Source organism: Pelobates fuscus, chromosome 1 (assembly GCF_036172605.1).
Source record: "Pelobates fuscus isolate aPelFus1 chromosome 1, aPelFus1.pri, whole genome shotgun sequence".
Lineage (NCBI taxonomy): Eukaryota > Metazoa > Chordata > Amphibia > Anura > Pelobatidae > Pelobates > Pelobates fuscus.
In genome coordinates this window covers 443,884,642-444,028,820 of record NC_086317.1, presented here as the reverse complement: position 1 = coordinate 444,028,820, position 144,179 = coordinate 443,884,642, and the positions used below count along the sequence as shown (strand labels likewise).

Genomic DNA, 144,179 nt, shown 5'->3' with positions numbered 1-144,179 from the left:
TAGCACCTAAGTTTGTGTTCCCTATAGGGATGCATTAATTTAATGCATCTCTATGAGAAGCTAAATTGGCGCAGTGGCATTTTGCCATGCATGCCCAATAGTCTCCCAATGCTTTCCTTAGGGGAAGCATTGGATTGGCTGATATCGTCAAGATTGATTATCTTAACCATGGTGGTGGGGCCAGCACAGCATGCAGGGCCGTCTTTAACATTGATTGGACCCTGGGCAAGCATTTGTTTGAGCCCCCTGGATCCTGCCATCCCTCGCCCTCCCCCGAAACTTTCACTCTCTGGCATGCAATCACGCCCTCGACCCCAACACAGTGGCAGAACTAATGTAGACAGGGCCCTGGTGCAAGACATTGTTTTGAGCCTCCCCTCTAGCGCAAGAGCAGAGAAAAGAGAGATCCTCATCTGTTGTACAATTCCCACAATGCTATGCCAGCTGGGGATCTACCATTTGACCATTCTTGCAGGGCTGTATTTGTGAGCAGTGTTTGTGCATTTGAATGTGAGCATGTTGTTGTATACAGTATGTGTGTGCATGTAGGGTGTAGTATTGGTGTTTGTGTTTCTATATACTTTTTGAGTTTGAATTCAGGGGTGTGTTTGTATGTAATGTTTGCAGGGGTGTGGTTGCATGTTGTGTTTGATTGCCTTGATGAATGATATACATTCACATTAGCACACTGATACATGCAAAAACATCTGGACACATGCACGCACTGACAAAGACTGGCGTATACACACAGCCACATACATAAATACACGTGCACACACAGAGATAAAGACACTGGCACATGCACACACAAAGATAAAGACACTGGCACACCCACACACAGAGATACACACTTACACACACTGACACAGATATATACACAAATACATATGTATTTGTGTGCAGTGTTGGCGTAGGAATGCTGAGATGTATGCATTGTCACACAGATGCACTCTCACACAAACAGTGATACACACAGGAACACAGATACACATGCAGTGGTGTATTTGTGTGCATTGTTAATGTTGGAATGCAGGGTTGTATTTGTGTGCAATATTAGATGGGATGTATGCATTGCCACACGCACAGATACACACTTACACATAATGACACTCATACACACACACAGGTACATATACACACTGACACAAAGGTACATGTACACTGACACAAACACAGCCAGATAAACACACACTGACACACAGCCCAATACACACTTACACACACAGTGTCAGATACACACACACAGTCAGATACAAACACTGACACAAACACAGCCAGATACACACACACACACACACACACAGTGAGATACACAGTCAGATACACACACAGTCAGATACACACACACACACACACACACACACAAACACACATAGTCAGATATACACACAGTCAGATACACACACACACACAGTCAGATGTACACATAGTGAGATATACACACAGTCAGATACACACACACACACACACACACAGAGTCAGATACACACATACAGTCAGATAAACATACATACACACACACAGTGAGATATACACACAGTGAGATACACACACACACACACAAACACACACATACAACCAGATACACATACACACACACAACCAAACACACACACACACACACAGTCAGTCATATGAATTCAGATAGTTTAGCTACCCTTACCTTTACAGAAGTAGTCCAGTGGGAGCTGGATGGCTGAGACTGATGGGAGTCTTCTTCTTGGTCTGTACCTCCTCCTTCTCTCCATGTATGTCTCCTCCTCCCCAGCGGCACTCTGTTAAATGGGAGGAAGTGACCTCACAACACTTCCTCCCAGCAGGCCGGAAGACAGGGGCTCGGTCAGGAGCTCTCTTAAAGGGCCGGGGGCCCCTGATTACCTCACCTGCTGCAGCCCACTGGGATATTTCTCAGTATCCCGGTGGGCTGTTCAGACCTGGCTGCGGGCAGGGGGCCCACAGGGCAGCTGCTTTGGGCCCCCCAGGAGCAATTGGGCCCCCCAGGAGCAATTGGGTCCCCCAGGAGCAATTGGGCCCGGGGCAGCTGCCCTGTTTGCCCCTTGTTAAAGACGGCCCTGACAGCATGTGGAAAAAAGGTGAGTAAAAACACCTTTCCCATGTGATTGGAGGGAACACACACACTCACAGACATACACACACACATACACACTCACAAGTAATTGATTTTTAATTTAAATCCACCTAGTCTCCCTACCTTTGGAGAGCTGGATTGAATAGGCATTCCCTGGGGTCCAGTGGGGCTGCTGTAAGCTCCCTATTCAGTTCCCTCTTGAGCACTGTTTAGTGAGCCGGAGACCAGTGATGTAATCACCCAGCTCCTGGCATCACTTCAAGGCACACGAGGGAACAGAGCAGGGAGATTACATTTCCCTCCCTCGCCGCGAAACTAAGTCAGCCGCCCGCCTCCCTCAGCAATACATGAGCAGGCCTCCCCGGTCAGCCACCTGCCTGCCTCAGCCCTCCGTGATCCGATTGCTCGCCTCTGCTCTCAGGCAGCCGGTCACCTCAGGGGCTGAACAGGCTCACAAATCCCAGGCACCTGGAATTTGTCGAGCCATGCATTATGCCATCAAAAGAATATGTATTGATATGTTATTGGTTCTAGAAGGAGGCTAAAACATAGACCAGAATCTTGTCACAGAACTTGTGGCTGTCATAGATTAGATTGCGTCTAAGGTGGATGATATGGATTTTCAGATAAGAATCTTCATACAGAAAAATGTGCATATTCTTATCCAGATGGTAAGGATACTCCATCTGAAATTCTTAAAATGGGGCATCTAACAACTACTTTACACATCTTATTAAAAGCTCTTATTCCCACTGCATGTCATTTTCTTAGACTTGGTCATTACAGAGTGGAAGAAAACAGAACAGAATCTCATTTCAGGAAATACATGCAAGATTATATCCATTGGAATAAGGGGGTATTGACATTTCACCCTAATGTAGATGTACTAATACCTAGATTAGTCCGTAAGACTGCCCTTCCTATGGCTACTTCTGCTTCCTTCAGACAAGTGATGGACCAAAAATGGATGTGGACTTCAAAGGTTCTCGTAGATGATACATTTTTCAAATACCTTTCTAAGTATGTCGCTGGCATTGATTTCCTTAGAGCTCATATTAATGATTTCTGAACAGGGTTTAGGAGAGCATACATAAGCTAATCTCTTTCCTGTTGGACTTCAATAAGCAGTCTATGTTCACAGTAAGGTTATTCAATGCTATTCATACATCTACTGGGGGTTATGACCTCCTATGTTCAGCCTCATAAGCAGACCAAATTACATCTCAAAATTCTTCTTTATCTAGTTTAGCAGAAATACATTGGACTGGACTCTGAAGTGCATGGTTGCCCTGGTGATATAACAACAATGGTAGTAGTTCTAAAGAAAAAAACTATTCAGGTTTTCCTCTGACAGAACCCGGTTAAAAGCAGACAATCATTGTTTCTATCTAGCTGGGGCTGACCTGCCCACTACAACTAAATTCCAGTTAGGAGCAGATCTCCCCAGAAAGTATCTCTCCCATGTAATGTACTGGAGCCAAGAGCTGTCACAAAGACTCTTCCATACTTCCAAGCTCTCCTGGCCGAGATAAAAATACGTACAGACAATATGACAGCTACTGCCTATATCAGCCATCAACCACTTGCTAAACGTTTATAGCCACTCATGACCTGTGCCCACGCACCATGTCAGTGTCTCTCGCAGTTTATCACCCAGGATAAAAGAACATGATGAATACATTTCAAGTGGCAGCTGTCACTTCAAGTGTTTCAGGAATTGACACAGGCACAGGGGAATGCCACAAGTAGACTTTACAGCGGTACTATGAGGTCACCTGGTGAAGGCATTTTTCTTGAAGACATTCAATTCAAGATCAATGTGCCAGGATGCTATAACTCAACTGTGGGATTTCAGTTTGTCCTACACTTTTTTCCTCTCGCCATGCTTCTGGTAGATGTGAGGAAGATTCATAAGTAGAAGAAAGACAGTGCTATTGTTCCCTTTCTGTTCAAGAAGACTCTGTTTGCATCTGGGGACTTTGATTTTTTGGGAGCATACAAGACAATTTCCAGTCCAATCAGATCTTCTGCTCTCCAGCTCATGGATTGGAAGTTGAGCAGTGTTTTCTAGTGAACCTCACCCTTCAACAATCTGGTCAATGGTACACATCCTTTCTGCACCCCTCACATAATACAGGCTTTGCAGCACATTTTTATACTGGTTAAACACCTGCCAGTTGGATTCTCATTCTTTACTAGTTACTGTCCTGGAATTCTTCAGTCGGGTTTGGACAACGGTTTCAATTTAAGCTACTTTGACTGGTATCCAATCTCTGCAGCCTTTAACCAATGGAACATTCCACAATTCTTAATCGAGCTAACCCAGATCACAAATACTGTTTATTAGGCTCGACCTTTGAGGTTGCAAATACATTCATTATTGTATACTAATTTTATTTTAAAAACAGCACTGCTTAACATTTCCTCTACATTGTATTGGGTTAGTAGAATAGGTGCTATTGTGTCTTTTTATTCGTTTCCATTCTTCTATTAAACTTGGATTTTCAAGATTGAAATATGCACAAATATGAGAGGATTGGGTTGATTTATTGTTCTAATACAAGCTTCCTGTCTGCATAGCATGGAAAATCTCTAAGAAAATTAAATACGTGGCTAGGGAACTAAAAGGTCGGATAGCTGTACTGTTCTTTCATTCCTCTTCACAATAAAAAAAAAACAAAAAAACAAAAAAACATTATATTGTAGGGCTAAAAAAAAGTTTATCTTTGTTATTGCTTCAGTGTTCAATAAACATCTATAGATCTTTCTCTCGTTCTTTCATATAGAGGATTCGATCTAAGAATTGCTGTACAAAAACATGGATTCATCCCTTGGGAATGTGATCCCTCTATTTGAAGCTATTTGTTTGGTCATCGTACAAAAGAGAAACTATACCTGAATAGGTAACTTAATGGCAGCTCTCCTATCGGGAAGCCTATGGGAAAATTATATATAATAACCATCTAGCCCGTTGTGAATATTGGTACCCTGCACAGCATTTGTTTGCTTTTGTATCTCTTTATTAAATTGTATGCTTGACAGTGAGTTCTGCTCCCATCTTTTTTTGCCATTTTATGATTTGAAAATGAATTAAAATTGAAGGAGTCAAACTACCCATCTCTGAACTTCATTCGCACATTTACTATAATGTTTTAAATGGAATGTTTGAACATAGAAGGAACATATAACCAATATGTTTTTAGTATTATTATTTTTTTTACACCTGTATCAGAGAAAATTGATAGAATAAATCATGTAAAATGAATGACTCTGTGGTCTGCCCAGTTTGCTGGGTTGAGCCATGTCTAATGTGCCTGGTGTAGAGACATGTGCCTGGTTTAGAGATGTCTAGGTTCGTCACTGATACAGAATCCAACAGAAGTTTAACAACAGAAAATGTAATGGATGCTCATGCACACAATGGAGGGTAGTTATTAAGTAATGCCAACACACATTTTCTGCAAATGTTTGGCGCAATTCATTAACACTTTTTTTTTATTCAAGAACTCAAAATTTGGCAGTTGTTGGAAAAATAAATTTTTGCGAAAACTGGCAGAATTTTTTGAAAATAAATAAAATACTTTTTTTAGATTACTTTTAGAACACCTTATTAAATACAATCAAACTAATACATTTAACGTAGCTGTCGCTTTTCTGAAAACGGAAAATAACCCTCAACGTGTAGCAAACGTGGTTACATCTTGTTGTGTCTAGAATTTCTCTTGGGGAAGAAGCTTTTAGTATTTTTTTTTATTTAGTCACTTGTAGTTTTTTGAACTTGTTAGAGCTTAATTATTTCTACATTTTAAAACATAGTTGTTTTAAACCAGAGTTATGTATGCAAATAACATGTTTTCCACTCATTACTGTTATTTAAATCACTTGTTTAAACAGGTTAATGGTTTTAATGGGCTTTCTACCAATTGTTTTAAGTCTATAGTCCCAAGATACTTTTTATAAAACAAAATCAATTTGCCTTCGGGGAAGCAGAACTGATTTAACATTCAGCATCTGAAAACCAGACATCTAACAGCATATGGCACTTTTTGGCAAAGGGATCGAAAGATTGTTTCTGTGTCTGTTTCGGCGCGTTTTGTATGAACACAATGAGATGTCTGTGTCTTTGTGTTGCAGCTTGGAGACTTTTTTCATTTCTGCTTTTTGTTTTTTTTTTACCATTTCTTTTTGAATAGGAACACAAAAATGTTAGAAAAATCTAAATGTAATTCCTAAATATTGCACCTTTTCAGTGGGAAGGCCTCTTTAATCCTCCTGCATGAATATTTTGGACTTAAAAGATTAATGCTTTAAAACAGTTGGTTTTCGTTGTAAACATAATATCAGAATATCGCTAGATAAATTAAATCCAAGTTCCGGGTAAACATTGTCTCTAATGGAAAAAACAGGTTAGAGCGCTTCTGAGTTCTGAGACCAATTACCTAGGTCTCTGATACAAATAATTGGGTTTCTAGCCACTAAATAGCAATTGACAGAGAGTAGAAATTTGCAAAATATGAATCTAATTTGCCGAATTGAAGAAAAATGTGAAATTCTATAAAATATTTTTTTTTTTATAGTTTAGCTAGTTTGTCTAAGTTGTTGCATTATTTAGAGAACAGATGCTTTAAATATGTTAAGGAATTGGCTAGTCTCCTTTGACCTAGACGGTGCCTATGTCTGACCATTTTGGTCACACAGGCCTTGGTTTCCATTGCTCAACCCTCTGTATCTCCCACATATTTTATATTTTCTACAGATTTTTTTCTTAGCGTTTATATTTCGCCAACATATTCTGCAGAGCTGTACAGTTATAGAATGTGAGAATGTGAAATATATATAATGTGTTGTGCCCAGGGACACTTACTGGTAGGTGGTCTGACTGGGATCTAAACCACTGTTCTAACAAGCTGGTATCTGAATTTTTAAATGAAAGTTTTATTGACATTCAACAGCAGCAGGAATAAGCCAAGAAAGAAAGAAGGACATGCAGGTCCCCAATTAGTACAGATGTCATTCCTTTCCTCTTTCCCTTCTCTCTTTTTTTTTCTCTTTTCTTTATTGTTTCCTTTTATTATTCCTTTTGTTTTCAATGTAGCCACTCAGGGCTGTTTTAGAATTAACCAATGTACTTTTAAAGGTGCCAATCTTAGACAGTGCATCAAAGAAAGTTACATACATTATAGACATTATAGACAATTCAGAGAATTACAAATAAAAACAAAAAATACAAGGTCATAACAGTAAGACTCAGCTTCTGGGCTGTGGGTTGGAGTATGATCGTATGATCCACAGGGGACAAGGTAAAGTTATATAAGCCGCTTGAACCTGTACACCTCTATTACTCACAGTGATAATCATTAAGCCATTAACTGGTATCAGTACTTCCCAGCGCCCTCCCCACAAAGCACGACGTGAACCCGTTCCAGTGTTGGGTGCTTGGACACCTCCCTGTGTGTCCCATACACGGAAAGGCAGCAAGCAGCATGTCGGGATAGAGCTTTGGTCCCTATACTGGCTTGACCGGTGACTCGAAACCTCCTTCCCCACCTGCACTCTCCTCCGGTGTACCTCCCCTCACTCCCCCCTGGAGTCCCGTCTGATGTCCATATATCAGCAGTCTCTGTAAGTCTGAGAGCGGTCGTCGGAGGGAGGTCCTCCATCTTATCAAACCACACTGTCATGGGAGAGGATATGTTTTTTTTCCAGAACAGAGGCAGCACTTGTTTTGCAGTATTCAATATTCTAACCATCAGATATTTCTTGTATGCAGTTGTTGGCATGGTACTGTGATGTAAGAGGAAGTGGCCGGTCGGTAAGGGGGCAGGTTGTCAGGGAATTTGTTTAAGATTTCACCTATTGCCTGACAAAAATGTGTTACCCTAGGGCATTCCCACCAAATGTGCAGGAACGTTCCAGTGCTGACCCCAAGCGCCAACAATCATCTCCCAGAGCTGGATTAAAATATCTCAAAGCCTGTGGGGTTCTATACCATAAAGACAAAACCTTATAGGCTGTCTCCTGAGTATTACTGGCTAGTGCACAGTGATGTACTAGGTTACAGATCGTGCCCTATTGCTGGTCTGTGAAAGTTTCCCCTAACCATGTTTCCCGTTTGCCCATGTACGGGGGAGATGGGAGCTTTCTATTTTGTAAGAGTAGTGAATATACATAGGATACCGCATGCTGTAGTAGGACTGTGTCATTACCTAGAGTCTCAAACGGGATCAGTGCCCTAACCAAGTCGGGTTTTTGTGGGATGTGGCTTATGCACTGTTGTTCATACCTCAATCTCGGAAGTAAAGTGTGGTGTGCGCTATCTACAAGTTCACTAAGCCGGGCTTGTACTTTGGCTTCTGGAGTAAGCATGTGAATGCTTTCTCCTCCGTTCTGGTTGGAAACTCTAAGTTATGTGTCAGAGGGTGAAAGGGGAAGGAGAAGGATGAGAGTTGAATTTTAGTTGCAGTCATATGCCAAATGTCTAGGGTGGTCTTAACGAAAGGTTGGTGGTGTGAAAGCTTCCTGCTCGCTGCCGGGTCCATCGATATTAGTGCCTTCAGGGAACCTCCCTTCTGGGATTGCTCAATCTCTTTCCACATTTTGGATACTCCATCCTTGACCCACTCCAACTCTCTCTGAAGGTGGGAAGCCCGGTAGTATGAATGAAAGTCAGGTACCGCCAACCCACCTTCATTCTTTGCTCTCGTTAGTATTTGGTACGTCAACCTTGGCTTGTGCGAGCCCCATATGTATCTGATTGTGAGTGACCTGAGAGACGTGAAGAATGCTGTTGGAATATGAATGGGCAGTGTTTGAAACAGGTAAAGAATGCGCTGTAGAAAATTAATTTTCGTCACTGCGATACACCCCAGCCAGGATAAGTGTGGGTGCGTCCACTCTTCCAGATTCTTCTTAAAGGTATTCAGCATGGGCATAATGTTGAGGCCCTTCTGGTCGGCACTGCACGTTTGATTTTGAGTAGTTAATCTTGAAATGGGGGATCTTGCCATAGCGATCAAACTCCTGCATTATATTGGGGAGGGTCTTTTCTAGCAAAGAAATTAATAATATAAGGTCATCCGCATATGCGCCCACCTTATGCAACGTGGGTCCCACTCTGAGTCCCTTGATGTCGGGGTTGTGTCTCACAGCCTGGCGGAATAGCTCAAGGGTAAGGACAAAGAGAAGCAGCGACAGCGGGCAGCCCTGTCTGGTGCCATTATGGATCTTGAATGGGTCGGTGAAAGCCCCGTTGATACAGATCCTTGCCGTGGGGTTATCGTACAACGCTGTGATCCAGGTGTACATATTGGGTCCCATTCCCAGTACCTGAAGAGTGCGAAAGAGGAAGTCCCTGCTCACTCTGTCAAAGGCATTCTCTGCATCTTTGGATAGCAGTAGAAGGTCCTCCCCGGTTCTCTGGGCCTGATGAATCAGCGTCAGTACTCTTGCGGTATTATCTCTAGCTTCTCGTGAGAAACAAAGCCCACTTGGTCCAGTTTTACCAGCGTTGGCAGGTAGGGTAACAGCCTGCTAGCCAAGATTTTAGTGAAGAACTTCATGTCACTATTCAAAAGGGAAATTGGCCGATAATTGGCGCACTGCTCCAAGTCCTTGCCCTCCTTGGGTTTCAACGTGATGTCTACCGTCAGTGTCTGGGAGGGTATTCTCTGACCTTGAGTGAGCGAATTGAATACTTACAGGAAATGTGGGGACAATATGCCCACAAACTGCTTATAGTAACGTACCGTGAGCCCATCCGTGCCTGGGCTCTTGCCTCGTTTTGTGGCTGTGACTGCTGCCGCTAGTTCCTCCGTCGTCAAGGGAGCTTCTAATGCTTCTATCGCCTATGTTGTTTCGAATGGACCCTGAGATACGCACATATAGACTCTGAGCCCAGTTCATTCTGTGGCGAATCCGGTGGTGTTGTTTTCGAATACAGTTTATTAAAGTATCCATGTGCCACCTCGGCTATTCTGTCAGGTAGTTGCTGTGGTCGGCCTTGGGTATCCTGTAGACTGGCTATATTACTAATTTATATTTTTATTGAGAATGCGAGCAAGCAGTTTGCCACATTTAACGCTATTAACGTAGAAATATGCTTTGTTATGTTGCTGGGATCGCTGCAGGAGGCGGTGAAAATGGGTAGCTAGTTTGCATCTCAGATCAGCCAATTCTTGGAAGCTGGTCAAATTTTGGTCCGTCTGATGTGCTGTTTCCAATTCTTGGAGTTGATCAGTGAGCTATCTAATTTTTGCTTCAAAGCTGTGTCCCTAGCTATGAAAAATCCCATGGTGAACTTATGGGCCTCCCATACCACTAGGGCAGGAATGTCAGGCGTCACATTTTCGCTAAAGTATCGTGTCTTGGCAGGTCAGAAAGGAGTGTCTCATTAAGTCACCAATGAGTAGACTGAGGTCTGAATAGAGAGGAGGATACGGTCAGCAGTACCGGGGCATGGTCCATCCAAGTCATCACTCCTATTTCAACCCTGTGCACCCGAGATAGATAGTAGTGTGGGACAAAAAAGCAATTCAGTCATGAGTATCTAGCATGGGGTATGGAGTAATAGGAATAGTCCATACCATCTAGGTGCAGGGCACACTAGCAGTCAGCAAGATGGTGAGCATGTAGAAGGTTTATGATCATCAGGAGGTGACACGCCCCTGGAGGGGTCAACCAGAGGATCAACAGCAAAATTAAAGTCTCCCCCAAGGATCAGAAAACCCTCTGTGAATGTCATTAATTGTTTAACGTTGCACTATAAGAATTTCCCTTGTCTGGAAGTAGGTGCGTAGATGTTGGCCAACATGTATGTCTGCCCCAGGATAGACCCTTTCACAAACACATAATGCCCCTCCCTACCCACAAGCGTTTTCATGTGTTGAAACGGGATTGACTTATGGATGAGTATTGTGGTCCCCTTAGATTTACTCGCTAGATTATTCCCATAAAAGCCTTGAGTGTAAATATGATTGGTCAGTTTTGGAGCGTTACCCTCCCTGAAATTAGTTTCCTAAAAAGACTCGTTTTTTTTCTTAACCCCTCAAAGACCAAACTTCTGGAATAAAAGGGGATCATGACATGTCACACACGTCATGTGTCCTTAAGGGGTTAAGGGGTTAAAATCTCTCAGTGCAAGTGAGCGTTTCCCTGGGGTATAAAGTCCACCGAGGAGAAGGGTGTAGCGTTGTGGCCATTATCTTAAATTCCCTCTGGGATAATGCAGTCCTGATCCCCTAAAGGGTCCTGAGTCACTGGTCACCTACCAATCACAGTTCCATGCAAAAGCAGTAATTAAGTGATAACCAAACTTTCACAAGTATTAGTGAAATAACAAAACAGGCAAATTAAATAAGCAGCTGTCCAGTCGGTGCAGCATCAACGTGGTAGAATGCAGATCTTAAGTGTGGATGTAGTATTTATGTAGTATTTACACTGGCAAGGGTGACTAAGCGGGTCAAGCCTCTGACCCAGACCAGCTGGTGCTCAAAATCTGTCACTAAAGCCCAAAAATGGAGGGAATGACGTCGACAGCCAACCAGGAAATTGAGGAGAAGTTTTATAAAAATACCATGCAATGAAGTGTGAATAAATAATAATTTTAACCAGTGGCTTGTCGCCGTGTGGGCTATAGGGTCCTGCTCAGCACAGTTTGTTGCTGAAGCCGAATAAGGTAGTGAAATATTTCTGGCTATTCACCAAATTGGGGGCGTCAGGTAGTGTCCATTTGTGCGTCACAACATAAACTCTAAAGCAAATAAATGTAAAAGTCACATGACCTGTAATGTGAGTGGGTTAGAGGGTGGAAAGCAATTTGACGGTTAGCAAAATAGGAAGTCATTTCAAACTCTGCATGTATAAATGTGAGTACGGTGGGAAAAGGGAAAACAAATCAATGTACAAACTTTTTTATATCTGTAGATAAGCGTTGCTGAAGCCGGGTAAGGTAGGGCAATTCCTCTGGTTATTCACTGAGATGGGGGATGTCTGGTAGTGCTCATTTTTTCATTACAAAATGTACGTCTAAGTCCCATGATACGTAACGTAAATGGGTTAGTGAAGATAAAGCCAATCGAATGCGAGCTGAAAGATTGGAAGTCATTCCATACTCGGTGTGTGTTAATGTGAGTACAGTGCAAGGAAAAAAAAAAATGATAACAAAAGGAAAAAGAAAAAAAATGATATGGCCAGTGTCCAGGGCAGTATTATGAACAAGGTCCATGATAGCTACAGTGAGGAAAAAAAGTATATGATCCCCTGCTGAATTTGAACGTTTGCCCACTAACAAAGAAATAATCAGTCTATAATTTTAATGGTAGGTATATTTTAACAGTGAGAAACAGAATAACAAAAAATTCCAGAAAAACGCATGTCAAAAAAGTTATACATTGATTTGCATGTCAATAGGTGAAATAAGTATTTGATACTCTATCAGTCACCAAGATTTCTGGCTCCCAGGTGTCTTTTATAAAGGGAGTGCTACTAATCTCAGCTTGTAACCTGCATAAAAGACACCTGTCAGAAGCAATCAATCAGATTCCAAACTCTTCACCATTGCCAAGACCAAAGAGCTGCCCAAGGATGTCAGGGACAAGATTGTAGACCTACACAAGGCTGGAATGGGCTACAAGACCATTGCCAAGCAGCTTGGTGAGTAGGTGACAACAGTTGGTGTGATTATTTGCAAATGAAAAAGCACAAAATAACTGTCAGTCTCCCTCGGTCTGTTGCAAGATCTCACCTGGTGGAGTTTCAATGATCATGAGAACGGTGAGGAAGCAGCCCAGAACTACACGGGAGGATCTTGTTAATGATCTCAAGGCAGCTGGGACCATAGTCATCAAGAAAACAATTGGTAACACACTACGCTGTCAAGGACTGAAATCCTGCAGCGCCTGCAAGGTCCCTCTGCTAAAGAAAGCACATGTACAGGCCCGTCTGAAGTTTACCAATGAACATCTGAATGATTCACAGGAGAACTGGGTGAAAGTGTTGTGGTCAGATGAGACCAAAATCAAGCTCTTTCTCAACAACTAAACTCGCCGTGTTTAGAGGAGGAGGAATGCTGTCTTTGACCCCAAGAACACCATCAACACCGTCAAACATGGAGGTGAAATCATTATGCTTTAGGGGAGTTTTTCTGCTAAGGGGACAAGACAACTGTACCTCATCAAAAGGACGATGGATGGGGCCATGTACTGTCAAATCCTGGGAACCTCCTTCCCTCAGCCAGGGCATTGAAAATGGGTATTACAGCATGACAATGACCCAAAACACACAGCCAAGGCAACAAGGAATGGCTCAAGAAGAAGCACATTAAGGTCCTGGAGTGGCCTAGCCAGTCTCCAGAACTTAATCCCATAGAATATCTGTGGAGGGAGCTCAAGGTTCAAGTTGCCAAACGCCAGCCCCGAAATCTAATGACTTGGAGAGGATCTGGAAAGAGGAGTGGGACAAAATACCTCCTGAGATGTGTGCAAACCTGGTGGCCAAATACAAGAAACATCTCACCTCTGTGATTGCCAACAAGGGTTTTGTCACCAAATAGTAAGTCGAAGGGGTCAAATACTTATTTCTCTCACTGACATACAAATCAATTTATAACTTTTTGACATGTGTTTTTCTGGATTTTCTTTTTGTTATTCTGTCTCTCACTTTTAAAATACACCTACCATTAAAATTATAAACAGATAATTTCTGTGTCAGTGGGAAAATATTCAAACCCAGCAGGGGATTAAATACTTTTTCCCCTCACTGTACCACTAGTAGGTCTTCGTGTCCTACAGGTACATTCCTAGATCGTTGATCAACGATGTACATAGGCACTTCCTGGAGTCTCGGCTGCGTGTAGAATAGCGTCATGCAGTGTTCTCTTGGACTTGATCCGGATAGGATGGTAGGGAGGGAGGGGGGAGGGAGAGAGAGAGAGGGGGGAGGTAGAAAAGGGGGGGAGGCACAGAAAGAGAGAATACGAGGGGGAACGAGGGAGAGAGGGCGAGAGAGAGAGAGGGGGAAAGAGAGGAAAGGAGAGAGGGGAGAGGTAGAGGGAGGGTGGAAGGAAGGGGAGAGGGAAGAGAGAGGAGGAGTATAGAGAGAAAAGGAGTGAAGGGGTGAGTGAGAAAGTGATGGAGAGAGAGAGGGGGATGTAGGGAGAGAGAGAAAGAAGGATATAAAGAGAGAGGAATGGAGGGAGAGAGAGCAGAGGATGGAGAGAGAAAGGGAAAGAGGGAGGGGGAGAGAACGAGGAGGGAGAAAGGGGGAGGTGAGAGAGAGAGGGGGAAATGGGGGAAAGAAGGGTGAGATGGGTTGGAGTGAGATAAGGGGGTAAAGAGAGAAGAGGGAAAGAGAGAGGAGGAAGAGAAAGAGGGAGAGGAGAGTAGAGTGAGGGGTGAGAGAGAGGGAGATAGAGATGGGGAGAGCAAGAGAAGCTAAGAGAGGGGGTGAGAACAGAAGTAGGGTCGGAAGAGTCCTGCACTACCCAGTGGCTTGCAGGAACAGGTCCGCAGACACAAGACTGCCGGTGAGGATAGCCAATTAGAGAGTTGCCTCGGCCCTAGTTCAAGGTGCAGGTCCAGCAGCTTGGGTCGTCGCAATACGCACATCCGTTCTCTCTGGGGTAAGGCTACCTGCCTCATCGGATCAGGTAGGTAAAACTCAATCAGGTCTGGCCACCTCAGGTTTAGCGGAGACAGGGAGATTACAGACTCCAAATGCATGAAGTCTGCATGGGTGCGAACTACCACCAGACCACCAGGTGTGTTCACTGACAGGCCTGTCGGGAACAGCCATCGATACCTGATATCTTTGGACTGTAGGTCAAGGTCGTAGCATCCTCCTGCAATGAAATGTGGTTGGGGACAGGTCTGGATACAATTGCAGCTCAAAATAAAAGATAAAAGAGGTTTTTAGTGCTTACAAAGTCCAAATGTGAAAGGCAGCTGTCTCTCTTGTCGGGTCTTTGATGTGGAGTAGAGGAGATTAGTATTGGCCTCCCTCTTGGCCCGCAGAATAGATTCTTTCACTCGTGAAACGCTTCCATACAACACACCACATTCCGCGGTGGTGCATCTGGGGGTCCCCTCGGATGCAGGGCACGGTGAGCTCGGACGAATGCTATAGGCGAGGTTGTGTCCTGATGGAGCAAGTTGTTAAAGATCTCCTGTAGGATGGATTGTAGGTGTGCCAGGTTGGTTTCAACCTCGGGGAGGCCTCGCAACCGCAAGTTGTTTAGCCTACCCCGGTTGTCCAAGTCTTCCACGTGTTGCTCCAGGCCTCGGAGGTAATCCGCATGCTGTGCCAAGTTGTCACCAACTTGAATGTGGGCTGACCTGAGTTGGTCGCAGGTTGCTTTACCATGTCCTACACGGTCATTGAGGCCCTGAATATCGTCCAGCAGCACCTGGATGTCAGCCTGGATCAAGGCCTGTAAATTGCTGTTGGCAGCCACCAGATCAGCATGGGTGGGTAGGGCTTGTAGTAACCATCCCCAGTCCCTGTCCCCCAAGGTCGGGGAGCATTCCTCAGGCGAGAAGGTCGGGTTATTAGCTACGGTGCCATCAGAGGCCTCTTCCTACAGAGGCTGGGAGGCCAATTCCAACGGGATGGAGAGGTATTGACGCAAAGAGGGGGTAAGAGACCCCTTTTTTGGGATCCGTGACGCTCTGGGAGCTGGAAGCTTGGTGTGTTTTCCCCATTATCAGAATATCTAGCAGGATGTTAGCAGATTTACACGAGGTGGTGGAGGATAAAAAGATTAAGCGGCCATCTTTATTCGCTGTCAGGCTCCCTCCCATGATATCGGAATTTGTTTGGTAAACTCTAGTGTTCAGACAATGATAACAGTTAAAAAGAGTTCCATGTTTCATGCATATTAAAGAGAATATCTGGGCACCAATACAAATTTTGAAGACTACTGCACCATAATCCTGCCTCCTTAACCACCCGCTCTCATGACAGAAATACGTCCTTATCAAAGGTATGTACATAGTCTCAATCCCAACAGCACTGAGTGAGTGGCTTTTAATTCACAACCTGTTTGCAGTCAGTCAGAGAAACTGCAAACAGATAGTGATGTCCTTACTATAAGTCTCCCTGAGTGTCCTCTCCTTCCAATGCAGGTTGTTTTGTTGCTCATATAATTTAATACTGCCAGTGACTGATCTGAGTGCATATACTTGATGAAGTATTTTTCTGGAGTGAGGGGGTGTGGCGAAAGAGGCAGGATTATGCAAAACATTTATTGGTGCCCGGAGTGTCCCTTTAATGTATTTAGAAAGTCTTTGCTGAATGGTCCACAAAATTTAATATATAGCCAGTCTCTCAATTCACTAAAAAGGTTATTAAACTCCCCCAAGCTAGATTCAGTAAGGGTTTGATCTTTAATATCCCGAACTTGTATATTTTGGCTTTGTGAGGCTGTAGATGGGTTCATAATCGTGATGTAGTAGTTAAGAGCAGTATTGTAGATACATCCTCCAGTGTAAAGTCCCACACTCTGCCTTGGCATTTACACAATTTTGTAATCACTGGAAGAAGTATTTCCGGAGGACATTACTCTTTGGTATAGATTGTCTTAGCCTGGAGCCTTTACTTTAATCCAAATGTCCATTTTATTTTAACCAGGAGGGTATCTTTCCTGCCTTCACAAGAGAAAAAAAATGGCACAGGTTGGGTTTGGTCCATTGACTACAGAAGTGTGCTTCCAGTGAATCACACAAATGAGAAAAAGACTCATCCACTTCCAATGGAAGATGGATTATTTTGACAGTCACTCAAGCCTTCCAGTCACTGCAAATTCTAATTTTGAAGAAAATTAGAACACATTTAACATGGGCTGTATCATCTGGGCAGCGGCAGCTAGCAACTCACCAGAGCGAATTTAACAAGCCGCTACATGGTTGTCACAGAACAACATTCTCTTGCATTAAAGACTGTATGTCCGAGTCAGAGCTTTGGAAAAGCAGAATCTGGTTGCATTATCTCTCAAGTTTTCATTCCATCTTAGTACATACACGTTTCCCCGATTTTACAGCATTTTGGCCTTTGTCAGTAAAGTACTGCTTTGTCGGGGGAAAATGTATGTGTACATGTCGTTATTGTCCTCTCCCAGTGATTGGCCATGGCAGCACTATGCATGCTCCTGAATGTTGAGTTTGCTACTAAGACTGTTAATATGCAAAGTGTGGCATAGCAAACAAAACATCAGCAAGATATTAAAAAGTGTTAAAAAATATATATATATATATATATATATATAAAAAGATGAAAGCTTGGCACTCTCCTTAGAAAAGGCAACAATGTATATCTTGCCTGGGTGCAAATCTTAGGCGTCAAATATATAAACTGAAAAAATCAAGATGCACTCACAGGTCTTCAAGTATAAGGAAAAAAATGGTGCTTTATTATTCCATGTGTGGTATACAAAAAATCAATCAACGTTTCGACCCTGCCGGGTCTTTTTCAAGATCATTAGATGCATAACAATCAAGTGTATATATATCAAATATAAAAATATGTAAATTTACACTTACCCAATAGAGCAGTGAAGTGGAGAGTGTCTGCCCGTTAGAACCCGGAAGTGATTGGAAGCCGCACGGAACGTCACGTGATCGGGACGTCCGACGGAGAGGACTGGTTACCATAGTGATAGTACACAAAAAAAAGAAAAGCACTTGCCGAGCGCAAAAGATAGGAGCTAATGTGAGGGAAAGTTGATAGTATTAACTATCCACCTAATAGAATAATTAATGGTGCCAGGGAAGGATGTAAGTGAATAAAAACCAGTGCTATAACGTGCAAATAAAGTGATAGTGCCACCTAAGGGAAAAAAGTGTGTGTAGTTGTTTTTTCACTTAGGTGGCACTATCACTTTATTTGCATGTTATAGCACTGGTTTTTATTCACTTACATCCATCCCTGGCACCATTTATACTCACCAGAACAACTAAGCTGTAGTTGTTCTGGTGACTATAGTGCCCCTTTTAAGGCAGTCAAATCACCTCGTCTGAGCTCCGTTCCCTAATCACTGGGGCTCAGATCATTTTGGCTGCCTTAAAGGACCACTATAGTGCCAGGAAAACATACTCATTTTCCTGGCACTATAGGGTCTCTAGGTCCCCCCCACCTTCAGGGCCCCACTCCCGCCAGGCTCTAGGGGGTGGAAGAGGTTAAATCTTACCTGCTTTCCCCCACCGGGCTCCCTCGGCGCGGGGAACTCTCCTCCTCCTTTTCGCCGTCATCAGCTGAATGTGCATGCGCGGCAAGAGCCGCGCGCATTCAGCCAGTCCATAGGAAAGCATTCTCAATGCTGTCCTATGGACGCTGGCGTCTTCTCACTGTGAAAATCACAGTGAGAAGCGCAGAAGCGCCTCTAGCGGCTGTCAATGAGACAGCCACTAGAGGCTGGGTTAACCCATAGGTAAGCATAGCAGTTTCTATGAAACTGCTATGTTTACAGCAGGAATGGTTAATCCTAGATGGACCTGGCACCTAGACCACTTCATTAAAGGGACTCTCCAGGCAGCCCCTGTTTACTCACCTGGTTCCAGCGCCGGGAGCCTCGTGAAGCCGTGCCCCCTATTTCGTCAAAATGACAAAATAGGCGGGCGCGAGCAGGGAGCAATCAGACGCTTCCCACAGATGCACATGCGCACATACTTCTGAAGTCCTGAGCGCACTACCGCGCATGCGCGCACTGTGCACGGCCGCGAGCTGAGCTGACTGACAGCTCAGCTCGCGGTCTTTGCCTGCCCCCCTCCTCTGCTGACAGGCTAGAGAGAGAAGGCGTGCACACAGTGCCTTCTCTCTCCTGCACACGTCAGACGTATTTTAATACGTCTGACGTGTACAGGGCCTTTTTAGGGCCCTGCATGATAGGAAGTCCCTCTGGTGGCCGTCTATTAATCAATGTAAACAATGTATTTTCTCTGAAAATACAGTGTTTACATTAGATTGCCTGCAGGGAGCTATAGATCATACCTGAACAACTACATTAAGCTGTAATTGTTCAGGGGACTATAGTGTCCCTTTAAGCTGAAGTGGTCTGGGTGCCTATAGTGGTCCTTTAAGAACTCTGTAATATCCTTCCTTCTTCCCTCACCTCATGTACAGGGAGTGAGGGGCTATTGGCAGCCACACAGTGCTTCAGTGCAATTTACCTCTCCCCTGTGCTAGGATTGTATAGCCTACTTCCACAGGTATTAGCTGTTGTTTCATTTAATGCAAGCAGGATGTATTCATTAGATATATCTTACAAAATTGGGATTGACATAGTGGTTGTAATTTACTTAAGTAGGAACTGAGAATTGAAAAAGGTTTGCAATTTTATATGAAAAAAAAAAAGAAAAAAAAAATCTAGCCGGGCCAGAAAAAACTGTTGAATTAGAGATATTTATATATATATTGTAATTATTTTTTCCATTCTCCGCCGTGTTAAGATGATGGTAACTCAAACATGTTTATGTCCTTTAGCAGACACATTGCATTTCAAGCAGTTCTGTCCTCTTATTATACATAGTAGGTGGTTTCTGGCACCACCTACTGGTAAATCCCAACCTGAGCAGATTATGGAAAGATATATTCTCAATCGCTGACATGTATTAGACCAGAGCACAAAATGTAGATCCACACATGTTGTAGAACTACAACTCCCATGATTCTTTGCATGCCTTTATAATGCTCTTAAAAACTAATCTTACTTTTTGCGCTATCACAATTAATCCAAATGCATAATATATATATAACATGATCTATCCGTGCGTACGGTATACAACATTACACATATTGAGTAAAGGAAACATGGTAAAATGGTAAAGGCAGTACCCAAGCTGAGTTCCAATAATAGGAAAAAAAATAATAAAGAGACCACCACAGCTAAAAGATATTAAAGGGACACTGTAGGCACCCACACCACTTCTGCCCATTGGAGTGGTCTGGGTGCCAACTCCCACTACCCTTAACCCTGCAACTGTAATTATTGCAGTTTTTTATAAACTGCAATAATTACCTTGCAGGGTTAACTCCACCTCTAGTGGCTGTCTACTAGACAGCCACTAGAGGGCACTTCCGTGTCTATAGCACAGGTTTTCTGTGCTAGAGCGTCGCTGGACGTCCTCACGCTGTGTGAGGTCCTCCAGTATCCCTCAATTCCCCATAGGAAAGCATTGCGAGCATGTTCAATGCTTTCCTATAGAGAGCTCTAATGCACATGCGCAGCATTAGGTCACCTCAGCCGGCGGGCGGGATCAGTCTCACCCACTGGCTGATGTAAGGAAGAGGAGGAGCGGCGGCAACCCGAAACCACCACCGAGGGACATCGGCGGGGGTCTCAGGTAAGTGACTGAAGGGGTTTTGACCCCTTCAACAACTGGGGATGGGGGGTGGGAGCGAGAGGGGACCTGCAGTGCCAGGAAAACGGATTGTTTTCCTGTCACTGGAGTGTCCCTTTAAACATTAAACATTGGAGGTATTTTGAGAAGTAAATGCCCATATTCAAAGTGACTGGATTCATACACATAGAATCAAAGATACCATATTCTAAAGTAAATAAAGATGGTTCCATAGACCATGGTAGAGTTTGAGAAGTTACCAAAGATTTATGATTAGTAAATCACACAAAAGCACCAGGTGTGGGGACCTCCAGTTAATAGATATCAAGTAATTTAAGGAAACGTTTCAACAGGTATATTAACAGATTATTCCATTTTATTTTATCTGGGTAAAGGTAAGTGCAGACTTTCCTTGTAACCATACTTTTCATTTATTGTCTTATGTAGATCCTGGGAAATAGGACAAAATTAGCCTTTTCCAATTCAGAAAGATTTAAAGTGACACTGTCACTGTTTGGGGACTTTGCAGACACAAGCACGGTCCTGCTCTGCGTCAACGTCACTGCTGTACTTTAGCGAGATCCCCTATAGTCCCCACAGTTTCTCTGCAGTTGTCGTTGATTAGGCTGCAGAGTTTGACACTCGGGCTCCGTCAAGAAAAGTCAAGCAGAAAAGAGATACAGAGTCAAAGTAGTCCATATTTCTCTTGAATGGAATGGAATTTCCATCTTTATGAAATACCAATGTTTCAGGAGGGCACAATAGTGCCGCTTTAAGCTTTTTGCAACGATGAGAAGGGAAAGAATTTCAGAAAGGCAAATCATACATATGTGTTGGGGTCATAATATACAAGGTGATGCCTACTGTGGTAAGAAGAATAGCTCTTAGTTTCCACAAGGGTTGTATGGTGGGACAATGCCACCAAATATGAAGCACCTCCTCTTGGATGAAACCACCAACCACCTACAGATAAAATTACATGTTTTGTTTTTGTTCATTTTTGCCCATTTCTTGTAAAACTGCTTTGATTTGTACTATTATATGTAATGTTCCGAGGAGAGTAAATTTAACTACCTCTGCACAGAGCAACCATCATAAGCTTGGAGCATAAAGGATACAAGTACCGACTCACCCCATTATTTTTTGTTCACCACTCAGAATGTTGGACGAACTGGGGATTTTTGTTTTTAGTTTATTCTTAATGCCAAATATTCTATTTTTGTCCCTAAATCCTGTTTACAGTTGAAACTATTTCTATGTTATATTTCCTTGACTGCTCTGGATATGAATTTTTGTTTGCCCCTGCCTAACACACAGACAGTTCAGCAATATATCCACCCTTCTCCACACACTCAATTAGTATGCCCCAAGCTGAATTTCTCCTTTTATTTACTATTAATTGAAATTATCTTTGTTTGCTTAGTCCACAATCAATACCATTTATCTGAAAACTGTTAGCAGGACAACTCAGGTTTTGGCTCCTTGTAGGATACAGTAGGCACCATAACCATTTTATTGAATTGGTTATAGTGCCAGAAGTTTCCTGGCGCAGTCACTCCATTCAATGTTCAAACCATTTTCACGAACACTAAATAAGGGTCCCTAATCACCCATAGCCAAGCCCCTGCTGGAGGTATGGTTAAAGCAGCTAACACTCTAGGTAGGAGCAGAAACCACTCAGCTGACACTCTCATTAGCATTAAAACATTTGAAACAGTTAATCGCAGAACGGAAGGATGGCTCCAGGAATCTTCAGACATTACAACCTCTCCAATGAGATGAAGAATTTACTGTGCATGGAGCATGGGTTTCTGTTGCCTCTGTCACAAGCATAACATCTCTCCAGCAACACTCTGACAGACGGCCAGCACGTTTGTGACATCACCTGTTCTCCTCAACATCTGCTTTTACTAATAAGAAGCAATGACAAACCTATTAAAGAGACAGCTCACTCATATTGTGACAAACAAATTATCGTCAGGAGGTCCCAAAGCTTCTGGATTGCTCTCCAAAAATGAATATAAAAAACAATGGACCAAAGGAGACCTGCACTGGTTTAGTAACCAGTATTAAAAAGGGATTAGGGCCCCTATGGGATAAGGTGCTGACTCTAGCCTCTTGATGGCAGGTTGTCAATATTACAATTTAATAAAAAAGATGTTAAGATTTCATTGGGACCTCCTTGTAATAAAAACAGCATTAGGTTATTATTAGGTTTGTGACAAATGACCTATTTGCCCTTCTTTACCATTCTCTATTTGAGAACTCACCGCACTATATTGCTACCATCACTAGCGATGAAATGCATGCAGGTGAAGAACTACAGAGTATGTAGCTCAGAATGCCACTACCCTGGCTTGCAGAAGCAGGGCAGGTGTATGATGATCCCAGCACCTTGGTACATCGCAGATCTGTGTTCTATCTTATTGTAACATGTAGGATTACTATAGGAAAATGGAACAGCTATGCTTTTTATTGAAAATCGCTGCCGAATAAGTTGGCGCTATATAAATACCAATAGTAATAATAGTGCAGGTGTAATGGGCTCAGTTACTCAGTGTCTCAGATGGCCTCAGCTAGCTACCAGGCCATCTGATGGGATTAGGAAATGCACCTAGTAAGCCTTGTAAGATGTATAGCCAGCACAGTGAGACATGGGACTGAGTCATCAGTGTCACATCCCTGACTATTGTAAGCTTAAAGATGGTCAAGGAGACCCATGGTATTGCAAGAGCTGGCTCTGACCATTTCCCCACTGTAATTACTGTATCTGCATACTTCCTGTATTATTCAAACAAGTATGTCATGCCTGTAAATGTAGAAAAAGTTGTGTACTCCTACAATAATGCAGTTCATTGGAGTTCGCTTTTACATCAGAAAGAAGCTTGCTTGTCTCTTTCTTTTCTATAACTATCTGCTGTCCTGGTATAGTGCGATCGCTCATAGGAAAATCACTAGTGTGTTTTAGTAAGACAGAATGTTCTGTAATACCTGGAGTAACTCTGCAGTGCATCACGCTTTGCCAGGGGGATTAGAGACTCAAGTAAATAGAAACCTAGAGCTCGGGGTAGATGTTTGCGCAGTCAATAATAGGTTTGAACTGGTATGCCTTAGGTAACAGATGCCCGGACCGTATCACTTCCAAATTAATAGCCAGGGAGAAGAGATGCTGGTGGGAAAAGTACATAGAATCATTCGGGCAATAGTAGGCCTGAACTGGTCCACCTTCAGGTCCAGAGACGCCAGTTCCGTATTGTCACAATGTTATTTTAGCAAGTTATCTATCCCACTTTCCAAAACCGTTTAACAGTTGACTTGTACATCACTATTTTCTAAGCAACCAGACCGTAAGTTCACTGTGGAATATGAAAGGAGGCAAACAATTGTCCAATATATCTTTATTGTTAAACAACTTTGTTGAAAATAGTTGTAATTGTAGCTTTAATGTACAACAAAAAAAAGCTTAGAGAAAATAATGCTAAATTGAAAGACCCCTAATTAAATCAGTTTTCAACCTTTCTCTGCTAGTGAGAAATCACTATTTTCTGCAATAGTAATTATATACAGTCTGTGAAAAGCAGTATGGGGAAAATAAAGTTACACTTTGAATTAAAGGAAAAAACAAAAAAAATAAATTAAAAAATAATTATATGTTTTCTAATTTAGGACAGAGGTTAATAACTGGAAGGTTCCCAGCTAATTCTGGACTGGAATCTGCACCATCCCATCCTCTGCAGTAAATGAGAGCACTAGCAATTAATCACCTCTATATTAAACACTGTGAACCCAAATGTCTCAAAAGTGACTCAAGGACATTTCAGATTGGAATTCTCTCCCATTGACTATCCATAAAGGAACGTGTGTTTTTTGTTTTAATGTCACGAGGATGAAAGCAATGCCCACATTGCTTTAGAAAAAGTGTTGCTCACCCATTTGGTGCTGAAATATTAAAGGGTCCTCAGCAGGTTTATTCACAAATATATATCAGAAAAATCAGATTGCTAAGTATTGTGAAAACTTCCCTTTTTAGCAATGGACAATGTAGGCCACATACTGCTAGTAGATAAATCAGACTGAAGGAAATACTTATTTTGTTTGCTGTAGATAGCTCTGGAAATTGTATTTATACTAAATAAAATAATTTGCCTGAAATTTTACCTTAATACCTCCAAAATAGAGTGAACAGCCATTACCCCAAAAGTACTACTGGACTGGTGTATGGATGAGTGAAAGACAATGCAGAAGCTTTGGTTTAAGAAGACTGCTGGAGTAACGCATAACACGTCTCACACTGAGCTAGGTGGGGGGAAAGGTATGGCCGTGCTTCAAAACACACATCACAGTCAGGATGCACAGCAAATAAACACTAACTCCAATCAGGAAGTGTTTTCAAGCATGCTTTAAACCAGGCTTCCCCAAACTCTGGCCCTCCAGATGATGCTGAACTACAACTCCCATGATTCTCAGCCTATCTATTTCATGCATAGAATCAAAGGAGTTGTAGTTTAGCAACATCTGGAGGTTGAGGAAGCCTGCTTTAAACAGTCCCCCCCCGTCTACCAGTGTCAGTTAAAGCATAATATAAGATATGTGAGAGGTGCCAACACAACTTCGTTATTAGCTCACTCAAAGTGCAGGCCTGTATATATAATTTGGCTTTTTTTTTGTTCATGCTTCACATAAAGACAAACCTTTATACTAGATGCTCCTGAAGTTCTTAAATGCCAATTCTCGTATGAAAGACAGGATGTGTCCAAGAATGGAGGCAATAGATTCAATTTTTCTAAATAATAACCTTTGTAGGTGCAAAAATGCTCTAAAATGGAGTGAAATAAATAAATGCACTCTTGTTTTTTAGCTTATGTCCACTATCCTGGCTTACACTATATGAACAAAACTTGGTAAATAGAATCTATAATAGAATTTTCATTTGTGAGTGCTATCTAGTAACTTATAACACCAATCTGAATGTTGTTGTAGTCTTAATATACGAGTTCCCCCAATTCTGAATTATATGCAACATATAAAACACAATTTTTGTTTATAAATATATATGATAATACAATATAGCATGATTAAGTAGATGAATGAGAAATATAGCAATGTATAAAGTAAGAACGCAACGCCTTTTCAGGGATTAATTATTTTTAACAGGGGTTTAGAAAGGCATCCGCCTGCTCAAATACAGCTTGGAGTCCCTCAGTTCTAAATGTAGTAACTACGGCCACAAGGATATAAGCAGTAGCAGTCAAATTAAATATAAGAAGTAGCAGTAGCAGTAAAATAAAAAGAGGGAACAATCAAAATAACTAGTGCCTTGTTAAATAAAATAAAGGATTGACTTTATCAGGAGAACCTGATATCTTGTCTATATGAGGTAGTAGGAGGCAACACTCTTTTTGGGAGTCCTTGCCGACTTTACCTAGAAATGGCTAGCTGGTAGTATGACATTGTGGCAATATCAATAGCCATTTCAAACTAACAGATAAGACATCCTGTACCTGCTGATTTAGATACATATCGTATGTGATCAATTTGGTGCCCCAGTGTTCCAAGTCAAGTTATACTTTTCAATTGAACTAGACCTTTCAAAGGAGATAGGCAAGAAAACCAAATGAATATGACCGACATTACATTATAAACAAACCCCATGTTAAACAGAATAACGTACATAATCCACATCCTAGCTTTGCAGCCTACTAAATAATCCAAATTCAGAACATGCCAATTCACGTCAGTTCTCAGTATTACATTAGACATGTTTTTCCAAAACGCAAAGTAAAAGCTTTAGTAGTGAATGCCTACCTTTCCCAAAAAATAGTCAGAAACAAAAATATGGACGACACATTGATATGGTGTTACAAACTCAAAATCAGAACATACAGAAAATGCGAACTTTGAAATAATGTTAATGTCTTCGTTGACTTTTAACCTCCACAGTAAGACTGGTACAAGTGCTTTGGCAAGGTGGGGCACGTTCCATCAATTCTGCAAAGGCCTACTTTCTACATCTGTTGGTTGTTCAGCATTATGTAGGACAAGTAGCAGAGCACATTTTCACATTGCCTCAAACTCGTCAATACGCTGCTTTGTGTTGCCTTGTCGTATCTGGCGGAGCGTCTTGTACTTGTCGCGGCCAGCTTTTACGTTCTCTGCATGAAGAACATCGTTTTGTGTCTTCTTGGTTTCGTCTCTTGCTTGAGCTAGCTCAGAACTCAAAGCCTAAAAGAAAACAAACAAAAAAAACCCATAAAATTATGAACAGACACCCTCTCCTCCCCAAAAATGCAATTAGAATGAAAACTTCAAAACTACAGACTTGCAGTGGCGAGCAACTATAGGCCAGGCTAGTAGCGTAGGAACTCAAATTTTAAGCCCTTTATCAACAAAATGAATGTACTCTAGAACAATTGGTCTCAGAATGTATTCTAGAAGCACAAAGCTGATTGCCAATCTTTCAACTAATTATACAACATGATTATCCACATTAATTTCTGAACAGCCAGTAAAGGACACACTAGGTCACCATTCAATTTAGTTGTGCCATACTTCTTTTCTTTTTTTGTGTGTCAGAAATACAGACATTATTATTATTATTCATTTTATCATTTATAAAGCGTCAATATATTCCACATTGGTTTGTAAGATTATTGATGGGGGAATTTACAAATAGATGAGACAATTACAACATTTTATAAGAAACCATACCTTCTATACACAGCAAGCCAAGATCTCTCAAAAGTCAAATTTGAGATTCCAACCCATTCACAGAGAATTGGTTCTCACATATTCTTTACCTGAAGTTGTTTCTTGACGCGTTCATTCTTCTGGGTTTCTGTTAGCCGCTCCTCTTCGCTCCTGTGGTTCATCACACCCTCAGAAGATAGCTCTGCACTGGCCTCAGCATTGTTCTCATCCTGTTCATCGTGCTCATTTTCAACAGGAGCCGCAGGTGGTGGATGAAGCGGAGGCGGTGGAGGAGGTGGAGCAGACATTACTATTTTAAGTTCTTCTTTGGTCTTTTCCAGATCTTCCTGGGCAGAATATGCCTGAATAGAAAAGACTGAGGTCACCACTCCACATGGCAATATACAACAGATATCCTCATTTTACACAATTTAACACATTACCTTTCGATATAGCTCTAAAGCTTGAAGCATATAGACAAAACAATACAACACAACAAAAATTACAATTTTTATTTCTATGTTCGGGCTCCTGAGTAAGTAAATTGCCCAGCATAATTGGGATTTGGATTGGATTTTACTGAGTGGCATCTATGAAAACAAAGAAAAGAGAAACAAAGCAAAAATAACAATAATAATAATAATATAGAATAATAATAATATAATATATAAACATTAGTGATTATACATATGTGCACATCATTATATATATATATATATATATATATATATATATATATATATATATATAAATAAAAAAAAATATACACATATGTGTGTGCTAGGGGGGATTTTAAGTAGTCCTAGGAAATCTACAGCCTTATTGATCCCCATCTATCAATAATCTAATTTAAAGGGGATTTTAGAAAAAAAAATAACAGCTTCTGGATATGAATGTACCTCCAGGTGCAGAAGCCTCATTACTGTACTCCACGGAATACTATGATACTATAGAAATATATCTGAATGGAAATTAATCATAGAATATCAGGAGGATACAGGCATCTATTTTACACGGCTGCAAAATGACAGACTTGAAATGGACTTCCAATATTTTAGAACAATCTCTTCGAAAGCAGCAATTCATCAAGTCAAAAGTATGTTGTTTATTAAAGTCAAGACTCAAACAACAACAACAACCAAAAAAAAAAGTCACTATTGGTAAATTAAATAGGGCAGGACATTATATAGGACTATACTCTCTGATATTTTATTTGGCATATGCTCATAATAAAACATACACATAGGCCATGGAGGCAGAGAGAAATTCTAAGTACCATAACAACTACATGTTATTTAAGTAGTTACGGTGCAAGAACGCTCCATTTTTTAACAGGCTGCTAAACGAATTAGACTCTCTCACCATCCAAGGGCACAGACTATTACAAGGAATATGTTTTAAACACATACAGTTCCAGTGATGCAGTATTATTCCAAACAAGCAAACATTAGTTCCTTTAACAGTAAGTATTTATCAATCTACAAACACTTCTGGAGCGTTTTATTACCTTTTGCTGCCACTCAGTAGCTTCTTCTTCTTTCTTCTTCTTCGCCTCTTCCAACAAAGCAATCTTGGCAGTAAATTCTGCAAGTTCAGCTGCCTGCAAGATAACCAGTAACATAAACCAAGCACATTACCTTTGTAAAAGCTATTGAAAATCACAGTACAATGGATATACTAGTAAAACAATGTATTGTCCTTGATATGTATAAAGACAATTCAAACAAGAATGTTCAGCTCAGCACCTATTAACACGGAATTGATAAGTGTGTCTACAAGATCATTCTTGTAATTTAAGCACTGACTTAAAAAATTAAAAAAAGCACTGATTAAAAAAAAAAATTTTTTTTAAACATATGCGGTATGTCTTGATTAAAGGACCACTATAGTGCCAGGAAAACAAACTCGTTTTCCTGGCACTATAGGGTCTGTAGGTCCCCCCCACTCTCATGGGCCCCCTCCCGTCGGGCTGAAGGGGGAGGAAGGGGTTAATCACTTACCTTTCTCCAGCGCCAGGATCCCTCGGCACTGGGGAAATCACCTCCCTCTTCTGACGTCAGTGCTGAATGCGCATGCGCGCACGCATTCAAACAGTCCATAGGAAAGCATTTCTCAATGCTTTCCTATTGACGTCAGCGTCTTCTCCCTGTAAAAATCACAGTGAGAAGCGTGGAAGCGCCTCTAGCGGCGGTCAATGAGACAGCCACTAGAGGCTGGATTAACCCTAATGTAAACATAGCAGTTTCTCTGAAACTGCTATGTTTACAGCTGCAGGGTTAACCCTAGATGGACCTTGAGCTGAAGTGGACTGGGTGCCTATAGTGGTCCTTTAAGGTCTTTGGTAGAATTGAGGGAGTTTAACCAGGTTTTTGGGTGCGGCAATCCTGACAGTATTTATGGGTTACTCCAACCACCATTATCACCCCAGTGATTGAGGTGAAGTGATTATGGTGCTCGGAGTCTGCATCTATAGCGTTTCACTATTAAACGCTGCGCATATGGAGATTAACCCTACCTCCGGTGCGGAGAGTTTCGGGTAGCTAAAGAGACTTTCCGGCCCTCCATCCCTAAATTCCAAACCCCTCCAGCAGGGACAGTAAAGTCAGGGTGGGCTCCAGGGATAACTTCAGCACTGAATTGAAGGTAGGTACTAGTGGATTCTTTATTTTATTTGGTGGATGGAGGGTGGAGTGGGGGGACGACAACTAGATAGGAAGGCCTTACTCTGACCAAAACCAGTGTTTTCCTAAAACACAGTTTTATGTTGTAATAACCCTTTAAGTATTTCCTAATTGGTATGACTTTAAGTTTAAAATTGTAATTACTTGTACAAGCAGACTCAATAATGAATGGCTTTGGCTTATTGCAGTATTCCTTGCAAGACCTCATCTTAATTAAGATGGATTTGTGTTAATTTAGAGCCAAGGATCTTTGGGTCCGTCATCTAGTAAATGTGGGACTCGGCATCCCTGTGGTCCTTTAATATGCAAGCTACCTAGCCCTCAATATATCGGTTACCTTTCTCAACAGAAATTGGAGGCTTGAGGAGAAGTAACATCTACTCACAACACCTCTACGTGGTATGACAATTAACTTCCCAACTAATTATGCTTGTTCAAGGGAGGACCATTGGGTGAAGATTGGTCAGTTTACTACATAATGAATGCTTTTCCCAATGTCTATTAATCCAATTTTTCATAATCAAAACGTAATGGACCATTCATTCTTGGACTTACAATATACACAGTTAAAGCTAAATTCTAAAATCAAATGGAATCAGTAGGAAGATTCCTTGGTAATTGCTTCACTTGTTGAAAATTGTCTCCACTTTCCTGTTAGTGACGCTAATACATTTTCTCACCAGCTGTTCTTGATTCTTCATTTGGTCTGCAGCTTGCTTCGCCAGCGCTGCCTTAGCTTCCTCTGCAGAACGCCTTTCCTTCTCCAAGCGCTCCGCCTCATCTCTTGCCCTTTTCCGCTCTTGATCCAATTCTAAAGCTTTTCTGGTTTGTTCTTCTAGTTCTGTAATAATATAACTTGGCAATATTGAAACCCGAATGGTAATATTTATATGGTCCTCAGCAAATAAACCAATGCAAACACTAAACAATATTTCCGGACGAGAACATGTGAGATAATGACAAGGACAATGAATCAATTATCTGCGTATTAGTTTCCAAATACATCCTGAAGGCTAGGCGATGTTCTAAACCAACATAATGGTACACCAGATACTTTAACTGGACTCCTAACAACTGAGCTATCTCAATGACTGTGACAACCAGGCAACATTCTAAACAAAACCAGACCATTTGGAGGCTTTTTTTTTATTTTTACTCACATGACATTTTTGCTTAGATTTTGCAACTCAGTTTTAAGTGTGTTTAAGTATTTAAGTGTGTTTAAGTATATAGTATAGTACGTGATTAAAGTAAGAGACATTTCAATAGGGATCTTAAATTTGTAAAATCACTCTTATTTTCATGGCACTTGTTCATACACCAGCCTGTGTCAGCAGAGTTCACATGCTGCACATATTAAATTGTGCCAGGGATATTTATAAATATATATGGTGTATTTATAAGAAGTTGGGTCAAGTCTATTTCAGAGGCCTGACACATAATCAGCTTGAAATAGTTAATCTGATTACACTGTGTGAGAGGAAACATAACGGGAATCTGATTCTAGTAAAACAGACTAGCATGGCTTTTTGACTCCTTACTTTGGGTTCTCCTTTACTTTTAATGTACACACGTTGCTGGGGTACATTCCTGTATATAGTATGCAAAATAGGACTAACAATTAAAAATATAGAACTTTGATTTCACCGCCATCTCCATAAGTTCCTAAATATGGGGTTCTGGCATGGCTGTGAAAGTGTCTTTGAGATGGAAAAGATACAATTAGGTTCCTCCCATTAACCAAATGTAAGTATCAATCTCCGCAGCTTACTGGGGCCATTACCTTTTTGTGCTTTTAGCGTCTGCTCTTCAATTTGCCGGAGGCGTTCAATCAGTTCGTCCTTTTCACGTTCTATTCTCTCTTTCTCCTTCTCGGCTATTTCCCGTTTCTTTTTCTCATTCTCTAGCTGGGCTCTGAACAATGAAAGGAAGATTCGAAATACAAAATGGGACAGCGGCACAAAAGCAATCACAAATATTGATGTTTAGTAAAGCACAGCAAGGACCGGGGCATTGCTTTACCGAAAATCACTGATCACGAAAGTCAGGGTTTTCTCAGCTTAAATATTACTTTTCAAGGTAATCCAATAGAAATCTTGCCAATCACAAAGACTTTGTGCTTTCACACAAAAAAATGAAATAAATACATTCGGATAAACACTCACAGTCTACAATGTAACCAATATTTAAACCAATAACAATACTACATGATGCGGCCTTGGAGTAAAGAACATATTTGACAAAATATTCCGCTACTAAATTACATTAAGAATAAGAATAAAACAACAAATTATCATTTTGGTATTTGATTTATAATTGAAAGGACAGAACATTTGCGAAACTGTGTATACCAATCTCTGTGTAATTTTTTTTTTAAATTAATAAGGAAAGAAGAGAAAAATAAAGTACATTAACCCCTTAAGGACCAAACTTCTGGAATAAAATGGAATCATGACATGTCACACATGTCATGTGCCCTTAATGGGTTAAAGAGACACCATAGATCCTATAACCATTTTAACAAATTGACAAGGTTATTGTGCCTGGAGTCCCATGGCAATGTCTCTCCTTTCAGTTTTATAATATTTTCGAGCAGTTTAACACTGAATGAGGGTCCTTGGCTTCCCATAGCCCGCACCTGCCGGATGTATGACAGATAAAACACACCTTCTTCTAGCCGTGCAAATACATACAAGCAAAAGGTGCTTTGATATGATGAAAGGGGCCTGCTGACACTCTAGCCAATCACAGCCACCCACTGCTGCGCTGGCTAGTGCTTCATCAATAACCAAGGTAGGGCAGATGGGACGGGTTGTTGGAGACTCTTGTTAAGCTTTACATTGATTTTAATGTTTTAATGTTAAACATAAGGTCAGTTTCAGGAGACATCAGACACTATAAGCACTTTTATGAGATATACCAGTTACTGTGTTTACAGTGTCCCTTTAAATTCGTTATTAAAATGCAAAGCTATTTGGGCACATACTCTCAGAGAAAGTGCATTAACCCCTTAAGGACACATGACATGTGTGACATGTCATGATTCCCTTTTGTTCCAGAAGTTTGGTCCTAAAGGGGTTAAAGCACATATATTGCCAATGGGAGAATCAGCATATGCCAAACAGTGCAGGTTTTGTTATTTTCCCTGTAGAAATAGAATTGGAAGTACCTAAGTACTGTTAATTCTCCTTGAGGATTGGATAGAGAACGTATGGACAAGGCTTATTAGTTTGACAACTGCCTTTCTGTTACATATAAACCTGAATTAAGCTGAATAGTACATGTGATACACCAATTGAAGTTCTTGTCACAGTTGAGTAAAGGATTCTTCTCCCCTTTTTTTCTTCCTCTGATATAAGCGCTAAACCGATTCATTGTGGTAGTAATTGTTATAGAATGAGCTGGTGTAGGGTTTTCAAATCCAGGTACCCTAGCATACCAGGAGACAAGTAAAATATTAAGGCAAAGGACATCCAAAACGGAGTTCCTCAGCCAGAAAAGCATAATTTTAATTTCATTTTCACAGCTGGAGATCTTTTGGCCACCTCTCATATTAATGTTCCAATTTTTGTTCAAAACACCTACATTTCCATCCTATGCAGTGGCAGTACTTCCTTGCGATTACTACATATGCCCACAATAATCTAGTGTTTAAGAATCACCCTTCCACTACGATATATTCACAGGTGCATGCACAACAGATTCTCCAGTGCAGACGGGGTTACGTCAGAATCTTCTAACTGGTTAACATTGAGGAAGAGAACAGAAGTTGGCATAGTTTCTCTTATCCCTTCTCGTTTTTTTATTACGGATAATTGGTAGGTCAACAGAGATATTTTAGTCAAACATTTTGAGGACTTCATCACTTGGGAAACTGGTTGTAGCCACGAGTCCTCTACAGGTTTCTTTTACAATTTATAAGCACCAGCTCACATGATTATTGTACAGCACCATGTAAAAGAGTATTAGTGGTAATCACTTGTCTTGCTAGTCTTCTTCCAGCCACTTAAATACCAGATGAAAGAGTGAGATTGCATGGAAATTGTGTCTTACTAGGTTGAATCTGTGTAACTGGCCTAATTAGTGACACGGGAAGGCCCTTTAAAGGTCTATTTGAAAACCACCAAGTGTATTCAACCTTTTTAACCCAGATCCATCAATCCTCATTCTATCTAAGTAATATAGGATACCCAATCTTGGAAGAAACTTCTTTGTGTTATGTTCTTTTAAGGAAGAGGATTTCAGAGAACTATGTAGACCTTTTTATATGTTGCTATACCTATAAAGATTTACATTTTCAATCTGGACAAACTAAACTATTTATACACACACACGGTTGCTATAGATGCTTCAACATGACAATGCTTGTATTCAAAATTAAATTAAATCCGTGATATCACATCTTATCAGAAAAAGTGATGAACAGCATAAAAAGAAATGTATGATACGAACGATGCCATTTACCGCAGAAGCTAGTCACCAACTCCAACCCCATCTGGTTACATTAGCCCCTCCGTTCCTCTCTAGAATATGGCAAATAAGGTGGATGGGAGACGCCAATAAGAATTCCACATCTATTAAACCCAAAGTGTATTTCATATGGTGGATGCAGCCAGTGCTGTCTGTCATTTTATACCAATATCAGATCTTATACATCCCACACAGAATATAAATTATATATTTTTTTGGTGTGGTGGGGTAAGGAGGGGGATTAGGAGTTTAAAGTGAATCATGTTTGATCATATTCCTGGATTCAAATCACAGTTTCTTTACGAACAAGAAGTAAAAGTAGCCAGAAGACTAGCACTGAAATATTCTGCTTTTTGGCAGCGGCAACAGAACCCTAATTAATCATCTATAGCATTATTAACTATAATTAATTATACAAAGGTTTAACAGTAAAAACACAAACAAACAATCTTTCTAGTTAAACAAACCTGGTTTTGGTGAAAAGACAGTTATCCCACGGTCTTCCTGTAGCCAGAGATCATTGGAAAAGATTTACAAACAACACAGTCTCGCCGCATTGTATGCAAAACCTGTTAAACAGATCACTGCCATACAGCCACTTTAAAAACATTGCATTGTGAAATAGCGAGGGATTAGGAGGATTATTTGATAAGCCCTAAAGCTGCAGTAAGCATTGCAGCCAACTAATGAACACTAATTTGTAAGGTCATGTGATGTCAAATGACACAGTTAGGGAAAGTGTGATAAAAGACACCATAAACGCATTTCCCCAACTACCGTGTTTCTCCGAAAATAAGACCGGGTCTTATATTAATTTTAGTCACACAAAACACACTAGGGTTTATTTTCAGGGTAGGGATTATTTATTTACGGTACCGGTATGTACATTGAACCCCCCCTTTAATTAATCCACCCCCCCTTTAATTAATCCACCCCCCCTTTAATTAATCCACCCCCTCTAATTAATCCACCCCCTCTAATTAATCCACCCCCTCTAATTAATCCACCCCCTCTAATTAATCCACCCCCTCTAATTAATCCACCCCCTCTAATTAATCCACCCCCTCTAATTAATCCACCCCCTCTAATTAATCCACCCCCTCTAATTAATCCACCCCCTTTAATAAATCTACCCCCCTTTAATAAATCTACCCCCCTTTAATAAATCTACCCCCCTTTAATTAATCCACCCCCCCTTTAATTAATCCACCCCCCCTCTTTAATAAATCCACCCCCTCTAATTAATCCACCCCCCTTTAATTAATCCACCCCCCTTTGATTAATCCACCCCCCTTTAATTAATCCACCACCCCTTTAATTAATCCACCACCCCTTTAATTAATCCACCCCCCCTTTAATAAATCCACCCCCCCTTTAATAAATCCACCCCACTAATTAATCCACCCCCTCTAATTAATCCACACACCCCCTCTAATCCACACCCCCTCTAATTAATCCACACCCCTCCTCTAATTAATCCACACCCCCCCTCTAATTAATCCACACCCCCCCTCTAATTAATCCACACCCCCCCTCTAATTAATCTTCACACCCCCCTCTAATTAATTCACACACCCCCTCTAATTAATCCACACCCCCCTCTAATTAATCCACACCCCCCTCTAATTAATCCACCCCCCCTCTAATTAATCCACACCCCCCTCTAATTAATCCACCCCCCCTTTAATTAATCCACACCCCCCTCTAATTAATCCACCCCCCTTTAATTAATCCACCCTCCCTTTAATTAATTCACCCCCCCTTTAATTAATTCACCCCCCCTTTAATTAATTCACCCCCCCTTTAATTAATTCACCCCCCCTTTAATTAATTCACCCCCCCTTTAAATAATTCACCCCCCCCTTAAATAATTCACCCCCCCTTTAAATAATTCACTCCCCCCCCCCCCTTTAATTAATTAAGCCCCAGACATAAAATACCGGTATCTACTCACAGTTCAAAGAGTCCAACCACTGGGTGCCTCACCGCCCAGAATGGATCCTTCCGCTGAAGATCCGTGAAGGCAGACTGGCGGCGCTGCGCACGTCGTCATCACGCTGCACACGTCGTCATCACACTCAGCGATGCCGCGGCCCGCAACGCTCCTCCCCCTCCTCATAGAAGAAGGAAGTCCCGCCGGGCCGCAAAGGTTAAATGCCTAGGTCTTATTTTCGGGGTAGGGCTTATATTGCAGCCCACCCCGAAAATTCGGCTAGGGCTTATTTTCGGGGTAGGTCCTATTTGCGGGGAAACATGGCAGGGCCGCCACCAGAAATTTTGGGGCCCCTAACTCAGCTCAGGGTCTGGGCCTCCTGGGGCCCGCCTCCAATCCCGCCCACAGGGTCCGCCTCCAAATCCCGCCCACAGGAATACACACAGACACAAAAACACACACTGATACAAAAGGACACAGACACACACACACACACACAAAATACATACTAACAGACACACATACTGAAACAGAAATACACGCATATAGGCATACGTACTGACACACACATACTGAGACATACACACATATACAGACACACAGGCATACATAGTGACAGATAGACACATACTAACATACATACATACAGACACACATGCATGAGGACTTACACACACATACACCGACATCACATACATACACACAGACATACATTAATTCATACTGGCATACATACATATAGACATACTGACATACACACACAGACAGTCACAGACATTCTGACATACACACAGACATTGTGACATACATACAGACATACTAACATACACACAGACATTCTGACATACACACAGACATACTGACATACGTACAGACATACTGACATACAGACATTCTTACATACATACTGACATACGTACAGACATACTGACATACGTACAGACATTCTGACATACGTACAGACATTCTGACATACACACAGACATACTGACATACACACAGACATTCTAACATACATACAGACATTCTAACATACATACAGACATTCTAACATACATACAGACATTCTAACATACATACAGACATTCTAACATACATACAGACATTCTGACATACACACAGACATACAGACATTCTGACATACACACAGACATACATACACAAATACAGCTAATTTTTCTTACCTTTATTTGCAGGTGGAAGGCTGTGGCTGATGGGAGTCGGCGTGGCTCCTGCGGGCTGCGGCCTGTCTTTCTTGCCTCCCGCGCGGTGCTGAGGGGAGGGGAGGGAGCTGGGAGGAAGTGACGGCCACTTCCTCCCAGCAGTACTTTGCGGTTGGGATTTTTTTAAAGGGGCCCGGTCGCGCTATTGCACGGCCGCAGCGCTAACCAGGCCCCTGAAGATACAGGGCCCATGGTGTGGCCCTAAGTGAGTGGGCCACCCGATGGGCCCCATCAGCATGCGCTACACGTGGGGCCCGGGCGGCCGGGCCCCCCAGGGCCGCCGGGCCCGTGACAACTGTTATGGTTGTCACCCCCTGATGGCGGCCCTGAAACACGGTATACACTTAGATGGATCTAGGGGGGCTTTTGTCACCTCTTGTACCTGTTGACATGTTGCTTGTCAATTACTGTATATTTGTGAACTGATGCAGAATATTTTGGGGCTAACAAATGTTAGCATTAATTTTTTTTATAAAATGCTAATAATAACGAACATATAAAGGGACACTGTAGGCACCCAGACCACTGTAGCTCATTGAAGTGGTCTGGGTGCTGTGTCCCTTTTGCACAGAGTGCTGCAATGTAAAACAGCCACTAGAGGGCTTCTGGAATCCAAACGGACTTGCGCTGCATGAGGACCTCCAGCGTCAGATTTTTCCCCATAGGAAAGCATTGATTCGACACTGTCACACATAGGTGGTACTGTCATAATATAAGCAGTTGGGAGTGAAGCAGTTCATAATAACCTCATTATAATGTATGTATGTTTTACAGGTATTTAAATACCTGAAAACAATCAGGAAGTGTGCATACTCTTAAAGTGTTAAGAGTGAGAATGCTACAATCCTATGACTGCTGTGTAATTCTCAGAGTCCCACCAACTATTTTTAATACTGTAGTTAGGATTACATAAGGGTTAAAGGGTTTCTCCAAGCATCATAACCTCTATAGCCCGCTGTAGTGGTTATGATGTAATGAGTGGTCTAGTTGCATTTCCTAGTAATGGCAAAGATCTTTTGCAATGGTTTGACCTCTAAATTTGCTTGTCATTAGTTGACCTAGTGCTTCAGCTGTCCGCTCTCAGCCAATAAATGCAATTCTGTGCATAGGAAAAGACACAGAATTTACATTAGTCTAGTTCAAGACTGGCTGAGGACGCCCCAGTAATGCAGCCATAAGTGGAGTTATACCCCTGGAAACAGAAGGGTTAATCTCCGTAAATGCAGTTTTATAGCGAAACGCTCCACATACAGACTCCAGGCACAATGACCAAGTCAAATCACGGAATCCATGACACAGTACAGATTAATACACATTTCCTTTTTTTTTTTTTTTACATTACAGAATTTGGCCTGACTTCACAGATCCCCACCCCCACCCCTCATATTACGCCAACAACCCCCAACTGAAGTGGATAGGTGCTTCTTCATAAAACGGGTCGTACAAAAGCAAGGATAACAAGATGTAGATAAAGAGTGGAACTTTCATCAAAACCCATGTATGTATCAAGTGCTGGGACAAAGTGACACTGTACCTCTCCAACTGCTTCTGGTGCTTCTCCTCCCTGGCCTGAGCCTTCATCTGCTGAACTTCAATGGTGTCCGGCTTCCTCCTCCGCATGTAGAGCTCGTGATTTCCCATGCACAGAGCCAGGATGCGCTTATTGATTCTTAACCGAGGTGCGTAAAATACAAAGTCCTAATGAGGAGGGAAACAATTAGCATACTTTGCAAATAAATAAAAAGATCAATAGTCTGATTCTCCGCTTCAAAATCCTTCAACAACAACAGAGGCACAAACATGAACTTCATTAAATCGAACCACTGCTGTGCCAACATGAAGTGGCCTGCTCATTAGAAAATGTTCTGTTATTTTCACAAATATTTTGCTTTAAAAGATCAGTTGCTAACTCACGGTTAGAGCGTAGAGCCCTATATTTTGAGGTCCCTGATACAAGGAAATGTTCTCTCAAGTTAACCTAGTTTATTACAACTTGCTCTTCCCATGGAGGCTTTGGATATTTATATATATTGAGATGCTAGTACCAGGGCACAACTTAATGGGCACATTCTTAACTTCCTAAACGCGTGGCATTAGGTGGAGGCATAGGGTAAGTGAAACCACAGTTATAATTATAAAAACACTGCACATAACTTGTATATAAGTTCCTTATGTTTAAAATAAAAATAGAGAGGAATGGCCAGAGTTGCCAAACTATATATTATAAGCATTTTTATGTGCAGGATTACACACAAAAAAAAAAACCATACATACAGTATATAAACACAAACAAATACACACCTTACAAGATCCAACATACTCACTAATTTACTAAACAGCAATTTCAAAGCTCATAAAAAGTAAAAATTTTATTTAAAGGACCACTATAGTGCCAGAAAACAAACTTGAAGGGGGACGAAGGGGGTTAAACACTCACCTTTCTCCAGCGCTGGGCTCCCTCGACGCTGGGGACCCTCCTCCTCCTTCCGACATCATTGGCTGAATGCGCATGCCCGGCAAGAGCCGCACGAACATTCAGCCAGTCCATAGGAAAGCATTCTCAATGCTTTCCTATGGACACTGGCGTCTTCTCACTGTGAAAATCACAGTGAGAAGCGCGTTAGCGGCTGTCAATGAGACAGCCACTAGAGACTGGATTAACCCATATGTAAACATAGCAGTTTCTCTAAAACTGCTATGTTTACAGCAGGCAGGGTTAATCCTTGATGGACCTGGCACCCAGACTACTTCATTGAGCTGAAGTGGTCTGGTTGCCTATAGTGGTCCTTTAAAAACACCTAACCTAGGCAAAAAATGGGGGTTTAGTATAAATCATATACTATAAACCTGCCACATTGCCAATGTACCCCATTTACACACACAATGTATTCAGCTATGCAGGGCATGTATAATTCCCTACCTAAAGCTTTAACATACACAGTAGCTGGATGGCTAAATAGGTAAACTGCTTGTGATCTGGCTTACACAACTTTCTAGTCAGTGGTGGAACTACAGGACTTAGGGCCACTCAATGGCAATCTTTGATTAGGGGGCCTGGTCAGGCGCCGCGGACCTTTAACAGCACGACCAGGCCCCTGCTCTCTGTTGTGCTGCAGTGCTAGGAGGAAGTGAGTACAAGTTACTTCCTCCGAGCTTACCAATGAGCTGCGCTGGACATAGATGGTTGGACCAGAGAGAGGAGTTGGGGACTCAGACAGATGCCACTGGACCCCAGTGATGCCACCCTAATACACCAAAAAAGTATGTAAGCAGGGGGTGGCTAAAAATATGTAATGTGAGTTATATATTTGTGCCTTTTGGTATTCGTCTGTGTGTGTGTCTGTGTTATTTGTGTACGTGTTATCTAAATGTTTGATTCAGTGTTATCTGTGTAACGTGTAATCTGTGTGTGTCTGTATGTGTATATCTGTCTGTATATCGGTGTGTAATTGTGTGTGTGTATCTGCAAATGTGTAATCGTGCGTCTATTTTTGCAAGAGTGTCAGTGTGTGTGTCTGTTTATCTGTATGCATGTCTGTGTAACTGCAGGTCTGTACATGTGTATATGTGTGTCAGCGTATCTGTATATCCAGATGTTTCAGAGTGTGCTTGTATATGTGTGGCAGTTTATATGTATACATGCATACATTTCAGCATTCAAACTCCAACACTACACACAAATGCACCCCTGCATTCAAACATCAACACTACATATAGACACACCTACATTTTAAGGCAAACACGACACACAAGTAAACCACTGCTTTCATGGTAACAGTACATAAAAACCACACAAATACACCATATACAAACTTGCTTACATTCAAACATACAAACCCTTCTCAGTGCTAGGTACAACCCTCCAAGGGTGGGCAAATGGAAGACCCCTAGCTGGCAAAGCATTGTATAAGTTGTTTGGCAGATGTAGATCTACCTTTTTTTCCATCCTGCAATGGGGGGGGGTCTAAAAACAATTCTTGCACCAGGACCCTCTCTACTCAAGTTCTGCCATTGTTCCGAGTTATACTTGATTTTTAATGCAAAGGGATATGTTCATATATTGCTGTGAGTGAACTGGTGTAAAAACAACAAACAACCAAAGTTAATCTAGAATGAAATTCCATCTTACCGGAGCCTTTTTGTCGATTGGTTTTATAACAAACTTTTTGTCATTAAAGGAAATGTTCCTGATTTCACTCCAAGGGAAGCCAATTTTAGGTGTTAACCTTGACAAGGAAAGAGAAAAACACATTTACATTAAGGTAGCGTTGCATGTGTGCGGCTGCCAATGAAATAGCAGGGCTATTAAATTTGACTGTTCCTTAACCAACAAGTTTCTACAATAACAGCTTAAGAGACATTTAAATACAGACGTCAAGTAGACACTGAAGGCATTCATTTAGAAACCAGCAGCATAAAATGAAAGGCTTAAATCACGGAAACTTGTAATTTAAGCCATTTTATTCCAACAGAGAATAGCTTTGAAGAAGTGTAATTCCCCATCACAAGGGTATGTATATATGTAAACAGAACAGAAAAATACATGCTTTGCTGTGACTGTTCAAATCTGTTTCTCATTTACCGAAAATGCCACAAAAAAAAAAAAAAGACAAAAAACACACAAACCATAATGATTTTTACATTCTTTCATATGAGAATACAAAAACAAATGTATACAGACATAACACATTAGTGGAACAATCGTGCATTGTTCCTGCAGGATATATTGTATAAAGATCCGGTGCATGCCTTTGTTGGGGGGCATCTCTTTTGTATTGAGATTGTGCTAATACAATTAAAGTGAACCTATTAGAGCGGCACTCTTAAACCCACCCCTTCCGCAAAATTTGTGTTTCATAAAGACAGAATTTTTATGCAATACTCATATTAACTGTTTTGGAATTCCACATAAATTCCAACCCAGTCAAAAGATTTACAGAGACAAAAATAGGGGCTCCCTTTTTCACAATATTTTTTCTATACCTGACACTTCTTTACACTGGGCAGACCTACCACCATCAAGAATTGACAATCCTCCGAGCCGTCATCAATGATGCATGAGCTAGAGTACAGCTGAAGAGCCAAAAACAGAAGAGGATCAGCTAGAAGAAAAGGCAACGACCACGAGGCAGGTTCAGGTAAGCAAACTTATCTTTACCTGCCCACCATTCCCCGGCCACCGGACTCCCAGCGGCAAAATCACAGTTGAGGGGGGTAGTGGGTGACTTTGAATATTATGCTTACTCCCCTGACGTTGACAGTGTTGCTTTAAGAAATAAAAAATTTACTTACCTTAAATCGCCCCCATATATACCGAATACATCATATATCCCAAAGATACATGATGTTTTCAATGAAAAATAGTGAGATAAACTTGGCTCACCTCTTATTTCAGCAACACCCTCTCCAGAGCTTTGTGGGTGTTAATCTTCATAACATCTACCCTGCTGTGCGTCCTCAGCTCTGACTGCTTTATGTGATTTTCCCTGCCTAGGGACGTATCCCCAAGCAGGGCAAACTCGCTGGCTTGGTTTCCAGCATCTGAACAGAGAGATTGGGATTGGGAAGGACCACCTGTGGGGAGAGCGCCTGTGGAAGGTCTTTTCTGATCTCCCTGGTCAGTCAAGTCGTTGACATAGAATCTATTTTTAAATAAGTTAGTTATTCTCTCATTCTATACATTTGGAAGCAAATTTACTAACGCAATATTACGCAATATTGAAATGTCATGCTCTTTCAAAAGTACGTTTCATAAGTAGTTTGTGGCATGGCATGTCCCATTAATTTGGAGGGTGATCTAGAGGTGCACTTTTCTTACCTCTTCCATTACCAGTATTTAACCCCTTAAGCACCAAACTTCTGGAATAAAAGGGAATCATGACATGTCACACATGTCATGTGTCCTTAAGGGGTTAAAGTTTATGATCTTTGATCTTGTGTTTTAGATCATAGCATGGTTGCACAATGAAATCAAGGCTTCAGAACTTTGATATCATGCAGACTTTAAACTCTAAGATTTCTTATTTTTATTTGATCAGTACGGTTTATATACTTTGAACATATTCTGCTGCTTTGTCTTGCTTTTTGTTGAAATGATTTGTTACAGCTTTATTTTGATACATAGTTTGGGTGCATTTTTGCATAGGATCTAGACTTGTCTGCACCTTTCTGAGGTCTAAGTACATATTTCTTTATTAGAATACAGTGTTCCTTGCTCTATTTAAATAGCTGGCCTGCACAAAATAAATAAATCAATAAAGATGTGTATAACTTGACGTAGTGATGTGTTCTTCTCACCTACAAATCTGTCAATCCCAAACTACTTGTTTGTCTGCACAGTACAGGGAAGAGTTGACATGCAGATTTCAAACCTTTATACTCAAAGCCCGATTTCCACTCAGAACTGAGGTTTCAGGGACGTGTAGTTAGTCAGTGTTCCACTTATGAAAACGTTTAGCTGAACTGCAGCAGTGAGAAAGTTTTGATGTGCTTCTTAATGACACGTACAATATTGTAATTGGAGAAACAATGCCGGTTAGGCAGCAGGAACAGACAAATATGATTGTTGTAGCTGTGTCAGCACATATAGATAATAGCAAGGAGGAATATTTTCAGAAAAAGATACCCGTCCCAAAAAAATAAATAAAAAAACGTATACAAAAATGAAAGCTATATATGCACGCTAGAAGCTTCACAATTAATAAATGTTAGATGTGTTGCCTGTAATGTCCCTTAAATGATTCATGATACAACGAGAACAGTTACATAACATTAAGGAGATTAATTCACAGGGAAATAAAAATGAAAGCTAAACCTGTGCACATTTCAGACATTACTCAGTTGAGAACACCACTTGGAGTCAGAAGCGTAGATTATTTAATATGCAAATATGTTACATTAGTTACAAATTCAAACTAATGGTTAAAACTGGCAACATCAAAATATTATATATGCTGATCCAATAAAACAACTTTAAGACATAATGCAGACTCTTTGTGGGACCACATCCAAATGGCTACGCATAAAGGAGAATGAGGTTCTAAAACTTACTTGTCATCATGCTCATAAATATTCAGACCTAATGCATCAACTCCAAGCCAAAGCTCTGTTCCCTTTTTGTTCTTTATTTCAAAATAGTTGACACCGTACATCTCCAGATCCTGAGCAATTTTCAAATATTCCATCATAGAATCTTCCCTGTGAAGCCATAAAAAAGATAGGCAATTATTTGTATGAAAAGAACTGTTGTATAACTATAGTGTTTCTGTTGTTCAATTTACTAAATGCAATTTGAGCACAAGCTATTGCTTTCAAAATTGAATTCACCACTATAAAAAACAAACTATAAAATAAAATTACGACAGTTTACATTTGAATTTTTGTTTACCCTTTTGATGCAGTTGTTTTCCTCAATTTTCTTTTTTACTGTTTTTTGCACATAAATAAATAAATAAATGTGACCAAATGTACAGCTGTAGTGGACACAAGGCAGGCCGATCCCAGATGTTTCAAAACTACAACTAACATGATTTTCCTACATCAAGGCTATCAAAGATTCACAAGAGTCACAGAACAATAAAATCAATATAAATTTGGTTTGGATGGATAGGTTGGGAGCACGCTAGTCCTCATCTTACTTCAAAAGAAAAGGACCTTGCAAAATCACATTTTGATGTCTAACAGATTTGTATAATAATGGAGAAACATACTGATGCAAATCTGCTTTTAGAAGGGAATAAGGTCATCCTTTTCCAAGAAGATGTTCCAAACGGTTTTCTGCTTACACCTCAGCACAGCTAATATATACGTAATAAAATACAGAAAACTGTGGTTAAAGGAGCACTCCAGGACCATACAGTTTAGTCTATGTAAAAGGGTTAGGAGTTTTGGCAAAAAAACAATGGCCCTCCTGCCCCTTTCCCCACCCTGCTGCTATTTGCCTAGCGCTGGTCTTCCACATTGGCTTGTCCAACTTTGTGGAAAAATGATGGCCTGAGAGCAAACCCACCAACATAGTTCTCAGACCACGAATGCTGGCAAAAATTGGGTGCAGAAAATCAACTGTCCGCCAGCCAAGCTGCAATAGAGAGGGTCATGCTGTAGGCGTCTCGAGAGCACCATTATTTTGTCAATAATAACAAAATAGTAAAGTGTAGTGGTTATGGTTCTTAGATTTCCCCTAAAGAAGTCAGCTCAGTTTCTAAACAGCCAATAACAATTTTATAGATCCATCTTCCCACATCTGCAAAAATGGTCTCACTTTGCAGGGTAGGTAAAAACCTCCCCCAACAGTATCTGTACCTCAACATGCTCCTGTGTTCTTCATGCCAGGTCTGTATTCGCTCTTCCCATTGTTCCTTTGTCAGTTTATGTTGTTCCAGAACACTAAAAAAACACAACATAAGAAATATATTAACTAAAATGGTGAATGAATGTACATCCTTATAACAATAAAAAAAAAAAAATATATATATATATATATATATATATATGAGACGAGGCTATGTCTAAAGTTCAGCTCCACCGTAACGCTGTAATTTTCTACATCTGCAATATTCTCTGTGCATAGATAAACCCAGTGATTGTTTTGTTGCAGGAGGCGTGAAAGGCCTCTGTATTAACATTTCAATTCACCGTAATCAGAAAGTATTTTTTTTATTTTTTTTGTAATTTGGACATTTGATCTGTACAATACAGACTTTGTTCTCTTTTAAGACACACCTTTCTGCAACAACAGTACCTCATAATTCTGTATATTACTATTATTTCTCCTTATTAAAGCCTGTACTTGAGTAATTTCTTTTTTTTTTTTTTTTTTTTAACATGTATCAAAGTCTGTTAGATCAAGCTTCGATGCCTTCACCAGTGGAAATGGGTGCAGCTTTTACCAGGTTCTCCTGAGTGATCCACTGAACAGGTCATGCCACCCCCCAGTGTTTCCTACCCATTTAAAGTGGAAGGACATGCTTCAGAGAGCTTTGCTCTTAGGGAAGACTATACTTTTATAATCATTGAAAATAAGAGCTAACATGTAACGTAGCATCTGAGTGTATTATTTTGTAATTCATACAAATATGTAAATACCTATTTTCAGTGGATTTTTTGGCTTAACATCGGCTCTGTTAGGGCATCCATCTCTAAGCCTTTACAGCTCAGGAGAAAACTATGTTTGCAATGCCATAAGCAGGTCGAATTTGCATAAAACAAATGATGGTCCAGGCACTGTAGGTAAATCCAGTGAGCAGATTATTGGAACAGATGAAAAGCAACGTTTCGGCCAACAACAGGGCCCTTGACAAGCGGAAACCTGTGGGTCGAAACGTTGCTTTTCATTTGTTCCAATAAACATGCTCACTGGATTTAGCTTGAGTGCCTGGACCATCATTTGTTTTATGCAAATTACATTGTGAGGATTGACTAATCTCAGGCCTGGGATCCAGGAGAGTGCAGTATCCTTTACGGTAATTACAGAAGCAGTTTGATTGGCTCAGTGCAGCTCAGTGTACGCTTTGGAAATCCGCAGCGCATGTGAATGACATCAAGATTTGTGGACGTGCATTACCTCTGTAGTCTTTGGTTGAATAGGTAAACCAAGAGATACACTGAAAAGGAGTTATCTATCTATGTGTATGCAACACATAAAAAACAAGAAGCTATAGTACGATTCATTTTAACAAGTACCGTAATTATGGTTTCTTTAATCACTTTGATGACAATGGATACCTGGAGATCCCCGCTGTCAGCTAGGAATATTTTTAGTTGCTCCTGACTGACCGATAAGCTGCATTCAGCGCTGAAAGTCAGCAATGCAAGCAGCTCTTTAAAAGGGCATTTCCCTGTCTAGAAATAGACTGTGGTGTGAGCAGAGTTAAATCACTGCTTACACCAGGAAACCCAGGTATCAATGGATACCTGGGGCATCCCTCTGTCAGCTGGTGTAGTTTTTATTGGTCCCATAATCAATGATGTCAGCTTTGCATAGAGCTCTAGGGTGCATTGATACACCCCAAGTTCTACATATACCATGGCAGGGTCTCCCTGCCTGTCCCCAAGCAGACTTATCAGTGCTGGTTTTTGCAAGCTACCCAGCACCGATCACAGTGTAATCAGCTTAGAAGCAGGATCCATTCATAATTACACAATGTAATTATGAAAACAGCCAGTAGATGGCAGTCACACACTACTCTCACTGTAACTAAGAAACACAGATTTTGATGTCAGAATGGATATGAGCAGAGGGTGTCCTTAGGGTTAGGGTTAGTGGTGAGGTTGAGGTAAAGTTAGATTTAGGGGTAAGAGGTAATGCTCGGTTTGGGTTAATGCGGTTTTAAGGTTAGGGATTGTGTAGGGCACGCATGTCTAACTCTAAGGCTAACACAGGCCAAATACACAAGGTTTAAGTTTACGTGGGCCTTGGAAAAAAAAACAAAAATATTTTTTTATATTGTACTTTTCTAAATAAACCTAACTGACACTGGACGCTTGTAGGGCTTCAAAGTAAACAAAGGAGCTAATTTATTTTAAGGAGACGTGCATGTGCATATAACCAATGTTTAAGTTCAACTACCTTGACATATTAAGAAATGTTTGGCAATGGGACTGAACTGGTGATTGTATGCTGTTGCACAGCTGTAAAAAACCAAATGAAGTTATCTTGTTGATTGTGAAGTCCTAGGAGTGTGTTCTTCACTTTGGCTGAGATCAATTGCTATTGGGAGGCTATTGTGCATGTGGCAAAAATCTGTGCAGCCAATCAGCATCTCCATGGGGAGCGTTCAGCGCCTCCATGCAGACCCAATCTAAAACACTGTCCCTCCCCCCATTCTAATACACTGTCCACAAATCCAATACATTGCCCCCAAACCCAATACACTGCCCCACCTTGACTCCACTATAATACACTGCCCCTCCTCCACTCTAATTAAAAACACTGCCCTTCCTCCCCCCCCAGTTTAACACACTGCCACCCTCCCCCACTCCAATACACTGCCCATAAATCCAATACACTGCCCATAAATCCAATACACTGCCCAACCCTCCCTCTGCTATAACACACTGCCCTCTCCACCCAATCTAATACACTGCCCCATAATCTAATACACTGCCCCATCTCCACTCAAACCCCTCTTCTCCTACCTTAAGACAGTTACAGCCCTGCTCTTCTCTGCTAAAGCAGGCCAGATGCTCCTCTGGCACTGCAAGCTGCGATCTGCCGTGGTAGGGAAGACAAGAATAAGATATGAAATATCTTTCCTGTCTTGCGGCTGGTCGCTGCCACAGCACAAAGCGGCCCCAGTGCAGGCGGGCCGCAAAAGATATTCATCGTGGGCCATCGGTTTGACATGCATGGTGTAGGGTTAAGGTTAAATGAGAACTATAGTGCCAGGAAAACAAACTTGTTTTTCTGGCATTATAGAGTAATTAGGGTTAAAACCCCTTCAGCCACTTACCTTTCTCCAGCGCTGGGCTCCCTCTGTGCTGAGAAACTCTCCACCCCCTGCCGACGTCAGATCCTACGCGGCAAGAGCCCTGCGTGCATTCAAACAGCCCATAGGAAAGCTGCATTCAAACAGCCCATTACTCAATGCTTTTCTATGGACGTCAAGCATCTTCTCACTGATTTTCACAGTGAGAAGTGCGGAAGCGCCTCTAGCGGCTGTCAGGGAGAGAGCCACTAGATGCTGGATTAACCCTCAGTGTAAACTGCTTCAGAGAAACTGCTATGTTTTCAGCTGCAGGGTTAAAACTAGAGGGACCTGGCACCCAGACCACTTCATTTAGCTGAAGTGGTCTGGCTGCCTATCGTGGTCCTTTAAGCATACGGTTAGCGTTAAGTAGGGGGTTGGTAAAGGGTTCATATTAAGTACCAAAAATTATTTTGATCCTAGACATATGAGGTATTTAACAATCACGACTGATAGAGGAATCTATACTAGTCCCATTTCTTCTCTAGTAGCACTGGATATGTAAAAAATGATTATGAGCAAAATGTGGGGGAAAAAAAAAAAGTTGTTTTTCCATTCTTTTCCCTATTTTATTTTAACATTTTATTCACATTTGTTGTGTTCAGTGTACACATAGGGTATTAAAAGTAATTTGTGTCCTTTAATTAAAACAATATATAATATGTAAGGGGTTCACTTAAAGAAAAAACATTAAATTACAGTGGAACAAACACAAAGCTCACATTTAAGGTTTTGTTTTTGTTCAGAACTTGGATAATCGCCTCCGTCCTTAAAGGATTATGTGTGGGTGATAGTTTCAGACATCAAACAAAACATACAAACTAATAGCACATTTCTCGTCCTGCAACAATACACTATACAGGGAAATAAAATTCACTTGTCAGCAATGTGCTATAAACATGGTCATATGATCTGCAATTCTTATGCATTTTGGCATCTTTTCCCTGTCACGGTAATTAAACACCACACTAAGTACTGGAGATTTGAACGCAAACAAAAAAACATAAAACTATCCATCATTCTCAAAAGTGAGACAGGTGAAAAACAAACAAACAAAAAAAAACCTCCTATTAAACTTTCACACTATTCCTCTGCAAAAGAAGCAAACATTTGCAGGATAGAGGCCAAAACTAAATTTTTCTTTTTAACCTAGATCTAGCAATTTAACAATCTTAGTATTCCTTATAAAAAAGGACTAAAATCTCTTCCACGGAGCAAAGATATAACAGGAGATGCAATGAAAATAGTTGCATTACAAAATAATACAAAACACAAGAGTTTTATATATTACATGTATTCAATGATAAATTAAGATGGTGCCCTTTAAAAAAATCTAATCTCTTTATGGCAGACATGTATGTATGTATGTATGTAGAGTGCAAATATTATCTCTCTTTTTCTGTAATAAATATATATATATATATATTTTTATAATAAGATCAGGGATCACAATTTCTTCTTGGCATCAGCCATTGGCGAGTGAAAATATAGCCATGGCATGCAGAAATTCAATGCATTTATTAGATTAAAATAAATACTTGTTTTACTTACATTGTTGTTTTTTTTTTTTTTAAGTGTGTTAATGTGGCACTGTAACACGCCGTACTTACCTTTTTCCAATCACTCTTTCCAAGTCGGTCTTTCTTTTTTCAGCTATTTCTAAAAACACAAGACAGAGAAGCCTGATTTTCTTAGACACTGGGCAGAACTACTGCCAACTAGAAGTGTCAATCCCCCCAAACTGCCACCATTGACCTACGGAGGATTCCGTGGTCTTGCTGGATTCTCCATACATCTCAAAGCTGTGCTCAGGCGCATGCACGAGAGTACAGCAGTGATGTTGGCACCTGGCGCTTGTTGAAGAGATCCTGCTGAAAGCGGATTGCGGCACCCGCAAAGGACAATTCCCACCCACCACCCCCTCCTCTGGCAACCGGACCCACAATGCAAATTCTGCAAAGTTCCCAGACGGTGATAGTGCCGCTTTAGAAATTCTAAATAAATGCCATGTACTTTTGAAGATACAGAACTATTTTCCAACATATCACAGCTGGTAAGCTGGCAGTACAAGTCGACAGCATCAACCCTTGACTTCAGCTTTACGGCCAAAAGAGGTTGTTGGCTCAGTAATCACTGTTTGCATCTGCTGTGAGCTTCAACTGGAGCAAATAGCCATACATATTTTCTATGTATGGAAACTGTGCAGACCTACTGTGATAGTACTTCACATACGATGCTACACTGCACTAACTATTGCAATAGTTCAGCTACATTTAGTGTTACATAATGTCTAAGTAGATAAAAAGCGATTTAGTTTAAATAGCTCATGTTTATGCTGTAAATTAACATGCACACACTCCTATAAATTGGAAAAAAAAGGCCCACAAGGGCTGAAACACATTTCCTGTATTTTAATATTTACGTTAATACTAAAGATCAATAACCTAGTTCAAGCACCATGATAAGTATTCACCCCCAAAGAGTACAGTTTTCTGGATACTCTGTATATGAAGAACACAGCACTAAGTGTAAAGGTCCTCAAAGAGAAGTACTGTACATATTACACTTTCCTCTAAATAGTTCTCCTAAAGCAGCTGAAAATTGAGACTCATGTGACCTGCTAATTTTCTAGAGCAGATATATAATATGCATTGTGAGTATACACATCAAAGCACTATCACTTTAAATGTTTAGTTTCGACAGTTTGTTCATTCGTGTTTGGATGAAATTCGTTCTTTATTTTCGGTTCGGAATTTCACTCGGAAAAATGAAATTATAACCCGGGCTGCATCTTGCATCTACTAAAAAACTGAGAGATCAAAATTGGTCTTTCAGCCAACTTTACTAACACCAAGTAAAACAATACTTAGGACTAGTAAATTAGGGAGGTTAAAATATTCCACAATAAAGTCTGGTAAATGTGCATATTTTGTCAGCTCTGTACCATAAACATGGTTCAGAAAACAGATCAATAATAAGAAAAAAGATATATAGGACAGAGTCTGTTTCTGACACATTTATGAAGGTAAAGCATGCTTTAAAACTTGTACTAGTTACCGCAAGCTACTGTGTGAAAATGACTGAAGAAAAAGAAAAAAAAAGCCTTTATTTATTTCACTTAAGGAGGACAAGCATTTAATTTGGTTTCCATTCTCCTTAGACACTGAAATCAATCAACAAGAAGAAAAATGTGGTTTCATATCATTCATCACTAAGAATGGAAACAGAAAGAGGTATTAGTACATTTTAACACCGTTATCTCTTGTTACGTGTGCACACTTACCGCTGGGGAAGTAGCCGGTCATTGGCCAGGTATCCTGGCTTGTGGACTTCCTTGGTGTAATCTCCATATTTGGCTTGAACAGCATAGGAGGCCAGTAGGACAGCTGTCTCCGGGGGACAGTAAATTTCATCATTTAATATAGCTTCTTTAACTTGCAGAAAGAAAAGTCTCTGGGTGATGTCCTGAATTAACTCTTCCGAGACATCCTCGGGGAAAAACTTGGCTCGGAATTTAAACTGAAGAGGGTTTTCTTTTCGAACATCTTGATGGGTTACCTAATGAAATCAGAGGTACAAGTTTGTGTCCTGTTTTAGTCCTTTACCACATTTTTAAAAAAGGAGCAGTTTTGATAACACACTGCGAGTCAAATCAACCATATAACAAACTATAACAGTCTACGTCAGGGGTAGGTAACTTTCGGAACTCAATATGTTGTGGAGTACATCTCTCTTGATGCTGTTGCCAGCAACACGGCTGAACTAGTATTGTGGAAAATGTAGTCCATGACATCTGGAGTGCCAAAGGTTGCCTACCCCTCATCCACTTCGTCATAAAATGATTCACTAAATAAGCAGTGTTACAATGAGCCAACAAAGATTAATATGCAGGATGTTCCATGCTGGTATATTGGAATTAGAGCAATGTGCATCACAGGCAAATGTATTGTAAATGCATAAAATTATTTTAATCTATTGAGTAGTTCCCAGCTTACAGCGCTATACACTCAGCATGCGTTTATGATGTAAATCTATGGATAGGAAATAGCCATCTGCATACCTTCATCATATAACCTTTGCACAGCTTTATCTATGATTGAGTCAACAGCATTATGAGACCATGAAGATGCTCTACACGAATACGTGTTTCTGTGGTATTTCCATTCCTATCCACATAGTGGAAGTGCTACAGCCTCCAATTACATAACATTTTTGTTTAAAGGGACACTATAGACATCAAAACAACTTTAGCTAAATGAAGTAGTTTTGGTGTATAGATCATGCCTCTGCAGTTTCACTGCTCAATTCTCTGCCATTTAAGAGTTAGATCACTTGTTTCTGCTTATGCAGTCCTAGAAACACATCCCCTGGCTGTTACTGACACGGTTCTGTTCTGTTGTGTTCCCTATTAAGGGGTAACAGGGAACACATGGGACTAGAGATATCTTTGCCATAAGCTCAAGGAAGCAAGGTGAGTGGTTAGTGTAGGACCCACCTGAGAGGCTTGCCTTGACGTGGCAGGCGGGCATTCCCTCTAATGGCCATTGAAGTAACTAAATAACCTCCATTTCTTTAAATATACATAGGGATTTGGGAGAGAGTGCAGGTAACTTTTTTTCTTTGGTTTTTACCATAACTTACATTTCGTAAGTTTTATGTATATTGAACTCTGTGATGCAGGATTTCGAAAAAAAAAAATAGTTAAGCTTTAAGATAGAAGTTTTACATAATTTTTGAATAATATACTTTCGTTTGAGACCATCCAGAACTGAAAACAGAATTTGAAACTTGCTCTGCCAGTGTTATGTACTTACCAGCAAGCAGATCTAAAAATAAAGGCATTCAACTTAAAAACGAAACAAGCAATGAAAACAACCCATAAATAAAAACCAAAAGAACACATGAGAAGGACAAAGTGAAAAGATAATAAGAACAAAAAGGACAAACACAATACCTTTTTGTTCAGCTTTAGCCATGTGGAGTAACCCTTGCTGTCCACATACTGAAGGCCAAAGAACCACACTTCACGGAGGCCGACTGTTTTCACCACCTAAATATAAAAAAGGAGAGAAAATCAAATGGGTATTTAAACGACCTACACTAAGATATTTATTTATTATTTCTGAACATGAATTAATAATAAAGCATGCACAGAATACAGCGGTTTTAAAAGAGAGAAAAAACAAACAAACAACTAAGCACATCATCACTAAATGTTATTAGAATAGTCATTGTGCAATCAGTATTTGGGTGAAGTCCCAAGACTCAAAAGGTTTTTGAGTTGACTGACAGAAAGTGGGCTTCTTCTCAGCACCAACTTCAAAGCTGTAGTGGTTATGGTGCTTAGACAGTCCCCTAAAAAAAGGCCATAATATATTTTTATGTGGCTTACATAAACCATTTTAAAAAGTGTTAAAACTAACAATATCTTGTACGTAAGGCAAATTTAACCCGCACTAGACATTTTTGCACAAATATGTAAATATTATGCTTCCTTAATACATTCTACAACCATAAGGTCATCAGACCTAGCTCATGGATTATCTGAGCGGAGATCTCCAAATAGAGACTTAACCCTCCCTGGTGTATTGTGTTTCAACTGGATGGAGCAGCACGGTGATTTGCAGAGTGTGACTGAGATCCTCAAAATGATGATGGCACAGAGATTGGCATGGCGAAGGACTATAGGTAAGTAGATCTTTTTACTTTTAGTTTGGCGGGACCAATAATTAAAATAGGCCCAGTAACACTATAGATATGGAATAAATACATGTTTGTATTCCTAATGCTTTAGTGTTCCTTTAAACACATTGTGCAATGGGGGGAAACCTAAAAAATATATACTCTTTTTCAGGAAGTGTGTAGAGCTTTTGTTAGGAGTGGTGTGGCTAGGGCCACATTGTTTTCTGCTTGTTTTATTCACTAAATGGCAAACAAGCGACAGCCAGATAGCATTTATTTATTGAAATCTAGCCATTTTAACCAAATGTAACCAATCAGGCTGCTGTTCTGCTGTCTATGGAAATCGGCAGAATCTCTATATAACTTGGAATTTTCAGCTATTCCCAGACAGACAAACTGTAACTGAATTCACTTTATTAAATCCTCTGATACAGAGGGTACGGAAAAGGGAATTGCACTGATAATTGCCCCCTTAACTAAGCCTAATGCTACGCTCGACCCTTCTTAACCCTATAAAGATATTCCCCAGTCTAAAAAGTGTTTTCTTGAAGCAGGAAAATTCAGCTGTCCTTGAATGAGAAAACTAGGCCTGGATAGGAAGTCTCCCTTCAGCTCATTCGCGTAAGACTCCTGACAGAGATAAAAGAAGATAGAGTTTGCATACAAACCCACTGTAGTTCCATATTAGAGCATTGCACCCCTCAGCACTCCAACATGAGGAGTAATCTTCACATGGAAATGTACGCTGAGGTCGTGAGTGGAAGTGCACATCCAACACTAGGGGCCATAGAAGGAGTTGCAGAAGCTAGGAGACTTATTTAGCGGGTCACAATAAGGAACAAGCCATCTCAAACCCAAGAACTCCTTGCCCATCTCCAGGTACATTGCATCGGGGGATAACATGTCCGTAGTGGGTCAGACAATACCTACCAATCGTGCTGCATAAAATAAAATATATTTTTCAAAGTGTAACCTATCCAAGATTAGGCATAATTTTAATTGGGGGTGCAGAGAAAAGCAAGAAACCTTGAGTTATATGTCCTCTGTCTTTTCCTGTACGGATGGTGCTTATGATACCATGTCAGTCTTTATGAATTCTCAGCATCACTTAAAAGAAACGAGGTAATGAGAATGTTTTGCAGAGCATTTTTGTTTCTGCACAGAACATCTGTAGTGAAACAGTCTTTGGTAGAAATTAAAAATGGAAGGCATAATAGAAGTATCCTAACTTTTTTGTTTGTTTGCGCACACACACAAAAAGTTACCTACTGTGCCCTAGAAGGCTAAAATGTCACATTGAAGCCTTTACACCAGTGCTCTAAATGTAGTGGGGACTGCAAAATGAAGATCAGAAAAACAAAACAAAAAAAAAAAGCAAAGTTCTGTAGAAAGACTTATATAAAAAGTTTTTAACAGAAATAAAAGAAAAGAATTACTAAACTTTTAAATTACCGGTAAGTGAAAATTATTTTAAATATCTTTATTTCTTTTCTCCTCAAGTACCACTGAATGTAAAGAATACGAATGGGAACTATGACAGTAGATCAGCAGCTTTCAGATTAATACGTACAGACCCAGACAATAGAGAACATAAACAAAAGCCTGGAAAGTACTTTTCGTTCAAAGCAGAATGTGAAAATATAACACAATTACATTGTACTTAAGAAGAAAAGTTCATTTTTCAAAGTTTTCAAGGGACACTAAGCACCACTAAGTTTTGATGTATAGGCCATGCGGCCACAGTCTCACTGCTCATTTCTCTGCCATTTAGGAGTTAAATTACTTTATTAATGCAGCCCTAGTCACACCTCCCCTAACTCTCAGTATCCAATTGAAAATTACAAAATGTGATTTTGAATATTAACCCGTTAAAGGACCACTATGGTGCCAGGAAAACATACACGTTTTCCTGGCACTATAGTGCCCTGAGGGTGCCCCTACATTCAGGGTCCCCCTCCTGCCAGGCTGGATGGAGAGGAAGGGGTTAAACTTACCTCTTTCTACAACGCCGGACGGGGAGCTCTCCTCCTCTTCTCCGCCTCCTCTCCTCCTCTTCGGCTGCATGCGCGGTGAGAGCCGTGCGCGCATTCAGCTAGTCTCATAGGAAAGCATTTTGCTGGCGTCTTCTCGCTGTGATTTTCACAGTGAGAAGCGTGGAAGCCCTCTAGCGGCTGTCAATGAGACAGCCACAAGAGGCTGGATTAACCCCAATATAAACATAGCAGTTTCTCTGAAACTGCTAGGTTTATAGAAAAAAGGGTTAATCCTAGAGGGACCAGGCACCCAGACCACTTCATTAAGTTGTAAGTGGCCTGGGTGCCTATAGTGGTCCTTTAATACATTGTATTATTTTATACAACAGTAATCCAGTTATAAAGCGTTGCATAGACATCCCTATTATTAATATATTTGCATTTTCAAACTTATTGTTTTTTGTAAATGAATGAGTGGACAATGAGGAAGGCAAAAATGACGTAATTTACCTGATCAAACAACTGTTTGCCGGTTGTATTTGGTTGGATGGCAAATTCCAGCTCTGCATCCATGGTGGTGACCCGTACATTGATCTACAGAAACATAAAACAATATACCTTAATACACGCATTCTGAACAAGTACAATTCATAAAACCCAAGCATAATAATCTACATTTGTAATACTATAAAATTCTGTACCTCTTTCTGACGTTAGGATATTCCATTTCATGCCATATCAATCAATACCTGGGGCTCTTCACTGTCAGCAGATGCCACATTTAGTGACCGCAGACTGACCGATGAGCTGTACGCAGCGCACAAAGTAAGTACCGCATACAGCCCTTTAAATCAACTGCACACTGCAACTGAGAGCTCACGCTAAGCTACGTGATTATCTAGCTGCCAGCTTCCAAAGGTAGGGTCTGAACATTCACATCTGCCAATTTTAATCGGTGCTGGGCTTTGTCAGCTGTCCAGCATCTATCACAGTGTTATAAGCATGTGCAGCATGTTTGAATTTCAGCATTACAGGCAAATCTCCCTGCAATGCTGAAAACAGACAGCAGATGGCAGTCACAAATCACTATCTACACTTTTAGAAAGGAAATCCTTACTGAGATTAGCATAAGGCATTACTTTGGGTTATGGGCAAGAATAGTGTCAGGTATGGTGTTAATGCTGGATTAGGTTTAATGCTGTTTTAGCAGTAGGGATAGTGTATGACGAAGATTAGGTTAGGTATATCTTTAGAATTAGTTTAAGCATAGGGTCAGTGGTAGGGTTAGTAAAGCGTTAAAGGGGAGTTGATATAGAGTTAGCATTAACTACCAAAAATGAATTTAGATCCTAGACCAGGGGTAGGCAACCTTCAGAATTTCGATGTTTTGGACTAGCTGACATATGTGACTTTAAGTAGCCGTAGAAAATTTCAAACTGCATTTTTATGTGTGCCCGGTTCCTTAATCTGTATTACGTAGAAATTTTGGACCACGTCTCCCTTGACGCTCTCAGCATTATGTATTGTACAACATTTGTAGTTCTTACCCCTGTCTCAGATATGAGACTTAACACTCATGACTTATACTGGATTCTATATTGAGTTCTACCTTCTGCTTTAGCGGCACAAGATATATAAAAATGATTTCAAGCCGTATATTATACAAAACGAATATATATTGTATGTACAGTAATGTTCTATGTTTCATGTTTTTGTTTGTTTCTGTATGTCTTGTTTTGGGTATATTTGATAAAAGAAAATCAAATAAAAAAAATATATATTTTAAGGAAAGGATTTGTTTCCACCCCATTTTTTACATGTTATTCACATTTAACACTGTGTTATATATGCATATAGTATATTAAAATAATGCCCTTTCAGTTTTTATTATTATATATATATCACTTAAAGAGAATCCCATAAATTAAGGTTGAACAAACGCAGAGCAAATTCTAGGTTTTGTGTTGTTCCAGAACTTTGAAGATTACCTCAGTCCTCAATTGGTAAACATGTTATTACATACGGTTATGTGATTCTTGGAATTAAGCTCAAAATGTGTACCTTCTTTAACGCCCTTGCAGCCAGTGATTTTTAGAATAATTCTTCATGTCTGTCAGGGTGTGTGGTGAATTCACTATGATTTCTCTCACAAACAGTTTTCTTTATGGGATACTTAATGCCAGAATCACGGGTCTGGTGTAAAATCACTGTACTTGCAGAAAAAATATTGCTTGCTCCACAATGGGCATATCACACATATTCCCATTTGCATTGCATGTATGGTGTATTAGTTGATTATTTTCTATCCATGCACGCATGTCACTGCACATGAAAAAAGTCTATTTTTTCATCTGTCTCTTGGGGGATATGCTGGAAATTATAGGCAAAAAAATAAATAAATCAGATTTGCCGCACGCTCTGCTGATGAACACTTCAATGATAAGGGTTTTTGTAAAACCTACTTACAAATAAATAATAAAATAAGAAAAAGTCTGGAGCAGAGACAGGAGTATTAGGCAGACAGTGGAGGCCTCGGGGTTACATTTTAATTAATTCTGTATTAGAACCAGGCCTCGGGGTTACCCCCCCTCCCCCCCAAAAAAAATAAAAACAGAAAAATTTGGAAATGTGACGGTCAGTTGTCACATCAAATTTGTGAACGCTACAGAAAAAGTCATGCTCTGTATTCTTTAGCCACTGGGCTATTGTAAAGCAGCACGCAAAGCTGTACGGGGAACATAATTTAAATAGGAACTCAGAAAAGAAATAGATATTCCTTGTAAATACATGATCTGGCAGCGGCCTCAGGTAATATTGGCTCTGTGAACAATTGGGAGATTGTATAGATGCAAGCAGACTTTTTGTGCTATTCTGATGCACTATGTATTATTATCTAGTAAGACAAGCAGATATATAAAACACAGGGGATATTTTTACAAGAACAACTGAGCAATAGAAAATATAATTTCAAAAGCACCCCATAAGGAACACCTGCTTGTGATCATGACGTTAAATACATAAATTGCAAAATTCTAAATTCTCTTGGAGGCCAACCCTGGCACTGACTTTTCAGAATCCCAGTTAAAAACATTCACACTCACTACAGTTATAGAAATCTTACAATTGTTCATCCTATCTTTTAAATTTTATGGAAATAGGGGGCGTGGCCGGCAGCCAGCGGGAATGGACGTGTAGTGCTGTGCTCCTGCCCGACCGGCGTTAAGCGACGAATTTCAGCGACATAAACTGCAAGTATTAAGCAGCAAAGTACCCCTGCCGACCCCTGAATAGCGACCCTACAGAATGGCAGCAAAAAATAAGGCAAAGTTAGATAAAGCGGCATTCTTTGCCCAGAAAGCACCGAGACAAAAAAAGCCGCCGGAGAGAGAGCAAGATGGCGCCGATGAAGGAGCGGAAGCTCACATGTCGGACACAGAATACGAGGCGCAAATGTGGAACGAGGGTCCTATAACGGAGACAAGAATGAAGTCCCTGTTGGAGGCCCAGAATAACTCCCTAATGCACCAATTTAAAGAGGTAATAGCAAACTTAGCTAAAGACGTGTCGGAGCTGGGAGACCGCACCTCTCACTTAGAAAACAAGATGGCGGAGCATGCAGAAGCTCACAATAACATGGCGGACGCCATGCAAGAGCTGGACCAGAAAATCAAAGCATATGAAGACAAACTGACAGACCTGGAGGATCGTTCCAGGAGGAACAATGTCAGGATTAGGGGCATCTCGGAGGAGGTGGACGGCAAACAACTGCTCCAATATACTATATCTTTCTTCGCTAAACTCATAACAGAGGTAGACCCAGACCTAATTATTATAGACCGCATACACAGGGTCGGAAGACCGAAGCATATCCCGTTATCATCACCAAGAGATGTACTGATGCGAATCCATTACTTTCATGTAAAAGGACTTAATTATAAAAGCAAGTCGGAAGCAACACCAGATGGAGGAATACAAGGCCTTACAAATATTCGCAGACCTGTCATCAGCAACACTCCAACAACGCCGGAACCTAGCGAGCATCACGGCCGCTCTAAGAGCGCAAAATGTGCCTTACCGCTGGGGATACCCTACACGGATACAAGTGATAAAAAATGGAACGCTCCATGTAATCAGAACGGAGGAAGAAGGGCAAAAAAAGCTCAAGGAATGGGACATACCTATACAGACCACGAAGCGCCAACATGAATCTAACACTGGGAGGCTTAACCCAGAATGGCAGAAAATACCATGAACTAGAAGGGACGGGGTGAACTTCTATGGGTAACGTTGAGCATTATACAAGTTGCTTAGATAAGTCAGATCGGACAGCTTCTTTAAAGAAACTGGTTAACATTGAAGAAAAAAAAAACAATAAGGGGGGGAGGATATTTAGTGCAAAGGATATTTAGTTGGCAAAACGGGAGACCACAAAGTAAAGTATATATTGTTTAAAAAAAAAAAAAAAAAAAAACACACTTTATAATACTAAGGTACACCAATATATACATTGTGGGTAATCTACACAAAACCTGTTAAAAGGGGAGTAAACTGAAGGAAAATACTAGATTGCAGTTCAGAGTAAATCCGCTGCCAAGGGGATACTGATCTCAATGGCAGAGGATAATTTCGCCACGTCTACAAGTGGTTGCCAAGGCCCACAAAGCGGCAACCACAGACCCAAAGGGGTCAGTTCTTGGGCCAACATGTTTATATTTAATGTTGTTGTTACAATGCAAGTTATGTATTCTATGGTATGTTGTTCTTCCACCCTAACCCTTCCCACCTTCCCACACCTTCCACCGGGAACGCTGAAGCTCGGACACCCCAAGCTACTCAAGAGACCCAAAGAATCCCCCGAGTACAAAACATGAAAATAGTCACATACAATGTTAAAGGGTTGAACACCCAACACAAACGTAACCTTTTGAGTACAGATCTGTCCAAATGGGAAATGTGTGATAGGGCAGATCACTTGGTCTGACCATGCACCTGTATTTTTGCACATAAGAGATACGCACACATTCAAAGGGAAAGGGTTCTGGAGGCTCAACGAATCTCTCTTACACGACTTAGACTTTATCAAAACAGTTAGAGCGGCACTGGCAGACTATTTCACCAGGAATGATACTGAGGGGACGTCCCTAGACACCTTGTGGCTGGCCCACAAGGCGGTGGTTAGGGGACTTTTCATACAGAGGGCGAGCTACTTAAAACGACAGAGGGAAAAACAAATGTCAGATAGACTCCATAGATTAGATCTTTTGACAAAACAGAATAAGCTAAAATCATCCACGGATCTAGCCATACAAATCAAAACACTCAAATCCCAAATAGAGGAGGCTAACTTACTTAAAACCAATTACCAACTACAGAAACTAAAAGCTAAGTTCTACCATCAAGGCAATAAAGCAGGCAGGGTATTGGCAAATCTCCTTAAACACAAACAAGCGAAACAACGCATAACATCTATACGTATAAGTAACTCTAAGACAGTGTATAAACCCCAAGACATAAGCGAAGCATTTGCCAAGTTTTACGAAACTTTGTATAACAGAGAAGGACCAACCCAATTCTATACCAACTGGGGAACAGATCAAAACCTTCCTAGACAGGATAAACTTGCCCAAAATAACTGCCACCCAAACCGAAATCCTCACCGCACCAATTGAGGCTAGCGAAATCCTGGCGACCATAGGTGGGTTGCCACCCCATAAAGCTCCAGGACCAGATGGCCTGACAGGAAAATACTATAGGGTATTTGGCGACCTCCTGGTGCCATACCTGACGCCGTTGTTTAACGCCACCACCGACGGCAGGGGGTTACCGCCAGACATGCTTTTAGCCAACATTATCACACTCCCTAAACCGGGAAAACAACCCACCGAATGCAAAAACTTTCGACCTATATCACTGCTCAATGTGGATGCAAAAATCTATGCTAAAATCTTGGCGGTGCGACTCTCTAAGATCCTACCCACCACAGTACGAGGAGACCAAGTGGGGTTTGTAGCAGGGCGACAAGGGGCGCATAACTCTCGTAGGGTGGTGAACTTGCTAGGTCATATGAGAAGGGCCGGGGCTGAGGGCCTCCTGCTTTCGCTGGACGCCGAAAAAGCGTTTGACCGGCTGGGATGGGGGTTCTTGGCCGCGGCCCTGCAAAGATTCGGGATTCCGCACAGGTTCGTCTCCCAGATTATGGCCCTATATAATGGACCGACAGCGGTAGTGTCCACGGGTGGGTATACATCCACTAGGTTTAAGCTGACCAATGGCACGCGGCAAGGCTGTCCCCTTGTCGCCGAGTCTATACATTTTAGCACTTGAACCCTTAGCGGAACTGATCCGCTCAACACCAAGCATACACGGCATTAGAGCAGGAGGTAGGGAACATAAACTTAGCCTTTTTGCGGACGATGTCCTTATCACGTTAACACAGCCATCAACATCGGTACCAGAGGTCCACAAAATACTGATGGAATATGGAGCGGTGTCCTATTATAAACTTAACGAATCCAAATCCCAGGCTATGGGAATCAACCTTGCGGGGACAACAACTCAATATCTAAAATCAAAGTTTAAATTTGAATGGTCGGACACACACATTCAGTTCTTGGGCCTATGGATCTCCCGTAATCCCAATAACCTCCTAGAAGACAACTACAGTAGGATATGGAGGGAAATAGCACACACCATGAGAGAATGGAGGGACAAATACATTTCATGGGTGGGAAGGGCGGCGGCATTTAAGATGATGCTTTTGCCTAAGATACAATATATCTTTCGCATGCTACCAATAACAGCACCAATATCCTTCTTCAAGAAGGCACAACACGACCTAACAAAATTTATCTGGGCGGGGAAAAAGCCTAGGGTAGCCATGAAGCATCTGCACAGAGGCTACACTGAGGGAGGCATAGGAGTCCCAGATCTTCTTTTATACCACAAGGCGGCAGTGCTGGCACCAATGACACAAGTGTTGGGGGACAAAGTGAGGCCACAATGGGTCACCATAGAAGAGGAGACCTTGCACATTCAATTAGAGACATTATGCTGGGCGCCAAAAGAGAGGAGACCCAAAGTACCAAACTTGTTGCCGATTACGCAGTTTATGCTGCAAACATGGGACAAACACAAGCACCAGCTGGTTAGGACACACAGAATTTCCAAAGCCACGCCATTGTCGGCTCTACCATACTGGATCCCGCACTTTAATGCAACAGCATGGCATAAGGCGGGAATTCACCACGTCCACTGCTTTTATGATAGGGATAAAAGGTTGTCCTTCTCGCAGCTGGTACATAAATATGATATCCCACAGTCCATGTCGTACACATATCTCCAAGTGTCACATCTCCTAGACTCCAAAAAAGAACAAAAAATACAGGCAGACCAGGAAGGGAACATGACAAAATTCGAAAAGTTATGTATGGGGTTTACCCTACAGAGGGGACAATTGTCAGTGTGTTACCAAGCAATCAACGCCCATCAGCCTTTTGCACAATGCAGATATGCAGAGGCATGGGCAAAAGACTGCGGGGGGCCCATTACCAGAACACAATGGGACACATGCCTACGGGCATTAAAAGGGATCACTCACTGTGCAGCGCACATAGAACTGCACAGAAAAATCTTAATAAGGTGGTACATGGTCCCAGCTAGACTGGCGCGGGTATACCCAGATAGCTCCCCCCGATGTTGGCGGTGTGGCGTACACCAGGGAACGATGATCCATGTCTGGTGGGCCTGTGAAGTCCTCCTCCCGTTGTGGACAAAGATACACGACATAGTGAGAGCCATTTCAAAAATAGAAATACCAAAACACCCTCTACACCTCTTGCTATTGGGTCTACCAACGAATATACCATGGGAACATAGAGTGGTAATAACTCACGTTCTACTAGCTACCTTATATCTCATAGCGAGACACTGGAAACAAGATAAGCCCCCGACAATTAAAGGAATCATTGAAACAGTGGAAACTAACAAAAAATATGAAATAGCATACGCAGAATCGGAGGGGAAAAAACAAAAAATGATAATGGCCTGGACTGAGTGGGATAACTTCAAGGATAGGTATAGGGGATAATGTGATCCACAGCCCGGAGGGATGGTGATTTTGTGATGTACAAGACGTGTAGATGTATACATACGTAGGCTTCAACAGCCGGTGAATTTACTTGGAGTTCGAGAATCAGCTGGCATAACAGGGGAAATGAGGGAAGGAACCCAACCCCACTACCCCCCCCCCCACCCCCACCCTTTCCCCCTTTGAGGAGGGGACTCCCTAGTTACACCCCAAGAAATTGTGGTTATTGTTGCATTCCGAGCAGGGGAACGAGAGGAGAGGAGCGCAGACAAAATCGGAGACTGCGTCAGGGCTAGAGTAGGGGCCTGTATAGGCATGTATATACTAGACTGTGAAAGTGTACTACCCAATAATAAATGTTATTCATGTATCTGTTGCAACACCTAACGAATATATGTTAACCTACTGTATTTTAAAATTCTGTATATGGAACCAATTCTCTGAGGTGTAATGTGTACCCGCTCCCTTTCTCTTCTGTACCCTCAGCAATTAACTTGGGTCTTTAACCCCTTAAGGACACATGACATGTGTGACATGTGTGACATGTCATGATTCCCTTTTATTCCAGAAGTTTGGTCCTTAAGGGGTTAAAAATAAAAATTGTCAAATTTAAAAAAAAAAAAAAAAAAAATTATGGAAATAGATTCAGTATAGAGATGAACTTTACGTTACAGCGTTTTCCAATATTAGTTGTAGATATGTTTTTCAAATTTTAAATAGAAACTATTAAAAGTATGTTTTAATAGAGACAGCACAAGCACGACTGGTGTACCTTACAGGATTACTTCAAGCATTATATCCACTATAGCCTGCTGCTGTGTATTTAGGTTTAAAATCCATATTATTATATATCTTTTATATATGAATAAATTAAAAACTAAAAACAATAACATGCACATTTCCATTCGGAAATCAAGATGGACCAATGCCTATTTAGAATTCAGTCCTTTTATTTCTCCTAACCAGATAAAGTCCAACACATGTTTTCATTGGATATGTTTAATGAGATGTTGGGCAGCAGAACAAAGTGTGTGATGCTGTTAATCCAAGCACGCGATAGTGTCAGTTCCGGGTGATGATCAATCACATGAAACCTCTGGGCAACCCCTCCTAACCTCAAGTAAGGCTCATGGTTTGGTTCAATGAATAAAACTCCACAGGTGATTGATTCACAGTATAATATAATACAATGTATATTATATTTGCATATTTTTGTATATTTGCTGCTGTCTTTGAATTTTGTCTGAGTAAAAAAAATGGAAACAGTGTTGTATGCAATTATAATGAAATTCAAGGAAAAATATATAATAATCTGATGGATTAAGGAAAGCTATGGGGAGACGGAGAGACTGTACTAGTCATTGATCTGATAACCATAAACCCTTACTATTCACATTCCCATCTGAGTTTGGATAAATGCATATTAATGTTGGTATTACAGAGTCCCTCGGCACACAATGATATACCTCATCCTGTCCATATACATGCTTTATAATGAAAAGCAGGTGATCCACTTGTAGGAAGGTACCTCTGCTTTCCCAGTCACTTAATTGCCAGCAAAGATGTCTCCAGCGAACATAAATTTGTGCACTATTAAGTGTTTGCTTTAAAATGATGCCCATTACAGGAGCACATTAACTTCTCTCTACGGTGATTCCATTCTGGCACGGAGCGTTCTCAGATTACAGTTCAGAGATGGCTTTAATTTAAGCTGGTCATAGAGCGCTGCTATGCAACTAATCATAAAGTCCGGTAATATACCGGTAATACAATTTAACAAACAAAATGTTTACATCTTTGAATTCTCAGTAAGTTGTGGAAATAAGTGGGGATAAAAAAAAAAATGCAAAATCCTTACACCTTCACAATACGAATTATACCAGTTTCATGCATAACAAAATGCTGTTCTACTTCTTTAAAAAAGCAGTTGTGATATCTCACCAAAACCTTAATAAATGTAAACATAAGGACAGCTAAGTTATAAATATATAGATACATACTTAAAGAATCACTCCAAGCCGCATAACCACTACAGCGCACTGTAGTGCTTATCATGCCATGAGTGCCCTGGCACTCCCACCACCTTTACTGTAAGGAGCCAAACTGTTTGAGAACGGTTTGACTTTTTACCTGGTGTCTGCCTAGCACCTCTCCATGCCTCCACTATGTCATCCACAAAGCCAGAAGAGTGCTGTGTGAGTTCAGCTGTGTGCAAGGCACATCGGCTAGGAGTGATCAACTGACTCTCTAAGCCCATGAGCTAGCCCTACACTGCAGGGTTTGGCTCGGGAGAGGTAAAGGAAGTTCCTAAACAGCAAGGGATGGAGGGGAACAGTGCCAACAAACCACATGTATAAAGCGGACAGGCTGAAAGTGTCCAGCAGAAAACTTATTTTCGGGCTTAGACATAAATGTGTATAAAGAACATGATTCTAAAGTCACACACAGATGAAGGGTGGGCAACAAAAGGGCATCCGGGATCATCGTCTAATGCGTTTTTTGCTACCAACACGTCATCTGAGAATTAAACTTATGTGCTTGTAGCACGGGACACGGTAGACTGTGGTCCTTTTTCCCCTGTCTTGTCCATGGCAATGGCGAAATAAAAATTCATTCTCATTTCATTATCAGGATTGGAGGTCATTTTCTTTTCTTTTTTTTACTTTTGGTGTACTCCAGTCCTAAAAAGGTTGGACTTCTTACAATGGTGGAGGAGATGCACCAGGATACTTCTAGCACCATAACCACTATAGCTACACAATCTTTATTTAATGTTCCTGTTTTGGAAACCCTCTCCTCCCCACTTTATAGAGCTTTCACCCTACTAATCATTATTGCATTTTATCATAAAATAATGAAAATTTGCATTGTCACCTGAAATGTGCGCCACTAACTTGAGGATTAATTCCCAGGTGTCCTTGTACTTGGGTGAATGTCATTTAGAACAACTTACTGGCAAAGGAGACTACGTTTTACCATGCAGCTTACAGTAATTTGATGTAACTAGTGATTTCAAGAGCACAAGGAATTACATGAAAGGAAAATGTATTTTCACCCAACGGCTTTTAGTGTAAACTCCAAAATGTATTTAATAAACACTAAACTTTAAGGAACTGGAAACCAAACTGCAAAATTCAGGCAAAAAAATTAAGAAATACTTATTTGGGAAATATTTCCACTTTTTTGAATAAACTCTACAACGTGATTTTAAATGCTCCTTTCCAATAGGCATTGGCCTCCGAATATATTAAATGCACCCAATAAGTGAATGTCCGTATTCTTCATATGCCCAGTTTTTGAACCCTGTCACTCATGAGATCAACGTCTTGCTATTCTGCACATTGCCAACTAGAGATTATGACTTCCTGGTCTATGACTTTCTCTGACTTTACTTGCGGTGGTGCTGGGTCTTGCCGTTTCTGCCTCCCCTGCCCGCTTTACCGGGTCCCGGGGCCATTTTGGCACCCTTTTTGTAGTAGTTTGCGCCCTCGTTCGGCACTCTCCGTGTCATTATAGTATTTGACGTTCGGGAGTTCACACGCGAACACCCGTTCGCCTGTTTTACTCATTGTGATTCGGGCTGCGAACGTTGTTCATTCACGGCTCCTTTTGTATCCGATTATTCGTTCGCTGGTTGTCTCATAGACGCATTCGAAATAGCGAAAGCGCCTTGGTCGCGATACAAATTTTCCAGTTCGAAATCTCGGCATTCAGGTTGTGCCAGGATAAACACCTAGACATTTTTGGGCTCCTGGCCAAGCTTTTTGATCTAGCTGAGGATGCCAGGGCTGATAACAGGCTAGTCGACCCGGACGAATTCCGTGGTTGGGTCATTTGTATTGCGGGCAGCGTCAATGCTTCTCTATCTATGGAGCGACGTAAAGCCATCCTGTTTCAGATCGAGCTGAAACTGGCTAATCTCACCCTCACTGAGGCTGGCAAGGATGCCCAAGGCCTCCGGTTGGGTGACTCCTTTACTAAGGACCTTGGTCGTTTTGTTGGGGCGCTTACTGCCCTAGATAAAGCCCAGTCCTCCATGAGGAGGGTGTTCCAGGGACGGTTCTCTACCAGGGCCAGCAGATCCAGGGGCCGTCTGGTTGGCCGCAACTACTTCTATTCCCGCGGCTCGGGAAGAGGCTCCTTCAATCAGCGCCCCAACTTCCATGAGGCGAAGACCCGATCTTCCTTCTTCCCATCACGTGGTGGACCATGGTGGTCAAGGGGATTCAGAGGAGGTTCCGGTGGTAGACAACCCTACATTAAGCTTGACTCTTCCACATGTTTCTTCTCCTGTTTGTGTAGAGGGCAGACTGTTTTTTTTCCCCCAGCATGGGCATCTATCACATCAGACACATGGGTCCTAGACACAGTGAGGGGGTTTCACATAGAACTAGTGTTGACATCTCGTTACATCCCTACCCCTCGGCCGATCTGTTTTTCCTTTGGGATTGCAGGTTGATTGACGAGGAATTGTCGGCCCTACGTGCAAAAGAGGTTTTAAAGTTGGCGCCTCTAAGCCCGCCAGGGGTCATCAGCAATATCTTCCTGGTAGAGAAAAAGGGTGGTCAAATACACCCAGTTATTAACCTGTTCCTGCTCAATTCCAGGGTACGCTACCAGCATATCAAGATGGAGGGAATCCATCTTCTCAGGAATTTACTCCTGCACGGGGTTTGGCTGGTGAAGCTAGACCTGAAAGGCTGGGGGGGAGGGAGAGAGGGAGAAGCGCATATGGATCTTCACCTGTCTTCCATTTGGTCTCTCTTCGGCGCCTTGGTGCTTCACCAAGCTGCTGCGACCAGCTATGGCCTGGCTCCGCAGTCAGGGTGTTTGCCTTATTGTTTATCTGGACGATATTCTGATAAAAGCCCAGGATTGCTCAGTCCTCCTGCAGCATCTGTGATGGACGGTGGATCTGCTGACCCGACTGGGTTTTCTCATCAACTGGGAGAAATCCTGCCTAACACAATCCAGACTAATGGAATTATTGGGCTTCCTTGTGAACTCTGAGGAGGACTCCTTTGGGTTTGTTCCTGGGTCTCATGCTTGTCTGATAAAAGGGTCTCTCTCCACCTTATGATCGCACCAAGTTGCAAGGACTGAAATAACCGTGTGGCTCCTGTCTATTTGTGTTTTCACAGCCTGGTTTGATGGACTCCAACTGATTATTGTATAATGGAATCATCTACGTTGGCGGTTTCTTGTTTCCTATGATGGATTTGTCCCAGTTCATTGGATGGTTACTTGGTTGGACTCCGACTGGATTTAAAGGCAGTTGATATTGTGCGGTCAAAATGATTCCTCGGTTCCTGTTTGAGGTTTGTTTATTGTGGTCGCATCTCCAAAGAAAAAGGAAATGTGTAGGGAGGTGCTGACTATTATACTGGGACTTGGTATGGGAGTGGCTTATCACTATGTATGATTTTTTTTTCTTACGGTTTTGTATTCTTTGCTGCTATTGGTGGTAAAGGGATAGGGCAATACTCGCCTCTGTGTCTTTAATAAAATCATGACTTTTCAGGATGTAATAGCAAAATCATATACCGTAATTACAATATTTAGATCTGAACAGAACATTAAAGAGGCTTAAAAAAAAAAAAAAAAACAAAGTCAGTTTATGATGCACTGAAACCTCATTATTATTTTATCACTTACAAATTAGTTGTATTTAGAGTACAAAGTAATTTTCTGGTGTTTCTGCATTGCTTATTTTATAGAAACATTTCTAAAGTGGGAATAATGCATGTGGCTTTTTCAATTCAATAACAGAAGTTTCCTTTGTACTAATTTTACCTCTGTGTGACATTATACAGTAGTTAATACATTTACAGCATATTATATGATGGAATCGTTTTGCCTTCTATAAAAGATGACCTTCATGTAGTAGCATTTTTATTGCAGGTTTGATTTAGAAGATAATTTAACTAAGTCAGCATGCAAGTTATATTGCTGTATCCCAAAGGCAAAGAACAAGAAGTTGCTGGCAGGTCCCCAAAATTAATTGCTGCAGATTTGTAGTTGAGTGAAGGGAAGAGACAGACACATTGCTCTCTCTCATTCTACCGAAAAGTTGACAGGTCAACGGATAAATAAAGGTTCTGCAAAGCTTTCCCAGTGACATGTTAACTTTTTTGAGGAAAGGACATGGCAGGTAGGGTGAGGAAGAAAGAAATACTTACCCAAAGATCTACTTCCTCTGCATACTCCAGCCAGCCAAGCCATCTTCAGCACCTGACAGTTAAAGCCGCTAAGACAATGGGATCCTCCATACATTTTGCTTGTGTGCCATTCATTTTTGTATCTTTTTTTATTATTGTGCACACCGCTATGAAATCATGCAGATTATATATTAAATTGTTCCTACGTTATAAATACATTGTACAAAAACAGCATGTGTGCATGATATACTTCTATTGTGGGACCAATTTAATAAATTGGGCACAATAAGTACTTGTATCATACTCACAAAATACAAATGGTGCACAGCACTATCTGGGACTCCATAGTAGGAAGTAGCTGATGATATATGATATATTGTTACCACAATATACTTATATTTGGTAACTATTTAGTAAACTTTGTGCATCAAATATTGGAGCTGTCTAGCAAAGCAGTTTGCTTCCATTTGGGGCTCTACATTAGAAAACAAAAATTGCCCCTACTTTGTCTTGTGATTTCTATGAATTGCACTGGAATTTAATTGAGTTAATATCAGTATTATATCTTTATTAATTACTGAGAATTGAGAGAGATGCTTTAGGTTGTCATGATAAAGTGGTTATAGCTATAGATAGTCATTCGTCTTCATGCACAGCAGATCATTGCTACATGCACCACAAAAAAAACCAACAACACAATTCTATGTGACTGTTCGCTACAACGATTGGATGTAGTGCTTATGAACAAACACATATTAGAAGAAAAAAAAAACCTGAAACGTGTTGTGTGAACATATCATGCAAATATAAAAAAATATATAAATATACATATATTTGTGCCAGGTGTTTAAACATTTTGTATGGGAGCGGAGGGAAAACTCCTTTTCCTTTCCATCACAGAGGCCAAGTTTTCAAATCGGCCAGATTGTCCTCTGCTGACCTCATGGGCTGGCTAATGACGACCTAATGAGGATGCCAAAGATGGAGTTACACCTCCATGCCAAGCAGCACGGGGTGGGGTGGGGGGGTGGGGGGGGCGGGGTCAAACTTTGCATGTGCCGTGTTTCATAGCAAAAAGCTCCAAATACAGACTTGAGGCAATATGACCATTTAAAATCAGTGAAGTGGTCATGATACTTTGAGTAACCCTTTAACATCTATATTACTAATAAAAGCAAAACATGTTTGAATTATGTGTGCTTTGTCCACTATGATAGAATATAACAGTCCAAACCCATGTGGCTCCTTTAGAAGGTCAAACAAACACTACCCAAGTTCATTATCAAACTTCTATAGTGTGTATAAGAGGTTTGAAAAATGACGTGCAATGCAGTATTTAGAGGAAATAAATCACATTAGAATCTGGCCAAGCCACCTTGGTTAGCTTGGAAACTAAGATTGCATAGCATAAATGCACTTGCACATAAAAAAGGTGTTAATCATTCCCATTAAACAGAGTTCTATATTTAGCCCCTGTGGGTCCTAAGAGGGATAACCCTTTTACAACAGTTGAGGCTTTGTAGTTAAAGTTGCTTTCAACTATGGGATTAATGTCAACAGCTAAACATGATGGAATTGTTTAACAGTCGGTATCACTAGAAACCATCTGTCAGCTACCATCTAGCCAGCTTAGCTATGGTCCCTCAAATGTCAGTGACTCGGGCTAACTGAACAGGGAAACACAATGGTTTCAAGCTAGGAGAATGAGCAACCGACTGAAAAATCAATTTCCAAGACAAAAACAAAAGCCGCTGTTCGCCTCCTCTGGACGCAGCACAGAAAGCCAGAGCAGAGCGTCCCAGGACGGTAACAAAAGGAAGACTCGTTGACATAATTTCTATTACTAGGTCAAAATCAATGTATTAGAATAAAAATAGAAAAAATACAGGAGACACTAAAGCTTTTCAAACACTGCAAAAACAGTATACGGATGGCATATAATTATATAGTTAAATATGCTAATACAACAAAATAAATACAAAATTTAAAAAAAAAAATTAAAATCCCTCTAAATCTTCCTTGTAATCCAGCACTAAGAGACACCCCTTATAGCAGCCCAAATCGCCCTCGCTGAAGTCATCAAGCAAGACTATTGTCCAATGAAATGCTTCATATGCATTGAGGAATATGACACATCGACCGATAAGCATTGCACGCAAACCCAGCATCAGAATATGTTGCATGTGGACAGAGGATGTAAAACAGGTTCAACAACTGAATCTATTTTAGTCTGAAGCTTCAAGTTCCCTGACAGACAGCCAATAGAAGCGTGACAATTGTGAAAAGGAAACATTACCATTCCTCAGAAATGGAACAAGGCAGTATCTATGTAATCTTTTTAAGAAAGTGTTATTGAAATTTAGAATATCCTTTTATGCAATGGCGGGACTTGCTAGAAAGTTGGGTTAAAGGAAACTGCCATTTTTATATATATATATATATATATATATATATATATATATATATATATATATATATATATATATATATATATATATATATATATATATATATATTTTTTTTTTTTTTTTAATATATTTTTTTCTTATCCTTCCTGGGTGGTATATTCATTCCTCATTCTCGGGTCCAGATGCCAGGGAGTATTTTAGTAACTATTTCTCCTCCCAATCTGTACATTTGCTAGAAAAATTGTTTAGCATGGTGTATTGTTAAATTGTATGCCATTCTAAAAGAGCAAAACTAGCTTTGGGCATGACAAGTACCCTTTAAAGGAATTATTTTAAAAATGAATAGGTATAATTTAAAGGAGCACCCCCATAGAAATGTAAGGTCATTGAATATATATATATAGGCAGGATTGTCCAGATGTGGTATTGCCTTCAGGGATTTTGCAATGGTGCCCCAACTTCGTGGTCAAACCAATAAAAAATGTTTTAACCCCTGAAGATAAGATGATGCCCCGTAGCAACTTAAATGATCGTGAGAGTGGGAAGGTTTCTTTAAAGGACCACTATAGGCACCCACTGACAGCTGCTAGAGGGCTTCCGTGCTTCTCACTGTGATTTTCACAGTAAGAAGACTCCAGCGTCCATAGGAAAGCATTGAGAATGCTTTCCTATGAACTGGCTGAATGCGCGCACGGCTCCTGCTGCGCATTCAGCCGATGACGTCGCTATGGAGGAGGAGAGTCCCCCGCCCGCCGCTGGAGAAAGAGGTAAGTTTAACCCCTTCCTCCCCCTAGAGCCCAGCGGGAGAGGGACCCTGAGGGTGGGGGCACCCTCAGTGCACTGTAGTGCCAGGAAAAAGAGTTATATATATTCATTACAAAATAAATCACAACAAAGCAGTATTACAGGTTGTGTTTTATTTTCAGTAATAAAATTATTATTTTTTCCTTTAAAGGGCGCACAGAAGCACTGGAACCATAATCTAGGATGGCTTACAAAGCAGCTGAAAGGAATGGAATGGACACATAGTGAATCCTTCTGAGAACCAATATGTCTACAGCCACATTCTACGTTATATACTGCCACCACACATTTGCATAATTATGTGTGGTCCTTGAGAGATCCTTCATGTCCCATTTATTAAAACAGCGCTGTTTTTTTTTTGCTAGGCCATATTTTTCAAAAGGCCAATATACAATTGTATTACTGAGTTAAAGCCCAACATACATGAATTTAAAAAAAATAAAATAAACTTCAACAATGAACATTTCCTTATCTGTAATTTGGGAAGAAGGGATAGATGGCGCAGAAAAAAATTAAAAATCAAGCTAAAATCTTAAATATAGGCTCTGTAATTGTTGCCAAAAACAATATGCCTCTTGATATTTTGATAATAAACAGCAATCTTTTGGAATCCATTTTGCTTCTCCCTCCACCCCTCCCTACCCCCCCCTTTGTCTTTGAGAAAATGAAATTAAATGGGCACAAGGGAAATTTCATAGTTTGCATGTTTAAGAAGTGTTTCAGGTAACCAATGTAGTCAACTAATTGTCTGCAGTCTCTGGCAGGACTACTTCATAAATATTGAATGATGTGTTGCTTAAGGTAAGCAGAATAATGGCCAGACTAAGACATTAACTCATTGAGTCTCTCACCGAGAGTGGCCATTGAAATCACACCATTCATGTTTTCTCCTACAGCATTAACTTTAATGCAACCCAAATTTGCTTTCCCCCTGTATATTTGTGAAGGCAACTACTGCATTCAGTCCTAGCGGATTCCGTATTAGCAAGAGGTGCAATAATGACCAGATACTATCTAAGGTTAAAAGTATAGGGAAATATTATACTGATGGGATTGTTACACCACTTATGTAAGCATTGTTGTTTCCTTTTTTTGTCCCACAGTTGTGATGTGCTCAGAGGTCAACGCTGACCGCAAAAATAAAGAATTAAAAAAAAAAAGTATAGGGAAAAACTGAAATATGAAATCAGAAATTATATTTTTATCATGACATGTGATTGCATTATTATGAATTTAACAAGTTTATGCTGTAGGGGTTATGAAGATGGAGTGTTTTAATAGATAATTCCAAATACCCCCAATGTTCACATCTGCATGCTTCCATGGCTAACTAGTGGAACAGAGGATATTAGATGGTAATAATATGAATACACTAATGCAGAAAAGCCTGCAAAAAATCACAAGTGTAAAAGGAAGGCATAAAAAAAGACTTTAATAAGCCGAGTCCTGTGCGTGCATACATTACCCCTCTATTTAAAGGATCACTATAGTGTCAGGAAAACAAAGCGTTTTTTCTGACACTATAGTGCCCTGAGGGTGCCCCCACCCTCAGGGTCCCCCTCCTGTGGCGCTGAAGAGGTTAAAACCCCTTCAGCCACTTACCTTTATCCAGCAACGTGCTCCCTCGGTGCTGGTGACCTCTCCTCCCCCGCCATCAGTTCCCGACTGGAGCGGAATGCGCATGCGCGGCAAGTGCCGCACCCGCATTCAAACAGTCCATAGGAAAGCATTTCTCAATGCTTTCCTATGGACGCTCTGCGCGATGGATGCGAAATTCGCATCCAGCGTCTCAGATGCGCCTCTAGCGGCTGTCGGGAAGACAGCCACTAGAGGCAGCATTAACCCCCAAATGTAAACATAGCAGTTTATCTGAAACTGCTATGTTTACAGCTGCAGGGTTAAAACCTGAGGGACATTGCTCCCAGACCACTTCATTGAGCTGAATTGGTCTGGGTGACTATAGTCAGGGGCGGGCTGGGCCGGGGGGCAGGGTGGCAATTGCCCCCCCAGGCCGCCCTAAATCCAGGGCTGCCCACATCCAAAAAAAAAAAAAAAAAGTTCCCCCAGTGGCTGAACTACCGGGTCGGAGCTGCGTCCAGGCCCATCACACCAGGGGGCCTGGCTGCTCTGTAGACCCCTGCTGGCAGGACTGCCTCCCCTTGCAAAACTGCTATTTAGTATATCGCTAATTCGGCAATATACTAAATAGAAATTATCCTACCTCACTGATTGGCCGATCGGCCAGTAACCTCAGTAAGGGGCAGAGTGGGGTGCAGATGGAGGTCCCGCTGTATTCATTGTTTGGGTGTGCCGCGGAGGCACACTGGAACTCAATGCCTAACCCTCACCTCTTCCTGGGCGGAGTTCTGGCAGAGCTGCCTCCATATCCTGCCTGCAGGGCCCCTCCCTCAGTTCCCAGGATGCCAGCACTTAGACAGCACAGGGGAGCACAGAGCAAGCCCAGCAGACCTCAGGCCCCCAGGATTTCCTGTCCCAGCTTGCAGCAGTGGCACACAGGATGAAAGGTGAGTGAAATACTCTCCATCACCTCTTCCTGCACACATAGGAGGCTGTCTCTTCCTGGCTCTACTTCTTTCTGTGTGTCTCACTTCCTTTCTGTCTCTCAAGTTTTTTAACTGTCTTAGGCTCTCCTTTCCTTGTATCACTCTCTGTCTCTCTATAGCTTTCTAGCTGTCTCTAGATCTCCTTTCCTTGTGTCACTCTCTGTCTCTCTAGTTTTCTAGCTGTCTCAGTCTCTCCTTTCCTTGTGTTACTCTGTCTCTCTCTAGCTGTCTCTGGCTCTCCTTTCCTTGTGTCACTCTCTGTCTCTCTATGGTTTTCTAGCTGTCTCTGGCTCTCCTTTCCTTGTGTCACTCTCTGTCTCTCTATGGTTTTCTAGCTGTCTCAGTCTCTCCTTTCCTTGTGTCACTCTCTGTCTCTCTATAGTTTTCTAGCTGTCTCCGTCTCTCCTTTCCTTGTGTCACTCTCTGTCTCTCTATGGTTTTCTAGCTGTCTCAGTCTCTCCTTTCCTTGTGTCACTCTCTGTCTCTCTATAGTTTTCTAGCTGTCTCCGTCTCTCCTTTCCTTGTGTCACTCTCTGTCTCTCTATGGTTTTCTAGCTGTCAGTCTCTCCTTTCCTTGTGTCACTCTTTGTCTCTCTCTAGCTGTCTCTGGCTCTCCTTTCCTTGTGTCACTCTCTGTCTCTCCATCTCTTTACATGTGTAGCTCTGTCTCCCTCTCTCCCTCCCTATCTGTCTTCTCTGCACTCTATCTCCCTCTCTGTTTCTTTGTCTCTCTCTCAAACAGCCACAAATACAATCACACTCAGCCAGCTCTCACACCCACACAATCACACTCATCCAACTACACACATACATGTAACACTCACCCAGCAACAGTACAATCACACAAAGAAACCATACACATGTCAACCATGTGTATTGCTTAGTGGGGAGTGACGAGGAGTGAAAATATGCACCAGGTAGAGTGACAAGGGGGCCCTACTTTAATTCTTGCACAGGGGCCCAGTGGTCCCCAGTTATGCCCCTCGTTGCCCCCCATGGGCCCGCGGTACTGGTACTGTGGTTGAACTGGGGCCCACACACTAAGGGGGACCACCGGGTGACCCATACAAAGCAAGAAGAGCTAGACCCCAACTCCCAAGCACCCTAGCCAACACACTGGACCTCAGGAAAGGTACCAGCAAAGGTAGGAAACTGTCTTTAAAAGTGTAAAGTGTGTGTGTGTCACTATGTCTGTGTCTGTGTGTGTGTGTCAGTAGGTCTGTGTGTGTGTGTGTCAGTAGGTCTGTCTGTGTGTGTCAGTAGGTCTGTCTGTGTGTGTGTGTCAGTAGGTCTGTGTGTGTGCAAGTATGTCTGTGTGTGTGTGTGCAAGTATGTATGTCTCTGTGTGTGTGCCAGTTTGTCTGTGTCTGTGTGAGTTAGTATGCCTGTAACTGTGTTTCTGTCAGTGAGTGTGCGTGTGCCTGTCAGTGAGTTTGTTAGTGTGTGTCAAATCAGCAAGTGTGTGTGCCTGTCAGTGAGTGTGTCTGTTTAGGTGACTGCCCCCCCTTTCAATCACATGGAAACGTGTTTTTACTCTCCTCTTGTTGCGATGGGCCACTTGACTGGATTTGCCCCCCAGGCCTAACGCTGCCAGCCCTCCCCTGACTATAGTGTCCCTTTAATATAAATTGTCTTTGCAGCAACGCAAGTATGAAATAGGAATGCATGTTGTATTCAGTATGTATGTATAACGTACATTCAGTGTAAGCCTTGGCCTTTGGAAATAGTACAGGGGTTATCTGGCCAGATGTCACCTCATCTGCAGGGCCGGATTAACATAGGGTTTGATGAAGCTGCAGCTCCTGGCCCACAGAATAGGCCCATTTAAAAAATATTAATATATAATTATTTTTTGTAGGCTGCCTGAAACAGGGAAACAGAGACAGACAGAGACAGGGATGAGGGGAAAGGCAGCAGGGAGACATGGGGACACTGAGACAAAGGGAGGCACTGAGACACATGGGGATACGGAGCACTAGGGGACACGGAGAAATGGGAATGCTGAGACACATGGGGACGCTGAGACACCTGGGGTCATTGGGAGACACTAGGGACACAGTGTCCCAATGTCTCCCAGTGTCCCCATGTCTGTGTCTCTCAGTGTCCCCAGTATCCTAGTGACATGGGTAAACACTGAGAAAAGGGGACACAGGAGACTAGGGGACTGGGTGACTTGGGGACAATGAAACTGTGATACATAGGGACACTGAGACACTGGGTGACATGGGAGACTGAGACACTGGGAGCAATCCATCTATACAGCAGAATCATACTAAGTCGTTTGTTGGTGATTTTACATAATTTTCTCTTATGTCACTCCTTGAGATTTCATGTGATGTCACGCATACATAATTAATTATACAAATGATTAAGGCCGGTATTATTTTTCCAATAAAGGTGGCAACACTAACTACTCTTCACATACTCTTGCTTAAACGAACACTATAGGGTCAGGAACACAATCATGTATTTCTGACCCTATTATGTTAAAACCATTGTAACAGATCGACGGGCACCCCGACTGGGTACCTCTGTTGAAGGATGCTCTTAGCGCTTCCTGAGGACTCCAAGCACTGCAGCAGACACCACAACCACCGAACCGGAGAAGAATTTGAATGCTCTCAAGCATATGAATGCTGTAAACAGCTGAACAGGGAAAGCCTACAATCAGCTTACACTCCTGGCAATCAGCATACAATCCAATTCCCCCAATAATGAGACGACACTTCGTTTTGAGGTCAAGCAGAACTGACTGTACTGGCACATACAGCCTCTTTTATTCCCAATCCACAAACGTATTACTGCCCAGAGGGTTTTACAGAACAACCAATCAATCCGTACAATACACACAGACACTCCCACACAAAATCCTCCCCTCTGCCTGTGATATGATGTTAATATATTTATCACAGGCAGAGAAATACAGTTTTTACCAAATATTAATAACTTCCAAAATATACATGCCACAAACATAAAAATATACGAACTCAGCAAACTTTAATTTTTAACAGTCAAAATTCAGCCAATTCCATCCAGGGGTTAAAAAGTTAAGGGAAAGTCCTATTTGACCAAATGCAGCATGGCTTTTCTGCCCAAAACCAGTTCCACAGAGTCTTCTATCCTGGAGATAATTGGGAAGTAATCCAATTATCTCCAAGGACAGAGGCAAAACTCCATTAGCCACATGGTAGCAAAATACAATAAAATACATAAAAATATATAACTGTGCAGCTATTGCATAAAACATATACATTCAACATATCCCCAGATAGTTTAGATCTGAGTGCACATTATAACTGAATGGCACTCAGATCACATACATACAGTTCAATGGAGCCAAAGTCTTTCACATAGCCATGGAGCCAAAGTCTTTCACATAGTCTCGTTATACGAATGGGCTCCATGGCATAGCTATCTGGGGTAACACTGCTCACATAGGGAAAGTACAGAATGACCCGGCTTTCGGGTCTTTGCAGGGGAGTCACAGGGCAGGAGGCTGGCAATCAGTCTTCTCCAATGCCCAGTGGCGAGGCTGGTTTCGCCACAACCATCTAGCTCCCCTGATCCCTTTTGCCTCCCTAAATAGAGAAAATCTTACTTGTATTCAAGTCTGCAGGTTGCTTCCCCATAGGATTGGCTGAGACTGTCAAGGATGCAGATCAAGGGCAGAACCAGCACAAGTCAAACATAGACCTGGCCAATCAGCATCTCCTTATAGAGATGAATTGAATTAATGCATCTCTATGAGGAAAGTTCAGTGTCTGCATGCAGAGGGTGGAGACACTGAATGGCAGTGCTGCACACTAGGTGTTTATTGCAAAAAGCCTGAAGGGAATGGTTCTACTCACCAGAACAAATACAATAAGCTGTAGTTGTTCTGGTGACTATCGTGTCCCTTTAAGTATGGAAGCTTAAGAAGGATGTATGGGAAGAAAACTTGTGTGGACTGGCTGACAAAATTAGTTAAGGCAATACAGACTTTGGTCTCTCTAACACTGTGGCATGTCCCATTTCTTCTACACTCACTACATACACCTTTCTCTGCCCCAGACTATATACCAGGAGCTTCTGCCTGCTTGTAAGACGGTAAGGAGACAAGTTGACATGTGAGTGCTAGGGGACAGTCCTTCGAGAGCGTGGAGTAGGCGCATCATTTGATGCATTTATGTCAAGCTCAGGGTGCTGTCTGCATAGTATGACCTTAGTTGGACAGCCTGCATGATTGGCAGGCAGCCGGACGTGCATTCATGCCAGGCTGGCCTTCCAATTCTTTGGACAGACATGAACCCTTTTTGGGTATGTTCGCCCTTTTGGCAGTTCTGATCACGTGATTTGTGTCAGTGGCCCACCCTTTTACCCTGCCCATTGACTTCTTGCTTCACTGGACACTGCTGTTAGGGGGTAGGGATTTACTTAAAAGATGAAAGCATAAATCAGAGAGAGATTAGCATAGGCTATGTGTTTTCTTATAGCTGCATCCTTTGAGTTTCCCTCCAACACCATCTCCATCAGATACATGACACTTGGGAGGTATGATTGTTTTAGTGTTTTTTGTCGATAGGATTCTGTAATTAGGCCCATCATAATTGTCAGCACCAGGCCCACTGGGATCCTAATCTGGCCCTGCTGATCTGCTTGATGTGTCCTCCCATTGTACAGCGTTGCAAAATTTGTTGGTGCTTTATAAATAATAATAATAGTAATGTTGGACGCCCATACAGTCTTCCAATTTTATGTTAGCCACAGTCAATAGAAGCTTTCAATCCGTAGCTGCCCAACTTGTGGTACATGTGCACCATAGGGTACTATCAAAGCATTTATTAAATACTTCAGGACTGTTTTTAATTTAGATTATTAAAAACAAATAGTTTTTTTTTTGTTTTTTTAAAGCCCCTTTAATGGGATGTCAGGTATGCATCACAGTTATAAAGTAATACTTCAAGCACCATGATCACACGGCACATAGAGTTTAACCCTCTCTGCTGGTGGAGATATAACTCCACCTCCGGCAGCATCATTAGCGTGTCTAGTTCCGTGCTGGCTGATGTCAATAAGCTTGTGGCTTCTGCGGCTTTGCAGAAGCTGGAAGTGCGCCACTGGACCACCAGAGAGTATCAAAGTCTTGCGGGAACCCAGGTAAGTGTAAAACGATTTGCCCCATTGCAGAGGATTAGGGCCACTGTACTCCTGGCATCATAAACACTTCAGAGGGCTGTAGTGGTTATGATGCTTGGAGTAACCCTTTAAAAACACAAAAGGATAGAAGATCCTCCCGCATAATTACAGGACAATAACCAAGTTATGGTGCTTTGATTGTCCCTTAAAAACATTCTAGAAGCTGGTAAACCATCATGAGAGTTGGAGTTTTACAACATCTAGGGATGTACATTTGGGCATGGAATAGATACATTTACAAAGCTTAAATGAAATACGAAAAAAATTTAGCATATAGCCTTCATGTAATTTTATGAATCAAACCTTTATTTATCTGCATTCAAAGGAACACTGCAGTTACGCAGACCCCTTCAATAAAACTTGATCATGTGATGCCGAAATCCCTTAGGAAAGCATTGACTCAGTGTTTTCCTATATGGATGTTTTAATGCGTGCGGCTCTCCCTGTACATGCGCATTAAGTCCCCAATGCTCTTCTATGAGGAGTATTGGATTGGACGAGGGTGGAGGAAGCCATGCCTCCTCTGTGACGTCGGAGATGTAAACAGTGCCGAGAGAGGCTTGGCACTGGAAATGGGTAATTAAATATTTTATTTTTTACATTTGTAAAAGAATACTTTAGTGTTCCTTTAAGTGGTTGGGTCTTTAGTATAGAGACTAATGTTCCAACTAATATGCAGCACTTAAAAATATTAATAAGCAAACATTTAAAGGAAATTAACATGGCATTTTGTGGCTATTCAAAATTAATAAAGCTAACTTACTGTTGGATCGTGCGTAAATAGCAACACTAATAGTCAAAGCTCAGCCAGGGGTGAGCAGCGACCAGTAATATGAATTGACGTCTCTCTCTGTTAGCTACAGCAAAACATTAGAATAATATTTGAATAGGTTCTCTTAGCAAAGTGGAAGAAAGAATCTAAATAGAAGCAGCCATTACAATGATATGAAAATGATTTACGAGCTTTAAATGAACAGTATTGCACATTCATAACTAGTTCCTAAATAGTGTTCTAGTAAGTATTTTGATTCCCGCCGCCCGCACCCAAATAAAATAAATAAATAAAAAAGTAAAGAGATTTGCGCATATTTTAGCCCCCGCCTCATCCACCCTTCCTCTGACTGAGATCAATCTCCTGGAAGCTGGAGGCCTTGCGCAATCTGAGCCAGCAAAGAGAGAGGGGAGGAATTTGAGGAGAAATTCTTTTTTAATAAATGAATAAAATAAAAGCAATGTAAGGAGGCGGTAGGGACTGCATTGTGGGAGGATAAAGACTTTTTTTTTCTTCTATGCGTACTGCTGTCAAGGGAAAAGGTTTTAAGTCTGATTGCCAGTGCAGTGTGCGCATGGGTGACAGACATGAAATATGTACAGAACTGACATTAGGCAGCCCAGAACAGAGTTCTAGCCTACCTAAGTCACGTGTTCAGGGGATGTAACAAGCCCCCGAAACACAAGTGCAAATAACTCTAAATGTGCAGTGTTATCCAGGCTCCTTCAAATCACTGCCACGGTGGCTCGAGTAACCCTCTAATGAATATTAGATCTTAGCAGAAATTTGGAAAAAAGTGCTGTAAAAGAGCAAATATCAAGGTCTAGCTTGTCAGTCACCCTGTAAATTATTACTGTAATTAATAATAATTAATAATCTGAGTTTTTTGTAAGATTAATAAAAGATGGATTTAATTGTGACTATTGACATTGAGCGGAAATTTGAGAAAAGTGAAAGAATATGAATGTAAGTAAGTGATAGCCCTTTAAATGGCTTTAATTGCTACTTCCTCACTTACACCTGTATATCATTAAACATTGTTTTACACATCCTGTCTGGGTAATGTGGTCTTCCAAACATTTCCCTCTGATTTACATAATACTGAAACATAAAACCACAGGATATCAAAATAGAAGTTAGTGTTAAACCTAAACAATTGCCATGATTCACATATATGTTATGTTCAATGTTATAAAAAAACTTTCACAGTGACTCACTAACCAGAAGAAATATTTGTCTAAATATAATTCACGATTACATCTTTATTAAATACTGAATAGTGACAGAGCAGCTTTCGATATCCCAGCGGCCTGCTGGAATCATTCTGTAGCAATAATTATTTCATCAGTGACTTGCTAGCCAAGTTTTAAAAAAATATATTTTGTGTGCCAAATAGATATAATTTGTGCGCCGACGGGCCCAAGGGGAAGCTCATGCCAGAACATTAAGGATACTATTTAAATATTATGCTGTATGCAGTAAAGTAATTGTGACACAATATAAAAGGATTCAAAAAGATTATCCGCAATATTCATAAATCATTGCACCTACGCTCGATGGATCATTTGTTGTATTACATTCAGATTAGAAAGGTATAGAAGCCTTAGAAGCCAGAGAGGCGATCACACCAACATTGAGATGACATTTCTATTGCGATGAATATCTTAAAACTAGGTAAAACCACACACACAAAAAACATAAACAGTTGTGGCTGCCTGGTTTCCGAGACTTGTCTGGGTCATCTTACAGCCACGGAGGCTCGCCAACTTCCATTATGTGTGGATCAATAGATCAAAGAGCTGCTTGTACCAATTAGAGTATGGCACTGAATTCCTGAGCGATTCTATTAGGTATGAGGTACTTGCAAATATGACTATTCGAGTCACCTTATTCTAAAGTGGAAAATACATTTGTTTACCGTTGCTATTGACGTGCACTGCATCTGTTCATTTAGTGTTGCTCTAAGCATGTGACGGTCTAAGTAGAATTTTGCAAATAGCCAGCTTTTCTCGTGAGCTAGGACTTTCAGGAAAACAAATAAATTTAAAAAAAGACTATCCCCAAATAATGGCATTAGCAGCCCTTAAAATACTAAGGATTTGCTAATAAGAGGAAAAAATAAATTCAGGATAATAAATGTTACTAGTACACTCATTGTTATGAAAACAGGAAAGCGGAATTGATTACCGGTAATTTGTCTGTTACATAAGGTGACTGAACTAACTAAACTATTAGCCCTGGGCATCTATACCAATGCAACCACCGCCATCGACCAATCACTGGCATGATCATTTTTCATGACTTTTATAATAAATAATAAACGGTGGTGTACCAAGCTCTAGTGGAAGCTTAATGAACTAAGTGCGCATGGGACATTACACACGTCACGGCTGATTAATCCATTAACCAGAGGCTTGGGCTTGGCTACCCCAAACTAGTACTGACTGGCATTGTGGTCACAAGAGGATGCATGGCATGGCAAATCTAATGGCTAGTGGAGGACTCCTTTTGGGGCTTGCCTTGACGTGGCAGATGACCTTTTATCCAAATGGCCATTGTAATGAAACTAAAGAGCCTCCATGTTGTTTAAATGTACATACGGATTTAGGCCAGAGCGCAGGTAACTTTCTTTTTGTTTTTATTATGTCTTTTTAGCTGCCAGAAAGATATTCAGAGAAAAATATCTGTTTTATAGCAGACTGTTTTGTCGTATAATGCTGGTTCACATAATAGGGAACAATTTAAATTTTGACTGGGGAGAGGGAATAGAGACTATTTTTGTTTCCATCTCAACATCAACATGTTAAATTTAAAATAGTTAAGACTTTGAAATGGAAATATAAAGTACTGGTAGTACTCTTTCACATAGCATCCTGATAATTACAGGTTTTCAAAGGGTACTTGCCAAAGCCTGTATTTAGTAGCCTATTTTACGTAATCAGGATTAAAAATAACCGTGATTGGCTGAACACAACTGCTTGTAATGAAGCATCATCTGACTCATATAGAGATTAAAAAGTATATAATCAGCAGCCCTACGTAAATATATAATGTGAAATGGAGGAAAATTCTGCAATTATTTATATAAGAAAATTTACAAGTAATGAGAGGTCCAGGAACTATAATAACATATGTGAAGGCATATTGTGTTGTAATTTGATTTGGTATATTTGGCTTTTACTAGGGTCATAGGTGGCAACAAGGCAAGAATTCAGTACAGACAGTATATCATTAAAAACTGTTAGGAACATATGTCACTTGGTTGGGGCAGTCACTAAGAAGTGGAGATTATGTAACTAATCTGATGCTTCCGAATCGAATGAAACATTTAAAGGGTTACTCCAGCCACCATAAACACTGCTGCTTTTATAACTGGTCATAGTACACAGCTTGTATATGCAGTGTTTCAGATTGAGACGCCGCCTAGATCGAGAAATAGCTAAACTTGTGCCGGAGTGTAGTTACATCTCCAGCAAACGTGACCTATTCACCCCAGAACTCTGTTCCAGGTTGACTGTCTGTTCTATGCATTAAAAAAAAAAAAGTCTGCCAGAACACATTTTGAACTGGCGATAGACATATGAAGCTTCTACAATTGAAGGTAGTGCTGAGCATGCCCCTGTAATAAGAAGTCTGTAGGACTCTGTACATATCTAAAGCACTTGCTCCATGTATAATTTTTCCCTCGCTCTGTAGAGCCCATAAGGTCAAGCTGTGCTCCCAGACTATCTATATTAGATTATCTTTCCCCTATCCCTTTTAATTCCCTCCCTTTGACCACCCACCCATGCCACCTTATGTCCAGCCCTCCCTTCCATCCTTGGCTTAGATCACAAAGACTGAGATGTGGGAGGAAGTTACCAGCAAATGAGCCATTATTCAAATTGTCTTTTGTAAACGCTAACTTCTTGGATTCAATAGTTCTGTATCTGAATTAGGTGGGCGGCATGTGGCAGCGCTTGCGCCTTATGTCCAGCAATGAGAATCATTTCATTGGACCTCAGACCGGAAAAGTGTGACTCGATGTGATGTCAAGGTAGGCAGGTTCTGGGAGAACTTGACCCAAAGCCTGGCTGATGTTTTTGATTGTTTTAAAGCTGTGGAGATGGCAATAGTGATATAATAGATTAAGTAATGTACAAAATAACTAAGATAGGCTGACAAGAGGTTTGGAGTAACTCTATAGACAATGCATGAGATTGAAGATGTAAAATTGTTTCTCAAAAGACTAAAAAATAAATAAAATGGCACCATAAAATACTGGTTTTCTATTTTAGGTTTTAATTCTCAAAAGATTATCAAATCTTTCCTGCTTCATGCAGTATGCAAGCAGAGGGATGGCCCTGCATGGTACTTTACTCATCCACGATTATATCACGAGATGTAACCATAAGAAATAACTCACTAAAATAAAGAATTGGATGACCAGAAAATTTCCAAATTCAGGCATAAACCATCGAGAGAGGACTATGGTATTTTCTTAGTCTGTTACTTTGGCAGACATTTTGCAATTCGGTTTCGAATTCAATGTTTGGTGAATAAGCCTATGCATGAACAGTTTAAAGGGACACTATAGTCATCCAGACCACTTCAGCTCAATGAAGTGATTTGGGTGCCAGGTCCCTCAGGTTTTAACCCTTCAGATGCAAAGAAGAAACGGCTATGTTTACATTTGGGGTTAATCCAGCCTCTAGTGGCTGTCTTCCGGACAGCCACTAGAGGCGCATCTGCGACGCTGGAGGTGATTTTCGCCTTCATCGCGCAGAGGGTCCATAGGAAAGCATTAAGAAATGCTTTCCTATGGACACTTTGAATGCGCACGCGGCACTTGCCGCGCATGCACATTCGGCTCCAGTGACGTCAGACGGGGGAGTAGACGCCGGCGGGGGAGGAGAGGTCACCAGCGCCGAGGGAGCCCTCAATGTTACGGGAGGGGGACCCAGAGGGTTCTATAGTGTCAGGAAAACCACTTTGTTTCCCTGACACTATAGTGATCCTTTAAGACAAAGGCAACAGAAAGGAATAAAAATAAAAAAGGGAGGGTTAACTTGAAATAAAACAATGATTTAATAAGCTTAATATGGCTTTCTGTAATAAGATTGTTACGGACAGTATGACCATTACTAAGAACATTGGAAAGTGATCTAGCTCCATCCTGCTCTCATGTAAAAAAGGAAGGAGAATGCATGATTATTGAACCAGGGCTCAACATTTCCACTCTCTACCTGGGAGTTAAAATTCATCCCGCATGAGTGACATTTGCGATTCCCTCTTCAGTAACCTAGTTGATGCTTCATTGTACAAGCCTGAGCCGGCAATAAAACTTGTGGAGCATTTGTTCTCTTTGCTCAACCTAAAAATAAAAGCTGGCAATGAGTCTGTTCAGTGAATATTGTCAGTGGTTTTCTCGAAAACACCATCTAATTTAAAATCCAAGGACGACATCTGAAGCACTGTTTACTGCAAGAGACGGGTGCGGACGAGAGAGAGAGAAAAGCCAAAGACGGTAAAAAAGTACCTTCATTTGAATGTTTACATGATCACGAGGACTAGCCCATATAGTTTATTTCTACAATACTTGGCTGTACCATTTATTGGCTTGGTCACACGTGTGCCTCAAAAAAGAAACATTAAAAAAAATAAAAAAATAAAAAGTAAATACAAAATTGTTCATGGAACTAGATACCTTACGCATGTGTGGCTGTTTTGCACTATACAATTTTATAAAGATAAAAGGAGATGAACCTTTTTTTCCCCCTCTGTGCATTTGACTAGACAATAGCCAGCACTAACAAGGAAGTAAGAGATGGGCATATAATGGTGGATCTTCATTAGCTGCAGTCCTTATCTTTCTTGTATTTTCATGACTATACTCCCCTCTTTGCCACTTGCCCTTATTAATAATTATCATCTTTTCCTTCTTTGCGCTGGATCTTAATACCAAAATCTCTATCCATGATGTCTGCGGTTTGCCTTTCTTTGGAATTCTTTTGACTTGGTGGAGTATGCTTAAAATTTGCCGAGGAAAAGAAATGAAACAAACTCAAATCACATGGTTTGTCTCACTACAAGAGCAAGTTACAAGAAAGGGATAACCTGGGGGAACCATATATTATAATGCTCATACAACTCCATGAAGTCATTGAGATTGGAAGATGTATCTACAAGTAGACTACTTTACTCATTGCTCCTGTTTAGGGGACCTATTATTTAACACTACTCTTGAGATTAATAGTAGATTGCGGTCTGGCCTACGTACAATAAAGAATGAGAGTTATTTGGTGGGGACCGGAAATAAAGACGGTATTTTAATTCTGCATTTGCGGCACATGTCATTTCCTCTAATGTGTATCATGTTTAAACAGGTTAAAGTGGGGTCTTCGCACAGACTGGTAGCTTTCAATTATTTTTGTAAACAAAATAGAGAATGGTTGTCCTGAAGCTAAAACCAAAGAATAAGGAATCTAACTTTAAAAAAAAAAATATATATATATTGAAAGTTGCAGTGTTCCTTTAATTCATAAGATCTTTACATTACAGAACTGTATTGATAAGAAGGGGAATGCAAGATGTGCTGTCTTGAAGACATAGCAAGACCATCCTGAGGAAAGCTGGCAACACAGATGTCTTGCGTTCAAGTAACTGGCGTTTAAAGATGGCTGGAACAGATGGACTAAAGTCCGTGGATTACACAGATCAGGGGAGCAAAAAAATAAATATATATATATATAGTTGATTTACAGTCACCGGATTACAAAGAGCAGTATAGGTATGCAATTTTACAGTCAAAGGATTACAAAGATCAGTAGCCGCGGAGCAGATGTTCTCAGTTACGGTAATTGGATTTAAGAAATGTACTATGTTATTGTAACAAGGTTACATAATCAGGAGTCGGACAGAGGTGCCATGTCACAGGATTATAACATCAGGAGAAGGGCCGCTGTGCTACATTAAAGCGACTCTACAAATCATCTCTTTCATTCTCTCTGAAATAAAGAGGGGTCAACATACCCCATATTAAGCACAGAAATAAAGGTAACCGGCCTTTTCAGCTAGGCTTGCACAACATAGGTCATGCTCGGGGCATCACTTATTAAAGACATCCTAAAGAGCATATTTTTAAGAATATGATTAAAGCATAGTATAAAGCACAGTAGTGAGTTTCGCATAATATATAAATTTATTTTTTATTTATTTTTTAATGCTGCACTGGTCATGCTTTTTCACCAGTCAGGCAAAATCCCTTGTATGGAAAAGAAATATGTCTAGGGTTCTAAACCCTTGGGGGATGGGACTCAAAATGTCATCCTCATTCGCTTTTGCATGAGCTCTTATTGACTGGAATTGGTAAATCATTTTTTAGCAGACAACTGCTCACAGCCTATTGTTAGCACGGCAGTAACTCCACCTTTTGTCAGGTTTTGTCAAGTGGAGGGAAAACGCACTTTGTCTTATGTGATCTTTTGATTGAGTAGGAATTTCAGTGAAATTACAACAGTCAATATGAATATATCGTAAAAATGTTATCTTTATGAAATACTCAATGAAAGTAATTTATTTTTAAGGGGTAGTGGGGGGGAGAGAGTACTGCTTTAAGCTGTAGTGGTTTAAGTCCAACGAGACTGTCTCTTCTCTGTTAATGGCAGATGTGTTAATGTATTGGGATAATGTAGCTCGGTGTAAAGAGGATGATTTGCTCAGTGAGGTAATTTCAGTGCATGCAAAATAGGCCCCTATGGAAATCGTCATTGTTGATGATCTCTGCCAGTGGGGGGAGTGGTAGCCACGGCTACAACGGCAGGTAAAGGTGAAGGTAAGTAAAAAAAAAAAAAAAATTTTTTTTTTTTAAATATTTAAAAAAAAAATAGTTCTGATTCACGACTCCCCCTGTAATAGTGAAATAAACAGCCAGAGTGCTCGTTTAAAACCAACTGGTCTAGACTAAGTCAAGTCATAATTCAAAGCCAATGCTAGGGAACCAAGTTTCTAGGCTAGGCAATGTGAAAGCCTGAAGTTTATAGGCAGAATGCATTTCCTAGAATACAAAGGGACAACAAGCTACAACGTAAGCCAGAAGCGGCCTTTGGTATAAAATGTGCCTACCTACCCTGCATGGTGTCTGCCCTCTATATTAGAAGGTTACACAAAACCAGTATGTCATGATAAAAGCATTACTCATGCAACAGCTTTTTTTTTTTTTCTTTAAAAGATAATATGTATTCTTTCAGGTAAACAACTTTATACATAAAAATTATTTTATATGGTGACAAGATTGTAATTCTTCATGCTTAACTTACCGGTTTCGGCATCTTTCCTGCTGTTTGTCTTCTGCTTCTGCAAACGATTATCCTCTCCTTTAGCAGGGGAAAGAAAAACAAAAAAACAAATACACATAAGAGCTAGTCAAATATATATACACAAAAATTACAATATATAAGTATTGTATAATGTTTAAACTGCCTTGAGATCTAAATATCATGCTGAATGTGCCTCATGTTTCAAATGCTTTCAATTAAACAGTAACAAGACAACAATGCTACTTAATATATAAAAAAATTAAACATTTTGTAAAATGGAAATTTACTGATCTCAGTTTCACAAATACTTATCCTTGACAAGTCAACAGATAAATGAAAGATTAAATTAGTTTAACACAACATGAAATGGTTAAACACTCTTCCCCCATGCACATTTATTCCAGCACCGAGGGACCAGGGCGCTTGCTCCATCTCCTCTTCCCAAGATGTCACTCTGATGGAGGACATAATGCAAGCTTTCCAAAACTTTTATGTAACTGCAGTGTTTTCACTTGCAGAGTTAGGACAGGGACAACGTGCCCAGACCACTACTGTGACATGCCACCCTAGTCACGGTCTGTACCCACGTTGTTACCTGTGTTTATCCCCAAGAGACTTTTCACTACCCCTGGATCCCAGTACCTACCCCTCACGCCAAACCACAGAGAGCGCCTCTCCCCTTGGCCGTACAAGGAGTCCAGAGAGATGCGAGGACTGTAGCGGGACTTACTCTATAGACGGTAAGCTCGTTTGAGCAGGGCCCTCTTCAACCCTTCGTTTCTGTGAGTTTTTTTGGAATTGTCTTATTTATAGTCAAATCCCCTCTAATAATATTGTAAAGCGCTACGGAATCTGTTGGCGCTATATAAAATCGCAATAATAATCATAATAATAATAATAATAATAATACTCTGAATTCCTCTTAAACTCTGGCCCGGCCACAGCTAATCCCATTGCCTGGCCAACTTCCACCTCCGTTTTCCCCCACTTCCCGACCAGGCAGGAGAGCACTAATTGGAGGAGAGGTACCAGAGACCAAGTGGAACAAACGCTCCCTGAGTTTCCGCACCTTTTCAGTCCGCATAAGCTCCCAATATTTGACCGGCCTAAGCCCCGTTCGTTATGGAACTCATTTGGGCATGAACATTGATGATTTGTCATGGATCCGGTAACTATTTTGCCAACATGGACGCTCAGACCAGAGCTATCCGTTGATATATCATGTGTTGGGGTTTCTGTCAGTTTTGTTCTGTTTTGCGGGTATTTTTGTGTTGTGCCCTCTGTATCCAGGAGATAATTGGTGTAGCGAGAGATAACTCAATTATCTCCCAGCCACAGAGGCACCAGGACAGCATATTTTGCTGTGGAATAGAGATCCCATTGCGTTCCTACTCCAGTTATATCTACTTCAGATCATTCATGCTTGATTCACCATATACTAAATCTACATGATTTTCTTTTCCCACACATTTCAGGAACTTTTTTAAAGTAGTTATCACTCTTAAGGAAGACATTTAAAGCAAACCCAATATGCTTCCCATAGGGGCTGCAAACATCCTATGGGGTAATTAATCTAAATAAACTTGTGCTCCAGGCTCAGGAGATTCTATTAATACTTCCAAAATGCATAGAGTCCAGGCACACAGATTCTATTATACTTCAGAATTTTTTATTTGAATAAGAACATGACAATGTTTCTGCCAATCTGGACAGCCATTTTCAAGCCATAGTTATGACTAGGAAAAAAGAATGTCTATTGGCCGAATCAGTGTAATGTTGTGCTGCTTATTGCAATGTTTGCAGTATGATGGAATCTATGTGCCTGGACTATATGCATTTAAAGTGAACCTGTTATGACTGGTTCCCTTGAACAGATAACAGCATCTAAGGCACTTAACATAGTGATAACCCATATACCGGTATGTATGTGCATTTTCAGCTGCTATATTAGTACTCATCTGCTGCCATTCATTCTGGCACCACCATCTCAGAGTGTTACAGAACTACCACCCACAGCTGGTGGGAATGGACCTACTTGGGGAAACATCCCCAAATAGGGCATTCCTACGTGCCAATATCAACATACTTGCATTACTGCCAGGACATTGGCACACAGGTCTAATGCCAATGATTTGATCGACAGGTGGAGGGGGGACCGCACAATCTCTAAATTTGCCAGCATTTTTCCTGGCTCTATGTCTGGGTGGAATTTATTGCTCTTTAAAATGAGATGACCTTGTGTGTACCATGACGGGTATACTTTAATGACTAATTTTTGCCTTTATTTGTGCATTAAGGTTAACTTAAATTAACTAACACACAAGCAACGTATTAGTCAAGAGTTTGGCTGCACTCATTTCTAACAGGGCCATCTTTACCTCGTCTCTGTCAATACTATGGTCTATGTCAATTATTTGTGTCAAAAATTCCCTTCTAGAACTGTAAAGCAATGTGGAAAATTGTGGCCCTATATAAAATGCCAATAATAATAGCAAAGAGGTGGAAGTTCTACTTTTTTTTCCAAAATCACAATCTCCCATAGGAATTTTTAAAAAGGTAAATTCAATCATCATAACCACTAACTTTCCTTCTTTGATCATCAAAACTTTTTGTTTGGTGTGCGCACAGCATTTAATTCTCCCCCTTCCCTTTCCTTGTCACACTCAGACAAGCTGAGCAGTTGTCTTCACGTGTCAGGGATTGAGGCATATGTTTGGCACATCTGTATTCATAAAATTAAAAATGAGTTTGTTAGACTGAGACAATATAGCACAGCTACTGTCAGACTACAGAATGCATAAATTCATGTTTGTGGCCAGACATTCATGGGTGGAAGAAATATCTAGTTATTTTACTTTGTTATAAATTTATTTTTGTATATTTTTAGATTAAATTATCCATAAAATGTATTAAAACATGTGGGTCACTTACACTACGCGTGGCCCATTGGGCGAGCATAATTGCCTGAGTCACATTGATTTTGGGAGTGACCACTACAGAAACTGCAAATAATGTTTTTTTTAAGCAAACAAATCTCATTTATTTAGTGGTATTATGTGTTAATGTATTATTACTGAATTACGAAGAGTACAGCCAGGGTGACTGATCAAAGAAATCAATCACTCAGGGTGTATTGGTTGCAGGGTATTGAGGGCATAACCCAAAGATAGAAATAGAAAGCGAAGAGACTGTAAAAGGGCACTTCGTTTAGTTAACCCTTTTACAGTCTCTTTCTATTACTGAATTACGTACATGAAGCATAGGTTGTGTAAATAAAAAAAAATTGCTAAGTAAATTCAAGAACAGAAATAGTGTCCCTAATCTAAACATTGTATTAGAAAAAGTTAAGGGATATTATAGTGTAAGGAATATAAATTCCCGGCCATCCCCCACAGCACTATAAGGAATAAAAAAAACCTTTACTGTACTCATGGTTGGAGATCGGCAGTGGGTCAGCACTCCGCCTCCTCCGACATCACTTTATAGGGAGGTCTAATGTGCATGTACGGCGAGCGTAATAGGAACTCCCCATAAGAAAACATTGCTGCAATGCTTTTCTATGGGGTTTTCTCGGACGGTGGATTTCCTCATGCAGAGCGTGAGGACGTCCAGCATCAGTTAGGCGACCAAAAGTCGCCTAGCAAGCAGGAAGTGCCTCTGATTGACAGCCACTAGAGGCAGTCTTAGTCCTGCAATGTAATCACTGCAGTTTCTTTAGAACTACGATTTACATTGGAGAACTAAGTGAGACTAGGACACTGCATCCAGACCACTTCAATGAGCTGAAGTGGTCTTGGTGCATATAATGTCCCTTTAAAAGTATAGTAAATGCATTGTGGGTGCACACCAAAATATGACCTGAAGTCCCAGGGTGTTTACAGCCTGGAAGTTATAACGCCTTCTCATCTGCCACTTTGCAAACATTATCCAAGAGATCCAGGATACAAATACTGATAACTCAGAACATTTCGAAGTCACCAACATTAAAGTACTTGAGATTCATTGTTGATCTTGTCAGGAATAGAACCTACGTCTGTCAATTCTAATACATCATTCAATTTAACAAGATAAGGGCCAATGACAACAACAAGAGAGACTATGCACCATAACCAATACAACATTGTTTAAAAGTGGTAGGAGTTGTTATGATAATATGAAAATACTCAGACTCAAGGTAATGTGGGCTCCTGACACAGCAGATTACCAAGCGACAAAGCTTAGGGACTCCTGGTAGTGGTTATGGTACCTGGACAGCCCCTTAAAATATTTATGCAAGTATTGATTCAGGAATTACCGTATATACTCGAGTATAAGACGAGTTTTTCAGCACAATTTTTGTGTTGAAAAACCCCAACTCGTCTTATACTCGAGTCACTGTCTGTATTATGGCAATTTACATTGCCATAATACAGACAGGGGGCTGGCAGCGAGCGCTTACCTCTCCTGCAGCTCCTGTCAGCTCCCTCCTCCTCCGCGCCGGTCCTTTCAGCACCTCGGTCAGCTCCCAGTGTAAGTCTCGCGAGAGCCGCGGGGTCATAGTGCGGCTCTCGCGAGACTTACAGTGTGAGCTGACAGAGGAGCTGACCGGACCGGCGTGGAGGAGAAGGGAGCTGACAGGAGCTGCAGGAGAGGTAAGTGCTCCCTGCCAGCCCCACTCTTCCCCCCACTGAACTACCAATGCCACTGGACCACCATAATATATATATATATACGTACTTGGCTAAGATGTGTTGGGGACATGTGTCGATTTATTTGAAAGTAAAGTTCATGTATTGTCTTAGTATCTTTCAGTTGCTCAAATGTATCCTTCCAAATAGGAATATGTTAAAATATGTTTGTCCTTCTCCCTGCTCAATAATGCCCAAGGGTCCTAGGGAACCACCATCAAAAGAGACTGCCCCCTGTTACTAGAATTCCCATTCTCTGTGGACTATATTAACCTTACTGACATGGTACTGCTTCCTGATTCCCTTGCTCGACCAATTAGCCCTAATATCACTGCAACTAATAATAAATAATAATAATAATAATAATAATAAAATAATAAAAAAATAATAAAATAAAAAAATATTAATGAAACAAAAAAACAATATTAAAATAATAATTAAAAAATAACCCCCCACCAAGGCTCTGCATCACACACACACACTGCATTCATACACACACACACTGCATTCATTATATACACACACTGTAAATAAATATTCAATTAATATAATTTTTTTTAGGATCAAATTTAATTTAGAAATTTACCAGTAGCTGCTGCATTTCCCACCCTAGTCTTATACTCGAGTCAATAAGTTTTCCCAGTTTTTTGGGGTAAAATTAGGGGCCTCGGCTTATATTCGGGTCGGCTTATACTCGAGTATAAACTGTAGTTCAAATGGAATCAGACACTAAAATACCTTTCTGGTTATGAGAGCTTCATTGTGACTTGTTTAAGACCATATGTTTGTAAAATGAGCTGAAACATATTTATAATGTATCAAACATTTTTTTTTTTCTACAAAAGGAATGAAAACAAAAAAAAAGTGATTGATTCAGCATATATTTTCATATCTACCGGAATGATTATAACAGATCCAATAAATGTGGTAGAGGCAGGTAGAGGCACGATTCAGCTTTAATATTTAAAATATGCTGTATCACCTAGACAAAACATATAGAGTACTTAATCATTTAGTTATATAGCTGTCAGTTTAATCTGTCCTCAGAACACGTTTATAGAAAATACCAATCACTCTACATATAATAAAGTGTAGTAAAAATGATCATTAACCAGGTAGCATCTTAGTAAATGGCCCTACACCTTCCTCTACCTCCAGATGAAGTGGGGCAGAGTATTTTAGATGGTGAGCTACAAGATAGCCCTTCTCCTGATCTATTGATTACAGACCATTGGATTCTAAAATGCGGAGACTGAATATATCCGCTTTAGTCATCTGGAGTTGGAAAGTGAGCACTGGTTAGTGAATAGAGCCCATTACCCCAGTAACTGGACGACACACAGTTCTGGGAGTCAATTGATTTTTATTTTCCCACACACAGCCTTTTATGCACAGCCCCATAATATGGGATCTCCAGGACAAGTTTACTGACAATTTTTCCAAGATGCGCTGGATCTGAGAGATAATTGAGCTGGGAATTTTAGATAACCCAATTATCTCTCAGATACATGAAATACATAACTTTTATAAAACACCCCAAAAACATAATAAAACAGTACAGGAACCACGCAATTCTTATATCCCTGAATCTGAGCGCACAACATATCCAAAAAGAGCTCAGATTGGTTCAGTGGAACGAGATAGCTATTCAGGAGAAGGTTTCACCGGCCGGCCACAAGGTGATGCCCCAAAAGAGTTCCAGAGAATCCAGGGCTGTAGCCGGTCTTGGTTCTGGAGTTCCTGCACAAACACCAACGAATGTTCCCCCTGGCTCTTGGGTAGCGAATGCTCCCCCCTGTTGTCAGATCATATCTCCCGAACGTGGTTCGTGTAGTTGTTCGGGAAAGTATACAGGCAGCTGAACCATCTTGACCGGGGTTCACAAGAACGTGTAACCAAAATTAGTTCCACGCACTCGACGACCAAGTACCGTTGCCTGCTTTCGGTTATACGAACCCAGGGAAAGCACTCAAGTACTCCTTAATTGTGGTTAACAGCCAGGGGTGGTCGGTGTTCTAAGTCAATAACAGGGGGGGACCACACACTTTCTGTTCGGTTTCCAAACGGGATACAGATCTGTTTGCAAGAACTCAATATGGGTTCAGGCAACCCAACGGACTGATGTCAGGTCCGACACAGACACTTATACAACTTCTGACTATGATAAAATAGAATAAAGCACCCAGTTACAATCTTTCTCATATTCTTTGTTTTTGCTGCAATCTTATAGCGTACTTGCCATCTACAAACTCCAAAGAACTTCACAGAAGTACCAGAGCTTGATCCTTACAGCGTAAATGGGAAATCATTACTAAATATATCCGTTCATAAAGCTTATGTAGAAGAACATTCACCCATGTTGAACCAATAGCACAAGGCTTGTAGAAGACAGCTTGACAGTGCACACAACATGGATCCACACAACCACTATTTCAAACGATCAGTCCCAGATATCAAATAAAATAAAGTATATGCAGCTTAATAATTGTGGTCCTATGCTGCTAGCCAGGCCTTAAATGTTATTCACCTCTGCAAGTCATATTATAACCACAGGGGTAAATTTATACTTGGTACACACACACACACACACACACAAAACAAACAAGCACACACATTTATTTACTGGCAATTCAGCAAGCACAATCTATACACAATCTTTTCCTGCATTATAGTAGCAGAAAATCTATCAGTGCACCTTATTACCACTGCAGCTGTATAATCTCTCGAGTAATCTCATGTTGGTCCCATAGTGAAGTTATGTTACTATGTGACACCTGTTCACCTGTTTCTTAAATGGTGCACTCCAGAGATCTTATTGACCTTCACACAGAGTAATGCAAATAAACACTGGTGTCTAAATATATGCATAGCCTGCTGGCCGTCTATGTGACTACATGGCTTCCAATTATTTTTAGAAATAAAAATGGTGCCTACACATTTCAAAGATAACCACAATTCTTTGGGATTTACTAAACAAAGATTTGTAGTGACTTGAAAACCCAATATGGGAGAATTATTTCAAATCAGAACTTTTGTCTTAAAGAGATATAAGTGTATTCCTTGCACAATGATTCCCTCTGCCTCCCCCTCCACCAAAGTGGTAAATGACAGGTTAAATACCCTTTATTTACGTACCTGATCCCAGCGCCGATGACCCTCAGCACTGGGTTTTGGCATTGCTTCCACCGGGAGGTGCTAACAGGCATGTGTGGCAAGTGCTATGCGCACATTATTGCCTTCCCATAGGAAAGCATTAAATCAATGCTCTATTATGGTTAAATAGCTGGATGTCCTTTTGAAGCAGGCTTAGTGCTGCAATGGAAACATTGCAGTTTCTCTGGGAACGCAATGGGGTACATTGCAGCACTAAGTGCAATAGGGACACTGCTCCCAGACCACTTCGATGAGCTGACATGATCTGGGTGTCTATGGTGTCCCTTTAACTTTGTATTGTATCTAGCAAAGAAAAAAATAAATATATGACACTTAAAAATTTAAGGAAATGTTCAGCCATATGTTTAACTTTGATGAAAACATAACAAGACTAGTACTAAAGGCACTTGCTTAGATTTTTGTAAGAATTCACTTACAGCATTATTGAACTCTTACAATGCTTTTCACAGAGGAGCACTGAAAAGTTTATTTTCGAATAAGATCAAATTTGTCGAGTGAAGCAATTGTTGTGCATGTGTTTTAGGTCTGCAATACATCTCTATGAGAACCGCTGGAATGAACCAGAGATCATCAATCCCGATGATGTGATTGTGGTGAGAGAAAGATGTTGAGAAAAGACAATCCTAGTGCTTGACTATACACTAGTTAATGGATTTTTATTTTTTTACATTAACAATTATGACACTCAAAATTAAAATAAGAACATTCAAGCAATATTTAGAATGTTAGAATGTTCCTTTAAATCTAATCTACACAGTGGTAGCAAAGTTCAAAAGTTAAACATAATTAAAAATTGCTTTTTCTAGACAGTAAATGTTCTATGCTTTTAACCCCTTAAGGACACATGACATGTGTGACATGTCATGATTCCCTTTTATTCCAGAAGTTTGGTCCTTAAGGGGTTAAACACTTAATGGAACACTATGGGGACAGGAATACAAACGTGTATTCCTGACCCTATAGTGTTAACACTATTTACCCTTTCGGTCACTCCTTGACTCACTTAAATAGAAAACGTACCTTTATTACAGCGTGCAAGGGTGCGCCGGTGCTGGCCACACCCTTGACCCACCTCCTTGGAGAATTGGAAAACATTGGATTGGCTGAGATGGTCAACGCGGATGATCTCAGCCAAGAAGGCAGGGTGGGGGTGGAGCCAAACTTTGCTTTGGCAATCCGATGAATTGAATCAATGCATCTCTATGAAAAATGAACGTCAGTGCTACCCAGGAAGCACCTTTTAGTGGCCGTCTGAGTGACTGCCACTTGAGGTGTCCCTGGCAGCAATGTAAAGACTGCCTTTTCTCTGAAACGGCAGTGTTTACAGCAAAAAGTGTGCAGGTTCTGACTATACTCACCTGAACAAGTACATTAAGCTGTAGTTGTTCTGGTGACTATAGTTTCCCGCTGGAGAAAGGTAAGTGATTAACTCCTTCCTCCCACTTCAGCCCGGTGGGAGGGGGCCATGAGGGTGGGCGGGGGGACCTATTAACACTATAATGCCAGGAAACCGAGTTTGTTTTCCTGGCACTATAGTGGTACTTTCAAAAGTCTAATCTTAATAAAATGATAGGGAAAAAAAACTTTTTTTTTTTTTAAATCATTGGGGGGGGGGGGGGGGGGGGAGTCATTTTCGGTTTCGGGCCAAGGGCATCCTGAATTTTCGGTTTCGGCCCAGAATTTTCATTTCGGTGCATCCCTATTAGGAACCTGATGAGCATGTGCAACAAGTGCTGCTCGCACATCCAAACTTCCCCTAGAAAAGCAGTGTATTCAGTGGAAGCACCTCGAGTGGTTGTCAGGAAGACAGAGTGGATTTCCACATAACTGCGTGAGAGTACGGCCCAGTGGTTCAAGGAAGATGCCGCAACAATGTGGCATCGTCCATAGATAAAGTAAATTCTCTGCAGGCCAAGAAATGTCGTTTTTACAGCCGAGTTAAAAAAAAAAAAAAACTAAAAATAAACAAATACTATACAAATGTATATTTAAACAGTTATACTTACCTTGTCCTCTTCGTTTACAAAATGAGTTGCCTAGTTTATGTCCTATGCATACAATGCTAAGCGATTACATAACCATTACCATAATAATATAAACAATGTCTGATGGAAACACAGAATATGCAATAATACAACAGTTAATATATGGTGCAACATCTGGTTACGCAAGGGAGGAATTGGACTGCCACTTTAGAAGCAAGAAAAACACGTTTCCCAAGTTTTTGGCAAAATTGAAAATCACTTCAAATTTAATTTTTCACCTACGTATACGTGAAAAGCTGAACGGAGTCTTTTTTCAGCCAATAGTGGTTTTGACCTCTGCATGATTGTTGTAGAAGTATAAACAAAAAGCAAAATGTAATAATTATAATAAGTGCACTATACTTTTGCAGAAACCTGCCTCGCAAAATATATTAAAAAAATGTTTTATATCCTCAAAACAGGTGCACTTCAAAAATCCGAGGACATCCATATTGTTCCATAATTTAGCAGTTTTACAAACTACATTTACTTTCAATTTTAAACAGGATGATCTAATTACCCTAATGTTTGTTAGTTTAGCACTTTACATTACAGTAAAAATATATGTGTTGTTTTTCCCCCTCTCTAAATCCATTAGAATCAGCTATGCCTCACCTCAACCACAACGGGGGGAGGGGGGGGAATCATGCTCCATAAAATATAACAAAGAAGATAGTACACAGTAAATGTTATACGAAATGAAATGTTATCAGCAGCATATTTGTTCACGTTTATGGTTTAATGCTGTTAAGTGCACAAGTGAGATATAACTTCTCGTTTTACAATCAACCCAAACAATAAAATATCTCTAAAACATACCGCATACTGATAAATAAAAATAAGATCTCTCACTGCAGCAAGGTGCGCAAGAATATAATTTAACCATAGATTTTATAATGACACTGAGAAATAAAAGCAAAATAAAAATACTGTGACACCAACATTGCAGTTATTTAAATAAAGTATACGTTATACTTTCTTTATAACAAAATGCATTATAGGTGTTTTTATGTTTTCTCTCAAACGGAGACATGTTTTGAATTAAAAAGATGAAGACTACCGGGTTTACACTAAATACCATATCATAAACTCAAGATCAAATTGTGAAATTTAGACAAAAATAGGAAAGCAGTGAATATAGCAGAGATTTAATTTGTTTTCCAAATTAGCATTTTTTTTGTCTAAATGTTACAATTTGAGTTTCCTTTTTTGACAAGGAGACAAAATAACTACATGCTATTAGCTTTCTGACCATATCCCCAATTAAAGTCCAGGGGGCATTATTCCATTGTAAACTTAGAACTTGAATTTATAATTAAAACCATTTTGCAAAACCACTTAATGCATTCATTACTTTCTATTCCATGACCAAAAAGTGGCCATTGTACTGGGGAACCAATAAAACAGCATGGAGATCCAATATAGAGGGACAGTACTGCCCAAATACAACAATATATATTCTTTATATGAAAATTCTTTAACAGGACTGCACACAGTTTAGTAGTTAGACTGCATTAATTTTGCATTTTTCCATTGAGAGTATGCCTAGAAACTGCTTGAAAAGATTGCTGATGTCTTGTTTGCAGTCTTTTGAAGCTCTCTCCTTCTTTCTTAGCCAAGTCTTTCTGTGGCTGTCCAATCACAGATTTTCCAATGTAGCTCAATGAGAAGTCTTTGCAAGGCACTTGCCCTGAGCAATTGATGCCTCTTGAGTTTAGCTCCACTGAGCTAAATAAACCAGGAAGTAACTGGACCGGTTGTCTGATTGGCTGTCACATTGATCACATGGATTTTTTTTTACCCCAGTCTGGCCATGAGTGCTCAACCATCTCGCAATCAAGCCATCAAACATCACTCTCAGAGTCAGAGCATCCTAAGCTCGAGAGTTTGGTAAGTGAGCACCTAGTCACTACATGTCAGGAGTCCTTTAGAACATTTTCTGTGCTTTACCTCATATGGGGTCACAAAGGGGTAAATCAGGAAATAATGTCTTTGCTCAACATTCAATGCGCTCTGCAGTGTGTTGGGACTGAGCACAAGTCTATTCCACGTTAATGCACCTAAGCTTAAATCACTGGAACTATTTTCTCATTCCAATTGAAGGGTTAATCCAACTAAAAACCCTTGCTCTGCTGGACTGCCCCCCAAATAAAAAAAAAATAAAAAAAGTGAAAAAATGTCACCTCAGGTAGAGAGGGAGGACATGAGGAGCACCAAAGAGGGAGCCATGCCACCATTGGTCGCCTGTGCATGCTGATGTCAGACATCCAATATGCATATAATTGACATTAGTCAGTCCAGATCTCTTGTTCCGGGCTAGCTAATGACACTGCTGGAGGTGGAACTACACCTCTGAGAGCAGAGGGGTTGTTATACTATGGTCAATAAATTAAGATGGACACCCTACAAAGCCTTAACCAGCACAGATTATTGTAGTGACTATAATGCAAAAAAAAATCTTTGGGTTTTGAGCCCTATTTATTATTCTTAAGTCTGCTTCCTTCACTTCCATTCCCACAGCTAGCAATCTGTGTAAGATACCAATGCTGCCCCAAGCAGTTCCAGACAAAGGATTCACTATCTTTTATGCACCAGTGAAAACCTTTGCCTCAGGCAACTAATTGTCTAGAGACAAAATACTTTCCTTTCTAATACATGCACATCAATACCTGCCACAATGGTATGTGACACGTGTTAGGACACTTCTCATTGCACTGAAAGTAAACCTCAACCGTTTAAGGGCTTTATATAAATACTACTATATTGATTAATTGATGACAGTTAAATTTTAGACAAATAGTTAAATCAAAGTAAACCAATGTTTAAAGGACCTCTCTAACCAATGCACAAACTTGCATCACTGCAAAGGTTATGGTGTGAGAGGGACACGCATCTCCTTTCTCAGAGTGGCTTATACCGGCAGTCAGTTCAAAGGACACAATAGGCAGCCAGACCACTTCAGCTCATTAAAGTGGTCAGGTACAGTGTCCCTATTGCACTTAGTGCTGCAATGTTCAACATTGCCGTTCCAGAGAAACTGCAATTCTTCATGCATCCAAACAAACCTTTGGTCCGATAACGAACGCTGAAAGTCCTCACGCTCTGCATGAGGACATCCTGCATCACATTTTTCCCCATAGGAAAGCATTGATTCAATACTTTCTTATGAGAAGGTCTAATGTGCGCGCAGCATTTCCCGTCGGAGAAGCCGCAACCCAGCACGAAGGGACATTGGTGCTTGGTTCAGCTAAGTAAATAAAAGGGTTTTTAACCCTTTATTACCCGCGGTATGGGGGCACGAGGGAGGAGGGAGCTTTTTATTCCCGGCACTTATAGTATCCCCTTAAAGCCTAGTACTTTGTGAAGGGAATACAATAAAGTATATCACTCAATATTTCAATTAAAAGGGGTATTCCAAGTACAATCCCCACTTTAATGTTTTGAAGTGGTAATGCTGCCAGAAGTCTGTATGTGCAGTGTTTTACTATGAAACCTTCAGAAGCAACGTTGAGGCGTCGTTATGCAGCCCATAGGAAGAGTTCCAGGCAGACTAATGTCAATTCTGTGCAGATTGGACATCTGTCGTTAGCAAGCCTCACCATTCCTTCCTTCAGCCTGCGGGAGGGAGTGATGTCACAGAAGAGAATTGGCACAATGTGGGCAAGTAGCTTGATTGTATTCTACTTTTGGGGGCATAAGGGGAAACAGGAGAGAAAGGGTTACTCTAACCAAAAGCAGTGGTGTTTTAGGTTGAGTAACCTTGCAACGTGGCAATGCACGTCACCTTATACATTTTATGGTTGCTGTCAAAATTGTAATTGTACAACTTATTAAAAATTCCAGTTTCCCACCTATTCAACCAAAATCACATTTCCTTCAGAATCCCACTCCACGTTCCCGCCTCCATCCCAACAATAATTTAAATCAATCACCTCCAAACTCCATACAGTACTTTAGCGTGCTTTCCCCAAAACAATCTGTAATACTGTAGTAGAGACTGAGGTCTAAGAATCCACAAGAAGGACAACTGGGACTGTAGCAGGAAGAACAACAATTAAATAAAGGATAGGAGGACCACACTTTTGGCCCAATTGTATGTTCATTGTAAGCTTACTGTTCTAACAAAACATTTGCCGAGTGCTTATAGTGCCAGGAGTTAATATAATGTTAAAATATGCAGTACATTTGATAAAAATGTATGTGAGGTCAGACAAATAGAATTAAAGCAGAACTGTCACAGTTTGGGTAATTTGCAAAGACCCCCGACAGTGACATTGTCACTGGGGATCCAGCATTTCATAAATGTAGAAATTCCCCACAGTGTCCTGGTTTGAGTGTCTCCACCCTGGCTCCTTGTCTGTCACTGTTTTAAGCTCAACACTTAAAGACTAGACTGTCAGTAACCACTCAAAGTGGGGTGTGCTCTGTGTGTGGACTGATCTGGATTGTGATGACAATTACTGTATTATTTAAAAACACATTTAAAAGAAGATTTTGCGCCACTTAAAGGTTAATATAAGTTATAAGTAATATAAGTTAAAAGTGATATTAATTGGTTGAATTTCCAGAAATTCTTTTGCTCCAGAAAACTTTTGCTAAGATGTAATGTTTGTGGATACTGATGTGGTTGGGTCTTGTTTTAACAGAGTATTAATAGATTGCAGGTTACCTCATTTCTGTAACATGATAATTTTAGCATTGGACTACAAGTCTTACATGTCTAACAATATACATACAGTAGCGGAGAGCCAAAATTCTCCTCGGATAATAAGTTCACATAAACAAAATAAGAAATACAGGTAGTAGTGAAGCACCAAAGGGATAAATGGATAACCTATATATACACACAGAGATCCGCAAGCCCTTTAATAATTATATAGATCAATATCAAAGATGGTAAAATATAAAATATCTGATTAAAATTAGATTGAACCAAGTTAAATCCTGGAGTCCTCTGGCACTTCACCTCCATACTGTGTAAAATCATTATCAAGCAGCTTAACATTGAAAGAGGGGCCCCTGGCCGCCCACAGCACCCACTAACACCTGGAGGTATGGCTAAGGCAGAGCTTACTCACTTCCTTAAAGCCATACCGATTCATACCTGCAATGGGTCACCTGACACCCTCAGCCAATCACAGCTGCCGATTGCTGCTCAGGCTAATGCTTCCTTATTAGCCAATGTCATACAAATGTGGTGGGCTGCTAGACTGTCTTTTAGCCACTTACAAGATGAACCGTCGGTCATTTACTAAACAAAATTTTTATTGGATTTGGACAGAAATGGAATATATTTGCAGTTCCAGCTAAAAAAGCACATACTGAGATGGAACTGCCAGATTTTGTTGTTGCAATAGTGCAGACTGTAAAGGGAAAATAACGTTCTCCTAGGTTGAGCCATTACACTGCATGGCAGCTGAACTGCGCGCGCAGGCTGTGTGAAGGTGGAGCTCACTCACAATGACTTCAAGTGTGGGAGATATATGGACAGGATCAAATCTGAATTTATAAATTCCCCTCCTCCATATTCCTCATTCGCTTTCTGTTTCATGGGTGGGCATTCCCAAGATTGTAAGATGCAACTCACTGGCAACAACCTTCCTTGACCAACGTTCCTACAACAAACTACATGTACATATTTTTTAAAAGCACACAAAAATGTAAGGTAGCTTTCTTGGCAATCAAAAAGCAAAGCACATCAAATTTACTTATCTAAACGTACTTTCCATGCTTACGGCACAGGTCATCATTATTTTTAGTTTGCTTTTAAAACAGGGTATAAAATAAATTTAACGGGATCCTATACTGCCCGGGAAAAATACAGTTTTCCTGGCTCTATAGGTTTAATAGGTCCCTCCATCGCATCTCCCCCCCCTATCTTCAGACACTTACTGAATTCAGCGCCAGTGTCTTTCAGCGCTGGGTCAGGCCTACACTCCTCCCCCGCCAACGTCAGTCGGCAAGGGAGACCGAATTATTATTATTTTATTATTTATATAGCGCCAGCAAATTCCATAGCGCTGTAGATTCCGGAGCGCGTGCATTAGACCTCCCCATAGGAAAGCATTATTTAATGCTTTCCTTAGGTGAAAATCTGACGCTTGAGGTCCGTGAGTACGTCCAGCGTCAGATAACGGACCAAAAGTCAGTTTGGATTCCGGAAAGGCCCCAGTGGCTGTCTGGTAGACACTGAGGGCAGACTTAGATTTGCAAACATTGCAGCACTAAGTGCAAAAGGGTCACAGCACCCAGACTACTTCAATTAGCTGCACCCAGACTACTTCAATCATTTTCACTTAGGGGTGTTCTCACTAATGTTGCCATCGGTTTAGACATTCATAACTGCGTGTCGAGTTATTTTGAGGGGACAGCAAATTTACACTGTTATACAGGCTGTACACGTACTACTTAACATTGTAGAAGAGTGTCATTGCTTCAGTGTTGTCACATAAAATGATATAAAAATATTTACAAAAATGTGAGAGATGTACTCACTATTGTGAGATACTGTATCTACAAGTGTCCTCACTTTTCTCACAGGCTTATCTGCCTTACACATATCTCTTCTCCAAGTTCTTTAAAAAAAATCCATCTAAACATTTGGATCAACTAACCAAATAAACTTCCTCCTTATTGCGTTGCACCCAGTCTTATATCCCTACTGTGTTCACTAACCCTCCTCCCACCCTCCCTTCGACAATTACCATGTGTCGTAATATTGTATATTGTTAGTTCATCTGTCAATCTTTCTACTGCATACTTTGTTGTTTGTGCAATTATATGCCATTTATTTTGGACTGAAAGATTGTAGGCAGTGTCCTCAACTCTTGCTCCTGTACAAGAGGAGCAACATGCTCTACTCAATGACGTGTGTTTAATTTACCTAATGCAAAATGCAGTAGGAAAAAGTTACAGTTCCACACATGTAAAGGGCACACTTTATAATAGTTATGGTGCAAACATGCATGCCAGGTTTCAAACCATTTCATACAAACTGGGGGAACCCACTGTCATGGGTGGCGGTCCGGTGCCCGGGACCCAGACACTGTCCAGGCGGCGGGGCGTGGACTGGGACCCAGTATGCCTGATGTTCAGAGTAGGAGTCACAGTGTGGAGGTGGATTAGCAGGGTCTGGTGCAGGGTAACCGCACGCCCCCTGGTGTTTAGCACCAGCGTTTGTGCAGCCACATACCAAGACCCTGAATCAGCTTCAGCAGATACCAGGAACTAGGCGCTTGGAAATTAAGCAGACCTCCCAGGAGCTGAATAGGGAGGCTCTGCAGCAAGATTGTATCCAGTACTAGAAACAAGGCAAGACTAGAGATAGGCACCAAACATGAAAACAAGACAGAACTAATAGAACCCAGAACCAAAGAAAGATAGTAAGCTAAACCCAGAACATATACACAAGACATGAGGAAAACATGAACATAACATGGGCATGACTGGACAGGACTGTACATGGACTGGGTATACAAACTAAAACAAGACAAGACAACATAGGCAAAACAAGAGGAGAAATAACTAAGTACTACATATGGAAATCATGGGGATTTAGTCACATTATATGATCATACATTGCATAAGCCTGCCAGCCTTTGGATTTAAACTTCCTAAAATTAAGAAAAGGATTGTAGTGACTACACCCCCTCATGTTTCTTTATAATCTAAATTGTATGTGCCCAATGCTTAAACTAAATAAATAACTATAAGTGGGGGGGGGGGGGGGGGGGGATGGGGGAGAGGAAGTTAACTTTAATATTTAACAGTTCCTTAACATTGACAACATTGGAAATAATGCGGTAAATTTTCAGTAGTGTCCAAAAACAGATTAATGCAATCCAGAGTCAATTGCCGAATATCCTATTTCTATCTGGCAGCAAACATAAATCACTGCAAGAATCATCTCTGTAGCACAAAATTTATTTGACTGTCCTGTTGCCAGCGATCTAGATAAAAACACGGGTACATTTCTACTGAAAAGGAATAAATATCTGAGAATCTAATGTTCACTACCTATGGGGAACACTATAAACAAAAGGTATGTTTTTCCACTCAGTAGCATATGAGGGAAAGACAATATTAAACAAAATAAACAAGTAACAACTATATGAGCGTCGGCTTTGTAGGGATACTTTGATATAGAGTGCAACAACAACAACAACATAAAGCGGAAATGTTTGTGTACACATGCTCTCATAATATCATGGGTGTCATTTAGTATTGCAACACTATGGGAGAAGATTGAGATTTGCTAGCACACTGCAGTGCCCATTTTATTGTAGCTTGTCCTTATATGTGAACAGCATAGAGATACAGGCAAATAAAATGCAATTATAAATTTACAAGTAGCTTTGTTACAGCAACGCATAGATGGTTATTGTAAGGCGCCAACGTATACTACAGTGCTGTACAATAGGTGAACCAAAAAAGCAAACAGTTGGTGGTGACGTGCAAAGTGACATCATAGCATATTTTCATGACAGAAGCATTTCAAAATGTAAAATTCCATGGGTTCTTGAAAGTAACAGAAGTAAATATTTACACTATTGATACATTTCTACCATTTAAAACTTCTTTAGCATTATTGCCACTGGAAATCATTGGTTAATTATAAGTATTGGACAGACAATCTACATACTGCGCTAAAGCTGCTCTGTCACCTTCTGGGGGTCTTCGACTATTTTTGTGAATTTTACTTAAGTGAAGCTGTCCCTTGGGCCTGCCACCATCATCTTCAGTGGGATCCTCTCCAGCTCCTGGAGACAGCAGCAGATGTTAGTGCTGTACAATCGTGCATGCGCAAGAATACAACACTGAAGTCTGTGAAGCATCCCACAGACAATGCTTTTTATCCCCACAGCCATCACTAGTGACAACTGGGGGCTTGACTAAGCTTGCAGCAGTAGCTCCAACTTTTTGTCAAGCATAGGAAAAATACATACAACAAAATGAGTCCTTACTTATTAGTCCTTATATCTTTTGACTGCGTTGGAAATTCGGAGAAATTCCAACACTGTGTTCATGAGCATTTCATAAAGATTTTATCTTAATGAAGTGCTCTTATTTGGGTGGGTGGGGGAGGGAGCTTGAGCCACTTTAAACAGGCATGTTTCATTTATTTTTATTTGAGAATGCTTAAAATATTGTTGGTGCTTATATTTTCTCTAGTGGTGCCATGACCGCAACTCTGTGGCTTTTACACTATTTTAACATCCACATTTGGTCCTGCTCAGGGGACACTTCTCCAAGTAGGATAATCCTTTGCGTGACACCAACCTTATGGCCAAAGCATCAGCGTCTGAACAGAGTGTCAGCCATTAATTTACTACTCTAGCCAGCGCAAGTACCTTGCTGTTACACCATTCACCAACTGTTTAACCCCAAAGTGAACTTTTTTTTTTATGAATGAGGAGCTACTGATTTGCTTAGAGAGTCAGCTGACTGCTCTAGACCAATCAGTGGCGCAGCTGACTTTCTGAAACCGGATGTGGACAACGAGGAAAAGCGCTGGAGAGCCAACTTTTGGATTAAACTGTTCATAAACACTTGAACCCCTACTGGAAAGGAAGCACCATGGACCTCCTCCAAAAGTGGGGAGCTAATGTGCATGTGCGGTGAGTGCATTAGGCCCTCCCCATAGTAAAGCATTGAATCAATTTTACTGATGATTTTACTGACCCTAAATGTCTTAATGCAGAGCATGAGGATGTCCAGAGTCAGCTAGGTGACCAAACGTCAGCCACCATGGAGTGCCACTAGAGGCTGAGTCCTGCAATGTTATCATTAAAGGGAGAAAGGGACACTGCACCCAGACCACTTCAATGAGCTGAAGTGGTCTGGGTGCCTATAGTGTCCCTTTAAATGAGCACTAGGAATGGCTCAGTCACTTCCTAGCTTGGCAATAGTTTGCAGCAAAAGCTTTTCATTTATTAATCTTTTTAATTGCAATTATTTTTCACATATACAGTATTTGAATATATAAGCTATATAATATATACATTAATATCGGACACTTTTTAAAATTGTAGTTGGCATTTAAAACTGACATATTAGGCAAACCTTGAGAAGGTCAATTGAACAATATACTATTTTAATATCTGCCATGCAGTATAACAACACACTTCCAAAGAACTTTGAGTTTAGCTTTCTTTCCATTGCCTCACTACAAGACACTTTCTCTATTGTATTCTAACCGATAGAAATATGCTCACTGATTAGTGTGCCATTTTCATTCTGTATCACAAGGACACATTATTATGCCGCCACTTGAAAGATGAAGGTTTGCCGAACCTTTATTCATTCTGTGTGGCTGTAGAAGAAATGGCGATGCAAAAATAATGCAATAATGCATTTTTACATGCTTCTGTAGAAAATAAAGTGAACAAGTAATAGAGTAGCGCTAAAAAAACTAAGAACACTAGGATGGGAGGCAGCACACCTGATAATAGGAGAACCCATCCAACTGCCCAAAAAAGTAGAACAAGTCTAACAACAATATATACAAGTAGCGCCAAGAAAAATACTCCAAACACAATAGTATATAATACTAAGAACAATAAAATCAATAAGAGCAATAAAAAACCCCACAGGATATAAAAAGAGTCCACAATAAAACTTAAAAGAATAAAAAATACCAAATGGTACGGGCATAGTCTCAAAGGTGGCAATAGATCTTCTAGTCCTAGTATGAAAAGGAAGAAAAAAGAGAGGCAAACCTATAGTGCAATATGGTAGTACGTGGTCGACACTTAGATAAGATGTCAACTCACATATGGTAGAGCTACAATCAGATCTAGGTAAAACAGCATGCAGTGGTATACAAACCCCACTTGCAGGATATGGTAAACTTGAGAAAGCCCTAAGGGGGGGGAAACGTGTTGTGGTTTTTATGCTGTTGTTAAAGTATTTTGGCTACCTCACTACCTGCCCTTTAGCCATATATTTTTAGAATTTATTATTTATTTTTATACTTTTACCTGACATCTAGACAGAACATCTGGAAAGTCTTTGTGGACATATGAAGAACTTTTCATTTGATTTACATCTGAAAGTAATTTACATGAGATTTATAAGCAATTGGAAAGTCTGTGAATGTTAAGTGCATTTTACACCATAAACCTTGTTTAATCCATGGATTTATGCTTTGAACACTTAAGGAGGTTTTTGCTCACAATGTTCATGACTTTTGCAGGGTAAATGCGTGTATTTTGCTCACCGGGGGGGGGGGGGGGAATTAACATCTCTTAGTTGTAAAAGATTGTTTAAGGGTTTTACACAGCTTTTGAATGTGTTTTTTGCTTCTGAGTAAAGTATGTGAAAGCTTGAGTGGTTTTTCATGGAAGCACAAACGGACACTACGCAGAAAAGATCACAGTTACATTTTTCAAGGATATTACTTGACATGGAAATAAAAACTCAAAATAAATACCATATTTAAAAACAAAACAAAAAACAAAAAAACACATACACTACTTTTGAGTGATGTGTACAATTTTGCTATAAGTTGTAAACTGATCTGAGTGTGAGCAATATTTTGGCACTATTTAAAACTTTAATAAAAAAAAATAAAAATAAAAACCTACTCAAGAATCTGATATGCAATAGACATGGTAAAATTATAGGCTTAGTGAATTTTTTATTTTTTTTTAATAAAAGAACGCCAAGTACTGCTTTTGTAAATAAATATATTGCTTCTGTATGCTCAGCTGTGTATCTGGGCTAAAGCCAGCGAATGTACTTCCTGGTGTTAGAAGCAGATGTGAAAGATTCTGAAGACAGGATATATCAGCTGAGGGGGAGGGAGATTATTTATAGGTACCTAAATTACAGGAGCAAAACAAGTGTAGATGCAGCTTAAAGGGGATACTCTGGGCTACCATCTACTTTCAATTTTATTTTTATTCTTTAACGCAATACAGTTTATACCTTGAGCGATCTTTGAATACAATGAAGATAGGAACACAGAGCTAAGAGTACTTCAATTGGCATTAAAGTTTTGATGCTCACAATGTTTGTGAAAGTGGCATAGTAATCAGACAATAAAAAGTTGAAATTATTCTACAGCTACCTTATCATAAAACACTGCAGCTGATCTTGTTACCAAAGGCATCTAAATGATCTTTAGGACACGAGGTAACAAACGTCTTCAGAGTTTAGAAACGCGTTAAGTTTTAGTCATTCCTCAAAATGTACTCTTGAGAATATAAAATGTCTGTAAAACCATTTATATTTCCAGAGTAACAATGAATTTACAGGAATATCAGATGGAGAAAGACAGAAGAGAGAGAGGGAAAGAAAAGAGTCTGTAGGACCTACTAGAATCAGAAGTGGACCATGCCAACAGTGCAGGGTGAGAGGCAGAGGACACTAGACATTTCCCTGGCTGTATGGTGAAGGTTCAAATCCGCAGGGTAACCAGGATCCTCTAATGAGGAGAGCTCATCCCTCCTCCCAGGAATGCAAATCAGCCCTGAAGCGGTCTGTCACAAAAACCATTCCCACCCCACCAGACACTAGAGACGGTGCTGCATTCAATGATCCCTTTTCCCCAATTTCCAACAGGTGAGACCCAAGGGGTTGGGGGGGGGAGGAGGGAGGGGAGGGTGTCAATGGAATCTATGACTGGCTATTTACTTAAAGGACCACTATAGGCACCCAGACCACTTCAGCTTAATGAAGTGGTCTGGGTGCCAGGTCCAGCTAGGGTTAACCCATTTTTTTTATAAACATAGCAGTTTCAGAGAAACTGCTATGTTTATAAATTGGTTAATCCAGCCCTCAAATCCTCTAGTGGCTGTCTCACTGACAGCCGCTAGAGGCGCTTGCGTGATTCTCACTGTGAAAAATCACAGTGAGAGCACACAAGCGTCCATAGGAAAGCATTGATAATACTTTCCTATGAGACCGGCTGAACGCGCGCGCAGCTCTTGACGCGCGTGCGCATTCAGCCGCATGGGAGGAGAGGAGGAGGATCGGAGGAGAAGAGCTCCCCGCCCGGCGCTGGAGAAAGGTACGTAATAACCCCTTTCCTCTCCCCAGAGCCCGGCGGGAGGGGGTCCCTGAGGGTGGGGGCACCCTCAGGGCACTATAGTGCCAGGAAAACCAGTATGTTTTCCTGGCACTATAGTGGTCCTTTAAGCATGGGTGAGTATGTATGTTTATGTAAGTGTCTATGTATGAAAACATGTGACTAGTAAAATGATTGGCTACTTATGAGTGTGTGAGAAAGCAAGCATGGTTTCAATGCATGTACAAATGCTTGGCTTGGAGGAGTTTTTGAGTGGCGAAGTTACTGTATGTATGTGTGCCCAGTTAGTCTGATGAGAATGACTGATTAAGCAGGTCTATGAATGTAGCTACTCTGGTATGTGTGAGACAGTGGCCAATTTGAGTGTATAGCTGCAGACTGCATTTTAAAAGGAATTTTTCTGTCAAAATGCCAAAGTATACATAGATAAGAACTAAAACCAACATAGCTCTTTGACACTATAAAATGTATTGCTCTAGCAATAAAAGTAAAAAAAATAAATAAATAAAAAGGCTATACTCCTATACTGTGTTTAAAAAAAAAAAATTTTATTACCCAATTATGTATTTATTTCTCCCCAGATTTTCTGAATAAACCAAGACAACAAATCTGTGTGACAATTTAAAAACCTGCAGAAAAAAAAAAAAATTTAAAATTTGTTTTTTTAATAACCAAAAAAAGTCCAGAATACAACTTTTAGCAACCTCACAAGAATACCGTATTTTCCTCAGGATAACCATGCAAGATTCTGCAGAATATTTTTGTTCGCGCATGCCAGATAAAATTACATTGGAAGCTATTAACAATGATGTTGATGACAATTGATGGTTGACATAATTGTTAGAGCTTACAATCAGTAATGCTGGTAGAACATCCCAGCTTCATTTTCAAAAAGTATAAAAAGACATAGTGGCCCATACTTAGATTTAAAACTAAATATAGTACCACTTTAGCATTGCTAAAAGTAAGTTTTTTTGCGCCAGGTTAATTCAGTGAAGCATTCATATGAGAAGTTGTCAAGGAAAGGGCACTGTTGGCGGTTTTATTAAAAAACTAACCTACTGCGTTAAACAGGTAAGGAGGGGAAGAAATTAGTAGATATAGTAGAGAAAGACAGAGCATGCATTATAATGATCATACCACTACTACATCCCTGGCTTAATAAGCATGCAGCAAGTTGCTTTAAAATAAAAGGTTTTAAAAAAATAAAATAAAATTATGTGAAGAATTCTGAATGTCATTTTTTGGATTCAAATTAAATTAGAAATCCTTACTGGAAATACAGTAAGACGACCCATTGCCAGAAATCCCTGCTATACAAATCCTGTAGGAAAGAAAAACATGCCACTTGTGTCTCTGCAAATGCCACAATAGGCATCACATTCACTTAAAATTATAAATAATTTACTTTTCATGAATGGAATGCAGTCATTGGTTTCCACTAGAAATGAGTCATCGTACATGCATTACATCATATACAAATTGGGAGAACTTACAAAAAATAAAAACATGAGGGTGGTATGTTTTTTTATTCATTTATTTTTTCTTATTTATTAAAATTTTAAACAGAATAATTTAAAATAATAAAAAAAATTAAATATCTATACTAAAATTGGATGTAAATTTTAACACACAGTTAATCAATTAGAGACATAAAAGCTTTACTTTTCGAGAAAAGCTTTACTGTTTACAGGTAGATAAGAGGTTTATAAACATTTTTATGCCCAAGGTCTGATGAAAATCCCTTAAAATTACTCAAATTTCACACATGACTTGAAGCAGTATAAACAGAGTTCTACATCAGTAGTAGCATTCTTTCCAGAAACTAGACATTACATTTTAAGCATTACAAAGTACGCTGTTTTGACAGCATGGCTTTTAACCAGGGAAAATTTAAAAAAAAAGACGGTATGTAAAACACCTAAAAATCTATTTCCAGTGAAACTGGATGTAACATGACATATCAAATCAGATTACACACCGCACACAAATTGCTTGAAGGCACAAATTCTTAACTAAATTAAATGCTTGTTAAACAAATTTAGAGTGAATCCATTTAATAGATCTCTGTTTAAAACGCATGACGGTGGATATGTTGCAGCACAATAAATTGCAATTAATTCAGCTCTGTGGTTCTTAACCCCTGAATTGGGTCCAAAATTATGTTGCATACTTATTTCAACAGGCCAAAAGGAACCGCTAACAAAAAAAAAAGTGTAGCACTCCTGCCTTACTCTAGGCACCATAACCACTTAATCACATTGAACTTGTTATGGTGCATAACAGGACATACTTGAAAACGAGAAAAATCTCAATGTATCTTTCCTGGTAAAATATAATAAATAGTTCCCCTGGCAAAGTTCCACAGTTCAAATTATTTAAAAAGTGCACTCCTGAAGTCTTTACAGTTTCATCGCAATGTAGCGGTTATGGTGCAAGGCCGTCTCAGAAGAATTTAAAGGGTTATAACCCTTTATATCATGGGAGGGGATGGGGGGGGGGGGGCTCAAGGAAGGAGGGGGCAGAGAGTCCCTATGATGTTAGGAATAAATTGTTATATTACTAACACTGTTCCTCCTTTCATTTTAATGCTGAAGAAAAAACAAAAATATCCCAAAAAATTATGCTCATGATAAGTTCAAAATGGTCAAAAAAGTTTAGAAACTTTTGACAACAACGTAGTCTCATCATTTGAGCTACATTTTGCTTAATGTAGCCCTCAACAATGTATTTTCTGCTATCCCTGTTTAAAAAGACAAAGTAGAAACTACAAAAAAAACGAACACCACATACAGACCTTGAGTCTCAGCTCTCACAACCTGTCACTCAAAAATGTGTAGCTGTGAATGACACTTTCAGACAGATATAGACACAATATTTTTGAATAATAATTAGCAGGTTTATTACTGTGCCTGTGTCTCCCAACATGACAAATGTATCAAATGCAATGCAAAAAACATGCATCTGCCAACTCGCATATGCCAAACAGTAGAAACTAAATAAAGGTTACTGTGTTGCTTGGATAGGGCAATATATAGATATTGAATATTAGCATTCTCTACAAAGTGATACAATGTTATTTTTTCCCAGTTACCATCTTTTCAAGTTTTTTTTCTTCACTATAAATTACTTTATAACTCCATTATGTTAAGTTAAAAATAAATAAATAAATAAATAAATAAATCCTTCATTCTCTCAAACAGTGTCAATCAAAATATATAGACGATACATAGCAGTGAATTGTGTGTTATAGACATATAATGCCAGTGAGGACTTGTGAAGATCTCACAGCAAACATCATCATCAAGATAGCAATATTTTCCTATGACACGTGCTTCACCATTTAGTATTTTTCATTTTTGATATTTCTAGGTCAGTGATAACGCGTGTTAAGTACTCTACGGGTTAATGTTTAATGATTGTGTAGTGTAATGGTTAATTATTTAGAGTAGTACAGGTGTTAATGATTACTAATCATATTAGTGGATAGATAGATAGATAGATAGATAGATAGATAGATAGATAGATAGATAGATAGATAGATAGATAGATAGATAGATAGATAGATAGATAGAAATTTCCACCTGTCACTAGCTATTGTTGTCAAGTGAAAATTCAGCCCTAGTGTGTAGAACTTGGTGGTGAGTGTGGCATGGACCCTGCAGGCTTGCAGTGACCAGTAACTTTTAGACCTGGCTAATAACATAGGACTTGAAATTCTGAGGCCTGAAAGGGATACACATTATTAAAACACACACATGTAGATGCTTAACTACTGACACATCAGAATTAACTCTATACAAATTGGAGTTGCAACTGTTGTAGAATACATTTTATAAACTCTGTGATAGAAAGGTTCTAAGATAATTTCTGAAAACACAGGTTATCAGGGACATGGTTATAAACAAACTAGATATTCAGCATTTGTTTAAAAATATAAATTAAAAATAGGAAACCTAGTAACTTGTCCCATCTTAATTGGTGACTTTTGGCCCTGACTTGAGAATGTCAAGCATATTTTTTTTACCCTTGCTCATTAGGACACAAAGAAGAAAACCTGTTATTAGCTTCAAGGGCATAAAAACAACTGGAAAAGTAACTAATTCTTATGTATTAAACAAAACAATGTGTGCACACATCTAAATTGACCTTCAATATACAGAAAAGAAAAGTAGCTTTATATTTTCTTGGGCAAAGTAAAAAGGAGTCTATTAACACTACTGCCAGTGTCATGTATTGAAATCAACAGCTGTTACAGGGACACAGCTACCTAGTATGTGCACAATGCATGCATCCATCCATATAAACATTGACATAAAGAATAATTAGACTAACCCTTTGAGTTCCCACTGTGATACCTTACGGAGTCCTCAAAATTATCATTATTTTTTTGTGTTATTAATCATATTGTCTTTAACATAGCATATATGTTTAACCTATAATATAACAATAATGAACAGATTATAATGTTTAACAATGTACCATTAAATTCTACAAACTTGCAGAAATTAAAAATATGAAATGTGAGACTTTCAAATCGACTGCAAGTTGCAACTTGCATTCCAACAAAACAGCATATAATGCAGAGGTGAAAGGTGTGTATTTTTAAAAGGAGCAATGGTTGCCAATCAGCAGGCAAATTAATGTAAACTATGTTTCCCAAAATGACCAGCTGATTACCATAGGCAACAGTACAAAATGATTGTGGAGCCGTGCTGTCAATAATAGGAGTGTAAATCCACTGGGAGAGAGAAACAAGATGCATTAACTGTGATCCATAAGATATCTAGTGAGTTCATTAATCTATATTGCAGACCTATTTATCACTCCAATTGACGTATGGAATTTTGCGTGAACATTCCATACCTAGAGATTTAATATTAGATTAATACACTGAGGTGTAGCCAACCTTGAACAGACTGCAACCCCCCCATACAATGTCAATGTGGCCTTTATACTGTCAAATGTCTTGCACCTAAGTTATCACCCCTGCTTAACATCAGAGCAGGAAACCCCAGCAATGCATAAGAGCACTGACTGTTTTAAATTAACCAATTCCAAAACTTATCATTCAGGTTGGCCAGACCCACCATATTGTCCTGGATACATATCAACTTTATGTGCACAGAAAGTGCTGCCCTTGAAAACATATACTGTACATCATATTTGATTAATCTTAGCCCCTACTGCAGCATATGAATTCCTCAAACTGCAGGGCAGCTGTTTCATACTATGTCCATCAACATAAAGAAATGAATACAGGAAAAAAAACAAAACCATTGTTGATCTGACAACCTTTGCCCCCTTTCTAATTAACATATATTAAAATGGAAAGGTTACAGCACTCACATACAACTCAAAACATTTTAACACAACCTACATTATAAAAATAACATTTAAAAAAAACTTGAAAAATTAAAATAGTGTTGGTTAAATATGTTGCCTAGAGATATGGGTACTCACATACTTTTATATAAAACGGGGGATATAAAAAAAACACATAGGAAAACAGATCAGCAACAGGTAAACACAGTGAGGGGGGGCAGAACTCCAAGCAACTGGGGTGGGGGGGCTTCCAAAAGGTAAACCCCCTAGCTGTATAAAACTACAACTCCCATGATTCCATAACAGCAGTAACATTGGCAAAGCATCATGGGAGTTGTAGTTCTGTAACAGCTGTGATGGAGTGGGGGGGTTACCTTTTAGCCCTCCCAGGTCCATATAAATGATAATAAAGTACACTCACTTATAATGTTTTACAAGTTGCCCACCTGCCCCCCTCCAGCAGCCTGCACTCACTCAGCTCCCCCTTTTACCTGCCAGAGGCCTGGGCTCCCGGGCTGGGCTCACCTCCTCCGCCTCCAGCGGGCTCCGTTACTCAGGCAGCTCGGGAGGATGTCAGGGCTGTGTGGGCTGGGGCCGCGCAGTCTCCCTGGGGAGGAAGAAGAAAGAGGAGGAGGGAAGGAGAGAGGGAGGGAGGATGGAGGGAATGTCTGCTCTGCCTCTGACAGCCTCACAATATGGCTGCTTGTCTCCTCATGGACTCACATTGGGGAGGGGGAGAGGAGGGCAGTCTGCAGGGGGGCATGCATGGGGAAACACAGAGACTATGGCCTTGTCTAATCATGTTTATTTTATTACAAGATGGAGAGGGCTGTGCCCCATGGTGTAAAAAAGTACTGCATCTGCTCAGACTCACAGCAAAATGTTATTATAATAAAAATAAAAAGTCTTTATGGTTTCAGCTAATGTGCTTGTCACAGACTGGGGTATTTACTAAAGTGTGAGCTGTCAGGAATTTGTAGAAGTTTTATTGACTAAACTCCCAAGTTGTAGTTTATTATGTCCTGAAAGACAGCCAACTTGTGGTTTTTAGTGTAGTTGTAGAATTTCTCAGTATCAGCTCCTTTTTAGCCTCAGTTTTAAAGTTTGTGAATTCAAAGAAGTCTGTATACTGAATTATAGGTGTACCTAAATGCATAATTTAGGCAAAAAGTGCTGATTCAGAAAAACAAAACAAACCTACAGCTCAACTAAAGTCACAGTTTATTTAGTTTAGGCTTTTTTTTTTAGCCGGCATTATGCAATTTTTTAATTTATTTTTTAATTCAGTACAATTCACTGTTTATGGAATAAATCCCAAAGTGACTTCAAAATTTCTGTCCACACTTGATGAATTTGAAAAATTCTTTAAATAAACTGTTTTCAGTTCAGCTATTTTGACCTAAATGTAACATTTACTTAGAATTCTTGACATCTCACATTTTAGTGAATAAGTTGGAGAGACTCACATAACTCCTGTCAGAACGATGTTAATGTATTCTTTTTTTGAAATTTATTTTTTATTATTTACAATGGAAGTTCTACACACTATTTTACCCTTAATCACTGTGGCATTTATTCATTCTGGGAATTGTAGTGTGCTTACAGGTCATTGCAAGTTTTTAGGTAGCAAAGCAGGATTGGGGAAAAAAAATCTCCCAGCAATTCAGCATTTTTTCCAAAATCAATATTGCGGGATAGAACGTCAGTTCACCTTTCAATTATCATATTTACCAATTTAGCAAATAAACCCTTTTACTTATTTTCATGTTCAATCCCTTCTCAAATGCAACATACACATTCTTGTCATATAAGTTCTCAATTTACATTTATTTATTTACAGAGGTATCCACTAAAGTGAATTTGAAATCTAAACCCATAATAGCTCTCTAAGTCAGCTATGCTTCCACATTAGCTACTTTGGCTATAAATTTGAAATTAACTTTGCATTCTCACGTTAATAAATAACCCTCCTCCATCTATTTATAGTACGTTTTCTTGTTTCAAAATGGGAGATACTGAAAATGATTTGAATTTATTTGTTTAATATTCACATGGTTATTCTGTAAGTACTCACTGTTAGTACCCACATAAATAAGTCCTGCTGTTTCTATAGTGCTACGAATGAAAACGGCCACCTAGTTTCATTTATTTGGCCTTTCATTGTTTGCAACCGATCACTGTACACATTGTAATGTGTGATGAAATGTTGATGCCCCAGGGGCTTGTTTAGAATGATCTAACTAGATGTTTACATGGGATTTGGTTTTACAATTGTATTTGGAGTCTGCAAATGCTAGAATTTGCAGAGAGGCTCTAAATTGTGTTTAAATTGAACACTCTGATGTGCATGGTAAATTCTGGTGGATACAGAACTACATTTCATCAGCATGAGATTAGGCTTGTCCCAAAGTACCCTTTCAATTTTGTAATACAAGACCATGGTTAGACAAATAATATGTTGGTCTTGAAGACGAACAGTAATGTGGTTTTTAAAGGGCAAAGAAAATTACTCTACAAGAATCACACTAGGGATTTATCCACTAAACATTAAGCAACCAAATGTAGCCACTTTAAAGGGCTACTCCAACCCTTTTGAGAGGAAGGATATTTTCTGTCTAATGTGCCCGTTCCCTCCCCCCACTCCTCAATTTGCTGTACCTGCAAAAAAATGAAGTTTACTTACCTGGAATCTAGCGCCAGGAGCTTCGGACTCTCTGATGTCACAGGGACTACGTGCAGTCCAATCACAGGCTTCTCATAGGGAACTCTGAATTGAAGCAATTTGAAATTTAAATTGCAAAAGTAAGGCTAGAATAGTCAAGCTGTTGGAGAATTTCTCCGGTCAGCTATTTTTGTCTAAATTTTGTATTTCAAATTTCAGTTCACTGCATTTTAGAGTATTGTGGATAACTATTTGACTGTAGCAACTTTATTGTTGAGTAAAAACATCAATATCAACAACATATATATTAAATCAAGATATGAATATAATATTTCCCAAATCCCTTGGATAAACTTTAATTATCTCAACCATATAAAAATTACAAGGAACACTCCACGCACCATAACAACTAAAGCACCATTGTAATCAGGCCATCTTAGAATGGTTTGCCTTCTAACCTTGGGTATGCTGGACACCGCTCCCTGCCTCTACTACTTCGGACAGAAGGCTATAAGCATCTTGTCTGAGCTAAGCCCAGCGTTGCAGGTCTTAGCTAACTGGCTGAGAACAATTAGTTGAATTGAGACCGTCAGTGTGTCAGTGACTACAGTATTCCCTTCCTGTCCATTTACAATTGGCGCATGCATGCAGAGTGCGACAAATGCATAAAGTCTGCAAGATTAAATTGCGTTCACAGCATGGGATGTCATTTGCCCACAAAACATTTACAAAACTATGTTACGTCAGGATATTATTAATAAAATACTAAGCAGCTAAAAATATATCTCAATGCATATATGCTAATGGTAATGTAATACCTAGAACACCACTCCTCTTGTATGACATCACTTGTATTGAAACACTTGGAATGGTATATGTCATTCCCCTGAATTCTTAGCGGCAGCTAACAGCATGTTCATTCTATCCTGGGGAACTCATTTCTGCTTATCTAAAGCTGTAGCATTATCAGCTGTTACAGCCCCTTGTAAATCATCTAACACTATACATCACCCCATTCCTAAATGCCAACATCCTGCATCCTTACATCCTGCTCTTGAGTTGTAACTTTTTTGACCACATAATGGCACTTGGCATTACTGAAATTGTATACAGTGATTTATCAGTAAGAACTTTTTATTACACAGTCATTCCGTCAGTGCCTGAACGCATTATATTATGTGCATTATCACAGATAAGCACATTTGGTATTTTTGTATAATAATTAAAACATTATTAGACCAAATATTTTTTTATTAAACGACCTGTTACATTCAAAATTTTTGACATCCCGGTTTCTTTTTATTGCTGATATACATTTGTAAACAGATTTATTCAACAATTATTGAAAATCAGGTTTATTGTCAAAATGTACAGACTTTTAGCTGCTTGCAACGAACAAATCAAACAAAAGCCATTGTGGTTTATTCCATGTGCCATCTTGTTACCTTGGGCCAGGGAGCGGGGAAATTTAGATCCCTGGTGATCCAGTGGAGAGCTCTCCTGGTCTGCACCTTCACCGGTTGCAGACCTTCTATATTCTTGTTGCAAGTTACTGTTTATCACAGCAATGCTCCAATAATATCAGTGATTGTGCCAGAGCTCACAAGAAGGATATGCAAGGTCTATGCCCAACAAAGATGCAGATAAGAAGCCCGTACACCGGGCTTATAAGGGAGATCTTTGATCTTCCTTTACCGGCCATTAAGGGACACAGTACCCTCTCATTCCCCTAGCGTTGCCAGTGTCCATGTCCTTCTCAAAGCCATGGAGGATAAAAAGTGCTGTCTTGCACTATTGGCATCATTCCCTTAGGTTGTGGGATGTGGGAATAACTACATAAATATGGGGACTATCCAAAATAGGACCTGGTCCCAATTCCACTCATCATTATATCCTCTTCTTCTGTCTCATCTTCTCAATAAAAATAAATCACAATTATAAAAACCTTTCAGGCTGAAAGGCTCCATGAGAGTTGCACTTATGTAACAACTGGGGATCTAATGTGTGTATGTGTCATTGAAATGATGTGTGTATGTTTCAGGGAGAGTCTGTGTGCGTGTATAGGTCAGTGTGTGTTTATGTCAGCAAGTAAGCATCAATGAAACATTGTGTTTAGTGTGCGTGTGTCAATCTTTTTTTTCAAGATATCATAACATTGATGACTTTTTTATTTTGAGTTCCAATGAGTGTATTCCTTCATGCTGGAGAAATCATTTTAAGTTTAAATTTTTTCCCTCATGTGTGTCTGCACACTATGCCTCGAGATGCATTGTAAGGCTGCTTTTCATTTGCAGTCTTGGACAAGACCCTAATGTCCCATTTGTTTCTCAATGCGGCTATTAACGAGGCAGACTAAGGTTATGTAGTAATTTTATGACATAGATTTATGTGAGGTTGAAAAAGCAAAGTTGGATTTAATGTATCTATAAATGGGGAAGTAGGAAGTCTGACCTTCTTGGTGAATGTTAAGGAGAGATTACAGACAGTAGACATTATTACCCCATTATGATATCAGCCAGAGGCAATGTCATCAAAGCAGAGGTGGAAATTATATTTAAAGTATCTAATTATCAAACCACAAAAGGTATGTCAGAAAATGTAGACCAAGAGCAACCTTACTAAGCAGAGTTATTACAAAAAAATCAGACCTTCATGCCTTTGGAATGAATAGAACGTGCACTGTAGGTCTTACACTATATCAAGCTATTTGTTCCTTTTATTACTGCATATAGATAACTGTAATGTTTAATCTGCACTCCAATTCCTTTATTGAATTCTAAACTCAAAGTTCATGCAAGAGTTTGGAAGCCTGTAGGGATAAACAAGCTGAGGTACATGACACCTCTTCTGCTGGTAGCTGGTAGCTGGTAGCTCCATGTTATGTATTATATCACCATTCCACAGCAAATGTGAGGTGAGGAAGATATTTAAGCCCCTTACTCCCACAAAGGTTAAAGGGACACTATAGTCACCAAAACAACTTTGGCTTAATGAAGCAGTTTTGGTGTATAGAACATGCCCCTGCAGCCTCACTGCTCAATCCTCTGCCATTTAGGAGTTAAATCACTTTGTTTATGTACCCTAGTCACACCTCCCTTCATGTGACAATGCACATCAAGTTTGCGAAGTGCGATTACTACGGTTTGATCCTTGTGTTGGTTTTATGTGGTATCTTGTAATGGATTTTTGCAAGTTGTGCCTTGTTGAGCCAGGCTCTATTGTTTACTGGAATTTTTTGCCATATCTTAAAACGTGACAAGTATTAGTGTCAAAACTAGCATTCCAGATGAACAAGTTGTGCAGTATTTATCACTGCCATAAAAAAAATATACATATGTATCAAAGTATCTTCTATGAATTCATCTCTTTCTTTCTGTATATATATATTTTTTAACTGTACTTGGAAAATTAGTTGTCACCGAAGGTATATTTGTCCCATTACATCATCTTTTAGGAACAATACTCTTCCTTCCTCAGCTTTATAAATATCTGTCAACTTGAAAAGAGTGTTATTTGAAAAGATTATTACAACACCCTTTGATTTTGAGCAGAGGGACTAAGAATAAAACCTACAATTGGCTTGTACATTTTACGAGATGTTTTGTGTAAGAAAGCATTACCTCCCAACTGTTCTAGATCGAGTAGGACAGTTCCTTTTTGGACAACTAGCCCACCATCCCAGTATAGAAACCATGGGTCAATCCAAGACCTTCTTCCCCATTAGAGAGCATTTCTGCAGTGCTCTCCTCGCCTACTACTAATGATTCTGTTCCTCCCCGTGTTGGGAAGTAATAGAATCTAATGAAATCTGCCACTTATAGAAACATAGAATGTGACGGCAAGGGGGGGCGTGGCCAACCACCGAGCCACATGGACGCACGCTGATTTAGCTCCAGGCGATCCAGGCAACTAATCCTAGCACATCGAGGCAATCCTTAAGCATGGGTAACCCGAAACGATCACAAAGTGGCCACTCAACATCGGGGAAAACTCCCGCAGGGAAACCCGGTTCCCTGACCAAGTTTTTCAAAGATTATGCTGAACGGGCGCCAGACAACACAGATTCCAACACGGCGCTGACGGGCCCTCACCTGAAGCTACCTTCCACACATGGCAGGAGGGACTGGAAACTGAAGCTAAACAAGTAAGCCAGCGGGTGCAGGAGCTGGAAGAGGACAGGGATATGACACAGGCACAAATACAATCACTGTCCTATAAGGTAGAAAAACAAACATTAAATTATGCACATATGCAACGGTCATTAGATGATGTGGACAACAGGGGCGGCAGAAATAACCTCAGGGTTAGAGGTTTGCCAGAAACAGAGGCAAACCTACTTGATATTTCCTGTCCTAATGCTTCTAATACCCCACCTCCTATCAGGGCAAGGATTTTTGCCGCCCTAGGCAAAAGAAAAATTTGCCGCCCCCCCCCCCATGTGACATCGCAATGCCCCACCCATATGATCTGCCATATGAACTAACGCCAGTGCTGCACACTGTGTTTACATTAAAAAGCCTGCAGGGACACGCTATAGACACCGGAACCACTTCATTAAGCTGCAGTGGTTCTGGGGACTATAGTGTCCCTTTAATGTGAGGTTAATTAGAGATTAGTGTCACTAATAATATACTAGATTGCCTACTTACAACCAGATGAAGATGGTGATGGGCACTGGCTGCAGTTTTGCTCCACTGGTCTGGTGTAGAACCGGATCCCTGGAGGCTGTTTGTAACTGCCGCCCTAGGCAAAAGAAAAATTTGCCGCCCCCCCCCCCCATGTGACATCGCAATGCCCCACCCATATGATCTGCCATATGAACTAACGCCAGTGCTGCACACTGTGTTTACATTAAAAAGCCTGCAGGGACACGCTATAGACACCGGAACCACTTCATTAAGCTGCAGTGGTTCTGGGGACTATAGTGTCCCTTTAATGTGAGGTTAATTAGAGATTAGTGTCACTAATAATATACTAGATTGCCTACTTACAACCAGATGAAGATGGTGATGGGCACTGGCTGCAGTTTTGCTCCACTGGTCTGGTGTAGAACCGGATCCCTGGAGGCTGTTTGTAACTGCCGCCCTAGGCAAAAGAAAAATTTGCCGCCCCCCCCCCCCATGTGACATCGCAATGCCCCACCCATATGATCTGCCATATGAACTAACGCCAGTGCTGCACACTGTGTTTACATTAAAAAGCCTGCAGGGACACGCTATAGACACCGGAACCACTTCATTAAGCTGCAGTGGTTCTGGGGACTATAGTGTCCCTTTAATGTGAGGTTAATTAGAGATTAGTGTCACTAATAATATACTAGATTGCCTACTTACAACCAGATGAAGATGGTGATGGGCACTGGCTGCAGTTTTGCTCCACTGGTCTGGTGTAGAACCGGATCCCTGGAGGCTGTTTGTAACTGCGGTCACAAAATTCAATGTTCTGGGAGAACAGGAAGCAGCTCAAGGTCTGGGCCCCAGGGCCTGACGGTGAGTATTCCCATAAGGCCCACCCATACGTCCACCTATATGTTCCACCCATTAAATTCGCTCACAGGGAGTGTAGTGTGTAGGGGATGTGTTATGTGTTATTGTAGAGGATCTAATGTGTGTGCTTATGGAATGTAGTGTATAGGCATACCAGTTTGTGTAGGTGGAAGCAGTGTGTGTTTGTGGATGTGTGTAAGGGATCCATTGTGTGAATCTGTGTTTGTTTGCATAAGGGATGCAAGGTGTGTGTCTGTAAGTGTGTGCATTGAGTGTGTGTAAGAAATGCAATGTTTCTGTGTGTATGTAAGAGAAGCAGTGTGTGTGTGTGTGTGTGTGTGTGTGTTTGCATGTGTGTGTAAGGGATGCATTGTGTGTTTCTGTGTATGTATAGGGATGCATTGTGTGTGTATGCGTGTAGTGTGAATGAGCTCTCCCTTCTGTCCCTTAGAGCTCCCCCTGCCCCTTAGTGGTCTCTCCTCTCCCCCCACCATCCCCTGTGGGTCTCTTCTCACACCCACCCACCCTCCCTGTGTTTTCTTCACCTCCCCTTCTCCTCATCTCCACTTCTCCTCACCCCCTCGCCTGTGTTCTTCTCACCTCCCCCCGTGTCTTCTCACCTTCCCCCGTGTTCTCCTCACCTCCCCTTCTCCTCACCCCCCTCTCCCTGTGTTCTTCTCACTCCCTCCTCCCTGTGTTCTTCTCACCTCACCCCCCTCCCTGTGTTCTTCTCGCCTCCCCCTCTCCTCACCCCCCTCTGTGTTCTTCTTACTCCCCCCTCCCCTCTTCTTCTTACCCCTCCTCCCCCCTTTCTTCTTACTCCCCCCTCCCCCTTTCTTCTTACTCCCCCCTCCCCTCTTCTTCTTACTCCTCCCCTCCACTTGTCTTCTTCTTACTCCCCTTCCCCCCTTTCTTCTTACTCCCCCCTCCCCTCTTCTTCTTACTCCCCCCCTCCCCTCTTCTTCTTACTCCCCCCTCCACTTGTCTTCTTCTTACTCCCCCCTTTCTTCTTACACCCCCACCCCTCTTCTTCTTACTCCCCCACCCCTCTTCATACTACCCCTCCCCCCTTCTTAGCCCCCTCCACTTGTCTTATTCTTACTCCCCCCCACTTATCTTCTTCTTACTCCCCCCTCCCTTGTATTCTTCTTACTCCCCCCTCCCTTGTTTTCTTCTTACTCCCCCCTCCCTTGTTTCCTTCTTACTCCCCCACCTTCCCTCTTCTTCTTACCCCCCTCCTCTCGTTCTTCTTACCCCCCCATTCTTTTTATCTCCCTCCCCTCCCCCAGTTCTTCTACCCCCCCCCCAGTTCTCCTCCTAACCTCACCTCCCCTTCCTGTAGCGTGGCCGAGCTCCTCTCCGGTCTGCGGTACAGGAGTTTCTGTTTCCTGTACCCGGCCGGACTGATAGGAAGTGCACACTAAGTGCATACTAAGTGTGCACTTCCTGTCAGTCCGGCCGGGTCACGGACCGGAGAGGAGCTCGGCCATGCTACAGGGGAGGTGAGGCAGTGCGGCAGCCGCCTGAGCGCTCTCTATAGAGCGCTCAGGCAGCTGCAACATTTAAAGGGCCGGCGATGGGGGTGCAGGGCGCCCCCTCCTATATGGCGCCCTAGGCGGCTGCCTAGTTCGCCTTATAGGAAGCGCCGGACCTGCCTCCTATAGTCTGTAAGCTCGTTTGAGCAGGGTCCTCTTCAACCTATTACTCCTGTAAGTTTTCTTGTAATTGTCCTATTTATTGTTACATCCCCCCCAAAATATTGTAAAGCGCTACGGAATCTGTTGGCGCTATATAAATGGCAATAATAATAATAATAAGAAGAAGAAGAGACGGACAGACCAGGCAGACACTGCCCAGCACTAATATACCGAGATTTACTGCCAGAACTCTAATAAACCTCACTCACCTTACCCAACTCCTCCTCCCACAAATGACAAATGCACAAAATAATCACCAATTGTTCCAGAGACCACTCAGAAACTTATGCTGTCCTCTCCACTCACTGCAACCGAGATCATCGCCAGCGATAACGCACACATGAGAGATTCCTATAGACGCAGATACCATATATACCAACATTCCTAAAAGAAACAGCCACTGCTGGAGGAGACATGAGGAAAAGATGTCGGTCCCACCAACCCACCTCCCCAACCTACAATCGGGACTCCAAGCCTCACCAAGTGACTCTTCCAATCCACTTACCATTACAACCCGACATATACGTCAAGACTAAGCAAAGTAACAGTTATGTCGGAGAGAACAGGCAAGCCACAAATAAACGGACTTAGACACGAAAACTGCATCGTACCACCTCTCGGAAGACAAAATATACATGACACAGAGACACTATTAATTAAAAAAAAAAAAGAGAGAGAACTGTCCAAGACTCTAACCTATTTCCACCATGCGATATCCTTGAACTGGAATGATACAGGTCGTATAATGCTATGTTATATTTTCCCTAAAAGCTTACACTATGTCACCACCACTACACAAGGTCTTATGTAACAATCTTGCCTGCCCTGATGTGGTCTGACATACGTATTTTAATATGATGTGTTATTTCTTAATGTTAAGGCTACCTGGTTACAACCACAAGTGGGATCCTGAAACACACTCACTCGCCCCCCCCTCCTGCTTCCCTTCCCCTCCCCCCCCTTTTCCCCATCCCTCTCTCCCCCCCCCCCCTTTCCACCACCACCAACCTCACACCTGAAACATGTGCAAGCCAAAGTCCTTGGGAACAGAATTCACAGCCACAAATTGCCTTGATACACCATACCGCAGAAACAATCACTCTACATGGATGGGCGCCTGACAGCCCACAATGTTATCATTCTAACAAACTAATCAACCCAACCCAATAACAGCTGATCTCAGAGGTACAGGGAACTAGCCATAACCAATACCTAGCCAATAGCACACACAGCGCACCCATATAAAGTTACATAGGCTGCCCCCATCAGCCTCGACAGCTGAAAACCAACCCCAGGCCTCGGAGGCCCCCCCCCCCCCCCCCCCCATCCCCATAGCGGTGTCACATTAATACCTGATCCCTGTTGACTCAGGTAAATCACAGGGATAGACACCAGCGATCACCTAAATCGACATAATAGTCGTACACGCTAAAGAACAGTATTTCTAAGCACTGTTATCTTTTTGTATATAGTTATTGTTGTTTTATGTTTTTGTATTTACTTGCAATATACAGGGAGTGCAGAATTATTAGTCAAATGAGTATTTTGACCACATCATCCTCTTTATGCATGTTGTCTTACTCCAAGCTGTATAGGCTCGAAAGCCTACTACCAATTAAGCATATTAGGTGATGTGCATCTCTGTAATGAGAAGGGGTGTGGTCTAATGACATCAACACCCTATATCAGGTGTGCATAATTATTAGGCAACTTCCTTTCCTTTGGCAAAATGGGTCAAAAGAAGGACTTGACAGGCTCAGAAAAGTCAAAAATAGTGAGATATCTTGCAGAGGGATGCAGCACTCTTAAAATTGCAAAGCTTCTGAAGCGTGATCATCGAACAATCAAGCGTTTCATTCAAAATAGTCAACAGGGTCGCAAGAAGCGTGTGGAGAAACCAAGGCGCAAAATAACTGCCCATGAACTGAGAAAAGTCAAGCGTGCAGCTGCCAAGATGCCACTTGCCACCAGTTTGGCCATATTTCAGAGCTGCAACATCACTGGAGTGCCCAAAAGCACAAGGTGTGCAATACTCAGAGACATGGCCAAGGTAAGAAAGGCTGAAAGACGACCACCACTGAACAAGACACACAAGCTGAAACGTCAAGACTGGGCCAAGAAATATCTCAAGACTGATTTTTCTAAGGTTTTATGGACTGATGAAATGAGAGTGAGTCTTGATGGGCCAGATGGATGGATTGGTAAAGGGCAGAGAGCTCCAGTCCGACTCAGACGCCAGCAAGGTGGAGGTGGAGTACTGGTTTGGGCTGGTATCATCAAAGATGAGCTTGTGGGGCCTTTTCGGGTTGAGGATGGAGTCAAGCTCAACTCCCAGTCCTACTGCCAGTTTCTGGAAGACACCTTCTTCAAGCAGTGGTACAGGAAGAAGTCTGCATCCTTCAAGAAAAACATGATTTTCATGCAGGACAATGCTCCATCACACGCGTCCAAGTACTCCACAGCGTGGCTGGCAAGAAAGGGTATAAAAGAAGAAAATCTAATGACATGGCCTCCTTGTTCACCTGATCTGAACCCCATTGAGAACCTGTGGTCCATCATCAAATGTGAGATTTTCAAGGAGGGAAAACAGTACACCTCTCTGAACAGTGTCTGGGAGGCTATGGTTGCTGCTGCACGCAATGTTGATGGTGAACAGATCAAAACACTGACAGAATCCATGGATGGCAGGCTTTTGAGTGTCCTTGCAAAGAAAGGTGGCTATATTGGTCACTGATTTGTTTTTGTTATGTTTTTGAATGTCAGAAATGTATATTTGTGAATGTTGAGATGTTATATTGGTTTCACTGGTGAAAAATAAATAATTGAAATGGGTATATATTTGTTTTTTGTTAAATTGCCTAATAATTATGCACAGTAATAGTCACCTGCACACACAGATATCCCCCTAAAATAGCTATAACTAAAAACAAACTAAAAACTACTTCCAAAAATATTCAGCTTTGATATTAGTGAGTTTTTTGGGTTCATTGAGAACATGGTTGTTGTTCAATAATAAAATTAATCCTCAAAAATACAACTTGCCTAATAATTCTGCACTCCCTGTACTGTACTGATACTGCTACAGGGGATCGAACACACAAAACTCAACCACAGAGCGCGATCACAAACACACAAATGACTACCATCACATTGCTCTCCCAAAATACCAGGGGCTTCAACACCCCAGAAAAGAGGCGATTAGCACTAAGGGAATGTCGTCACCTTAAGGCTGACGTGATATTTTACCAAGAAACACACTTTTGCAAAGATGCGGCCCCAACCCTCAGAGATAGACACTACCCTATGGGGTATTTTAGCAATTACACGGAGGCCAAGGCAAGAGGGGCGGCAATCCTTATAGGGGAAAACCTACCCTTTCAATATAAGGCACACGAAACAGATGACAACGGCAAATACCTATTTGTGAAGGGGCAGATAGGAAACACCATGGTAACGTTCGTGAACCTCTACCTCCCCAGAGTTACAAAGTTTTGACTGAATAAGCTGAGATGGAAAAGTTTGCTGGAAGTTTTCTTAATTTAGATTGGCTATTTTAGCTCAGTTCTTGCAAATCAGTGTTCAATTCACCACAATTCATGGTTTGGTAAATGAACATCACATAGGTCTATAGCTAGATTTCAACTAAATAAAGTAGTCCACGGCAGAGTACCTCAGAAAAGCTCTACCGTGCAGGAGAACAGGAGCACACCACAAAGGGGCTTGATCATATGACTACTGCAAGCACTAGATTCCATTCTATTACAAGAGAGCTACACAAAAAAAGTTAAAAGGGGATAAATCTTATCCCGGAGCATCTGCTTGAGATTCAGATTGTCAAGACCACAAAGTCACTAATTCTGAATTGGTTCAAACGACTGCCATCTCATCTAATGCTCCTAGCGCTATAACCAATCCAGCTCGCTCTAGTGGTTGTGTGAAGAATGAGCTACATCACCCCCATTACAAGTAGTCACACCATTGTAGAACCAATTTACTTCTTACCTGAGGTCCACAAGGTGCCACTCCCTGCCACCACTACAAGAGGAGAGTTTGAGGCTCCTAGGCAAGAGCTTCCAGTAGCTCTTCTGAGTTGCACCCTGCATTGGCTAGGTCATTGGCTGACAGTGTTAGCTGACCACTCTCAGCCACTGAGCTAAGCTGTTCTGGATTTAGGAGTCCTGTCCGGATTTAGTTCCCTGGTGTCCTGCAACTTGGGGCACCTTGGGCAGCACAGGGCTAGTGCTGGACAGTGGGCATTGACCTGTAGGTTGAAGGCCAACCAGGATGCCCGCCCACTGAAGGGGGCATGTCCATCTGGCCCCATGAACGTCCATCTGGCAGACAGTTCTTCCCATATATCTCTCCTTCCCTGATCTCTCTCCCTCTCTCCTAGAATGTGTCACCAATTGGCTTTCTTCCATCTCTGATTGGATGTCCTCCCGCTTTCTGAAACTCAATCTCTCTAAAACTGAGCTTCTTGTATTTTCCCCCTCATAATACTGATCGTTCTCTTTCACTCTGTATGTATGTTGATGGTACCCACATTAGCCTGTCTGTGAAAGCTCTTCTCTAGGTGTTATCTTTGATTCTGGCCTCATATTTGCACCTCAAGTCCAAATCCCACCATTTCCATCTTAAAAACATTGCCCTTGTTCACCCCTTTCTTACACAAGATGCTGCCAAGGTGTTTGTTCATGCTCTTGTAATCTCTTGCATTGATTACTGTAATTCTGTCATTATTGGTCTCCCAAGAAACATACCTTTCAACAACCTGTAATGAATGATGCTGCCAGGCCACTCACACCTCACCCCTCTGTCAATCATTACATTGGCTTCCTTTACCCTATAGGAGTCAATTAAAAACACTAAGCCTAACCTAAAAAGCTTTAAACATCTCTGGAACCCACTACATTTCTTCATTAATTCGTAGGTACACTCCGTCCTGGTCTCTCTGTCCGCACTGCTGGTAACCTTCTCCTGTCTGCTGCTTGTACACCTACTGCTAACTCAAGCTTGTAGGACTTTTCGAGGATGGCTTAGGAACAGTATGCCTCCCTTCACCAGACTCTGCCTAGTCCCTCAAAACTCATCTTTCAGAGATGGTACTCTCCCAGAGTAACTTCTATTTCACAAATCTGTCTCTTGCTCTCTCTTAAAGGGTCACACTCTCACCTTCTACTTTTCCACCTAGACCCCACTCTGCCTTTCCTGTTTTGTTTTTTATACCCCACCTTCTCTAGATTGTAAGCTTGTTTGAGAAGGGTCCTCATCAACCTGTTGTTCTTGTAACATTTGTAAATGTCTCATGTATTGTTAAAGATACCCCCAGCACCTTGCAGAGAATGCTGATTAATGTTGATATGCAGTATCCTAGTGTTCGTTCACATTGCTGTGCTACCTGAGGACAGTTCTGTGGTGTATCCAGATGCAGAACGCCAGGGAACAAAATTGGGACTGCCCCACCAAAATTGGGACTGTTGGGAGGCCTGGAATATGATTTTTTTAGGACTGTGCAAAAATTCCTTTTAAGAAAGAGAATGGCCATTTGACCATGTAGTGTGCAGCGCATGTGTAAGATACCCACAAATATATTCTCAAAATGCATGCATAGTGGGTAGGTGAATAGACAAATAACAAATAGGATAAATACCCCAAATTTGATAAATCTCAGTAGATTATGAATCTGTGCATAAAAAACGAGAAAAAGAACCCATAGCATAATACTGTATCAGTAACAAGCTAAGGTTTTGAGGATCTATATGATCCAACTCACATTTGAAAGAGCCTGTTTATAACGAAAACTGGCTCAGGTAGAATCACTTTTGAAAGGTGTTCATAGGTATCTTCCAATAAGATGAAGCTTGGTCCTCAATATGTAAGAGGCACAGGGTAGCAAACACCAATTAGAAGTATATAAAAAAATAACATTTATTCAAGAAAATATTAAATCTTACATTTAAATGTCAGTGATGCCATAAGATAAAGCACAAAATTCTTAAGTCTAAAAAAAATATTTCCTGATTACTAACTTCGGAGGTAAGTTTAATACCCCAGGAATTGGGGTTTAAAAAAGTTGAAAAATTATCCAATGATGTTTTGCTGCCTCTCCAAATAAAAAATATGTCAGTGTGTCACAGCAGCAACAGTTTAGCGCCACAGATTGTACTTTTCTCATTTCCTATATGACCATTTAACCTAGGAGACCAAGCACAAATGTGGATATTTTAGATATTAAATGTGATGGTTGAAGAATTTTGCACAATCCTATATGGCCTCCGAACCGTGCGATCAATCTTCTCTCAAACAAATCTGAATGAAGGTCATAGCATACTCTAAGCAGTTCTGGAGAAGGATCTTTTTGAATACCGTGCAAAATTGGTCATCAAAATGTCAAAATTTTTTACCTTTTTGTTGCAAAGTATGTAAAGTACCATTGGTCTCAAACATTGCACCAAGCTTCAAGAATTTTTCACAAGTGGATTAGCTTTTATATTATTATTACTATTAATATAAACAGTTAATAATCTGAACAAATTCAGTATATTGTACAGCAATTTTGATTGGCTTATAAAAACTATTACATTTCCAGGAAATGTAGGCTAATGTATGTGGCTTTATATCAGATAAATGTTTTTATGAGACCTGCTTTAATGATATAATTTACTTTAATGTATCACTTCGATAAGCTTTTAGTAAAAAAAAAAAAAAAAAAAAAAAAGCTAAATTGCAAGTAAGAAAATGTTTCCAGCATATTTACTGTACCTTTCTGCTTGTGTTTTATAAACAAACATAATTTATTTAATGCGAACAAATGATATAACAATAAATGTGAGAGCAGCAAAGAATACATTCATATGAAAACAAATACAAAAACAAAAGAAAAATTATTAAAATCCACCTTCCATATATAAGCTAGCTAAATGTTCCAGCTGTAGTTTTTTTGTACCAAGTTAAAAATGCAGGTTTTGTACCCAGAAAGATCAACTCAGCTCTCACCCTTACGAGGACAATAATTTGAGTGCCTTTTAAAAGGCATTAATAATGTTAAAGGGTTTCTTCAAACAAAAAAACAGTGTTTTTTTTTTTGTTTTTTTTTTAATGGTCCTCCCCCTGCTCAAAGTTAAACAAAATGTAAAGGGCATAAATTTACGTATGTTCTAGCACCGAAGCCAAGTTCTCCCCTAAGCAAGATTTTCCTCTTCTAAAGTGATTCCCCTAGCTTCCGGAAGAGGCATGTAGTGGAAGGACAGCCTGAGAGGAGGAACATAAGGAGCGTTGGGGGAAAGGGTGGTGGTACCACCATTGGACACCTGTTGCCTGCATGCTGTGCGTAGTGACAAGAGTCATGCAATATGCACAGAATCACCATCAGCCAGTACATTACTCTTGTTCCAGGCTGGAACACTGCTGGAGCAAAGGGGTTAAATCAGTATGTGCAGTGTTTCATAGCAGACACCATGACCACTTCAAATCAGTAAGGTAACCGTTGTTCTTATACCGTTGGAGTAACCGTTTAAGACATACCTGAAAACGTACATCCTGAAAGCAGCAAGGTCAACGTTAAGAGATGTCCCTTTCAGCAGACGGCTTGTGCCTCTCCTGAACTAGGGGAACAATCCCTTCCATGAAATTTACACCATTAAATAAAATATTGAATAATCACCTTTAACTTGTGTTAACGTTTTATTTTTCATGCAATGCAAAGCCAGGACAAATGTTGCAGACGAGGAGGAGAAAGAGAATCATTGTTTAATTCCTCCTCTCTCTGTGTGCTTTCTCTGTACTGTCTGCCAAGTGCAAAGGATAGAACTTATAACAAAGTTTGACAGGGAGTTTACATGTAGGCGTCCATATGAAGGCCACAGAAGTGTTGATTCCTACATTTAATTTTATTCTTCATAAATCACAAATACATATTTGTTAAGTATAGGGAGAAGTAAACATAATGTTACAAATCCTGGGAAGTGACAATTCCCCTTTATATTTCATTATAAATTCACAAATAATTATAAAATTTGAGCCTGCCGCTTGTGGGATAGCACTTATTTGCAAGCGTCTAGGGTGAGCATTGCTAGAATTGATCTGCAGATGTATGAGCAGCTAAGCTACATGTGTGTAATGCAAGATGCTATGAACCATAGTTTAGTTTTAGGGCCCTGGACACCTGAGTCTGTCGCTTATCCAGTCTGGAACTCAGTTGCATGAAACATCATCTCCCATCGATCCCAAGAAGATACAGAACATTTCTCACACAAGAAGCTAATTAATGCTTTTCCTTTAACACCACTAAAGTGGTAGCTTTAATTGGTAATTAAAATAAAGTGTTTTGCAAGCTTTAACGTTAATTAAAATTCTTAAATGAGCAAAGCTTCTGCACAGTCAAGAATGAGCGGAGCTTAATATCTTGCCTTATTGGATTGTGCCTACACTATAATATCTGTAAAGCGGTGCATATACTATATCATTATGTTTTAACTCACTTGCTCCATTGCATAGTAAAGATTTCAAGATTGCAATCATGAGGGCAATGCAGCTACGATATGCCTTGCTACAATACTCTACCTGCTCAAGCGATACAGCAACCCAGGTGTATATTTCAGGATCGTCAGTAAGGTACAACTTGTACGGAATTAAATTAGATTCAAAACTGAGGCTAGCTTTACTGATTTGGAACATTTCTCCCAACTCAAGGTTACAGCTTTGATATTTGAGCCTAAATTTTGCAATTTGCTTTTTCAGATCACGGAAATTTGGTATCCAGTGAATAAGCCCATCAGAGATGTAATGTTAGAATCTTGTGACTACGGTAAGTACCTATCTTATCATCGAATGGCATAGCCCTTTCCAAAACCATGCAAATCCAATATGTGATGGATCTGAAAAATGAATCAAGTAGGTCTCCACAAGAACAGAATTCTTCTCTTTCCCCGTCACCTGGATCTGGAATGACAACATTTATAAATAATAATGTTCCTCTAAAACCCAACAGGTATTTGCATTGCATCCCATGTGCCGATCAAAGGATTGGACATATCACTAATACCCCAATCCATTGGCTGTAGGCTATGTTCATACTGTACATGTATATGCTGTACATCTTAGTACATTCATACTGAATGTACAAAGAGTCCTAGGGGGCTACCCCCCCCTTTTCTTTGGGAGGGGGGGGGGAGGGAGAGATTCACTTCTTATAATAGATTAGAAAAAAAATATGTCCCTTTTTTTTTTAAGGTGGCATATGAGTTGAAATATTAGCCTATTAGTCCAATGTTGCAATGAACCAATAAAATAACTGATGAAATCATATATTGTAATTTTTTTTTCTCGGACAAACAGAATTTTGGAATGCAAAGTATTCAGGAGATCCTCTCTTCATCCAGTCTAAATGATTTATAAGACAAAGTAGGAGAGAAGGTTGCGCCAAAACAGTATAGACAATATATGGATACAAATAGCATTACAAAGTGAAAAAGGCCATATATGAATAATACATTAAAAAGGAATAAAATGTCCAATAAAAGTCCCAATAAAACTTGCCAGAAGATATAACCTCAAGTGTGTCAGGAAGAATTCTTCTAAAACAGTGTCAGATCAGGGTATTCATCAAATCCATATGTAAAAACAAAAAGAAAGATTAATAGTGCAATATATCCCAGAGATAGATAATACCAATATAAAAAGTCTTTTAACTTTTAACCAGCTTTTTTTAACCAGCTCTAGTATAAATAGCGTACAGTGGTATAGTCCCCACTAATAGGATACATGATGAATTGTTGTTAGTCAGATGTTTTGTCAATATGAAGACCATAAAAGAAATTTAAAAGAGACAACAATAGCGCTCACTATATAAAAGAATGACAGGAGTATAAAATAATAATTGGTTACTCACATTTAGTAGAGCAGACACTGCTCACTGTGTAGGGCGTAAGTGGTATAATCTCCACCTTATATTCTTTTGGAGTAGTCCTCACTGGAATGTTAAAAAATGCATGCCAGGTAAAAAGTAAAAGAATAAAATAGAAACAGCTAAAAAGTAAAATGGCACACTCACAAATGGAAGTAGCAAAAATACCTTTATTAAAAATAAAAAATATCCACAGCAGTATAAAATATCCATGTGTCTTGTTTCACTTACCTGTAGGGCTTAGATGGAGCCCTACCTACCTTAGGTGTGCTGCCTCTTTTACATATACTTTATACTCTGGTTTGGTTTTAATTGTGCTGATCCTTCTACTGTTTAGCTATTAAAGGATTTATAAAATTGTTAGAAATGCTTTAGACATAAAGGGTTATTCCAACCAGTGTTTATTGGTTGAATATAGGTCCTGTGAAGATTGCAGAATCTCGTACAGGAAGGCCCTCTAGTGGTTGCTCAAATGACAGCCCCTAGAGATGGACTTGAGCAGCAATGTATTTACACTGCTGATCCTTCAGGGACAGACTATATTCCCCAGAACCACTACAATGAGCTTTATAACATGTATTATGATATTAAATTGATTACAATATCCCTTTACATTTACAAATAAACAGCTAGTAGGGTGCACTATTTTGTCCTAAAATTTGAAATTCAACCCTGTAATGTACATATTACAAGTGCTGCTAAAAATAATGTTTTTATTTAATATAGAAGTCAAATGTATACCTTTAAAGGTTGTTGGCAATTTAAGCACTAATTCAATAACACTAGAAATATATTGGATTCAAACATTTTCAGTTATTCTGTTTTAGAGAATGGAAAAAAGGCATTTCAAGTTTTACGGCTACATTGATCAACTGGAGAATCTTTTTGAGAAAAAAAAACAAAAAAACTTACAATCGTCTTATCAGTTCTTCATGTTTATCATTATGGTAAAAAAAAAAAAAAAAAACATTTTTGTTTTCATTTTTCTAAAGTAAGAAATTAGATGGAAATACAACAAAAAAATTTAGTGACATAGGTCACTACTTATATACCATACAAAGTATCCTAGAGCAGGCATAGGAAACCTTCGGCACTGCAGATGTTTTGGACTACACCTCCCATGATACTTTGCCAGCATTATGTTTGTAAGAGCATCATGGGGGGATGTAGTCCACAAGATCTGGAGTGCCGAAGGTTGCCTATCCCTGTCCTAGAGAGTACTCTGCTTTTAATGTACATACGTATAGAAAGAGAGAATTGATATACCTAATGATTTATAAAATACCAATACTAGGAGAAGTGGCTTAGTAGATCCCAAAGCACGTCACTACAATTGTATTTATTTATCCTTCCAGTTGAGCACATTTTAATTGTTATATTGGACCTATTAGGTCATAATCTTTCCAGCTATATCTGAGCTATAAAAGTTTATCACCAAATGCAAATAACGGAGTTCACTTAAAGGATCATGTTTAATTTAACATTAACTCTTATCAGAAATCAGCTCGAACTGCTGTGTGCTGTGTGACACTACCATTTACATAAGCTCTTCAAGGAAATGATAAACAGATGTTATTTAAGAAACATAAGCCAGCAGATAGGAAACTCTGGCTACTGTCCTTACAATACATGTTTTGTTTTAGAAGGTCACTGAAGAACAGCTAGTTTAAAAGAAAATGTTGCTCCATATTTGTTTGCTACTTTAGACTCGTTGATAGCACTGCATATTTTCAGTCCTGGATTAATACAGGGGCTCATGGAGCTAAAGCCCACGAAATTGGCCAATTGATTATAAATAAATAAATACATTAAAAAAAAATAAGCTGCAGGTCTCTTCTCGTTGCAGGTCTCTTTCTGAAATCCATCGCACAGGTTTCTGCAGATAACGCGAGGCGTTTTCTACAGCGCCCCACTGCTGGAGCTCCTCCCAGCCTTTTGTTTCACAAATGGTTGTTTGACTCCACTATCTGAGCATCCGTGACTTGCCGGCTTCCCAACGTTTGTACGGTTGAACGTTTCGGATGGTTATTTTACTGGTTACGAAACTTGTTATAGTTGTTCGGCACTTTGCCTTCGGTTATTCACCCCTTGCATTCGAGCACTTGGTTCTGTTATGGCATTTGCATGTTTTAAATTTATTTGGGTTTATCTGCCTTGTTTGGTTATTTGTACTTCGTATAGTTCCCCTTAGCATTCGAGTTTTGGGCTCTGGTCAAGAGGAACTTTAGCTTGTTTGCAGGTATGTTTGTCTAGCCATTCAACACTTTGCTTTCATTAGTTCCTCCTGGGTGTTCGAACGTTGCTGAGTTCAGGAAGAACTTCCATTTATCTAGGCAATCGTGGAGTATAATCATTTGGCACTTTGTTTCAGTACTGATCTCCCTTGAATTCAAGTTTTTTTCTCCGTTCAAGGGGAACATTCGCTTGTTTCATGTTTGTATTCGAAGTATACTGATTCTGTACTTTGATGTTTGAGTCAATTTGTGCTTTATAATTCTTGTTTCATTCGCATAGTTCACATTACTTTTAAACTTGATTCTGTTATTTATGTATTTATTTCTCAAATTGATCAATTAATTCTATCAGGAGGGCTTATCTACTAAAATAGGTTTTCCTGGTTGGTTTAAATCGTATTTTATTTATTTATTTGCCAACATGTTATTTTGTTTACGTCCATTATTGTCCAGTACTGAATAGTGTACTGTTTACAATTCTATTTACAGTAGTTAAGCATTACGTTTCTTCTTTCACAGATTACTTTATCCCACAATTCACTTTTAATTTGCATATTCGCTTGTTGGCATCATAGGCCGTGTCCTTCCTGGTCTATCAAGCATTTGCCGCAAGCTATTCACCATATCAATACTGTTTATGTTTAAGGTACTTACTGTTACGTTTATTTTACATGTAAATCCATTCTTTACGTACTTAACTTTCATGGAAGCATTACTCTGCCCTATTCCTCACGTTGGGTTCCCAAATAACCATTGCAACTACGCAATTATATGCCCCTCGTTCCTTGAGTTGACATAGGGCTTGTATCTATAAGCTTGACCCATTCATTGTCTACGATACGCATACGTTTACAGTCATCAGCTCATCATTTTTGGCATCATTTCTATGCACTCCTTTGTTTCTATGAAGGGTTGGAACGTCTCTTTTCTTATTTGCTACTCTTGTTTAGAACTGATTCTCTGCTCTCCAGCTATTAGAGGACTCAGCGGTTTTCATCTATTCCTTAGGTATATTCAGTTCCCTCAATTTTGTACTTTAATTTAGCTTTCATTATACTCATAGTTGTACGTATTACATGTCACTCATAGGTCACTATAGGAACTTTACTGCTTCTCAGGAGAAACACTCTTCTGATCATGTTTAGAGGATGTGGATTGTCTTCCCGTTTTGTCATATTCCATTTCCGCTACTCACTTTCCTCAGTAATTGGTGTTTTTACTTCTATAGGTGTATACTCATTCCTATGCCTCAAATTAAGTTTGTTGTCTGCCAAGGTACGTGCCTTTTTCCACTTACGCTATTCTTTTTTAAGAGTCAAGTCCCTGTCCTGGACAGAGAACTGGCTTATAGGTTCAGGTGCTGGCCTTCGTTTAGTATATTTGAATTTACTCACCAGCGAGGCCAACTCCCGCCTTACCATGGAGGTTTTCACCCACATGGCCCTACGTCATAGTTATTACCTCGAATACCCTTCTTTAGGGTCCTAGTCAGGGTTCACATGTCACATCCAAAATGTTTTGTTATTTTAAACATCATGAGAGGCCAACACCCCACCACATCATTCGGTGGCTATGCTCCCTCGAGCCAAATCATTGTTAGAGCCACTCTCTGTTGCTTGGCAACTAGTAGGGCCTCACCTACCATGTGGTAGATTAATTTTTCACTGGCACTAGTTAGCTAGCAAGTTCTGGATACTTAGTATTTCTTTTGTACAGGTCATTGATTATGTCTCTTGTTACTTTCTAGTATATCTCAGGCTTCTGGACACGAAGACATCCTGTCTCTTCCAGGCACACCAGCCAGGCAGTGCACCCATACCCGACCCTGGTTCTCCTGCTGAGTCGCTCATGCCTGCCACTCCTGGTTCCCTGAGGTTGTTAACTATTTCCAAATAGGCCACACAGTTGTGCCAAAGGTGCATCCCCTTCCCAGCCACTGCGAGGAAGGAGGAACTCATTAACCTATTGTCCGATGACCCCAGGCCCGGCACGGGTTCACAGGGTGGAAGCTTTGACAGCAAGGGATAATGCAGGGCAGGATGTCTTTATTAATAGCATCCCTCCAAGGAATTAATGAACGCTTGACAGTGTGGAAACCGCTCTTCATAATCCCTCTGTCTCCTCGGACATTCCAGCTACGGATACAGCCCCAGCTGTCACATTCATGCAGGGTAGCTCAAGCTGCCTTTCTACCCTTCCCTCCACCTGACGTGATTACACCTGCACAGTTGGTTAACCCCTCCATCAGGAAAGACATCCTCGATGACAAGGATGCCAACTTGGTGTCACTATTGATTGCTTCGCAGGACCTAATAGAGAACAGTACTTACAACTACGAGGATTTGTCTGTGGTCCTTAAGGCCAGGGACCCAAGACTAAATAAAAAATGATCAATCCCCTTTGGGCTCTACAGGGACATTATATCCCCAGAGGCGGGAAGAACTGGATCTCTACTTGCACAAGTTGCTGGAGTTTGGGCATAAGTATGGGGACTTTATGTTCAACGACTATCACAAGTCAGTGTCTGCCAAGGCTGCAGCAGCTCTGGCTCAGTTTAAGATCACCGGCTTGAAGACCCCAGCTTGTGTGGTTTGTACATCTTCCTTCCATTCTACCAACGTAGAATGCACGTACCACTCTCAGTTCGTTTGTTGGTCAGGAATGGGGTGCGAAGGATTCATATTCTTGGGAAAGGACTTGCAATAACTTTAATGCAGGTACCGGCAATTACAGTGCCTGTAGGTTGTTGCATGTCTGCTCATAATGTTTTAGGGCACACGCTAAATATATGTGCCCTTCCAAACGCTTTCCAAAGAAATGACTAATCAAGGTAAATCTGGATGATCTCACTTATCACTTACGTTTACTCCCCTTGCCTCACCTGTTGGAATTCGTTTCCGGATTTTCTGAGGGCTTGCACACAGGTCTCTTTGCACTCCCTTCCGGCACGCTGGAATGCCCCAACCTGTTGTCAGTCTCCTCCGATCCCACAGCAGAGGAGACCCTACTGGACAAGAAAGTCCATTTAGACTTTATGATTGGCCTATTCTCCCACACCCTTTTCTGTTGTGGCGCAGGAACGACATTGATGTTGTATCGAACAAATCTTCCAATAAAAAATAGCTTATCATTGATCTTTCATATCCTCATTCTTCACACAACCAAACATAAATTCATTCATCC

At 40.5% G+C, this 144,179-nt stretch overlaps 1 protein-coding gene across 3 annotated transcripts; it reads right to left on the bottom strand.

The window, feature by feature from the left end:
• Positions 1-25,262: 25,262 nt before the first annotated feature.
• RDX (radixin) lies at positions 25,263-119,742 on the bottom strand. Of its 3 annotated transcripts, XM_063430044.1 has the most exons (15): positions 119,505-119,742; positions 93,377-93,515; positions 90,794-90,850; positions 57,040-57,123; positions 53,829-53,924; positions 52,158-52,432; positions 45,711-45,794; positions 44,460-44,606; positions 41,539-41,635; positions 38,944-39,107; positions 31,567-31,697; positions 30,464-30,624; positions 28,610-28,702; positions 27,213-27,464; positions 25,263-26,637 (listed from the first exon to the last, which is right to left on the bottom strand). In XM_063430044.1, the coding sequence occupies exons 2-15, from the start codon at positions 93,422-93,424 to the stop codon at positions 26,473-26,475; spliced, it is 1,854 nt and encodes a 617-aa protein (XP_063286114.1). In that variant the 5' UTR covers positions 93,425-93,515; positions 119,505-119,742; the 3' UTR covers positions 25,263-26,472. The 3 variants fall into 3 exon arrangements, with proteins under 3 accessions (XP_063286114.1, XP_063286132.1, XP_063286124.1); XM_063430062.1 differs by lacking the exon at positions 93,377-93,515 and having other exon boundaries at positions 119,539-119,741; XM_063430054.1 differs by lacking the exon at positions 93,377-93,515 and having other exon boundaries at positions 119,505-119,740.
• Positions 119,743-144,179: the final 24,437 nt, after the last annotated feature.

What these genes read in the sequence shown, in the direction of transcription:
- RDX (XM_063430044.1), bottom strand. Translation starts at nt 93,424, where the DNA reads ATGCTGTGCGCACACCAAACAAAAAGTTTTGATGATCAAAGAAGGAAA. An exon ending in TTGATGATCAAAGAAGGAAA is followed by an intron (nt 90,851 to 93,376) that starts GTTAGTGGTTAT and finishes CCCCTGCTAAAG; the next exon opens with GAGAGGATAATCGTTTGCAG. An exon ending in GACGCTAAAAGCACAAAAAG is followed by an intron (nt 30,625 to 31,566) that starts GTAATGGCCCCA and finishes ATATTATTACAG; the next exon opens with AACTAGAAGAACAAACCAGA.